Below are 144,179 nucleotides of genomic sequence, written 5' to 3'. Positions count from 1 at the left end.
GAGGTTCATTTCGTATAAATTTAATGCCAAAAATCAAGGTTAGGTTTATAATTTCTTAGAAATAAAGTTATAATTATATAAAACTGCACAAAAATAGCTAAAAACAACAAAATAAAACGTAAATACATTATTTTAAAAGTTATAATAGATAATTTATATCCGTCGTAAAGCGAGATCTACTGTACATTGTGTTCGAGATAATGCATTCGCATATATTAGATTATTTTATTAATAAAATTATTTTTATTGCGGTTATTAATAAAATTTTAATATAATTTGATTTTAAAACGTTTATAAAATACCTCAAAATGTTTATTCATGTCTGTATATTTGTATAATTTAATAATACTGCAAGACAAATGAATATCATCCCTAGAAACAACGACTCTATTCAAAAGGCGAATAAAATTTAAAAATAAACATTATAAAACCTAAATATTTAAATAAAATAATAAAAATATTACGAATAAAATATAAATGTAGCAATTTGAATTAATTAGTTGTTTATCTCTTTTATATGCTTAAATATATAATGTTATAATATAAATAAGGAAAAGGTGTATATATATATACGCATATTTTAATTAATTATAAAAACGTAAATGTAATTAACATAACTGTAAATTAATTCGATTTTATTTTATTTATTTCTATATGTAATTTAACGTTATGAACAAAATTAGTTTGAGAAATTCGATTTATTCTTATTACTTATAGTAAGATATTCAATATATAGATCTGTAGATAATATCTAGTTGAGTGGAATTCTACCGAAGCATTACCATGATTACAGTAGTGGATTTAATAAAATGGCAGAGGGATTATATGGAGGTTAGTGCAGCTATGATTTCACTATCTTTTACAGTGTTATCGGTATTTCAGAAAGACACTTAAGTTCGAAGGCATCAATCTTCCTTAGCTTTACATGGATCAGTTGAAGTGAAAACAATGATTGAACCAACATTAATCATATTTAACTTCAATACAAAACTGTAAATTTGAATATAAATTTATATACTTTTTAAGTTCGAAACCATTGACATACTTCTTTGCTTAAATGAACCTAACTGAAAGTGTTCGTATAAACTAATTTGTGGATAATTAATTATGTAATATAAGGTATATTTCCCATTTCATTTTATCCATATTCTGCCTGCATGTTTTTATATAAAGAAATTAACTGAACATAACTATAAATAAAATAAAAGACAAAATAGACAAATTGTGTATCGTGTTTACTCGAGTTTTTCCATTCAGATTATTGGTAATTCGGTAAAAATCGAATGCATATTATTGTGATATCGTCACAATGTCGGGCTGCAATATTTAATCATTTTTTAATTTAAAAAATCACGTGAATTCCGGTCAAAACCGGAAGTTTTTATGGCCTGAATAACTATATAAAAACTGGAGAACGGACAGACGGGAGACAGTGGAAATGTATGGCAATATTTAAACAGTTATAAATAATTTCAAATCAATGTAAAATTGTATAGATTTTTAACAAATTAACAAATTAAATAATAATAAAAAATACAAAAGAACTGCTTTAATTTCTAAATTCTCATTGACTTTTCTGTTTATATCCGGATGTCGATACGAGCTAAAGTATTTAAATTACTATTAATCGGTTTAAATCCAAAACCGATTAACAATAACTTAAATACTTCAGCATATCAATATCTGGATATTTTCCTAAAATTCCCACATTTCAACTGTTTTTCCAATGATATAAATATTTATTAAATTCAATTAATATTGAAAATAAAGTTAAATTAAATTAAACATAATTAAGTTTAAACAGGATGACAGTAGAATTTAATGGATCATAAAAATCAATAATATTCTACTCATAAACATGTTATTAGGATAAGCTACATTGCACTCATTATAGATTTATCGCTAAGAAGGTAAATTAATATTTTTATTATTTAAAACAAATTATTAATATTTTTGAACATTTTTTAAAATTTAATAAATAACATATGTAATATTATTTACATTACAGATTTAAATAATATAATAACATTGATATATAAATATGTGTGTGTCAATATTATTTAATCTTATTGCCCTAAACTACATACAAGAAGTTCTTCCCCCCTAGCGCACAATAATATATTTAAAAAGGCGAGGTCCTTTCGTAATGGAGGCCCTAAGCCGTAGCTAGTTCGGCTTATGCATAAATCTCGGTATATATATATATTATATTTAAATAACAGGGCTTCCACAATGCAGAAACTGCAAAGATCAGAAGGCTCATTCGAGCACTATTAAAAATCTAAAAAAAAAAAGAATACTTCGTAGAAGCCTCCAAATTATAATTATGTCAGTGTTAGATAATAAACTTATTTGCATTTAAATTAAGTTAATTTTCGTGTCATTAAGTAAACATGATTAGAAGATTATTTTATAGAGGTCATATATTATAAGTTTTCTTCGTTCGATATGGGTAGAGAGAAGAAATCTTCGGAACAGTCCGTTAAATTAAACTGTATTTCTCAATGGACAAGCATGAAATTTCAAAATAAAAAAATGAGAAAAAAGAAAAGAAATCTAAAAGATTTTGTAACCGTTTTGTGTTGTAGCTATCAAACAAGATAAATCACTAAGAAATTCTTCTCGGTAATTGTTTCTTATCGGTTCTTATCTACCTCCAAGCTGCGACCGAATTGTAGTCATTAATTTCTCGTAACATCGCCATTTTTCCTTTCCTTTCATTTTCTAACGTTTTGAGAACGATCAAAGAAAATAAATGTTAGAAAAATAATAATATTATTTCTACACGAACATTTTAATACAATTAATATTAAATGACTTTAATGAATTTAATGATCTCTAGGATTCGAGTAAAGCAAAATTAAACATTCTCATAGCCTAAAACAGTTAATAGAATAATATTATTTGCTTTTCTCTTATTAATTTATTAAATGTTACTTAATTAAATCCTGAATTATATATTTAAATAAATGAATTTTAGTTTCGATTAAATAGTTATAGCGTGAAGCAAACTCACGTAAGTACGTTTGCAATCTGTTAGAAATCTCAGACATTTATCAAAATATACCAAGATAAAAGTAAACAAAATAAACTAATTAAAATTTGTTTAGTAAATAGAACAAATTATAGAGTGATTTTTAATTATTTTAAGTCATTGTATTTAACTCTTTATATTAGTAAATACGATCCAATAGTTAAAATTCTAATGAACTTGTCTGAATTTATTTATTTTTATAATAAACCTCTTCATTATTATTTACAAATTATTTCTTTAATAAAGTATTTAAAATGTATAATAAAATATATGTTTTCAGTTGTTGTTTTGTAATAAAATTCTAATTTATTATCAGGATATTCATGTAAAATAAATTATTTATATCATTTTTGAAATTTACAAAAGAAATATATATATATATATATATATATATTATTCAAATTTAGATTAATAGAAAAAATTTAGAGTAAAATATTTTTAAAAACTTATTTTCTAATGAAAAAGAAAACAAGCGTATTTACCTTAAAAGAATTTAAATAAATTATTTATAGAAGACAAATAGTGGCAAAAAACAATTCTGTGCCAACTTTTAAAAGGGATTAGCAAATCTTTATTTGGGTAATTTTTTTTTTTGTGTTTTCAGCCAAATTTCCATTTCGATTTTCTTTTATTATATAAATAAAACAGAAATATTATTTACTTTGAATAAAAAATTTATAAAAAATAAGTCACAATCCAAAAATTGATGCCACAAACCTTGTAAAAAATAATTTTTAAAAATTATTACTTTTTTTAATTTAGAATATTAAATATTATACAATGATAATTTAGTTTTTATTGTTGTACTTATCAGAGGAAAAAATATATATTATTTTATAATTCATGAATTTCATCTCATGAAGTATTGTAAACGTTATTGTGGTCATTGATATAAAGGTTTATAGGAGGAATTTCATGGACAGAATAGGATAAAACGAGAAGAAATAAGATTGGTTGACGACGTTCATGATGTTCTATCAACGACCGTTATTGCCAAATATCCTATTTACACTTTAAAGAATGCAACAAAGCTCTGAAATATAAAATAAAAGTGCTTAGTATTATGTTATGCAATGTTAAAGTCTTTTCAATAATAAAAGAAAGAAAAAAGTTTATTTCTAGAAAGACGATATCACGTCGTTGTGTTAGATCCCACTACAATCTTTTTTTTCTTTTTTATTTTAAATTGGTTATAACCCAAAGGTTACATTTGCTATTGAATGCCTCCCTAAAGACAGAACATGATCACAACTAAAACTCGTGTATCATCAGTAAAATCCATTTGCTATTGTCCGGCACGTACGATATATTTAGGTTATTCACATTAAAGAACAGCAAGAGTCATGATTTCAGTAACTGATTAAATAAAAAATAAATAAAAAACATGTTGTCGAGATTTATAAAGGAACAAAGTTTGATATTTTCATTTGGTATACTTCACTTGACAATATTCTACTGGTTTAAGCAATTTACAGTAGTTTTAAGACACGCTAAATTAAATTTGATCTTTACCCTCTCCACTTTGCATGCTCAATAAATATTTAATGTTCGCCCATTTATTTAACGTTTCAATTAATGATTACTCTAAAAAAATCTCGTTTATACTGTATATATTTATAGTATTGAGTTTATAATATAATAGTGTTTATGTATAATAAATTAAATATTTTTTATTTAGTTAATTATTATTTTTATCTTTTTAAATAAATTAATTTTTAAACTTCTCTAAAACGGAACCTGAAAAAAAAAAACAGAAAAATCCTTCGGAACAAAGCAATTTTCTGTTTAAAAACCTGTTCAAAAGGGAAACCTGTCAAACCGGAAAAAATATTCTGTGTCGCGTAATTCCGGTTTACACAGGTTTTAATGTTTAAAAAATATTTTCCTCCAAGATAGAAGCATTAATTACTTATTATATTAATAAATATTAATAATAATTAAAAATATATTTCTTGATAAAATAATCTCAATAAGCGTGACGTTTAAGACAGAAATCTCTTCTTACGCAGTAGCTCTTACCGTTCCTCAAGCTTATAAATCACCCCAATTATAATAAATTTATTTAATAACGAGAATAAAAATATATAAATTATTTTATACTATAATTTTATTGGAATATTTTTCTAAAATCGGTTTATTTTCTCTTTATGAACGATATTTAATCGTTACATTTTAAATTGCAATGCTGCTTAGTAGATAATTGAGAACTTTTTAAATTAATTATAAAAATTTGAATAGAATGTATCCATATTATCGCATGAGGAATTTGGAATTTAGGAAAATGATAGAAGGATAAATAAAGATTTTAAAAGCCTTTTCACTGTCCAGTCTTGTGGAAAGCATAATCCTTGCTGTAAGTCTTAAAAAGGAAAATGATAGGATTAGATGATTTGCCAACAAGCAAACTTATTTCAGCTTGCTGGAGAACATTTATTTGGTAAGAACGTAATTAACTTAATGTTTGAGAGAAAAGATTAATCTAATAAAAAAATCACAAGTAATTTTCTATTTTATCTTCATACAAATAATTAGAAGAATATTTTATTAGATTTGTTTCAATAATTTAAAAATTGAATGATTTATTTTATCAATAATATATTCTTCATTTATCAAAATATTTCTATTCACTTCATATTAATTAACTTCCTTACATTAGAAATAAATCATTAATCTTAAATTTGGTTAATTTATTTTAATTATTTACCAAGATATTATTGTACATAAAAGTTTTATTCTATTTAAGTTAATGAAAATGATAAATTTAGTCAGTAAAATTTAATATTGACAAGAGATAATGATAAAAGAAGTTACAATAATATAAAATATTCTTTATTTACAGTGGAAATTAAGCGAATATTTTTGCTTATCAATACATTTATATATATTTGCGTAGTTTACAATTAAAAATGCACTTTAATGAGTTAAAATTGTTTTGTAAACATGTAAATTATTAATTGGATCATATTAAACTCTTCTTTCAATCCATAAAAACTGTTTAGCCAATAAAATAAAATAAAATAGATTAAACCTTTGAATATTTATATGATATCCTTGGATATGATGTAGTTTTTATAAAAGAATAAAAATATTTAAATTATTTTATAATTTTTATTTAAAAAAATTAAAATTGGTAAACAATAATGATTGAGGGATGTTCAGTATTATTTTATTTAGAGTTAAAATTAATGAAATTACAGTATTTGTTTATCAATATATTTAAATAAATTTACACACTTTATAATTTAAAAAAAAATGCTTTTCAATTAGTTATTTTGTAAAAATACAAACCATTGCTTGAATCATCTTTAATTTTTTTTTTAAATTAAAGAAAAAGTTATTCAATTGAGGAAACTAGAATAAACTTTTGAATATTTATAAAATCTTCTCAGAATTGTTATCATTTCTTATAAAATAATAAAAATATATAAATTACTTTGTGAATTTATTTTGTAAAGAAAATTTCTTATTTAATAAGATAGTTGTATAATGTGAAAAAAATTGATAATCTTATTTTACATATTTGAAGAAATTCTTTATTTTTGTATACAAAATAAAATTTTAAAGATATAATTTACAATCAGATTTTCAAATGTTAACAATAACAAGTTCTTTATACCAACGATAATAATACAATGGATGCTATTATAAACAATATAATTTAATAAAAAATTTTATAAATTTTTTTTATTAGATTATCTGACAAAATATATAAACAAAAATATCTGACAAAAGTAATAAAAAAATAAGAAATGTAAATAAAAGACCTTTCTTTTATTAAAAAAAGGAATAAAAACATAAAAAACAAAAACAATTTTTTTAATAAATTAAAAAAACAAATATTTCTGTATAAAAGTTTATATATTTTTAATAATTAATTATTAGAAATAAGGATTAATAATATTAATTTTTATTTCTAATAAATTAAATATTAAAATAATTGTCACTGATGTTTATCACACGAAAAATGGATATAAAATGAAAGATTTATACTAATAATTAAATTATAGAATAATTTTAAAATGATCTATAATTTACTAAGAAATTAACATTAATTTTCATGCTAAATTTATCTCACTCTATTAGATATTAAATGTGAATAATGAAAAAATGTAATCAATGCAATGATTTTAAGGTAGAAAATCTTATAATGAAAATTAATGAGATAAAAAATAATCTCAAAATTTTATTACTACAAATTTTAAAAAAGTTAATGAATATAATAAATAACTCAACAGTTTTTTTTAATATTTATATGAACATGTAAATGAAATATTATAAAGATACAAGATTTTACATTATTGATAATGGGAATAATATAGGCCTATAACATACAAATAAATTTATTATAAAATTTCTTAACAATTAACATTTTCAGTATATGTATTAACTTAAAAACAATGTTATAATTGTACTTATAAATTATTCTCTGTGTATTCATAGAGCTGAAATCCATGAGAAATAAAATATTCTAAATATGACTTAAAAACAATTATTAGAAATTTAAAATATTTAGAAATCAATTCAAAATTTTTTAAATTGGTTAAATTAGTCTTAAAAACTATCCTAACCAACGTGCTAGCCTTTTATAACCGGAAGTGCATTTAGTTTCGGGGTTTGCCTTTGTATTTTCAGTAGCAGTTTTTAGGTTGTGAGAAGTCCTAGACAAATGCGGGCTTGCGAGGCCCCTTTTATATAATGTAAAGCCTATAACACACGATACTTGATACTGTGCAAGGTGTAATGTAACTACTACTAGATTCCGAGTACTGAATCATGACCGAATATCGTTAAATATATGTTTGCGCGTGCCTGAGGTCCCTAAAGGGACGAGGCCCTAGGCAAAAGACTAGGTTATCTCTATGCCTAAAACCTCTGCTGTCTAAAAAATTATAGAAGTGTATTGAGCTGTGGAAAAGTGTTTTTCCTGTGAAAACTAGATTAATTTTAAGATAATTAATTATTCAATTTTCTTAAACTAAGAAGATATTAATAACTGACAATGGAATTTAACGAATATTTCTACTTTAAACAGATATAAATTAAAAATTTTTACTCTAAAAACATGATTAAAAAATAAATTTGTAATAATAAAATTATATATAACTTAATTTAATTTAATTAATATAAATAAAAATCTATATAAATAATTATTATTAAATTCATTTAATAAATTTAAATGTTAAAAAAAATTGGAAAAATAAATAAATAAAATAAAATTGAAGATATAAATATTTTAAATTTATAAACAATTTTAACTTATATAAATTAATTAATCTAGAAGCAGTTTTTAACTTCAGAATTTTAATATTTATTTTAAAAAAGATTTTCTTTTATTTAATCAGCAGAATGATATAATTTGATTAATTACGAAGATATAAAATAGTTGAAAAATAGCAAAAAATATTTTCATTTTCTTCAATTTATAAAATTAAAAAATAAAAAGAATTCTAAACCATTTTAAAAATTAATTTTATTATACAGTATTTTCCTTTAATTTACACAATAAAAAATTTATACATTTAATTGTAGCCGTATAAAAATAGAATATTTAACAATTAAAAAATGACATTAGAGAGATACAAAATGTGAATTATGAGAATATAAAATTATCACAAATGTTGCACTTTTCTAGATGATTTTTTTTATTTTTTAAATATCTAGAAAATTACACAATCCTACAACAATATTTCTGCATTTTTTCGTTTTATTTTATTTAATTTTTGCTTATCTGAACTTTCGATAAAAGTTATTTCATACGTCAGCACACGACTAATGACTAACATTTACGACTCTATTAAAAAAGAATTCGCTGCAACAAATTCAAATCACTTTTATAGCCATAATTTGCTGGTTGGCAGCATTTTTATCGATTGTGTTATTATCATATTCGAACAGTAATATTTTCTAAAAATTGCAATGAACTTAAATGCTTTTAATGAGATTTGTGACGTTTTTGAAAATTCCAGGGAAATGATTAATTCCTGAAAAGAACAAATTCTTCTTCTCCTTCCTTTTTTAAAGAAATATATATAAATTTTTTAATGGAAAAAATGAACACAAATTACATTCATTCACTTATTTAAAATAGATGAGATGAATTAAAAAATATGTATAGAATAAATGACTGTTAAATGGAAGAAAGTGCAATTTTTTTACTTTAATTTTGACATTTTTATATTTAAATTAATAAAATGGGTTTGAAGGAATTTGATAATTTTACTAATATTCTTGAACGAACATTTTCGGATGAATTAAATTAATGTGAAAATTAATTTGTCTTTTCAATGTCATTCTTTTCGTAATCAGGATAACTAAAGTAGTTCCCTCCTTCAATCAGCGCAATCAATAATTTTTTTAATGGTCACAGCACACTTAAAGTGAAGAGTCATAGTATTTCTGTGATCGGATAGTCAGTACATTTTTCCTTTTTTTAGACAGATCGTATAATTTTTTGTTTTATCGAATATCTTGATCCGTCCTGATTTAATTAGAACGTTCATTACAGGTTCCTTTCGAAATCAGGACGATCAGTATAGTTAATTTTATGATTAGTACGATTATTCGTGCAACCAGGACTGTGTGGTTGCATGTGTGAGTGAGTGATCAGGAAATTTACTATAGTTTTTTTACAATGAGGATGGATTATAAAATTCATTATAGTTTTTTCCGATCAGAACAATCGGTAACCGGTGCGCGAAATTTATTTTACGACCAGAATTGTTAATATGGCTCACTTTTTGCCAACAGAAAAGTAAGTTTTATGCGATTAGAACAGATTAGAATTTAATCAAGACTGTTGTTACTCAGATCATGACAATCAAAACAATGTAACTGGAAATTGCTTGCAGTGTATTAAAATGTTGTTAGTTGTTTATTAAATTTTGGAGATTTCGTTATTTTTTAGTAGAATTTACGAAAAAAACTCTTATTTTAAGAATATTAATTGACGTTTGGCCATCTTGTTTAACGAAAGATAAGAGGGGTAGTAGATTACATACTGTGTAGTAGAAGTAATTTTTAGCAGAATTGTCACTAAATTCTAAAAGTAGAAAGATAAAAATGTATTTAAATGTATGAAATACGTGATAAATGTCATCCGAAATAAACAATTGAAAATGATTTTCCTTCTTTTTCTTCTTAGAACTGTCTACTTAAAAGGGGGACCATGCAATACAACCGACTCGTTTCCTTGAAGTTAATCGAATGTAAGTAATTTGACACAAAGTATAATTTTATCAAGGAGTGTTATTCGATTTAACAGAATCACTTTATCCCTCATTACACTAAATCTAAGTTGGTTTAACTGATTCACGGCTTTTGTCTGGAATGTGTCTATCATTGAAAGGTGGAGGATACTACGACTTTCACTTCGCTGATTGAAGACGTAAGCAAAATGTCGACTTATCTGAATCAATGTTTACTTGAAACCGAGACGTCGTGGGAATGATCATTAACTAGAATATACTAACCGGAATGGATTGTATAAATTTCTCTTTTCCGGGCAATTTTGCACTTGTTTAAGCAGAATGGCAGAAGATCAGTAGCTATAAATCCCTGCTTCCAGTTCCCTTTAAGATTAGTGTTTTAAGAGAGTAAATAAATAAGTATTGTAGAAAAAAGATAAATATACAAGGAGAGTTGATAGAGAAAAACCTTCCGGAAGAATTATTTTCTCAAGAACAAATACGTTCAGTCTGCCAGAGGGGTTCTATATATATCCGTGACTAAAACGTTATCTGAAGATTACTAATCGTCTGCTTTACTAGATTTAGGAAACCAAAGAGAGTTTGATTAAGTAGCGATGCTTCTATTCTCTGAAAATTCCGTTATTTATTTTACTTGCAGCTGTTTTAATTTATATATTTTTTTTTAAAAAAACTTTCTATTTTTCTAAACGTTTAAAACTCGACCTATTTAGTTTCTAATCATTCAAAATTATTGTTTTCAATTCAAGTATTTTAAAATATTAATTTACGCCACCACTCGATACGTTCGTTCGATTGTCTGTCTGTAAGATTTCTTATAAACTAAAAGAAACTAACGTTGAAGTTTTCAGAGTTGCGATGAAGATGCTCTTATCTCGGAATTCGATAGCTAATTACACTTCTATTTGTGTTACTATCGGCATCCCTGTAGACAAAATGAGGTCTTTTCGGAAATTTAGACGATTAGAATCGAAACGATACAACTTCGTACGTCTGGTTGTCCGTCTGTACTGAAAAATATTTCAGAAAGTAACAATAGAGACTGTTTGAGTTACTATCAACATCAGTGTCCAATTGGAAAACTACAATTGAAATTATGTACTTTCTACGTTTGTCTGAATGTCTGAGCGTAAAAATATTTACAAAAATTAAATATATTCGATCAATGAAAATGGCGCATGATGGAAACAGATAAATTTTAATTAGGACAAGGAAAAAACATTAATTTATTGTTATATAATCTAATTCATTTATATTTTTTAATTAATAAAAGGAATTTTAAATGAATAGCAAATAATATTTAATTAAAATAGCATTAATGTGTTATTTATTTTTTGAAAGTTTTCGGATAGACAACTTTTAATATCCTTAGAATCTTACGTCAATAACAATAAATTAGAATTGAGAATTAACGTTATTAATCTTTTAACTAATTAAAAGTAATTAAGAGTATAAACGTTCAAAGTTTATAAAGAGGAAAAATGAGGGAAAGAGAGAGTTTAAATAAAATCACTGTCACACAAAATTAATTACAGCGATTATTTAATTTAGACATAAAGTGAATAGAAAATTAAAGAATGAAATTTTATTCATTTTAAAATTAAGCTTTCGTTAAGGGGTTCTAAGAGAAGATTTTAAACTTTATTTTATTTTTTAATAATAATAATAATTAATTAAATATTTATTAATTTATATTAAGAAATTTTAAAGCGGATGACGCTTTTATTTCATTTACTTTTCGTTTCGTGATTTAATTTTATAAAATTTTTAAGCATTAAAGAGCGATCTTTAGAAGATTATTCGGCGAAGAAAGTAATTATAAAATATTAAATCAAATTTTTGATATTTATTAATTAAAATTTTAATCATTTTAAGTGTTGCTGGATGATTGATGTGATAAAATTAAATAAAGAAAACGTAAATAATTTTAAAAGAAATAATTGTTTTAGAATGCTGAGAATTTTTAAAAGGCAAATAATTCGGAAATTAAGTTAGGTTATTAATATAAAAATTAGAATTTTTATATAGAAATTGACTCGAAATTACACTAAAAATTTTAAACACGGACGAATGGACGATAGAATGAACGGTCTGCTTATTAATTTAATCATTTGTTATTATTTTTCTTAAATTATCAAAGAAAGACTCAAAATATTTAAAATTTTCCAGGTCGTCCAGGAGGAAGAAGGATTCATAAATATTAAATATTCATTAATTTGCGTTAAAGTCGAAATAGAAGGGGGAAAGACTTTCGTGTCTTTAATTGTTTCTAATGTCTATCTCTTTCTTGTAACTTCTGCTAATTTCGATTCTAAATGAATGTAACTTAATTAGCATTTAAAATTAGTAACATTTCAAAAATTTGCAAGTCAATTTTAAACTAAGACAACTTACTACGGAGAAATCTTATTGTTAACTTTATACTTTTGTTCTCATAAATTATTCTTATGCATAATATATATTTCTTTCAAGTCTGTCTATATTTAGATGTAGCGGTTTACCATTTAGAGTGCATCAATCAACAAAGCATCACTATGATTCACTCTCAAAAGACGTAACGCATTTAAAATATATATGCATTTATAAAGATAAAATGTTAAAAAAAATAATAAAAATACATCTTTTTCTTATTTAAATTTTAAAAATAAACAGCATATATATCATTTTACATTAAATTATTTGAAGTAGAAAATAGAAGAATTAGAATAATTCGACTTTTAAAATTTATTTTCGTGTCTATAGAAACTAATTTGTCTTCTGTCGTGGACTCTTTTATTATTAATGAAACAAATATTAAAAGAATAATAATAATAATAAAAGAACTTATAAAGTTGACTTATCAGAAACGAGTTTTATAACTAAATCAACTCACGCTTAAGTTTTTAATATTTCCATTTTTTAACGGACCCAACCCACAATAGAAGTTCATTCAACGTTTTAAGCAACGTCTAAATCTCTCGACATGCTTAACAAACGATCTACATGGAAGTTAATTTTTCATAACTCTGTCCAGAGAACGATTTATTCTCATACGACAACCGTTTCTCCTTTCTATTCTCTAGCCATAATGATAGGTTGATGTGTACCATAGCGTGAGAGGCACTTCTGCTAGACGACGAATAGAAAAATTCTTTCATTTTTCTACTGTTTAAGCTTACGTACACACAAAATAAGAAATAATTTTGCCGTGAAAATCTTTAAAATGTATTATTATTTAAAAATTCTTATTCGTTAATAGGTTTTTCTGGTGATTCGAATAATACGCATTGCAAACGTTCATTACAGCAGGTATATTGATGAAACGATGTAAAATGCATCCCCGTTTTTTGCCATTTCTTTTGTAAATATCTTAAAAGATTGATGCTTACGTATCCTAGATAGATTATATCGTAACTACAAATCAGATTTTTTCGTATATTTGATTCTATGATTGAAATTATTTTCGTTGCAATCCAACAATAACTGAATCGTAACCGAAATCTTTCAGAGCGGTTATGAATTTAAGTAGAAAGTATTTTCATAAATGATATCTTCGAATATATATATGTATTTTTTAAGGTCGTAATTATTGACATAGCAGAAAAATATTTCAGTTTATATAACATAAATCAAAAAAGATTTCTAGATTTGGAGTTGATCTTATTTCAACGAAAGTGGATCTTTTCTATTGACTAATATCCTTTGTCTCCGAGCAATTTCATTTTGATTGATGAAGTTTATTTTTGTTTCAGGAAGATCTTTTTAAAAAAAGAAAATATTTTTGCTTCCTACCATTTCGAAAATTTATCTATCCCCCCTTTGATGACTTAGAAAAAGAAAAAATTCGCTAAATTATGATAAACATAAGAATATTTATATTATAATCTTAATTATTCTTACACACGAAAAATATTTTGATAATGTAATTACTTTTGTAGTTACTTATCATTGAATTTTAAGAGTTAAATCAATTAAGTAAATATTTTAAATGAAAATTATTTATTATAATGACTATTATGCAACGAAACACAATGAATAATAATGAAAATTGATTAATTTTCATTAATTAAAAATTCATAAATTTTGAATTATATTATGTACAGTACAGTACCATCTGGAGAAATGGTGTGACAGTAAACTAATGTTTTCTCACTACTGTGGGCACAATTATGATGCTATTGTACAAAACTTTTAACTATAAATTTAATCTTTTTTTAGTAAAAAGGTTGAGTTAAATTATAAGAATTGGTGTGATTATGAAGCACCTTTTCTTTCATTGCAGTAGACTCAGCTGTGAAGATATCGAATATTGAAGAAAAATTGGCTAAAAAAGAAAAAGTTGAATTATTAAAGTAAAAATTTTAATTACAAATATAATGTTTTATTAAGTAAGCAAAATTAAATTAAATTATAATCGTCGGAAATGATGTGATTATAAAACATTTTTCCTTCGATGAGCAATTATAAAGATATTGCAATGGAGATTACACAAAGAGCTTAAGCATACAAATTTAAAATTTTAAGAATAATTTTGCTGTCGAACAAACTAATTTTGAATTAAATCAGTATTTTTAGGGAAATTACGTGAAATAAACCCCATTTCGCTGAAGAAATGACAATTGAAACAAAAAAATACTTTAAAAATAAATATTAAATTACTAAAGTTATAAAATTATATTGATAAAAATAATTTTGTTATTAAAATACACAAATTCTGAATTAAAGAAATATTCTTTAATATTTTTCTCATTGTACAGTACATATATTGCATTAAAAAGTATAGAGAAAATCCACCTTTTCTCTCTTTGCAAAAGCACAATTATAAAAATATTGCAATTTAAGCAGTTTTGATTTAGGAAAATAATTTTAAATCTTGCTAAACAAGTAAACATTTTGAACTAAATTAATAGCTTATCTGGGGGACATAACTACAAACTATTTCCTCATTGCAGTAGGCACAATTATAACGTTAACGATGAAACTTAAATAAAAAAAACTAAACAAATAATGAATTACAATGAAATTTTACTGCTGAACAAAGAAACACTTGGAATTAAATTAAAATTTTGTGGAAAAAAATGACGTCCATTCCCTCATTCCAGTAGACCAAACTATAAAAGATACAGCAATGAAAGTGAAACAAAAAGTAAAATGAAAGTTTTACTATTATGCAGGTGTTGCCAAGTTGTCTTGTTTGAAGAAAACGAGTGAAGTTCAGTAACAAAATTTACGACCAGTGATAAGCAAGGTGTAGTTACAATCGCTAAAAAGTGACGGGCTCTTTGCCAACAGAAAAAAGATCAACTTCATTATCAAAACCGATGTTTCAAACACTTATTTAATTGAGATTTTATTCTGTTATGTCACTTTTTTTTATCCTACCCCGAATTACGTATCATTAAAACTGTAAATGTGTTTGATGAACAGAAAGTTTTATAATTATAAAAGAGGCGTTTCCCTCGGTAAACGTTGAGGATACACCCATTTTTACAATCAAGAAGACAAAGGTCGAATTGTCTGCCAGTTTAGAAAATTTACACTTGTCCAGGTGGAGTATAAAAAGAACGAAAGAAAGGCATTTTACCTTTTGACCCTCTGGCATTCACGTGTAGTGGCTACTGTTTCAGTAACTTTAATACTTAATAGCAGAAAGATCTCTAAAATAAAGTAAGAATGTTTTGGAGATAAAATCGATTTCTTTGCTTCTATCTTATTCTACTTAGATTGCAAGGTCATGGGTCAACAGTCACGCTTTAACCATCTCATGAGAATTGAACACCTAAAAGGTAAATGGGATTTCGACGACACGAATTTAGATGTTACACTGAAATGCTCTTTTTCTCTAAGAAGAATAGAAAATTGACAAATAGCAAACACGTACTTTTACGTCATTTTCAAACCACTCGGGGTAGAATAAGTAAAAATGCTTTTAAAACATGGAAGAGATTTTTTAAAAATTTATACAATGAAAATTAAAAATGTTTATTTTAAAATACCACTTACAAAATAACTAATTCTATTGTATTTATTAAATAAAAAATAATAATAATAATTTTTAGTAAAATTTACACAATTTACTTATATATAATAAGAAAGAATTGCTCTTTTATTAAGTAATTTTTCGTGTGATTAGTGATAAGAGTTGAAAGTTCAAAGACAATAAGTAATCGAGATTTTGTCCTTGAACCTATAGTTCATAATAGAAGACGTTGACATTCTGGGAACTGGAACAGAAGAGAAAGGTTAAAAAAAATTGTAAGAGGATGAACATATAGTTCTATATACAGTACACTCTGTTAATGTCTTACCTTCCGTATCAGTAACTCACAGAAATATCTTTAGAAAGTTTCAATTGAAATTTCTGAAATACAAGCTTTTGCTTTCAGAATGTCTTCGAGATTCTAAAATAAAAAAAAGAACATTCGTTACATCCAGATTTGTGATTTTTAACCCGACACATCATGGCATTAAAATTACGGTAAAAAATATACTTTTTAATGACGTATTTACGAGTATTCCAATTTATATGTTATACCTTATTCAGTAGATAATAATAATAATGTAGAAATGAAGATGATACTTGACTTCAATACGATAAGGTGGAAAGTTGAGATTAGAAGAGAGTGAAGCTCTTAAATAAGATGACAACTGAGCTTTTCTAACATACTTCGATACGCTTGGGGATCGTATAAAAGCAGTAAAAACTGGTATCCAAGAACCGAAAACTTTGATCTTACCCGTGGTAACAAGTGTCGAGCACTCTTTAAGTAGCAAGAACGGGGCATGCGTGGTTTTAGGTGTTGTACCACAGAGGACAAATTTGAGGATCAATATCGAAAGAGTTACAACACGAAAACGTCAATTCCCTTGAGAAAATGGGAGAATGTTTGTAGAAGAGGAATGGATTTAACCCAAAACATTTTTCCCATTTATAATGGTTCAAAAAAATATTTATATAAAAGAAATTCTTTGTTTCTTTTTTTCTTTTATTTCTATTTTGCAAGAAAATAAATTACAGATTTCTTTATATTTTTTGTGACTTGGAATCGCGCAGAAATACTTTTGTGGCGAAAGAATTTCGTTTTGGAATGTTTGAATAGATGAATAGTTTCGCGGATTTTTTATTGATAAAAAAATAATAATATTCTATTTAATTATTTATTATTTATTTATAATTTTTTAAAAGCTTTATAAAGTAAATTTTAAATAGAAAATGTAGAAAGTATAATTATGATTTTAAAAAATAATCATTTTTGTACTTATTTAATTACGTTTAAATACTTTTATTATATATGTAAATATATGTAAGAATTCTTTTAAAAAATAAAAACATTTAATTAATTTTTATATTATATAGGCCTATATATAACATATATATTTTATAAATTAATTTAACTAATTTTTATTTAAACTTTACAGCTAAAAATTTGTATAAGAAACATTTTTTACGTGAAAAATTTGTTTTACTTTTTTTTCGCAAGTAAAATTTAACGAAAAAAATTATAGAAAAATTAATACCGGAGGATTTTTTATGAGAAATTATTATCCGACATTCCATAAAGGTCTTTTTTTAATTTAATGTTAAAATAATTATTTTCAACATGGAAAAACCGGCAGAATTGGATTGTAAAGGTTGTTCCTTCTTCATTATTACGTGGATTCAAATCCCGCTTCAAATACATGAATCCTGTATCTAGAAATAAATATTTACATATAATTAATTGCTGAAAGATAAATAGAAGGAAAATAGTTTAGAAAGTCTAAAATACATTTAATATTTTCATAATTTCTATTAATACAGAGAGGTTGAGAGTAATGGCACATCTGGTTGAGTACAGGTACAATATATGCTTGGTGAGCCCAGTCAGTTACTACAAGAAAAGATCATTTTTAAATTTTTCATACAAAAGTATGATATATTTGAATATGCTTGTTATATATGTTTTCATGTATATCTATAATTTAAGAAAAATATAAATTTTATGGGGGCCTATAAATAATTTTTGTACTGGAATCCGCATCACTTGTTTTCTTGTTGAGAGAGGTGAGATGAGGCTCGAGCTAGTCACGAAAGTAATGCCTCACTCCTCTTCTAAAAGCATAATGTATATATAGAATAAATAAAACAAATAAAAACATGTTTTTCGCTTATTAACAAAAGCTCTAATCTATATAACTTTTCTATAATTTTTTTTAAATATAAAATTTTGAGCTCCTTTGTGTCTAGGGTCTGAAACAAAATTCTCTTTAATTCCCTTTCATCTGAACTTGATAATATATTTAAAGCCTTCCATGTATAATGAAGCACTTTTAGAGCTGCTACTAAAAAATAATTTTTTCTATTTTAAAATAAAATAAAATCCCAGAAGGATATCAACAATAAAAACAGTGTTTTTAAACTTCATTTATGATTTATAAGCATAGAAAAAAGTAAAAATATAAACATTATATATTTAAGAATCCAGTAAACTTATCCTTAAAGTGTATTTTATAATGATTTATGTAAAATGTATTTAGAAAATAAATAAAGTTTAAATTTAATTTGTACATGTATAAATTAATCGACATTTAGTATCAAATAATCGAACATTTTAAATGAAAATATATCAATAAAATGTTTCTATCTATTAATATACAGGTTGTCTTAAAAGTTAACAATTGTAAAAACTAAATTGTCGTCTTATTCAAATATTTCATTACTTATAAATTTTATAAACGTAATTCCAAATGAGAACTTTTATTTAACTCAGATTGCACTCACTTCTAATTAAGACAGAAGATTGAAACTTTGAAGACGTACCTAAACTCCATGACTGCATTTTAATAATGTTTTAGGGATTGCCCCATCCTCCCCACCTCGAAATTCGATAAACATAACAAAATGTAGAATCTAATCACGATATGTGTGTGTAAATATACTGTAGTGATGTATAGGGATTGTTAAATTTCTTGGCATAAATCTATATCAAAGCTTTTGTGCCACCTTTATCTTATACGTAAGAATATATATATATATATAAACTTTATTTTAAAATTTATATTTAGGACTGTTTAAATAAAAATGAATACGAAATTGTATGAGCTCAATTATTCTCAGAAGTAGAAAAAATTATGAAGATCTACAAGACTTAAGACTAAAAATAAATATAAATGCAAGTGAAAAGTACATCAATTTTTAATATAATAAAGTATATTAATAATAAACTTATATTAATAAAATAAAATCTATGACATTATATTTTTTTCTGTACACTTTGTCTGTGTAAGACTTAATTACGAGCCAACAAACAAGATTTAGAATTTATGTTTTATGAAAATAAAATAGTATTTATTTACGAAAATATCAATAATAATAATAGTTTTATATATATTTATTAAATATATAAAATATTTGGTCTTATGTTATTTTTAATATTTGAAAGATTCTCTAAAATTATAGGTTTAGAAAGTAAGTATTTACATATTTATAAAGCAAATAATATAAATAAAGACATGTAGAAAAAATAGAAAACAAATTATTTATTTATGAAAAAAAATTTAAATTTGTGGAAGTTGATTGTATTATTTATCAAAAAAATCCTTTATATATATTCATAGAAGACAAGTTATATATATATATTTAAATATTTTAAGCAATTAAAATAAAATTTTTATAATTATATTATTAATGAAATCTTTATCATTTACACTTAATGTTTTTAATATTTTAAAATAAAATTATCTATTTAAATTTACTTAAAATGTAATATTTATAAATTAAATTTTTAAGCTTTTTAAAATTAAATTTGTTTTATTTTTGCGTATATTTTTTCTTCTTTGTTTTATTCTTTTAATATAGATGTTTTTTCCACATTTCACTTGTATGTTGCTTTAATGAAAAATAAATAAAATTCTGATATGTAAATTTCATAGAATATTTTTAAAAATTCATCATCATCATCATCACCATCATCATCGTCGTCGTAAGCTTTTTAGGTTCTTAATCCAGGTGATTTCTTCTTTGCTCCACCATCTTCTTACGGACATCCTCTCTGTTTCTCTTCTTCCTATTGGATGTTAAATCTAAGAGCTTTAGGATATTCTTTCTCTCCATTCACTTAGCATGAGAATTTAATTTTTTTTAATAAATATAGGCTCGTATATAGTAATTATATTATTAGTAAAACAATGTTATTCTGTATAATTAATTCTGTTGTTGAGTCAATATCCACCAGTTCAAACGAGTATTCTAATTTCTGCACAAAAAACTTTAAATTTAATTAATTTAATATATTAATTTTAATTAATTAAATAAATGTAATCAGTAAAATGCTTTTAATATTATATTAATACAATAAATAAATATACATATTAATATTTATTATTTAAAAATAATTATGTTTACTAAATAAATTTATATATTTTAATATATAAAACTTATATATTAATTTAGTTTAATAAAAGAAAATGAAAAAAGTAAATGTATTTTCGATAATAATTTGATAAAGAATAACAAAATCTTATTATAGATTTAAATTATCATGAGATTTAGAAGGAATATTTTAAGTGGATAAATTTATTTTTCGTTTAAAACAAGGATTCAATTTAATTTAAAGAAAAACAAATAAATAAATGTAAAATTGGCAAATGAATTTTATTAATTTTTTTGAAAAATTTACAGTATTAAATATTTTTTCTCCTTTCTTAAAATAATCAGTTTTTTTGTTATTTAATTATTAAAATGTATTAATAATTCTTTTATAGACCTATATTCTAATAATATGAATATTTTATATCAAGTTACATAAATATTTTTTAAATTTTTGAATAAATATCTAAAAGTAAAAGATATTTTTAAATAGTTATTTTTTTAAATTTAATAAATAATTTTTTAAAGAATTTTTAAGGATTTTTTTTACCTATTTTATGTTTAAAAGTACTTTAAAGTTCAAAATTCTATCCTTATTTTTTATTTCAGAATTTCTATTTTAATTTATTTAAAAAACGAAAATAAACATATACAAATGTTTAAATATTAAAAATTATTAATTAAAATTATAAGCTGGCTAAAATTAGAATTAAAATTATATTTAAAGTAAATTAAGCATTTAAAATTTAATTATATTTTAATTTTTAAGTATTTACAACGAAAAAGTCGAGAAATTATTTATATATTTTTTTCTCTTCTCATTTTAAATACTTAAAAATTGAAAATTCTATTTTTGTTTTAAATCATTTATTTTGATCTATATATAAATTTATAAATATTTAAATGTCATCTAATTAAAAATAATATTTTAAATTTAATTAAAATAAAAAAAACAACTGAATTAAGTTCGAAATTTTATAAATTATACTTTAATTTTTAATTATTTACAACCGAAATAAATTCAAATAAACTAAAAAAGTTATTTATATTTTCCTATTTTAAATATTTAAAAATTAAAATTTTATCTTTTTTATTTTACAAAGTTTATTTCTATTTATTTAATGTAAATAAATAAATACACAAACATTAATTCAATTGAATTCATTTTTATTGATCTAAGGTTACCTGCAGTGGCGTGTTATCCTATGGGCAAAAAGGGAAATTGCCAGGGGCCTTCACTAAAAAGGGGCCCCAAACCAATCTTTTATAAGAAAATATTTCCCCAAAAAATCCCCTCGAAGAAAAATGTCTGAAGTCAATACTAACATGGGGCTCCCTAATTCAAATTCGCCCGGGCCCCTACGAAGCTATAACCTGCCACTCTCTATCTGGGATAAAAAAAAAAACATTTTACAAATATTTTAATCACAGTTATCATAACAAATTTAATATATTTATATATACATTATTTGTGAAATAATGAATAGTAACTTTTTCTTGGACTTTACTGAACAGTTCTCTTCTCTATTCTTTGAACATTGAACAATAAAAAAAATACAGCAGGATATACAAAAATGTATATACAACATGATAATTAATACACAAATAATAATTTTAATTATAAATAGTATTATTATTTTTTATATTTTAAAATATAAATTCTGAATTAGAGAAAATATATATTTATATAAAAATAAAAAGGATATTATTCAAATTATGTAAACTTTGACTTTCATTTCTTCTTTTATTAAAAAAATTGCATCATTAAGCATTTAATCCTTTCTATTCTTCATTATAATTCTTCGAAAACAAACGAATTTTTGAATAATTTAATAATCATAGTTAATTAGTAAAATCTCCAGGAATTAATTATCAATATTTTAATTTTGATCTGGTAAAAGATGATAGAAAATTTACATTTTATAAAACAAAACTAATGAAATTCAAAGTAATTTCTTTTAAAAATTTATACCAATTTATTTTTATAAGAAAAAGGAAAAATATACAATAAAATACTTTTCAGAATTAAATTATTTTATTTATTTATTTATACGTTGATTGATCTTAAAAAATAATATTTTTATGTGCGCGAGTTAAGTTTCATGTAAAATTTAACATCTAGATAAATATATATTGTATATGATGTAATATAAATAATAAAAAAATTGAGTAAATAAATTATAAAAATGTAATTTAATATATAAAATATAATTATTAATTTATAAATAATTTCCTAAAGCTGATAACTTTAGAGAATTTTTGGATAAATTAATTGATTATAATTGCAATTTAAACATTGTTATAAATCATATTTTTAAGCCGGGCTGGTCTTAAGATTAGTACAAAACACTTAAATTTGGCTTGAAAATTCCCGATATTTAATAAGAGATTATAGAAGATATAATTATAGATTTTTTACAAAGTGCATTGTAAAGTCACAAGTAAGATCTTCAACCCATCATCAACACATCAAATCACCGAACGACACGTCTCAAGTAAGAAGTGTTGAGGCTGGCGGTTTCCATTCATCTCCTTCCTGAGTCATGGATGAGTTCCTCCAGGTGTGATAAGTTCCCACCCCTCGCATTGCTTGAGGACATAATAAATCGTGCACAGTGAGAGTTATTGTCGCTTGCCCACCCTCTATACTTCTTTCGTTGAATGGACTTAGTCAGATCAAACCATCTGTCTGACACTCATTTGAAATTTGTCACCGCTACATACCAAACTTCTAATTTCTTTTAATTGATATTACGTTAACACGTTTACTATAATTGTAATGAATTTTTATGTAAAAATCATTGTTTAGCCACTCTAAAGATTAAAATTCGTAAAACTTTGTGAATAATTTCGATTTATTTATATACAATGATAATAAAAGCGTGTTATATAGAGTGTGGATATTAAATATAATTTAATCTTTCTACTGTTGAAGGCATTTAAAATGTAATTTCTTTCGAGATTCCAATATTTATTACTTTAAGAAACAGGCTAAGATCTGTTGAAGAAGATATTTAGAAATCTTTCACCGAAAAGTAATGTATTAAAATATATTATTTAGCACGTAATTTAATTTAACGCACTTTTATTTACATTAAGAAACGAATTAATTTAATTATTTATACTTAATATTTTAAGTAAAGTCGAATTTTTGATCCAATCATATCCAATTTTTGATACAAAATAATTCTTAATTATCTACATGCTTTATATTACTGATAAGATGATTGAAAAAGTTTTAAAAATTAATCTGTAATTTAATTTACTATTCTTATTTTTTATTTTTTAATTTATCTAATGATGGCTACGAAACAACTTTATTTACTACTACTCATGTTTATTAATAAAGTTACAAATGTATAAGTAGAATATTCTTTAAAAAATACATTTAAAGATTTATAATAGGTTATATATTTGTAATATTTATATCATTAATAACTCTTGTAAAATTCATTAATAAAGAAAATCTTCAAGGAAAATTCCATTAAATGAGAATTTTAATTATATTTTCATTTTTGAAAATACTGTAGTTAATTACTTATTGACGTAGTAAGCATCGTATTCATCAATTATTCAGTCGTGACTTTTAATCTTTTTTGTTTTTTCTCTTATTCCTCGTCAGTTGCTAGTTAACAAAACATTCAACTTCCTACTAAATCCTTATAAATTTCATGTTTCATCTGTTCGATTTCCAGCTCAAAATTAAAAGAAAAAAATGTAGGGAGAAAGAGCAGATTCTCATGCACTTTTCTAAACAGAGAATGAGACCGATCGAAATTTCATTTCGTTCATGGGGATAAAAGCTAATGTCGTTTATTACAACATATGGAAGTGTTATTTCACCCCACAATCCAAGGCAAGCATCATCTCATCCCAACAAAGTGTATATTGATCGCTACACTTTCCAAATATATACCACATTTAACCTACCTTCTGCTCAACCACTGCTTCTATGCTGTCTTTTTTTCTACTATTTTTATTTTTTATTCAGAACTTTCAACATAAAACATTATTTTACAATGAAGTAAAACGGTTTTAGCTTCTTTCAACACGACATTACTAGCATCAGTATTGGAGGAGTCGACGTTACAAGGGGAAATTTAACAACCGTGCCAGTCGTTTTGAGTCGTTTTAATCAAAGTTTTGCTATTCGACCACTTATTCGACGTTAAAGATAATTACCCAACTTTCCAAATACGTTTTGCACCACTTTAAGAATGTCATAAGAATTACCACTCGACACTCTACAAATACTTTAACACATTATGAAGTCGTTAAATTTTGTGAATTAAGCTACTATGTAAACGATTTCTAGGATAAAAGTCAACTTTGCATATGATTATAACACACTTTTCAAAATAATGAATCCTCTACCGACCTGTCTTTACGGGATAATTAGAAAAATTTTACACTTTCAAACCAGTATAAAGTTACTTTCGTAGAAATTAGATTTAATTTTATATAATTATTATATCATTTTTTGAAGTTTTATAGGAATTTTGTACAGAACGGTAATAAAAAGATGCGATTTTTCGGTGCAAAATTATGGTAAAAATATGGTTGCTAGAATTTTTTTAACAATGTAAAACTTAAAATATACTTTTAATAAATTTTTACAAGTATTATTAATTTTTTTATTAAAATTAAGCAAAAATATTCATTTATATAGAAGAAATTCTTTATATTCAAACAATAAAATATTTTTAAAATTGTATATAGGAAAACATTATCCCGGATAGAGGTGTGTTATAGACATAAAACAATTTTGAGTAAAAATAAGTTCAAAAATTACGATCAAATCCAATAAACCACAAAAATCCAATTTGTAAAATGGTAATAAGACGTACTGCACAGTATGAACTTATATTAAATTATTATAATCAAATGCAACTGTTTGCTATTCCAGTCTTCGTTTACCTAACTATAATTTCTGATCAGACGGGTGGTCTTCGATTCGTAGCATATACAGAATATCCCGAAGCTATTTTGTGATTGCAGGCAATTACTATTATGTAATATTATTAAAAGAAAAATTAAGTGGAAAGTTAAGTTGCACCTCTTTTCCTTATTATCTTATAAAAACTTTCAGGGGAAAGAAACAATGATTTATTGTTCAGCAATTAATCTAATAACCCGTTTTTTCCCTGTTCCTTTAATTTGTTAAACGTAATAAAATAATTCAATTTTATTGTTAACAATTAATAAAAATTAATTACATAAATTAAGCATATTTTTCCTAATTTGTTTCTCTTTAACTGAACGTCCAATTTAACTGAATCTACACACTTTCTCTCGTATATTTAGTGTGTTTCAGAAATATTAAATTACTAGAAATTAAAATAACAACTGTTTAACACTTCAACTTCGACCTTAACAGCTAATTTCATTCAAACGGATTGCACACGAAAAGTTATTGTGAATGTACTGTACTTTTGAAACGTGACTCTGAATAATCTTCTTTTCATGACGTTTCGTTACTGGTGTCAGGAAAGAGGATATCAAAAATCACTCCTGAGAGGGTGTAACAACGTTACGTCTATGAGGCCTGCTACTACTTAATGATATGAAGTTTTTCAAATAAAAATAATATTATGTATAATAAAAAATGTGTCTTTATATACACATACAATATATATAATATTATTTTTATTTTGCACAACTATTTACGTCTCTCATAAGCATGACACACATATACAATTAATCGAGTTAAAATTAATTTATAAATATAATAATTAATTTTTTATATTTACTGAAATTAGGTCATTTTTTACTTTAATATAATTAATTTTTTACATGGAAGAAATTTATATAAATATTTTTAAAATTAATATAAAACTTCATCTTACAATTGTATACATTATTAACGATTTTTATTAGAAGATATAAAAGTAATTCATACAAATAAAAATACAAGGAAAAAATGTGTAAATTAGTTACAAATTTCACGTTCTTCTTATATTTAATTTCATTTATTTATATATAAAGTCAAACTTTTATTTTTTTTAAAAACTTTCTTTTTTCCTAATGTAAGTTTTCGCAACAATCAAAACTTTCCAAAAAGTACGAGTCGTTATTAACCCTAGTAGTATGTTTTGTATAGTCTAATTCGACTAAATGCAGCGAAATTTTCAGGTCTTAAATCACGGTTGTTGAACCATTCGAACGAATAGCAAACCACGAGTAGTGTTTCTCTTTCGAGCTACCCTCCTAAAAATCACCGGAAGTGACTCTTGGGAGGAGACCAGAAGAAAGTGAATGCTCTTTTAAAAGAAAAAATATATATAATAAAATAAAAAATCCCTCTTATAGTTTCTATCCGTTTGCTACTTAAGGGAGAAAGGATGTGATTAAAGAGATCATATGTCGAAAGATGAAACTCTGTGATCTTCTATGACCCATACTTCTCATCTGTACTCTCTTTCCGACTTACCTTTATATGTAATTGCTTGATGGAATTTCGATGTTAGAATATCGTTCATTTTGAGTGCTGAATATGAATCAGTTTAAAACGATACAACACATTTATATATATACATATTTAAATTATATTTAATTTTTTTAATTTTATGGATGAAAGAATAAAAATAAATGGTTAGAAAATTGATCGGTAGTAAGATTAGAAGATGAATTAAACCATGAGAATTTTCTTAATTATGAGAATACATATATATATTCTTTTAATTAAGCTATATATATATATATATACTATATTTCCATACGTTTATATTTGTTTTATACTCATAAGTGTACTTTGAACCCGCCAAAATAAAACTCGGTTAATTAACTGACTCTTGGAATGCTCTTCGTATATTACAATTTAAAAGAAATCTGTAATAATTTTTAATTACTCTAGAAAATAAAATTTAGTTTAAAAAAAAAAGAAAAAAGACTAACTTAGTAACTACTTTGAATGTAATTTAGATATAAGATTATTAAAAGAAAATCTTTTAATAATCAAGTTAATATTATAAAGTTTTTCGGAAATTTTATATAGAGATTTTCACTTCTTTTGGTTTGAAAACATTATATAACTTCAATTCTTTAAAGTATTCTAGAGATTTCAAGCTTTCATCTCGCATGATTTTCGAGATTTTATCGAATATATACAGACAAACTGACAGACTGAATTTCTAACAAAACTTTTTTAAATAGCTGAAAGGATATAGAAGAAGAAACTATTAGTTAAAACATTTTTCAGGTTCTTTCATAAATCATTCAAATTTAGAATATATAAATTTTTATATCGTCTACGGTACGTAGAAGAAAAAATATATTTAAATTAATTTAATATTTGATATTGTTTTAAGAATTAGAATTTATACAAGAAATTCTGTAATGAAGTTTCTTAGATCATTATTAATTTTATGATAAATTATTATTTTCAGCAACAAAAAACGGTTATAAATAAAATAAAAACCATTTGTTTATCACGATTTCTCGATATTAGAAAAAGATAATGTTGAAAGTTTGTACTTAATAACTTTGCCTGTCCGTTTGTCTAAATGTATTTTTGTCTATCAATTTATCTATCTGCAAGTTCTGTCTGTCAGTTTGTTTATCTGTATCTCTGACTGTACGTTTGTCGATCTGTATCTCTGTTTGTCTATCTGTCTGTTATCGTTTTGTAGAATTTTGGGAAAATTACAGTTAATTTTCTAGAATGAATGAGAGTAACGAAAACAATCATCCACTTTCTCGATTTCACTTTAAAATTTTCCAATTAATTTTTCTATATTTTTAATTAATTGAAACATTCGAGTAATCGATAAGAATTTGGAATTTTATCTTTAAGATATTTTAAATTATTTTAGTTTTTATAAATTAAAATATATGAGGTTTTCACGATAGAAAATTTATTGCAAGCTAATTATTTTAAAGGAAAATATATACTATAAACAGGTATTCAGCAATATTTTATGATGATTAAACGTCCAAGTTTAAACTTTCATCACTAGAAGTCATTTTTTAGTATTTATTTATTGTTTTTTTAATTATTCAGCATTGTTTACATTGTTTTTTAATTATTTAGCATTGTTTATCCCTTTATTTTAATAGAAAACTACTCTCATGAATTTTATCCATAGCCCATTTTAGTTATATACAAAGAAATTAAATTTTTTCAACTAAATACAATAGAAATTGTTTAAAGAGGCTCTCTATAAAGTATAAATCTATCTAAATAGAAAACAAATCTCGAAACGAAGCGATTTACTATGTAAATACTATTACAAACGGAAAACCTGTCTAATGCGGAAACGTAAGACTTTTTAGTATAAGAATCGCATAAAATAACCCGTGTATAACGGAATTTTTCAGCTACATTTTAAATTATAATTAAAACACATTCTAAGAGTAATAAATTTTTATGCAGGTTTTTTACACTGTTTCGGTGTTTCAACCTGTCTTCGAAACATAAAACACGTACGTTGAGGAGAAACAATTCTATCTTAATTTAGTATATGAATTGTAATAATTTTTCTATACTAATAAAAAAAATATAACCTTGTATTAAACGAAAATCTGCCAAAATACCGTCGTGTCCGTTTTAGACAGATTTTTACAGGAAATTTTTAATAGCGTTTAAAACAATAATTCATCTATACAGATGAAGAAAATTTCGACTAAATATTAAAGAATTTTAATAAAATTTGGAATAATCTGAATACTTTCCATCACCCCCAAAATATTTCGGCAAAGTAGTAAACAAATCATGGAACCATCAGCTATTGTTATCGTACAATTTATCTTAAAAGTATAGCCTAACACGTGAGTCAGACGGGGAGAGAACTAATTATCACTTTAGTAATCAATTTGTTTAAAGAATATCCAGCGAATGAACAAAAGAAAAACCACTTTGCACCCATATAAATTTTACAACTCTTCTAGTATGTGTGAGATTCCTCGTTGAGAAAACAGTTTTTGAATTGGGGGAAATGGCTGTCGAGTTGAGGAAATGACTCCATTTTAAAATAACCACACCTCCTTTACTATAAGATTCTTTTTTTCTTCATAACGACGTAATTTCCTTTTATTATATAAATATTAAATCATACATTATATGTTTGTTAATAAACTTGTGAATTTTATTATATAATAAACCTGTGTAAACCGGACTCGTAAAGTAACGAAGAATTTTTCTGGTTTGGTGGGTTTCCGTTTTAGACAGGTTTTACTGTTCTTTAAATTGACTTAATAAGATTTAATTATAAATTTTATATTATTTAAATTGAATTTTAAGCAACGTTTTCGCTAATTGTTGTTAATTATTTTATATTATAATCTTACTTATCTTAATACACATAATGTGAGGTATCGTAATTACTTAGGAGGTCGAATTAATATTTTTATTCTAGTTAAAAAATTGGAAAAAATTTATAAATTATGAGAATAATTTAATTCTAATTAATTATTGTAATATTCTGTTTAAATTTCCGAAAAATTACACTTTAAACGGTGTCCTGTATGCGCTAATCTATAATCTGTGTATTAATTTATACATAAACTACACTCTGGAATTAATGTATATGATCTTTGTATAGAAAGAGGACGATCTATATATATATATATATATATATATGCGGGTCTATACAGGATTTGTATACAGTAACATTTATACAGTAAAAATGACAGAATATTAAATATAATAAACGAAATAAAAATGTTAAATTTACTTAATTAACATAGCAGTGCTTTTAAAATAGAGATAGAAGAGTTTAACACATATAATATTAAAAAACAAGAGTAAAATGCGCATACAATGTATTAAAATTAAAGTAAAATAATTAATAAAGTGTTAAAATTTGATAAAAGAGAAAGATTAGGAAACAAAAAAGAAAAGGAAAAGTTTAATTTCTGTTAATTATATCGTATTAAGAACGGGTTGTAGAGTGAGAGAGTAAGAGGGAAGTAAAACAGGTCACGTGTTCGGTTTCATTCTAATGACAGTAGCATCCGCGACGTGGTGTGTTCTTCCCGAGCCTCAACACTACCATTCCGTTCAACCCTCATTTTGTTGTAGCTCAGTAGTGGCGTGCGATTGATACCGGCGAGCGGGTGTACATGTGGCCCGCTCCAGCCAAGATGAAAATCGCAGACTCCTGGGTTACTTAATTTATATATGCCAGATATATGCACACAGGAACGCACTGGATAGTCCATAGAAGATTATTAACAATAGTTTGCTCCGTCGTAAGGCGGAAGACGGAGAGTGACTACTACTTTTCGACCTGTACAACTAGAAATGATGTTCGACGCTAGACGTAAACGTCCGGTACGACGGAAAATACAAGAAAATATATACCTTTCAGTTGTTATACTCAGCATACTTCCCGCTACCGTGGTAGCGAGTAATCTTCGTAAGTAAAACTTAACAATATCGTTAATTTATAATATTGTAACGTTAACTTTATACGATTACGTGTTTGCTCTTTAATGTTATAACAGTAATATTCATTGATTAATTGCAATGAGCTTAATTCTGAGATTGCACAAATTACATCACTACTATGATCCTGCATACTAATCGCCTATCTGTCTTATAAAGGGAAAGGGTTCGCCGCTCTTTCTTAATCATCTTACTACTACTAGTCGATTCCAACGATTATTGTATAATAAACTTTATTTATGATACATTTTTCTAGCAAGATATTATATTTTACTAATTATAAATAATCCTCCACCGAGTTACGCTTAATGTACGCTAGTCAATTACGTTAAAGTTATCGAGTACGACTGAAGTTTCCGATAATTTTAACGGTCGTTTGTACGAAAAAATCTATCGCTTTCTTGCAATTTCTATTTCAATTTTTAAATTTATTTATTTGTTTTTTTATGTATTACAAAAGTTGTAAAACAAAATTATTGTATTATTTTTAGGTAAACTCGGTTCGTTTGTCGTAGGAAGGGTAACGAATCGATTCTTAAACACACGCGATAAGCGAAAACCAGACGTGTTTATAGTTTTTTTTAATTTTTTAAATCTTTCTAATAACGGAATTCGGTTTAATTCCGTCCTGTTTATTCTATTCCACAGCCATTTCTACCTATTCTTAATGTCAAAAATCTTAATACACCCCCACGTCGAATTTAAGAAAAATGGATTTTATTCCTAAAAAATTCCAATAATAATAATAAGAAAACATAATTTTAAAATAATTAAATTTCTGGGTTTAATACTTGTTTAAGTAATGCATTATTTTAAAATGGAATTTTTTAAGATAATACACTTCAAACAAATGTTAAACCCCAAACATTTAATTTTTAATGAATTATTTTAAAATTATATTTGAAAAGAATTCCATATTTTCTTCTTATTATTATTTTTTCTAATCTATTGTTTCTTTTACTATTTTATTATTAATTTAGATTTCCTACTTCCTCAATAGATTCACGACGTTTATAACGCTTGTAGAAATATTTAAAAAGGAAATACTAATAAAAGTTTAACTGTTCTTTTTCACCCAATTGCCATTTATAGCACTGATAACAATAGTTATAGTGATGATGATGATGATGATGATTATGGTAATGATAATATTAAGATGTTCGAGGAAGTTGTTAATATATCTTCAACACAGATTGATATCCTTTCAACTCTGTTTATGATTAGCTGCATTTTAGATTCTACGGATCAATACATTGGAAGCAAACTAAACATTTTCTAACATGAAAAAGGGGAGAACCGTGTTAAGTTAGAATGTGAATTTACTCCACTTTAATTCTTTTTTCGTCAAATAAAATTGCACTTAAAAGCGTTTTATTTAACTTTAATGTATTAAAATTGATTTTCAGAAGTTGTATAGAGTTATCGCTTAGTACATTTGAAATTATAAGATTTACCTGAAAAGTTTCTTCGAGAAAAAAACAGGTAGTTATTTTTCCTGATACAATTTGCATGCTATAGTATCATCTAGCGAATTTCGAATGCATTTGTATACGAAGAACGTTACTCTATGGATTGTACTGTACTCTACTGTACATCATTATTCAAATGTTTTCTTCATATTGTTGTATGAACCTTGTTTTTCTTTTCTAATTTTCTAGAGACATTTTTATAATAACAATGAAACCTGTCACGAAAAGTGGAATTTATGTTATTAATATTCTTTTATGTATTGTTGTCTTAATTCTAATTAACATTTGTTAATAAGCATTAATTAAAGTTAATGAGAAATTTTTGAATGATGATCATGTTTGCTTTAAAAATTGGGATAAATAGGAGAAAGAGAGAAAAAAGAACAGTTTAGAATTATAAAAATATTCAAATTAATGTCAGCGGGATGTAATTAATTTTTAAAATTCCATAGTTTCCTTTACGTAATAATCCGTTCTAAAGACGTAAAAATAAAGAAATATTACGCAATATTTCGAATTCGTTAGTAAAAAATATACATATTCGAATTTAATTTTAGTAACGAGAAAATCAGAATTGGAATGTAAAAAAGCAGCAACCATTCGACAGATAGAAACACTAAAGATAATCAAATATTTAAAAAAATAACCGAGTTTTACTAAACACCATAAAGCTAGTAAATGCAGCAAACTTATAAGTTCATAAAATGGATATAAAAAGTGGGTAATCCGCCATACAACTGTACATAAATCCAGATAATTGGACCACATGCCGGCATGATAACCAATGTAGCATATTAGACGATCGTTCGTCGGCTTGTAAACGATAAGGAGATAGATACATCCGATCTTGTAATATATAATACAGCTTTGCAACTATTATTTACATATAGATGAATCCGACTAGAATACATTCTGGTGCTTTGGCAATTACTGTGTGTGTACTTTCGGCAAAACAGCTGGTCTTTTGCCAGACACGTTCTCTAAAAATAGTGATAGGGACGATGGCCTGAACTGTGTTCTGCATCGACATCACGTAGGTGTAACATATTCACTCTTGTCTTGGTCTGGGTCGAATATAATGCGACATTGACACTCACTATGATCGTTGCGAGTACAAATATTTAGACTGCACCTACACGGGTTAGCTTTCCCCAAGCTCTCATTTACTCGGTTATTCTAAAAGTCATTTGGATCGCTCGATAATCTAAAATTTATGAATTCTCCTGTTTTCTAGTTTGAATTTAAGTGTAGAATGTCTTCATTTTCAAACTCTCTCTCTACTGCATTTTTTTCCCTTGCCTGGAGTCAATAATTTAACAAACAAACTTCAAACTTAGCTACAGCTTTCTTCTTTTTATTTTTTGTAATTGCTGTCGTCTCGAGACGAGAATATGGCCTAGATCATTATCTATCGATAGTAAGATAAATGTATATATGTTTTTTATAGCGTTTCATGATGATGAAGGACATATTTGTAGTCGTGGGCTTGATATTTTAGTACTTGGTGTTTGTAATTTTCTTTAATCAGTAATATCTTAGCATTACTTCCGGAATATCCCAATTAGGATCATTCTCGGCTGATTCATCTTTATTCCTTGACATCCTAGTTGTCCTTGAATGTTCACTTATAGGATTAACTTTCACCTTTTTTTTGTGGGCGGTGACGTAGAATGCGGATGTGACGTCAGCTTTTCGACACACGTGACCTTGTACGAGAAGTTAGCGACCCTTTCCATATCCTGCTTAATCTTCGGGACACCTCTATGTTGGCTTCAATCTGTTAATAATACTAATGAGAATGCAGGAAGCAGCGACCCTTGACCTTTACGTTTTAGCCAATACCTAATATAAATAAAAAGTTTCCGTATTGATTTAAAAAATAAATAATTTCGAATTTTTGACCCTTTTAAAGATGTAACGTCCCAAGACAAAAATTGCTTGGGGTATTTTACAGAAAAGTCAGAAAATTCGCATCAAGTTATAAAATTGACACGAAATGTTCCACTTTTATATTGAATTTACTCGAAGCTACTCAAGGAAAACTTTAATTTTATATAAATTCAAGGAGAATTTTTTCCTCCTATAAACGACCATATTGTAATTGAAGATGCTCAATGCTTTCCAAATTGGAACCAATTTATTGATTTAAAGGCAATTATTCTCGTTAGTGTCTCACAATATTGTCAATTTGACAAAGTTTCGACTAATGCAATTTTCAAATTAATTAATTATCGTTAAAGTTTATTTTTAGTATTCCAACAATTTTCTAAACAGAACTAATTCGAATTGAATCAAATACAAAGAGAAAAATACTAACATTTGTCTGTGAATATTTATTTTATAAGCTACTATATTAAATTAAAAATTGATATATGACGTAGGAGAAAATCTTTAAAGTCTATTCCTGTGGGAAGTCCGCACATTGTCTCTTAAACAACTTCACAATCATGTATATCATGATAATTGCAACTATTTAGTCCCTGCCAAAATAAAGTCAGTTTTTTTTTTCAGTGATTCATGGCTGTCGTGTTCAAAGCCCTTTTATTAAATGTAAATTGAATCGGAGCGAATGCTCTCATCTTCAATTATTCACCTTGTATCTTACCTGAAGCAAGATATTTCAATTCCCTCACTGGGAATATTGCCTACTCTTGTATCATTGGAAGAGACTAGTTGTTTACAGATCTTTAATGATGACATTATCATATAGAATGTCCTATTCGCAAAATTTTCAGTAAAACTATTATTATTTTTGGACTGTATTAATTTATTATCCTTTCTTTTCTTTCTTAATTATCTCTTTCTGTTCTTACCATATCTAGTAGTCGAAAGAAGTAAGCCATAAAAGGAGACATATTAAAGGGTTACAGGACAAACTCGGGTTGGACCAACTCCAGTTCTTCATCTATGGTCTTGGAGGATTTTTGCTATTCATGCCACGTATTAAAAACGAACCTAGAATTCTAAATTCTTTCCCAATCGGTGGGGTTCCTATCACGAACAAGACAAATACCTCGAGGGATGTTTTTGAAGACTAGTTTTTCGCATCCGACCATACTTGTAACTAGAGTTTAATCTTTGATTTTTTTGTCACCTGCTTGTGAACGAAGCCAGTCCACGTCTCATCTACGAGATGCTGAAGGTTCAGATTATACAATAACATAATTCTCTTCGGTTACTATCAAAAAACATAAGCTGGGAAAAACAGCCAATAATTAAGAAGAAAATTGAATTTATTGGCCGAATTTATCTTTTCTCAAAAAAATTTTCGTGTTTTTGTACTTAAAATATTAAAAATATACTTCAGATTTTTTGAACGAATTTTTTAAAATTTTATTACAAAGAATTTTTAAATTTGAAATTACAATTTTTAATTAAATAATTAGATTGAACTTCGATCGAAAATTGAATAAAATAAAAATATTTAATTGAAAAATATATTGAAATTATATATATTAGATAAGAAATTTTTAAACATTTATGATTTCTTATTTATTTTAATATAAAAAGAATTTAAAAATAAAAACTTTCTTGAACTTTTTATGAGAAACTTTATTAGTATTTTTTAATATAATTGACCAATTTTTTGATTTAATTTAATTTTGTAGTTTTAAAAATAAAATAAAATTTCCTTAAAAAAGTACACTGAACAATTTTTAAAATTATACCTCAATTTTAAAAGTTTTAACATTATAAATAAGCAAATATTAACATAAAAATTATAATTAATTTAAGAATTAATTCTTATATATTTTAGTTTAAAATTTATTAGATTTTATATAAATAAATTTTAGAAAAAAAAGTTTTTTTTCTTCTATCAAATTTTTCCTTCGCTTCGTATATTAATATTTTAAACATTTATATTAAAATTTTTATGTCTGTTATTAGAATTATTATGAATATTTTGCCATTGGAATAAATAGAAAGCCCTTCTTCTTATTAAATTCTTTTCCATTTTTGAATTCATTCTTTTGTAAATTCTCCTTTTCTTAAAAATATTTCATGTTTATTAGTTGTTTTTTGTACTTAAACTCTGCTAGAAATTGAATAAATGAACGAACATTTATTACAACAATGTGAAATGTTCAAAATTACTAAAAAAATATTGAAGTTTTGAGTTTGATATTGATTTCTACTCGTAGCCTGATGAGGGCCCGAATCTTATCTTTCCTCTTTCGGGCCCTAAAAAAGGGACAAGGCCCCATGTTGAGCCTTACTCCTTTTTTGGGTCTCCCCCCTTTCTAAAAGTCAAGAATTTTTTATAAAAGTATAAGTTTTTTCATCACTTTTATGCCATTTTTTTACATAAAAGATTAAATTTTGGGGGCATTTCTGATCCTGGAGCCATTGAAATGAATGTGAATAGTATAAGTGAGATAGGTACTAAATATCAACAGGTCAAGATGGGAAGGGACCAGGACATTTTGGTCTTGTCCCTCTCTACTTGACCCATGATTTAAATGGAATAACAAATAGTTACTTTGGCTTATCACATTGTGATAAACATCCAACAAAAATTTTACATAAGTTCGAGCTATTTTCTACAATACTTTTATGTATATATATAATTCAACGTATAGGTGAGATAGAAACGGAAAGATTCGCGTTTTGATATACAGTGACACATGGTATTAATTGATGGGTGTCAAAGGTCACACTCTAGTATGGCCCGTCTCAGCAGTTGGTTCTTCGAAACAGCTTAGGAAGAGGGGGGCCAAGTTCAAGTCGGCTTGTTTACAAAGATCTGGGATGGATTGGCAAATATTTGGCCTTTTGCCGGCTCATGTGTGATGTTGGAAGTTACGAGCCGACTTTTTTTTTCTTTTGTCTTTTGTTGACTTCGTTACATTTAAAATAAAAGGGGGGAGAGAAAGAGCTTTCCATTATTAGAGAAGACGAAAATGAGATAGAAGCTAGCCAATTATCCAGAATTGTAAATTAGTAAGAGATAATCCAAATTTAACTATGAATATTTTAGAATTTTATTTTTAGAATAATTTTTTTAACGTTTCTAATATATGGAAATAAATTCATCTTTAGTTTTAATACTTTCCTACATATTAATGCATTTTAAAGGTTACCTTGTTTACGATAATGTGATTTAAAAAATTAAATAAAAAAATATTAAATAAATTTAAGGACCCTTTTTTCCTAAAATTTAAGTTATTTGTTTATTATTTTAAATTGGCAATTTTTTAAAACGATTTTAAATAGTAAATACTCAATTTAATGGCGTATTTTAGTGTAAAATATTTTATTTATTTATTTTCTGAAGGACTACTTAAAGTCTTAAACGATCGATTTATCGAATTTCGAATATATATACATATATATAGAAAAAAATTCTGTTTTAAAAACTAAAAATATTCGATTTTTATGGATTTTTAAATACATTTAAAAAAGTCATTTTTTAATTACTTAAAAGCATTATTTATTTATTTTTTTTCTATAAATTGCATTGGCTTGTTCGATTCTCGTTCCAAATGTAAGGCAATGCTTTAATACTTTTATTTTAAGAGGTACAAATGTTACATTTAGAAAAATAGTCCATTGTACATTTGTATTGGGTACAACATGAAAAACGTCGTGACAATACAATAGAACATGGGAATGGCACAAACAAAATAAAATATTGCTTAGAATTTATTAGATATTTTTAAATAATGATGTCTGTCTGTCTGTTCTATCAAACACAGACTTTTTCTGTTACAAATCTTTGAGTCTCTCCACGTGGTTACAGTAATAGAAAGTCATAAATAAATAAATAAATAAAAGGTTGCACTTATAATTAACATTAAAGTAAATTATGAGGATGATAATAATTATTTATTGTAATTTTTTAAGTTTAAATGAATTGATTTGATTGTATTCTTAGCGTATTTTAACCATCTTTCTGAAAGAAGAGCCTTTACAAGAAAATTTATTGTTTTTTATACTAATTTAACAGTGTCTTCTGATAATTTAAATAACATATTTTTTATGAATTAACTATATATAATCCGCATTTCTGTATATTAAAAATATAATAAATATAAAAGCATTTAAGTTTACGGGAATGGTAATATATATACTGTATATATAAAATAAACATTTTGAGATAAGTAAAGTTTAAAATTTTATTAGAAAGATAGGGACTAGAGGAAATAGATCTACCTTAAAAGGAATGGAAATTCTTAAACATTTTGGATTGTGTATGAAGATAGGACTTTTATCATACTATATAGAGAAAAAGTATACAATTTTTTGTTTACTTAGATAACTTTTAAAGATCAAAAAAGCAGGTAAATCAAAACAGAATAAAAGCCAATCTTCTAGTATAATAATAAGTGCTTATGTTTTTTAATAGAATTTGGATATATTCCAAACAAATCATTTTTAACCCATATATATATACTGTATATTTGAAGAAAAATTCTATATATATCAAGAGAAATAAAATTTTAAAAAATTTAACCTGTCTAAAACGAACACTCTCTAAAACGTAAACTTGTATAACGCGGAAGTATGCGTTTTTTGGGGGTAACATAACCCGAGTAAAGCAGAATTTTTCGACGTAACGGCAGCTGTATAATAAGTAAAACGTATTTAAAGATACAGTATTTAGTTTTTATGAAGATTTCCCTCATGTGTACGGTACAGTACCTCATATATGTTTCATCTCTGTACACCACATGTTTCATATTCCCAACAAGTTTTTGAAACAAAAACACCGACGTTGGAAGGGAATCGTTTCTAAATATAAACTGTAGCATTTTTTTCAAGTGTTTTACTTTCTAAATTAATAAAACCACGACTCTATAAAACGGAAACCTGTCAAGACAGCAAACTTTATCCGCTACCCTGAGATTCCGCTTTAGACAGGTTTTTTTTAAAACTGTAATTTATTTTTCTCTGTTACAATTTAGCTTCGTTTAATGCCAATTAATCCATCAGTTAGTAGGTTTGTTAAGTTAAACCAAATGACCAAATTTTCCCAGAGGATATGTTTTTACACCTTATATCACTAAAGCTTTTTCAGTAATGAACCTAATAGCTTTTGCTAGCCACAGTGTTTTCTATTAAATGATTCTCCCCGGGGTTGTTGTTACTCCCTCCTATCACGCTACGATTAATGAGACATCTTTGTCCATAGAATTTAAACTGTCTAATTTAATTTTACGAAATTATATACGTTTTTTTTGTTTTGTTATCTTGTTGTTGGTTTGGCATCGGTTGTTGGGGGAACTCTTCATACAAATTAAGAGATAAACAATCCTTAAATAATAAATCGTGTTCTTCTAATAACAGGAAGTGGAAGCTTGCCAAATACATTCTTTTAATCTGTATTCTTAACACACCATGTTTAAATAATTAAATTCTGAACGATTGTTGACTGAAAATTTTTATTATAAAATAAATATTTAGTTAGAAAATAGTAATATTTTTACGTAAAAAATGGTAATTTGAAGCACGTTTAAAGTGTCTGTGAATAAGATTTTCGAGTCGATTGATCGTAATTATGTACTTAATAAATTGAAAAGAAGACGAGAGAAATGTAAGAAATGTTTTAAAAAATATTTATTAATATCTATTTTTTACATTAATAATATATTTAAATTAAAATTTTAATTTGCTTATTTGAAAAATTATTAGTCAAATATTAAAGAGTTGCAATTAAAATCTACATAGAGGAAGTTGATGAGTACCAAAAAATTAATTCCTTAATATTTATAAAAGAAGAGACTTATAAAAATTTAAAAATTATAATTTTTAAAGAATTTATAAAGATTTCGGATATTTTAATTTATAAATCTTTGTAAATTCTTTTTAAAAAAATAGTTAGAAACAGTTCAATCTGCAGATCTTCCTAAACTCGATCCCAAAAATTACATATAAACACAGGCTTATCAAACATAGTTTAGAGGGAATATTTATATATTTGAGTAAACTATAAAAGTTCATTAATATAAATTTTTCAGTAGTAGATAGTTGGCCATATATGGGAAGGGGGAGATCTTTTCGAGAAATGCACGCTAACCTGCACCCAGCTCTTTCATTGGCGAATCCATCCATCACATTCTCATCTACAACATCTGGTGAAATTTAATGATGGCGCCATTAGAATAAAGGTGAAAAACGGGTTGTAAGAACTAGCATCATTTGCTGCAGGCAGCAAAATTATTTCCGAGCAGCTTGTAAAACCTGGTGTATCAAGGGTGTGGAATGCGGAACGAATTTTCTTTTCACTTCTTCAAAGAAACTATCTAGATAAAATTTCTTTTCAAAAAACCCCCCACTCTATAGCATTTTTTTCTTTAACTATAACATTGATTTAACAACTGGACAGCATAGTGCTTAGAAGTAATGTACTCCTCATACATCTTCTGCATCTCTTCTACTGTAACGCAATTTTTTACTTCCAAATAAAATATAATTGGCATATTAAAAAAATATGCATTAATCTTTATGAAATTAATTTTATTTATGTTCTTAAATGATTAATTTTTAAATTGAAAACACGAAAAATAACGAAAATAAGATTAAAATTTTAGTTATAAATAATAAATTCGATTTAGAAAAAAGTTTTGTGGGAAAATGTTTACAATGAATGATGGCATTTTGTGTAACGGGTTTAATATTTAACGTTTTCTAAATGGATTATGTAATAATACTTTTTGAATGGATTTGATTAACTATAAAATGTTATAAAAAATTAATTAACTTTTTTATCAATATCATTCCCTAAAAGAACTTTTTTATTTTAAAGAAAAGATTAAAGCTAAATGTGGTTAAAGCAGTATTAACTATTGGATTTTTTAAGAGAGAAAATTACTGTTTTCAATGATTTGATGTACAACTTGTACGTTAATGGGTATTTTCCACTTTACAAGTCAATGAAACAGTTAAAAATCTGCGAGAATTTTATTTTTATGAAGTAACAAACTGTATACATAATTTAAACTCGCAAATGGCTTGATTTTTGTCTTTCTTTTGCGGCTCTGAAAAGTGGAGGAACCAAATTATAACGCTCTCTTTCGGGTAATCTTTAATGTAAAATTCGAATACTCACTTTATTTTTATTTTAAAAAAAGCAAATGCAATTGTGATTTATATAAATGTTTCCATTAAATTCGCTAAAATTCATAATGCGTTTGTAAAATCGTTGCCTCAGTATCTCAATTAAACTTATTTTGTATCCGTCAGCAACCCATTAAGGATGGAATAGTAAAATAATGTATCCGTTCCCATGACAACCAGGCACTTGTTTCTCATTAATCCTGACGTGTCTTGATTGAGAAAGTGTCCTTTGAAACATTGCTTTCGAAAATACGTCTAAAAGAGACTAATTATGCTGCCCACGTTTGCTGCGGTTTCCATTGAAGCTAATTAGCTCCGTGTTGCTGCAGAATTTCTAACCCACCCTGGATTCTCTTGCACCCAACCTGAAATGAAGTTACCAATCTGGTTAACTATTAATTTTTATAATTATCGCCTATCATAAACGTTAAAAATTTCGTTTTGAAAGTTGTTTTAACAAATAAGTTTGATGGCGCTTCAAAGAAGAGTTCGAGGTCAAAATCCTTCCTCCAGTATTTATTGCTTGCGAAATATTCATAATATATAAGAATACTTAACTTTAAACGTGTAATTTTCGTAGAAAATATGTTTATTTACTGTGTTCTCTGGTTTATAATTTAGAAAAAAACTTAAAATTCTTCTTACTAAACGTTAATTCTTCAAGTTATCGATTGAACTCGAGATTTCTGACACTCGATAATATACTTTAATCAAAGTAAAAACTTAATATACAGTGGTTAAAAATCGATAATTTACTTCAGTCTAATCATATTTCCAATTGAATTCAATCAAAATACAGCTAATTATATCTTAATTTTTCAATGAAAACATGTCAAAATACATAAATTTTTTCCATTTGTAGGCGTATAATTTTGAAAAATTTTATTGCAGGAATGCATTCCTACATTTGTTGAATGAGATTTTTACCTATCCGCAATAAGACAGGTAAGCAGCAGGTGCAAGTCTAATAACTGACAAGTTGATGGGTACAATGTCACCTGAAGCATATTCTTTAGCTTATTCCTAGACAGGCGTCAGCTGGTAGAGATTGTTCCTTTATAAATATAATGACAGTCTATCCATAACATGATTATCTGTCATTTACGGATATCTGATACAAGAAAGGAAGGTGATGAACACGAAAATATATAATTAAATAATGTACTTCGTATTCTATCTCTCAACAATAAATCTTATATAATAAATGTAACTTACCGAATGCAAATGTCCAGTAAATCAATATTACGGTGTGTTGAATATGCTTACATTTAAATTAGAATTTTGCACACAAATCTGTATTGTAAAACCGTGATTTCTGTAATATATACTGGATTCTCCATATAGTAAATTATCCACTATATCAAGGGTTTATTATATATGTAAGAATAACAAGGACCAACAAAATTGTTCAACGTATCGGGCGGTCACTGTATAGGTCCACTGTATCAAGTTACTACGAAAATTATAGGTTTGTAATGTTAAAAATCGGAATACGTCGTTGAGAAGAGTGAAAATTCTAGCTTATATTAAGAAATTTCTGAGGTAAATTAGAAGTTTCAAGATTTATGAAGACATTTGATTATAAACTGGGATTTTAGCATACTTCATAAATTGCAAACGTTGCATTTTAAATAGTTTGTATTGATATTAAAAAAAATACCTTACATAATTGACTAAATTCTATCGCTAAAAGTAATAAAAGTTTTTTCAATGCATTCAGCAATTGAACCATTGTTGAAGTAACGGCATTGATCCACATACAAAAGTTTCCAAAGTGTTGTTAACAATGCAGCAACACCGCGAGGGATTTCAGCTTGTTCTTTATTCTTTTTGGTCGATTGTAATGTTTTTTTTTTACTAGTTCATAGCAGGTTTTGGTAAAACAGGTGGTGAGCTCAACGAAGAAATCTCATCCTTCCTGACCCAATACTTCTTCTTCTGGATGTATTTCTTAACATATCGACTGAATTCTAACAGCTCCTCCTTTTGTCTCCTGTTATTTTCTTGGCAATTTTTGAATATATTTTCTTGACAGTAAATTTATTCTTGTGGTTTGGCAAAGGAATTTAGTTGTTTTTTCCCCCTTCTTTTGAGTTCTCAATTTCTTTTCTTTTTTAAAAAAAGAAAGAAAAAGAAATCACCGATGCTTTTCAATTGTTTAACAATACATCACGTTCATTTCTTAATCTATTTTATAAAATTGTTTATACAAAATAACCATTTTAATCACGTTTTGAACACATTAAAATCGAATTTTGTTTATGTTTGTATGCATAAAATGAAATATGAGAGAACCGAAGAGTGTGTTTGTTACTTTCGATTTTCATGCCTTTCGCTCTTAGAATTCCCTCTATATAATAGTTTGTAAGGTATATAAAAGTAAAAAAAAGACATCGTTATACTTCATCAACAAAATCGTGATATTACTTCAGCATCATTCTGCATTGCAAAGAATATGTAGATCTGACGAAAGAGGAAATACATTATGGAATTCTGTTCGCGGAACGAATCTAACAACTAATGAGGTGCAGAGAAGATATTGTGGTAGGGTATACTTTTCGAACTTTTAGCCCGATTTACTGGAAAGAAAAATGATCATTACTCTTCAAATATTCCAGAATCTTTCGCGTATAATTTCGGGCAATAAGTAATTAAAAAATATTTTTAAAAAATCTATGAAAATTCTCAACTTTAGAATTTAATATATATAAAATATTTAAATGTAAAATAATTAATTTACTGTTTAATTAATATATTTACTTATTTACCACTTCAAGTACTGAATTTGTTAGCTTTTAAATTAATTCTGTTATGTTTAAATCCGAATTTTTGTTTAATTCCTTTAACTTAAACAAGTTAAGAAATTAGTTTTCCAATGACATAAAACTGTTTTAATTAAAGTTTAACTAGAGAAATTTCAAGTTAGAATGTCGAAACATTCAAACTAATCAACAAATGTCAACAATAAAAAAGTCTGATTTAAATTTGCAAGCAAATAAGAATCGATACCGTTCTTTGCAATCCACAAAGAACTTAAAGAATTCGTCTTGTAAAATGAGATTCTGTTCAATTTAGTTTTCAAAATTTAAATAGAATTCAAATAATGCTTTAAATAGGATAAACCATTTATTAAAATCATAAAATTAAAATAATATATATATGTAATTGATTTATTTTAATATGTATTTTAAAAAATTGTTTTAACGTGATACGAATGCATCGATTTAGGATCAAAATTATAAACGTATCCTATTCAAATTAAGATATTTTAATTAGTGGTCAAATTTTGACACTTAAATATAATTAATTAGAATATCTATATGATATAATAATAATTAAAGGAGAAAATGTATTAAGAAATAAATTAGGGGAAAAAATATATATTTTTTTATTTAAAAATTTTTAATAACGGAAACAGAATATTTCTTAGTGCTTTAATCCTGAAAGCTCGTTGACATTTTAGTAATGTTTATAAACATTGACTAATTACATAGTTTTCCTTTCCCTTATCGCAAAGAAGCAAAGTTTATGAAATGAATAATTCATCAAACGAACCAGTTAATTGAAGACAACGTGTTGAACACCTATCTTGACAAGAGTGTTTTTCATTTCTGGCCTGCATGATAAAGTGATGCAGTGGCCTTGATGTTCTCTACTCAATAAAGAGCTTGTTGTAATGTTTCTTGTTTGATATTGCTGAACATGACATCGGGCAAAGAAGTTTTAACTCTACAGAGATATGTCAACGTGATACAAAAAAGATAAAATAAAAAAGAGAAAGTGAGCGAAAAAATTAAGAAATCTGTGTCAATTAATTATAAAAACGATACAGAATTTTATGAAAATGCGAGTTTTCTTATTAAAAATTCAAATAAATTGTAAATTTTAAGTTAATCGTGATAAAGTATCTAGGATAATCTTCGATATTGAGTTGTCGTGTCTTTCTGTATATGAGAGGATGAACAAGAAAGTTGTTTTAAATATTAATTAATTATAATTCTAGCTGAAAATTTAAAGATTTTTAAGTTAAAAAGTAAAGAAATGTTCACAATAAACGAAATAACTGACACAGAAACATCATCAAGATCGAATTACCGTATGGTATCTTTTAAATCATTGGCTAGCGAGCAAGAAATTTGTTTTAACAAATAACTAATTACAATTCTAATATAAAATATTAATAAATCTAAAGATTTTTTGCACTAAACGTCAAAAAATAATCACAAAAAGTGTAGCGTATCGACATTGTAAAGTATCCGGGGGTGATTCGGCAATATCAAATTACCATACACCACATATATCTCGGGCAAAGAAATAAATTGTTTACCATGAAAGAAGGCAGAAACCAATGTTCAATTTAACACGGATGCCCAGCTTCCTGGAACGATAGGTAGTGAGTTACATGTACTACTATCTAATACTTTTATCTAAGAGTCATCCACTATGTGTCCGTTCGCCTTCTTTTATCGTAACTACGATTGGGCAGAGAGCGAAATGGATCGTCAGAAGAATGTAAGGAACCATAGATGATCTAGATAGAGTGATTGCCGTTACATCTTTCGAGACATCTTCATTTCATCTCGACATGCAAGTGTCAGATTTGTCCTAAGAATAAATGCTTTTTCTTCTAGATAACTCTTCTTGCAATCGTGAAGTTTTTAAGAAGTTATTTGAGTTGCATAGCATTCTTCTTCTTCCTCTTCTTTTTTTTCTGAAGGAATTTCTGTGTAGGCTAATGGGGAATTGGGTTTCAACATCGTCTAGGCTGCAAACTGGTAATGGAACCGAGAGCAATGTGTGTATGTGTGGTTATAGTTGCCGCAGCAACACTTATCTGTAGTTGATTCGGTCGATTACCAGTGGACGTATTTGAAGCAACGACATCTACCTGACCAGCAAAAGTCAGAATCATCGATCGTAACGCAAGTTGATGCCACGACGTTCCCACGAGAAATTTGTTGTTGGATTTACAACTGCAATATTTGTAGTTTTTCTCTTATATCTTATTCATGGTAATTTGGGAATTTGAATAATTCAAGTTACTTTTCTAAGTTATTTTCGTAAAACCTACAGTTAGTTAGCTCTTAAAAATACTTTATAAAATATCGAAAAATATCAAAAAATGTTTGTACAATTCTACAATAAACGGTACATTCGGAACGGTGTAGTTATAACTTGAATAAAAATACGATTTTGCCAGAGAAAATTTCTTTAACCGTATAAAAATAGAGTAAAATATGTAAGAAAATTATAAAATTAATCATTTTAATTTACGTTTTAATACTCTAGCATCATTCGAGTCTGGAAGAGGGGGTAACGGAGCCACATGTTCTAAATAAATGTCGCGCTTGTATATCGTAGAACATATGGATGTACTCTAAACGATGACATATTTCTAATAAAATGTATAGAATTGTTAAATTAAAATATTAGGAAAAGAATTTTCGAACTCAATTACGACTTTACAAGTGCAGCAGTAATGTTCTGTAAATATCCTTACACGACATTTTTATTACTTAACAATCTTCAGAAACAGGAAAACCATTAAAATAATTACAATTCTTCTCGAAAGGGATATTAAAAATTTTATTTTCTTCATTTTAAACATTGTTTATTTATATATAAAAGTGGAAAAGTCTAAAGTTTGCTACTACTCGAATGTTGAAAAATGTCCATACCTTTTGTCGTCCTTGATTGTTTAAAGAGTAAATGTCAGAATCAATTCTAATTTAACTTGTTTAAACAATCTTTTATCAAGTTCTAACAAGTATATTTATTTAGCTTTTGTTTCACATACCCAGTGATTCGGAAAAAGAAGTTTTGTTTAGATTTACATTGGATATTATAAAGGGGTCAAGCTTAAGTTCATGTACAGTACTTTAATTAAATAATCACATGGATAAAATTCTTTTCAAAAATTCCTGTATTTTTATAAGAAATTTTGCTGCTTAAATATGATAATAAAATGTATCAGATTATAAAAAATAATAATTTTATTATTATTATTTAAATTTTTATAATTAATTTTTATTTTCGAAAATTACAACGTTGATACTTAATGACAGTTAACAATTTTTGTACAATGATAATTATAGTCATTAAATAGAAGTGATGTAAACAATTTTTATATGCATATTGACGTCAATCTCTGTTTATGTTCAGATAGTAAAAATTAAAAAAAAAATTATATCCGGATGCCAGAAAGAAAAATTTGCCCTCCAGTTTAAAAATTTTATTAGGATTTACACATGTAAATGATTCTCTGTAGAAGAATTCTTAAATTAATACACGAATAACTTATTATTTTTTAATATATGCAAATTTAATAATAGAATATTAATTTTCAATTTTGTTTATATTAAATAATTGAATAAATTATGTTTTAAATTATTATAACTTTATTAAAATAATATTTAAGTATATAAAGAATTCATTTATCTTCGAGTGGGAGCTGAACCTACGATCTTTATTCAAATGAAGGCGTGGGTTCACTCCCCACGCTCATCTTTCAACTTTATTTAAGTAGACGTAATTTATTTACTCGGTTATCATTTAAAATTCTAATTAAATTTAAAGTATTACGTCTCTATTTTTTTAAAATTAATTTATAAATATTTATGTAATGATACAACAGCGTATTTTAGTGTATTTTTAATGTATATAGTCGCATATAAGATAATTTTATAATTAGAATGTTCTGATTAGATACGGGTGCAAGCATAGGTTAATGGTTTTGAAAATTACAGTATAAGATGTAAAGTATTAGTTACTCTTTGTTATTAAATGCGAGATTAGAATAAAATTGAGATTGGATGTTAAAGGGTGGATTTAAAGATTTGATTCTATCTTGATTAAAATTTACTGAATGGTTTGGATTAAAATGAATTTTAAACTTTGTCTTTTCGATTATGACGCCACACTAAATTAAAAGATTAATTCTTTATACGTCACGTAATTTTGTATTTAAGTACTCTACGTAACAGGGGATTTTATAGTATTTAAATACGGCACTTTTTTTGGTCTGGTTTTCATCAGTGGGGAGCCGTTTTAATTATTATTATTATTAAATTTATATCCGATATAATTTATTAAAATAATTCATTTTTAACATTTTTTATACTTTCTTTTATCATTTGGTTGGTATTTACAACTATAAATTAATCTGATATATACGTGAAGAATTTTAATTTGTTGCTTTCGTCTTCATCAATGGAGAATCGTTTAAATTATTATAAATTTTGCATCTGATAATTTATTAAATTAATTAATATCTAGTATAGTTTACACTGTTCATTTCATTTGGATAATTATTCAAATTTCCCGCTTTAAATTAATCTGATAAGTTGATAAATACGAATCATTTTCTTTGTTTTCATCCTCGTCAACGAAGAATCGTTTAAATTATTGTAGAATTTACGTATTATTTATCAAATAATTTACTAAATCAATTAATATCTAGTGTAGTTTACATTATCCGCATCACTTAGATAATAATCCAAATTAATTTGATAATGAAAATACTCTACGTTATTTATTGAATATTTTTTCTTTCGTCTTCGTCACTTCAGGAGATTCGTTTTAAATTATTGTAAAATTTACATCCGATAATTTAGTAAATTAACTAATATCTAGTATAGTTTACACTGTTCATATCATTTGGATAATAATCTAACATTTCCCGCTTTAAATTAATCTGATAAATTGGAAAACATGCTGTTATATTGGATTATACACCACTATAAATTGATCCATCATCTCGAAATTCAACACAATTTAATGGCTGTTTTCTAAATATAACTAAAATCATATTATTTAAATTATGTATACTCAGAATGAGACTTGATTTTCGTTAAATAATACATATTATAATTGGATAAACGAAAGAGAATTCAAAACACGTTTAGAATCTAGAAATAGATTCAGTATAATTAATACCTGTTGGTCAAAGCTGAGATAATGACTACAGATAATGACTTTATAACCGCTATACCATAAATTAAATCAATATCACGTAATTAAATTGCATTTGCTATAAATATAAGCTCTCTCTCGCTCTCTCCCTCTATGTATGTATGTAGGTATAAATATATATATATATGCACAGTACATAGATATAAAGTAAGTGAAGCGAGAAGGATACATGGATACTATGCAACAGAAATTAATTTCTTAGCTTTAAAACTCTGCAAAGTGTTTTACATTATACAGTCATTATCAAACAGTATAAAATCATTATCAATGTTTAATACTACTATTTACAATATACAATTAGTGTTAACCAGTATGCAGCCATTATTAGTTTAAGATCGGTACTGTTTATGTTATAGAGTCAGTACCAGTCAGCAGAGTCTCTACCAATGTAGTATTAATGAAGTTTATATTATAGAAAATTAGTATCAGTACGAACACAGTGCTGTTTATATAAAGGAGACAATTAATGTACAGACAATACATTGCACGTTAGAATTAGTATCATAATTATAAATCAGTGTAACCAGGTACAGTTAATGTGGAATTTAGTATTATTTATATCATACTGTATTATCAATATCAGTTAGTACAATCAGTAAAATAGTAATCAACAGTCCAGCGTATTCATTATTTAATTTGTTAGTACGAAATTTGAATTAATTACTAATCTATATAATCTTTATTCCACGTCAAAATTTATTAAGTATTAACATTTCTTCCAAAGATAGTGCATTCGTATATAATATAAAGTGTACTTTTAATGTACAGTAGTTACCATCCGATATAGTGAATAATTCTGGCTGTTCTTTAAGTATATAGCGAACCCCTTTAGAGCGAATCATGTAACTTGGTTCTTTAAGTGTTCGCTATATCGAGGGTCTGCTGTATTAAGATATTAAACTCGATATTCTCGAGGAGGGGAAAAAGCCTGTATGAAATTATGAAATATTGATTTTAAATTAAAAACATTATTTTCTTAATTAGTAAATCTACAAACATAACTTCTGTATTGTTTGAATTTACTAAATTGAAGTAGTAAGCATAATTTTCTGAAAGAAACATGCATTAAATGGGATATTTCTTAATATCTATTTTAATTTCTAAAAATTGTATTTTCAGCTGGTTGAATCTGAGAAAATAGTTTTAAACAGAGAAATTTATAAAATTATTTACAAAGATTTCCAAACATGAATATTTATATTAAGCACAATTTACTTAAACAAACCATTATAAAGTCAGAAAATATTGGAGTTTTTAAATTTAAAAGAATATTTTCAGTTAGTTAAATCTACGAATATAATTTTGAAGAGTTCAATTTATTCAAATATTTTAAGATAATGCATTTAGATACAAATATATTACAGTACGAAGCGTAATTTTCTGAAAGAAACTCGTATTAAATGGAAAAAAATCAATTTTAATTTAAAATAATTTTATTTTTAGTTGGTTAAATTTAAGAATATAATTTAAAAAAAAAGAAAAAAAAAAGAATTACTTTCTAGATACAAAGGAGATTAAAATAAAGATATTAAGTGAGAGTAGCAACGTTAATTGTTTATAAGATAAAACGTTTTGATATAAATTTCTTCTTCCCCTTAAACATATTTCAGAATCTTAAATTTAAATATGTATATGTATATTAATGCATTTACAGAAGAGATATTTACAGGAACGTCGTAAATCTTTACATGGAATTTGAATTTATTTACTTTTTTAATATTTTAAATATTCGTATTAAATTTATTTGAAATTTTTTTAATACATAAAAAGAAAAATATTAGAAAAATGTACTCACATATGTAAACAATAAATTTACATTTTTAAAATTTTTATATTAAGAAAAATAAATATATAAAGATATATTTTTATATACATCGTCTTCATAGTTCTAACATACGTTAAATTCGTAAATGAAGCAAGAATTTTAACAATGAAAATATTTAAGGACTTAATAATAAACTTTCAACGAATTTATTACCTTATTTATTTTAATTATATAAATTTTCTAGTAATTTTTTTACCTGGAATATCTTCGTTTTTCTAACTCGTTAACGTTAAAGGCATTCTTCATGTAAATTAGGTATGTAACTTCTTTAGTTGGGATTAATTTCGTTTCATTGCATAAGATAACAAAAATTGCTACCCTTAAATTATTTTAGAAAGGAATTTAAATAAAAATTAAATAGGAATTTATAAAGGAAAAACCTATTTAATTATTTACAAGACTAGAGATATTTTTAAGAAAGAAAAATATACTTAACTAATTATAATGGCATAAAAATGCTAATTTATGGAAGTTTATAAATTTTAAGAAGATTTAACGTAAAAACGTATAAGAAAAAGAGAAATTTTTAAAATTTAAATGAAGTTTCGAGTAGTTTTTATGCTCTTTGATGAAGATGAAAGAACTTAAAAAAGATATTAAATTGGATTTTGTAATTAACTCTTTTGATTATTTTGATTTAAAAACAGTAGAATTATTAATAAATTGATTTTTAAATATTAAAAAGTTTATTTTATATTAACATTTATAAGCAAAAATCATAATCTGAGATTAGAAGTCGGTAGAGTTGACAGCTTATAATCTACTCAAGTGTTACAGTAAAAGGTTTAGGATCCTGAAATTTGATATTCATCCCTTCATACAAAGTATTTTCCTACTCTATAAAATTTGTATAGAATTACATGAAAACTTAGATAACATCTTAAGATTTACTAAATTCACATTAAACATTTTAAGGCAAGTCATCTACTTTAGCTATCATTTAACACTAGTTTAATTTTATTTTAACTCGTTATTTTGCCGTAGAAAGCTCAGAAATTCAGCTAAACTAAAGATTTTAGTTTGTGCCGAAGTTTTTATTATAAAAAATAATTGAAATTTGAATGAAATTTAATGAATTTCATCGGTTTTTGATGATATCAATCTACATTAATAATCATTAACGTTAATTTTCCCGAAAATTTTAAAATCTTTAGTGTAATTATCAAATTATTGCATTTGATGAGAATATTTTATTAACCCCCCCCCTCGAAATGCCTGAAGCATATTTAGTACTTAATCTGTAATAAGAAACCAATTAAAAACATTTAAAGTATCTACATATATAGGTCTATATATTAATATCCTGAAGGTTTTAATGTATAAAGGACGTCAAACTAAAAACATTTCGAAGTAATTATTCTTCTTATCTGATTCTTTAACATAAGAAAATATACAAGAAAAAAAGAATTATCTTTAATCAGAGCAACGAACCACCGACAAAGATTTAGAATTAATGCCTCTGGCGCCATGTTTCATTTTTGTTACTTCCCCATCTTGAAAGATATTGTTTATTTAATTAGCTTTTCTATATCCTGATGCATAGCAGAGACTTATCTACAATGTAAAATATAATTAAAATTATTGTTTAAATTGTTTTTTATATGAAAATATACACTTAAAAACTTTATAAAAAATCATTTTATCCCAGTTCTATTTAGTTTCATGTATTTTTTTATTTTATTTGATTAAAAATCGTTTTGTATACACAATTTCTATGTTGACTTTAAGGTTCAATAACCTTTTCTGAAGATGACCTCTTCTTTAGTTCTTGGTATTTTTATTAGTTTTAGTGTCATAGTTTAAACTCTTGATTCTCGAGGAACAAATTTTGTTTGTTTAGAAATTGATTAAAAACTTTTTCCAATTTTTCTAAGAACTTAATCATCTGATTACGTTCCAACTATCCAACTAAACATCCTAAAGCAACAGACATTGAAGTGAAATCTTTGAAGTATCTGATTGATAAATTCTTCATAGAAACGAAAATCCAACAAGCAAATTACATAGTAAAGTTCAGAAAAATAATATAAATTAATGCAGTTATCTAGTCACTTGTTTCAGACCTGAATAGAATAAAAAATTATCAAAGATTTTATTAAATTCAAAGAATGGCGCCTTAAAATAACATTTATAAACACAATAAATCTGGAAATTCGGCTTAAACTAAACTGTAAAGTAAGCAATCATTTTGAATAGTATGCATTGTTTGAATACACTTCAACGTTTGTATAATTCAAAATTAAATTCTAAAGCTTAGATATAGTACAAAGAAGGAGAAAAATCAACAACGACAGTTACACCCATGTACATGGTTAGACGAGAGATGGATAAGACACGATATGAAAACTGATGAAAGACTAACCCTTTTTTTTACTTGACACATAAAACTGATATCTTGGTAAGGAAGATTACGAGCTGGAGGTCATACTCAGAAGTGGATCTATGAATATCAATGAGAAGAGAAGGGGGAAATATGCTTAGTTTTTGAATATAACAAAGGGACTTCCCCCTTTTTTCTTATAAAGAAAAAGATAATGCGCTCCGGGGGACATCCCACCAACCTAGCTCGACTAGTTACCGCACCCTTTTTCACACTGTTAAAAAAGGTAGGGTTATTGTATTTGTGTGGTTGGTCAATTATTATAAACGGTTTTTCAGCAGGAAAAAATGTAAATAATGTTTTACAAATAGCACTTTAACACAATATATATGTGTGTGTATACATAAACGTAAAGTTGCTAACTAAATTGGAATAAATTAAGTGTTAAATATATTTATGAGTTGTTTACTTTCATGCTTGATTTCTTCTTTATTCTTATGTTTCTGTTGCATAAATTTTCTTGTTATTCTTGAATTTTTATTACGTTCTGAAAATTACATTTCATTATTACTCGAATTCTTTAGTTTTTATTGTATATTTCCTGGATTTTTTTTTCTTTTTTTGAGTTTATAATGCATAATTTCCTCATTTTGAAGTTTCGTTTGTGTTATTTTCTTCTCTTTTTTTGAATTTTTAATTCATAATTTTCATCACGAAGTTTCAGTTGAATGATTTTTATATGATATATTTTAATAAAATCTTTCTTCATTCTGTGTTCATCATACACTTTCCCATTTACTTGTGAGTTTCCACTACTTGTTTTCCTCATTCAACATTGTATATTACACAATTCCTTTACATTTTTGAATTAATACAGAGTGATTTCACTTCATGTAAGAGTTTTTAGCGTGGTTTTATTTCATTCATCTTTATAAAATTAGTAAATGGGAGTTTATATTCAAATTTCCTTGATTTTTATATCATTTTTTTTCAGGTGAAATTTTTATAATATTTTTACAGAAATACTAGAATTTACCATAAAATTAGCTTTAAAATATATACAATATATTCTAAATCAATCCATTTTTATACACAGCTTATATATATATAAATATAACACATCTAAATTCAACTGAAAAATAAATTATCTAGTAAACTTCAATGCATTTTCTATATTATAATTTCGTTAAAAGCTTTTCAGAACTGATATATTGACGACTCCTTTTTTTAAAAAAATATAATAAAAAAGAAAATTCTGTTGAAAATGTCAGGTTTTTTTTGTAATTTATTCTATTCTATTTATAGAAAAACACATTAATTTTAATATAAATAAATTTGAAGTTTATCGAACTCTCGTTACAAAATATAATAAATCAATTTTTAAGATATATTTTTATAAAATTAGTTCGAAGATATCCATGATTTATGTTTTTATTTTGATAATATATATATATATATATATATATATATATATATATTTGTTTTTTCTTTTTGCTTGACTCGTTACATACGTTACATCATCTTGATCATCGATTTTTATGGATGTTTATTCGTCTGTGCAGTGTTTTCAGCAAGGTTAATATTTTGTTATTAAATAAATATGACACTATTTCATATAAATTTAATTTGTTTATCCATTTAGAGCTCGGAATTTTTGTTTAAGTAGCGAATTTCTACACCATACTTCTAGCACTTCTAATATAAAAGCATTAAATTTAACACTTTAAATTATGTCTTCTTTTATTTATTTTAATAAATTTTAAAATTTATATAAATATAAATATAAATAAATAAATATATATATATATATATAATAATATAAATCAAGTATACGTTACTTATAAATATAAATTTCATATTTTTTGGGAGACGTCGACATTGTTTTTAACTTTTTTAAACCTCCAAAAAATATAAACAAAAATAAATAATTTATATGATATCAAATTCATTTTAATTTAATTTAATAAATAATATATATATATATATATATATATATATATAATATATATAATAATTTATTAAATTGTTAATATATCTTTAAATTTTATAATTTTATTAATTAGTTATTCATGCAGCATCCTTATCAGCAAGGATGCTAATGTTTGAATAAGATAGTAAAAATAAATAATTCGAATAAAAATATATAAAAAATTAACATTCGAAACTGAAAAATCAATAGAATGAAATGATTTATTACCATTAAATTATTCATATATTTAATTTTATCTCTAATTTTTATAGTCGTATTAATTATTTCTCTTTAGCATCCTTATCAGTAAGGTTACTGATGCTGGATAAAATAATAATAATAAAAATAAATAATTCAAACAAAAATATATAAAAAAAATTGACTTGTAACTAAAAAAATCAATAGAATGAAAAGATTTTTACCTGACATTTTATTTTATTTTTTTTAAAGATTTAAATTCTCTATTCGTAGAGTTCAAGTTATTCAATAAATTGATCGATTTTCCAACTTTCTTATTGAAATATCAATGAATAAATCTAACCGATTTATATAAGGAATATTTTATCACAAAAATTCAAATAACGTACGATATGAAAAATTACATTCAAAATCTATCAAATTGTATATTAAACTATATTAAAGTTTTCAATAGTTTCTTATATAAAAGTAAATTTATACACGTCTATGAAGATGGAGAGTTGGTTTTTAAATTTGTAATTTTATATATATTTTTAAAGAATATTATCTGAAATAAAATTTAATTATTAATTTACGCATTAGAACGTAAATTAATTAAATAAAAATGAATTAAATATTAAAAAAATATATACAGTATAAGACTCAAAGGTTGTCAACATATAGAAAAAATAATTTTAAAGATTAAAAATGCTATTTTTTAAAATAATTAACTTTTTAAAGATTTACCAAATGTAATCCCTTAATTAATGTGTATTTTTCGCTTAGTAACCAGATTTTCTACATTAAAAACTAAAGCATATTTATTATTGTTTTTAAAAAAATTCTATATTTTTAATCAAATTCTTCTATTGAAAAGTTAAAGGCTATATAATTTTATTAAAGATAAATCATAAAAGTGTCATGTGATGAAATTTTTATGAGGAATAACGAGGTCAAAAATATTTTGTATGGAATTTACTGCTTAGATTGGGTAGGAAACTTATGATGTACCCTCGGATAGCAATGCTTGTATTTAGAAGGAAGAACTAATGAAAACCGGTCGACATTATGGGTAGTTTTACGAGCAAATGACTGAATTAAAGGTCTCTAATTACTAAAGACTTTATCGACTGCGGTGAGAAAATATGGTAGCATTTACCCTCCTCCCTAGGGGTATATTATCTTCTATCTGCACAACTTGTTGATGTGTTTCTTTCCATTTTTTAAAAACTTATTTATCCAGCAATTTACTAAATTTAAACGTGTTTAAAATATCAAAATAATTGTTAATTTACTTGAAAAATTCAGCTTTTAAAAAATTCTGTGGTTTTTACGAGTTTAGGATTCCTTAATAAAAAGCCAGCTTCAATTAATCATAACTGCTACTTTGTGTTAAAGAAAAGTACAGATGTTCGATGACAGATTTTGAGAAGAACCTTATATGATGTTTATTAGGGAGAAACGGGACCTTCGGGATATTTAAAACTTTATGACACAAAGACATCTGCTGCTGTCTCGTTACCGAGAGCTTATCTGGACATGTACTTGGCTTTTACAATCTTTTAGCGTACTTGAAACTTCCCAAATATCTCTTGGCATTTAAAGACTTCAGCTAAGATTTAGGAAAAGCTTCAAAGTATCTTCTAATTTTGTTCGTTTGCTTTTTTATCTTTTTTTTATACACTTGCAATGCGCTGGAACTTCAGCTTGACGTGGTATAAATATATAAAGAGCATACTCGTTCGGTTTACCACGTTAAAAAACATTTTATATTATTATTATAAAGGATAGATTTAAGTGTGGAAAGTAGATTCGATACGAGAGAACAAATCTTATTTAAGGATTTGTCGATAGTTTTGTTTGAAAGTACATTATTAGTTGACCATCCATAAAAATCTCTAAGCCCATATCAAAATAACAAAAGCAATCTAGTAACAAATACACCAGATGTACCAATCATCGATGTGGAAAAAAATACCTGACTGTTTCACCTGTGCCACTTATTGACAGCATTTAAGTGGTATCGGTAACCTAGGCAACTCTTCAAAACTTTGATGGGGGGAACGATTGCTCTGTTAATGTTTAGCTAAATAAGGCGTACGAAGGAGAATACTTGCATACAAAAATTGTTATGGCATATTGTTTCTGCTTTAGTATCATTATATAGATGAGTTTATTGGTGTATTTAATTTACTAAAATTCGATAACTATTATGGTAATGATTCTAAGGTCTTGTTTATGTTTCAATTCCTACGATGTATGAAACGTGGCACGTACTTTTAACATCACGCAAAATTACGTGTTAAAATGCTTGATTGGAAATTTCAAGCTCTTTTTTTTTCTTTATATTCGACGTTACCTGTAGATATATTTTCACGTAACAATTTTTTATGAGGTCAGGAATAAATTTATTTATATTTTTTAAATCATTTCTATATTATTGACTACAAAATTACTATTTATGTTGATTTAAAATGCATTAAAATTGATTATTTTATATATTTTTTTCGATATTTGAAACATATTTTTTTATATTTCGTTTTCCACTAACGAAATAAAAAATATTAATAAAAATTTATTAATAATTAATAACAAATGAATTTCAATTATTTATCTTCTGATTTAATTTAAAAATTATAAAATTTATTTTTGAAAATTAAATACAAAAATTTAATTTCAGATCTTTATAAAGATATGATTCAAAATAATTTGCTTTTAATTAATAACTTAAACTTAAAGTTAAAATATTTAATAATTTATTAAGTTATAATGAAAGTTCATCGTTGTTTTTATTGGAGGGTGAGATTCGCTTGAAGAATGCACATGCAAATGTCACCCCTAATAATGATGATGACATTAAACTTTTATTATGATAATGATGATGATGATGATAAAAGTTAATGTTTATTAATCAATAATATACATCTATCAAAGAGTGCAATTATTTTAAATTCATTTTTTATGTACTGAAAAAGAAAATTATTTATTAATATAATAAAAATAAAAATTAATTACGTTTAAATATCTTATCTAATTATAATTATAAGTTTTTAAATTATAATTATATACTTTGTTTTCTTGGCATTTGAGCTAATTTATGTCTTAATTTCACGCATTTCTTCTTCGATTTATAATTTTAAAATCAGTGTTTATATATTAATCGTAGAGAAACTTTGTTATTAAGTCTCTTTAGGTTAAAATTAAGTTACTGCCGAATGAAATAGTTTACATTTCATTTTTAAATTTGATTTATTACTAAAAATACTGATTAGTTCACAAGTAACTATATTCTAGTTACATGTAACTAGAAATGTACTAAACTAGTTCACAAATAGTGTATGTAGTTACATGTATAGTAACTAGTCATCTCTTTAATAGTAATTTAATATTACTACATTAAGATAAATACTGATTAGTATTTATCTTAATGTAGTTTATATTAAATTACTATTGAGGAGATAATTAGTTTCCATACACTTCTGGTACCACAGAACGTATTGATTAATATAGATATTTTTAAAGTTAAATTACTTCTGACTAAGCTGATTACTGTACATACTTTCGAATAAACTGTCTAATTTCTGTACATCCCTGATACTACGTTGCAATTAAGCGTATTGATTATTTGCTACTAAACAATTAATTCATAAGCTGAGTTTGCACACAGTTTTCAAATTAAGTTACTGTTGAACATAGAACATTGAGTATATGCCACATTATTTTCGAGTTTAAATTGAGTAATACGATATTACTCATTATTGCACCATCAAAAATAATGAGAATTATTAATAATAAGAAGTAATGAGATGATATAGTATATTATAATGAGAAATATCATATTACTCGCTGTTATATCCAAAAATCAATATTTTTGTTTTAATTTTAGAATTATGGGAAGCCATTTAGGTTTTAAATTTTTCATAATTTATAATATTTAATAAAATAATATTTAGAAGATGCCTTGTAATGCTTCCACTTGAAATATTCTGTAGTATGAAGCATAATTTTGAAAATGTCGATTGCTAATGGAATAAAATTAGTAAAAATTATAGAGAATATTTTTTAAAATCTTATTTTTATTTCGTATTTTGAAAAGATTAAATTAATTTCATACTCTACTAGTAATATGCTTTACGATTTTCTAAATGTATAAGACTTGATTACTGTGAGATATAAATTTTTTATTAATCCTATATTTATAGATAGAAGCAGATTTATACATAAAACTTTCATCTCATAATTTTGTTAAGTAATATCAAACACCATGGCTTTTGATTTCATTCCATTAAACAGAGTAACACAAAGTCTTCATGCAGGCTAGTTAAAAGTTTTCCTTATGCTCCCCTCCATTCTGTACACAGATTTTAATTTTCCTTTATATCTTTCAGGACATGATCTTTCATATTGACGGTTGGAAGTTATAATAGCAATTTTTTGTTAGTTATTTTCAGATCTTCTGTTATTGTAAGACAGAGTTGAAAATTTTCTCTTTTACAATACTCTGTTATGAATTCAAACACAAGCAATGGATTCCTCTTTTATCGTATATGCATTGTTACACGTTATATCGAAGCCCTACCAGAAAGTAAAACAAACAATACAAAATTTTATACATAGGAACTGTGGCCACCTCATATTATGGAACTTAATCGTGGTTACATCTATTACAAATCATCCAAACTCAAAGATTTTACAAAATTTACAGTAATTTTTTGTATAATGTCACTTCAATCTGTGCTTTTCAAGTTGTATCATAGCAAATTTTCATAAATATTTACTATTCGACACATTTTTTAAATATAATTTTACTTATTTTTACTTTTCTTTACGTAAATTCTCTTTTTGGAAATCCAAGAGTCCAACACCAACAACAATTTCCAGATGACATTTTTTAAAGTTTTTTTTTTATAAAGTCGATTTATTTATCAAAATGGACTCGAGAAAATTCAGAATTCAACGATGGATGACTTACAATGATGGATAAAGAAATTTTAGTTTTATCGATTTCTCATTTTTGGTATTTCTCCAGCGTATTCGAAGAATGTTGTGCATAATGTGAAATCTTCCAATTGCTTCGTACTTTTATCCAATTTGACAATCTTAAGTGATCACTCCTTATCGTAGGGTGTGTCCTAAAGCGAACAACTTTTTGTTTAATGTAAAAAAAAACGTTAAATAATGTTTCCCAATAGGATAGTTCGTAAGGAGTAAAGATTCTTAAACATAAGTTATAGATAATAAAATCGGGAAAATTATCGTCGAACAATGAATTAACATTAAGGGAAAACAAATTTTAAACTCTAGAGACTAATAATATTTTAATTATAGCTTAATATATCCAAAGAATCACTTATATGAAGATAGTGCACAACGTTAATACTCCTTTAAAACGAATAAAGTATGCCGATATGTTTAAAAATTTTAATAAATTTATTAGAATAATTAATTAGAATTTTAAAATATCAAATTTTAAATTTTATACACTGCAATTATTTTAATTACAGCTTAACGTATTCGAGTCATCATTTATATTGCGAAGGATCACCTAGAATTACTCCTTTAAAACACATTTAAATATTTAAAATAAAGTTATAAAAATTAAAATTTATACTTAAATTTTTTTTCTTTAAATAAACGAAAAAGTTTCATTACAAGTATAGAAAAAAAATTAAACAGATCAATCAATATATGTTTAAAGTTAATTTAAATAGTTGTTGAAGTTAAATTTTCTTTCAAACATTAGATTAGATTTTTTAAAGTTTAATTAAGATGGAAAAAAATGCATTCAAACTGAATTAAGCCGAAAAAATTGAGTATTTCTCTAACTAATTTATTTAAATATGATAATTTATTTTTATTTATTTATTTTAAATATATTTAAAAAAATTTTTTAAAGTAATTTAAGCTTAATTCTCTTAACTTTTTCATGTTTACGTTTAATAAATTTTGGAATTAAAATCTTAAAAAAATAAATTTTTGAAAAATAATTTTTAAACTTTAAACAAAAATTTTTAATTAAACAATCTACGGGTTTAATGAAATTTTTCTTTTCTTATTCTTACGATAAATCTTTATAAAATTTTTTAATAAAGATTTTTCACGAAATTTCCTTCTTTTAAAACTATTAAAATTCGGTTGTAAACTAATATTTCGAGTTTAATTATTTTAAAAGTGTTTTATAAATTATTTTAATTATAAATTTATCGATTTTCTTACCGTAAACTTGCATTTAAGAATAAGAGTTGGAAGGATGATCCGTTTATCATCCTTCCTGCTCCCGTACTAATTTAAATATTGAGTTTAATTGTGAATAAGACAATCTTCAGAGTACTTTTATGGTAATAAATGACAAAAATTATCAGAAAATTGCAGGAGTTTTAGCTAAAAACTCCCATAGTAATGAATTTTTTTAGTTCACAAATTCGTTTCCTTCAGTTTCATCTAAGAAATTTCTTCTTCTAAAACTATTAAAATTCGGATATAAAACTATTAATTTTATTATAATTTATTTAAATTATTTTAAATTATAAATTAATCGATCTTTTTATCGGATTTAAATTGGATATAACCATTATAAATTATACAAATTGACTTCTAAAAACGGAAGAAGGATGATACTGACTTTATTAGTGATAATTTAACTAATTAATTTTTCAATTAACCGCTTAAAATAGAAAATACGACGTGGTATTTTCTATGGTGTTATACAGAAGAGAGAGTAGAAAAAATACTTTCCAAATATCATAAAGTTATCATCGAGTTATGGCCGAAGAAACGACATTAGACGAGTACTAGTGTAAACTATCACGACGAGTATCAGAATTAGGTACAGTAGATGGCACCTATTTCTACAGGTATCTACTAGGAATTAGTTATTATCGGATCTGGTTCCCCTGCCTTCCATTAAATTCTCGACAATCGGAATAGCCTGCAGGTGGTATCTACACGAAAGAAAGACTTTTTTCCATCGATCCGTAGATTCTCTAGTGTTGTGATGTGGTCAATAAGCCCACTACGTACAGCTGCAGGCAACGGGTTGATCATCATCTTGCCAGTTTATCTTCCCAGCTTTAGTTTGTAAAGAGATCTACGAATGTTTACACAGTCATAAAAGGATAACTGGTACTTATCCATCCAACGTTACGCGCCTATCTATCATTTGGAATGTATATCTTTGGAAATAAAAAAAAATATTATCTATCTAATTTCCAAATATTATCTTCGCTAAACTTTAACGAAATTACACGTATTTTTCTAAAATTTATTTACATTTTCTTAATTTTAACGGCGTGTAAAATTGTACGGGATGGTTAACCTCGATTTACTTATGTTTAAGGGGGTTTAGAGCTCTTACAAAATTGGACAATTTATTATTTATATGGTTGGACCACCTCGCGTACTTGAGCATATTAAATTATAGCAAATATAATTAATTTTTTCCTAATAAACATCGCAAAAGTCAGTAAGGAACGTTTAAAAAGTATACTTTTTTATACTTTTTGAACGATACTTAATGACTTTTGCGGTGTTTTTTAGGAGAAAAAATCAATTATATTTGCTATAATTTTTTTCAACGCATTCTTAAAACGTTTAGCTCCAAATATATCGAATAATTAGAGGGACAAAAGCGAAATCTATTTTTAAATTTGCACGAAAAATGTTTTTTTTCTTTTTTAAAATACATTTCCACCTTTTAAACGAAGTATGTTGGAAGTTTTTAGTAATGTTTGTGCATAGAAATTGTGCAGTGGAGTCAGTTGCAATAGTCTGCAGCGATGCGTAGCAAGATAGAGGAATCAATAAACCGAATGATCCCTAGAGGAAGCAAGCGATCGGCGAATCATTTGGAAGACGGAGGAAAGGTGTCTCTTTCTGAATTCTTTGATATCTTCATTGTCCACAGGGATACAGAGGAAAGAAGTTAGGTATCAAAAGAAGCACAGTTATCAATGTTGTTCAACTAAAAGAACTCTACAGATAAATAGAAAAATGATAGAAAAAAAGGAGAATTCTGTAAATGGATAAACAGGAGACGAGAAAGCAAAAATTGTATAAACTTACAGGAAACAAAGTTGTGCACGTACAAAAAAAAAGAAGGAAAAACACTTTGCAACACGAAAAACAGTAAAAATAACTGATAAATGTCCAGAGGAGTGTCAAGATTTTAATTTCCAACTTTAAAAAAACAGCTTAAAAACTTAATGTATTATTTTAAAAATGCAAAAATTTAACTTTGGTACTTTAGCAACTAACTTGAAATTTAGTTTACGTTAAATAGAAGTTGTAATTTATAACACAATTCACTTAAGTTAATTAAGAAATGTGTCTTGTACAAGTAATTTTTATTAGCTCCTTAACATAATTCTTACATGATAATTTACTTTTTTATTTTTAAAAAATTTTTTGGCCGTGTTCCTTCTCATTTTGCTTGAACACCAATTATAAACTCGGATCGCGTTCACTCTTAAATCCAGCAATAAAATAATTAACGCAAATTCTAATTCGTTGGAATATTTTATTCCTAAATGTAGGATTCGTTTAGGAATTAAAAGAAATAAAAAATATTATAATTAGATTTTAAAAATAATTTAGAGAGTAGGATTCAGGGAATTATTTATAAAGGATGATTTAAAGACTTAGGAAATTATTCAGATTTGGGATGAAAGTAAATGCCTAAGCAAAGCATTCGTCGTAAGGAAATAAATGAAAATTTTGAGATATTTAAAATCCTTTTTTTCTATTTAATGTTAGTTTATTATATTCTTAATTCGTTTTTGAATTTTCTAACGCTTCATTGAATGGCTTTGAATGAATAAAATTCAACAGAGACATAGAAAAAGGTTGATTTTTTTTTCTAGATTCTAGATCGTTTTCTATTAAGATATTATGGATAAAAGAGGAAATTGCTTTCTAAATTATCTTTAAAATCGAATAAAAATATCGAAAAATGTTTTACTTTTATTAAGTTTGAAATAATTTGGAAAGAAAATCTTCTCCAAACCATCATTTTCTTTGCCAAAATTTGTGGTTTCCTGCGATCAAAGGCGATTGTGTCAGTGGTCACGTGTCGATGGATTCTTGGAAAAAACGTTTTCCTCCATCCGATAATCATTATAAAAATTTATTGATTTTAGATAATGATTATCATCGATTTAAAGACATTCTATAATCGATAATTCTTTAACTTTTATAGCAATTTAATTATTTAATCGCAATTTTCTTACATTCATAGATATTTTCTCGGGCATCATCTTAATTGCATCGATCATAAATGCTTGTTTAAATATTAATTATAGCTTATAAACTTAATATTTTTTAATTATATAATGCGTATATATTTAAATTTTATTTTTAAAAATATAATTATATATTATATATTAGAATGTTAAAATTTTAATTTTTTTAAAGATATAGTATATTTTATTATAATTTAACTTTATAGGAGGGCTCAAAATAGTCTTAATCTTATAAATTTAAATATATTTTAAAATATCTTGCTTCACCTACTAATTGCATCTGTAATTGATAATTTTCCTAGTTTTTTTAGTTTTATTTCGTGCATTATTCCTTCATTTTATACGCTTCTATTGATTTTCTTAGATTTGTATTCCATGGTTCTTTCTTAAGTCTACATTTGTTATTGCATGATGTCTTCGTTTGGCTGGATTTTACTGCATAATTTTCTCTCATTTCAAGTTTATATTGTAAATTTTCGCTTATTCATAACTTTTATTGCACGATTTTCCCTCTTATCTCCAAGTTCTTCTTGCATGATTTTTTTTTCTGTTTATATTGCTTCTCCCTCAAAATATCCATTGCACAATACTTCCATTCATTCCATTTTTTATTATTGCAAAAAATTCCCTTCATTCGTGACTTTTTATTCTACGATTCTGCTTTTATTTCTTATTGTTTCTGCTGACATTTTTCTTTTCACATCATCCATTGCACGGTATCTTCATTAACTCCATTATCGGTTGCATAATTCTTCTTTATTAAATCCAATTTGATTAATTCCTTATGACATTTCTTATCTTTTTTTGTATGTTTCCTCTACCTCAATTTCTATTGCATAACTTGCTATTTATTTCTTGCATTTTTAATCGAAAATTTCCCTTCATGTCCGAGATTTCTTCTGCATGATTTCTATTATATTCTCGAATTCTCTGCCGCACAATTTAATGTAATGCAATAGAAATTTAGAAATGTTAAAGAACACTCGATAATTTCTACAGAATTTTTCTCTTTTGTATAAAAATTATAATCGTGTTATCTCAATAAAAATTTACGAAGTAATGCGATTTTAATCCGCAAAAAAAATACAAAATATCATCTTAAAAAATGCCAATTTTTCTATTTTACAATAAAAATACAAGAGTTAAATGATCGAAATTGATAATAAAATCAGTAAATTGGCGAAAAAATTATATATTTTTTTCTTTTTACACGTTTCTCTATTGTAAATTAGAGCATCCTTCATCCAAAATTTCAAATGAAGATGAAAGTAATTTAAAAAACTAACGGAAAAAAGGATTTTAAATTAAATTTATCAATTTTTTCTTTATTTTTTCTTGATAGCTAATAAAATCTAAATCATATTTTTTGATATAGAATTAGATTTTTTCTTTAAAAAAAATCAATTTTTCGATTAGATCACTTGGTAAGATTTTATTAAAAGATATTGAATTTGTAGAAGAAAAATGATAATCGATTGACTCGGATTTGCTTAACATTTTCGATCGATTAAACTTCATTTTTATGTGTTTAAAGGATTTATAAAATTTAATAAATATTCTTAAAAATTTTATAATTTTTTCGGTGAAATTTTCATAAAATTTCAAGAAAAATAAAGGTGTACCATTGTAATTTTTCGATAAGGTAAAGTAATTTTTTATCATCTTAAAGAATAAGCGCATTTTATGAATGTGGAAACTCGAAACGGTTTGTTGGTTTTCAAAACATCCATTTATTCAGATATATATAAAGTACATACACATATATGTTTATCTTGTAAGTAGCGAGTGATTATATAATAAAATATATGGTAATAGCTTTAAATTTCAAAATTTAAATTCTGAAGCTATTTAATATCTAAGTTTACTCCATCTTTTATATGGATTTTAACTTTTTAAATGAAATTTCTCTTTTAGAATCCTTTACTTAATCTCGAGTGTCCTGAATTTTATTGCATAATTCCTCCTTGATTTTTTACTAACCATTCCATTATTTCTCTTTAATTTTTAGTTTTTTTAAATTTAAAATAACGTTCTTATTCGTTTTATAAGCTTTTATTTTATAAATTCTTTCTTGTTTTTGAATTTTTGTTACATATTCTGTCGTTTATGTTATGTGGTTGCATATTTCGATCGGAGTTTTGGTTGTTAAATTTTTAATTTCTGGTAAGAATTTAAGTGAACTTTTAAAGTTTTTAAAGTAATTCATTAGAATAATGTCTTTATAAAAAGAGTTTTTACTATTTTTTAATTATTTTATATTATTTTTCCCTTAAAATCTGGTAGAAAAGCTACAATTTCGTTCAAAAAATAATAGCTAAAAAATTCTATATTATAGAATAAAAATGCATTAAACTTATTCTAAAAATAAACGTAGGCAAATAATAACCATTTTTTAAAAATAAAATATATTTTAAATTTATTTATTCTCATAAGAAAAAATAAATAAAATTTACATCCCTACTTAAGAAAATTCTTTCTTCTCTTATTCAATTTATTCAATTGTATAAAAAATAATTTTATAATATATATATATATATATATATATATATTAATGCTTTTTTTAATGAACTGTAAGATTATAAATAAATTTATTTAATTATAATTGTTTTATATTCTAATCATCAACCTTTTTTTACCCCGCTTGCTCTTCTTGGAATTTAAACTATCGCATCTTTTCTGATGGGAAAGATGCTGAAGCTTAACTGATGCTGCAACATCTGTTTAGTAGCTAGAAAAGAAACAAATAGAAATATTCGTTCAATATTAACTAAACTTGACTGCAAAGCTTAGAAGAGAAACAATTTTTAACTACATTTTATATCAGTTAATAACTAAACCTATAATAAGTGTTTGCATCTGTTCACTTCTCCAGGGAAGTCACAAAAATATTCAGAAAAATTCTAGACAAAAGTATCTTCTAATGCTTAAAAATTCGAATATGAAATTAGTTCTTTAAATATTTTACATTATTCATATTTTGGAACGATTTTATCGAGTGGAATTTTGAATTTATAGATAAATTTTCTCATCTTCTTGCATCAATGCCCATATTTTTCTGTATATCCGATACCAGAAGTCTATTTGTGTCTCTGTTGAGGGTTAGAAAAAAAGATAAACGTGCGCCTCGTCCCTAGGTTTGTCGTCACAGTTGATTTGAAGCAGTATGTCGCTTTGTTTGCTTTGACTTTACTTTAATGCTTCCCTCTGTTTACTTCAAAATTGTGCCATTAGTTGTTAGCTGGTGAAAATGACTGTGTGCAAACACTAACTCATACAAAATTCCTTATTAGTGTATATAGATAACCGTATTAGTAATCATTATTCATTAATTAAATATTAATTAATTAATTACAAGTTGTTGATAATTAATTTATATTGCCTTATATCACGTACTCAAAGTAGAAAACGTTCATAATGCTTGCATGCATCCACAATTACACAAAAATTGTTACAAGATATTTAAGCATACATTTTAAATTATTTTTAATTAAAACTGCTTAAAATTTTATCATTTATTAAATATTTTAAGTAAATATTTTTCTATTAAAACTAATACTAGGATAAGATTTTACTAGGGATGCACTGGAGAATAATCTATTCAGCATCCCATTTTTATTAAAATAAAACAAAAAAAGGCATTAAATCTTTATTTTTAAATTTAAAAAATGTGTTATTTAAGAAATAATTTACTAATTTTATTTAAAATTGGAAGGAATAAGCAGTAAATTAAAAAATCGCCTTATGTATACAACTCCTTTATATAAAAACAGTAACTTGGCAAGTATCGAGCCGTATCCAGAAACGAAAGCTCTTTTGAATGTCATTAGTCATGTAGTTAGCAACGTAAATATCGGTAATTCTCAGCACTTTTAACAAAGTAAATGTAATCAATTATGTTAACGTTCCACATCGATCATTTAAGTAAAATTGAAGCCGATCAAACAGTCATCATCGATCATCGAATAGCATAAAAAGAGAGAGCGCAGACATCTTTTAAATCTTTGATACTGTTTACTACGACATTTATTCTATATCCTATATTAATTTTCGTGACGTTGACTTTATCCTGCTTTGTACAAACAATCGTTGTTTGTATGCATTTAATGCTTGGAATATAAAAGAAGCGTAGTATTGTACATCGAAGTTGTTTACGCTAAATGTACATAGAAATTCTTTAAATTTTCAAGATATATTTTGAAATTTTCTTTTCTAAAATGTTAAAATTGCGTGTTTAAATTTCCTAAATTTTTTTTGAAAATTGAGTTTTTTAGAAAACTTTTTGAGCATGGAATGTAAGTCCAGCATCTCCCAACCTCATCCACATCTTCACTTATTTTTTTATCTTAGATTATTACTTATGCAAGAAAAATACAAAAAATATATGAATTTTAAAAAATATTTAAACAATTTACGAGGAGAATTAACGTTAAAATAATAATTTTTATTTTTATTTTTTTAAAACTTGTTTAATTTCTTCATAAAAAGATGCTTTCTTTTAATGTAAACAGTTCTTCAGTTATACAATAAAATAGTTGTTACAGCAGTATTGTTATATATAAATATATAAGTTTTTTAAATTAAGCTTGTACAAAAAAAGCACAGAAGAAAAAAAAAATAGTCAGTTGTTTGTTCTCAGATATCTCTCTCTGTAAGATCTATTTCTGACGTAGCTCCGGGCATCTCTACATTTTATTTGATGTATGGAAACAATTTTAATAAGTACGCGTATAGCAATTAAATATTTTATTTTATCTGAAGACAGGGGAAAAAAGAGTTTATGGAAATGTACTGTAGATAGAAAGTGAGGGAAACAAAAGTATATATATACATAAAAACTTCAACAGGTATGGCAATCTTGCATAGGAACATGCAACTACTCAATCTACAACACATTCCTTTTGTGTCTGGATCGAGCTCTTCCACCACCACCGGTTCCTTTTTTATTTCTCTACGACTTTTTATAGCCTGTCTGTTGTTATGTGGGGCAGTTCCTTTCTGGGAAAACGACCGCTCTGCCTTTCTAGATAGAAAAATATAACCCCGCCAACTCTATTTTGGAATAGGATAGCTCTCGAGAATATTCACTTAGACGTTCCACCATTCTTCTTCCTCTTCTTTTTTTCCTTCTTCTTTGGAAAGTTTTTCTTGTTTCTTAATAAATTTCCTTTATTTCCTTAAATAACTGGATGATTTATAATTAAGTTTAACGTTTCCATTAACAATTATTTAAATGAAACGTTTCTCTCTCTCTCTTTTTTTCCTCTGTGTTACGGTTATGATATTCTTGTAACCGCATAAAAGAATTCGTTCTGTTTTATTTGGCACGAGGAGAGATATTCAACGTAGATACAAGAATTTAGATACTTTATATTATAATTTAAGCAAAGTAACCGTATTTGGAACGTAATTAATTGTTAATAAAATGTTTTAAAATTCTGGTATCAAATTTTCTCTGATTCGATTCGTCAAGTTCCTGATTAAATGGAATATTTTCTGCTGTTACCGGTAATTAATTGGTTTAAAATTTGCTTTAATGTCATTAAATATGTCAAGTTAGCATTTGCTTTTATTACATATTAATAAATTTATACGGAAATATAATATTTTTATACGTCTCTCGAAAGATTAATTTGACATTCTCTTAATGAATATTTGATAAGTAGTTTTTAAATTAATAAATTCATTATTATATATTTTTATTTAGTATATCAATTAGTTATTTAATTGTTTAAAATTTTTAAAACACTTTTATTAATTTTTTATTTAATTAATGTCATTTTTACGGTTGTCTTTTCGGTGAAACTTTCAAGTCAGGCAGTGAAACATAATTTACAGGCGCTACAGTAATTTTTAATGAAAATTTTATATAAAAATTGAAAAATAAATAAATAAAATGTTAATGTAAGATCATATTTAAAATTTAGATAAGTTTATTAAAATTTACTTTTCTTTGAAAATGTATTTTGTAAAGATTTTAATCAAAACTTAATCATTTTTGATAGGATTTAATAGCAACATATTACTGTGTTACACTCGAACAACATCAATCAATGTTTTTAAAACAGCAGCAATAATTTCGTTAATTCCTGTTAATATAATGTATTGTGCTCATCTTTTCTCTCTGGAGACAAATCATCTTTACTCAAATTACTGATACATAATGGATATGAATAATGCAGATATGACTCCAGTTGTGCTTTGGAGAAGTTTAAACAGAAGTTGTTTAATCATCTTACCGATAACGTAAATGATTTGTTAGTATGTCTGGACGAAATTTTAAAAATATAACAACATTAATTTACTAAATACATCCGTTTGATTGTCAAATCTTTTAATCCTTCCCATCTGCGATTTTTCCCAGCAGAACTAATTATAAATTGATGAGTTTAAATTCCAGGTTTAATATATTTTAAATTTTTTAAAAATAAATATACTTATATAGGTATAATAAGCAATTTATCAGTATATTTTAATGAAAATAAATATATTTTACAGCTCTTCTCTCGGGTACTTTACGCACCTTTCAAGTTCATGCGTGCGATGGAGACGAATTAAGGATCGAATGCTTTCCAGATACAGTTATCAGCATCTATTTAGCACAATATGGCCGCAACGTGCCTTCATATCAGCTTTGTCCCCCAGAATTAGCGGGAGAAAGCTATTTCCTGGATAATGATACCACAAATTGTTTCGCTTCGGAAGCTCTCAGGGTAAGATAAAAGTTTTAGTCTACATCGGTGTTGATTTTCTATTAAAAGATAAATAGAATCGTTGATGTAATAAAAATAGAAGTTGAATGAATAAAATTCTCTATCAAAAACTCATAAATCTTCCTTAAATTAAATCATTTTTCTTTTTTCTTTATCTTTAAAGTGATTTAGTATTGTTAAATGTTATACGAAACTACTAATTTGCACTTGGGGAAAAATATAATATATATGTATTAAAGTAATCGAGTTTATTCGAGTGAATAATTAGCAAGGAAATTAATTTCAGTTTACTGTAAATTGTTCAACTTTTATAAGAAATTAACAAATAAACAAAGTTTTGTATTTATTTCACGCTCAAATCAACTTGGAATTCGTTTAGTTTGTTGTAAGTTTGCATTAGATAAAACATCCGAGCATTTAAGAAGCGCCCTGAGAATTTGGAATATCTTAAAGTTGGACTGAGAAATGGTGCGAAAGTAATTCTTTTATTTAAAAAATCTTTTCTAAAGTGCAAAAAAGGGGAATTGTATCTTAAGATTCTTTTCAGATCTTCAATTGCTTTTATTCAATACATTTGCTTCTAATTTTTTTTCCTATAACTTTCCCGACTTTTGTTAAAGTAAAGTAAGCTAAATAAGAAATAAATCTACTTTACTGTGCTTTAATTAAATTAAAATCTTATAAAGTTTGTTTAAAAATATATAAAAATCATTTTACTTAATTATTTTTTATGTCAAAACTGTATATTCTTACGGGTGTATTTAGTTTTCTCAATAAAAAAATCATGAAATAATATTAATTTTTAAATATTTTATTGATATAATAAATGATTAAAATTAAATATAATTTTCTATACTAGAATTATAATTAGTAAGTATAATTTTTAATGAGATATTAAACTAATTTTAATCTTTATATTATATTTTACACAATTAAAACGAATTCTATTTACTTTATATTACGTCTAAACCCTTAAATTAACATTAAAGTTATAAAAAATTTGACACTTATAAGCTTAAAATTCACTTTGAAGGCATATTGAATAATGCGACATCTTCTACAGTTAATTAAATAGTACATGCGCTTTAATTAATTTTTATATGCAAATGGTTAACGAATTGCTTTGTTCTGAATTGCAAATCGATGAGTAATCATGTTATATTGATATCGTGATTGGCATGATATAGCAATCTAGTAATTATTAATGCTACTATGACTAACGTTTCGTCAATATGATTGATCTCTTCTCAATATATCCCAATGCTTCTTCAATAACACAAAATGCCTTTTATCTATATAATTTATATGTATTTATATGAGTTTGAGGTGAAAGAAATCTTTCACACGGATAATCTTGATGATCAGTATAGTATTCCTTCTTGCAGACAATTGAAGCTGCTTGCAGGGAACAACAAGTTTGCCAGTTGACGACGTCTCCAGAATCTTTTGGTAGCGACCCTTGTCCAGGTGTCAGGAAGTATGCTGAAGTAGCATTCAAATGCCGACCGAGTAAGTAAATCCAACACGTAACTTCGAATCGAGTTTGAGTGAATAGCAAGTAAAAAAATGGTTGTAAATTCATAATTTCCTGAAAATATTGCTATTAATTTATAATATAGCTTTTGTATGATTGATATTAGTAGGTGAGAAGCTTAAGATATGCAAAAATAGGTGGATATACCCCTCATATGTTTCTGTAACTCACATCAAATGACACGCACATCACTATATTTTGTGTGCAATAAATGGAAAAACATTAAGACTTATCTACTGAAAAAGTGGAATTTTATCCTCTTATCAATTTTAATAACATTTAAATTTAATTAAAATTTATTGTTCTGACTTTTTCCTTATTATAATACCGTTACAGTACGTTTATACTTACGTTCTTAACAGCTGTAAAAGCACTCATCTTTTAATTTAGCCTTTCAGAAATTTAAATATTGAATTTAATTTCATTTTTTAAAAAAATTCTATAAAATTTCCTTTTATAAAATACTTAGAAAAAGCAATTTTCACCGAAGAAATTAATGAGTTAAGACGTTTTAATTGAATCTGTCAATGATGATAGTATTTAGTGGGGATAGTCAATAAAATCGTAATTTGTAAGTAGTGTAAGTGGTAGAAATTTAGTCACTTACACTTTTTTTATTGTCAAAAATCCTTATTATCTATTATTTAATTAGCTTCTTTTAATTGTTCTTCGCAACATAATTTCATTTTTGCTTGTCACTAATCGAATCTGTGTGAAGACTTTCTAATTCCAAGATTACACAATTGAATTTATCATGTTTAATAGTTCTTTCAAAATCGAATGTTTAATTTGTGCCTGTCACCAAGAGAATGTTTGCCTTCTTTTATATATCAAAGATAATTTATTTACACGTTTCCATTCTACATCAAATAGAAAATACATTATATCAACGATTTATTTGTTTTATCACAAGGAATTTTTCCTCAAAAAATTTATTTTATGTGATTAATTTATTAAAAATCATGCATTTCGTTACTCTAAACACCCTTTTCTCTTCTTTTCCCCGTTTCTAATCTTAAAAAACATGCAGAAAATGGAAACTTATCGGGGTTTATTTATGTATAAAATAAGCAAGTTGCGGCTTAAGGCCTCACACTCTCAAATTTATTATTATTTAATGGAGGAGACGAACCTCTTATTTTATAGTTTAGAGTATCAACAGAGCTAAATCTGCCCCTGGAAGTGATGTAAAAGTTGTGTAAATAAGAATAAAAAAATTATATATTATTGAATCACACGTTTTATTTATTTTATAAATAATTTTATGTAAAATTTCAGGTACCTTCTATAACAAAATCGTATGTGAGGGAGATAGACTTCGTCTTCGATGTCACAAATCCTTGAGGATTGTTATTTATTCGGCTGCCTTTGGTGGAACACATTATGGAGTAGCAGAATGTCCTCAGCCAAAGGATTCAAAAAATCAAGGTGCCATATGTTTATCTTTATCTTAAAATAAGCTTTTAAAAAAGAAATTAATATTAACTTTCGTATTGAATGTCAACTACTACAAGCTTCTCTTTCTCCATTCGTGAACGAAGAAAGATACCTTTCAGGATAAGAAACGTTAATTTAAAGACTCTATACTTCTGTAAACTAGATATAAATATATTTAAAAAATTATCAAGAAGTTAAAGATTATAAAAACGTATATATAACCCTATAAAATCTGATATTTAAGATAGCGATACTTGATACATCTTCCTACACTCGTATGGAAGAAAGATACCTTTCAGGATAAGAAACGTTAATTTAAAGACACTAAACTTTTATAAATTAGATATAAATAAATTAAAAAACTACCCAGTAGTTAAATATTAAGAAAACATATATATAACCCTATAAAATTTGATATTTAAGACAGAAAGACGAAGTAAATTGATCTAAAGTTTGAGACTTTAAGGAATTTAAAACAAGTTTAACACAATGGAGTCTTTGTAATTTATTTTTTTTATTACTCCACACTTGTTAAATGTCTTTTAATTGGTAGCAACGTAATAATACTCGAATAAACCTCGAGATTCTTTAGAAAACACTTCTTAAATTACCATCATTGGTTCTAGAGTATTTTTTTTCTGGAATTTTTTTTAATTTTTTGAAGTGAAGCATCTAGCTTATACAACGCGAAGAATGATTAAATGGCATATACAAAAGACAAACTTCTTTTATGTACAAACACGCTATTCATCTTGTCACGGCATTAACAATAAGACTTTGCAAGGAACAAACTGTCTGACACAAAACGCGTGTTCAATTTGTCCTTTACAATTCTCTAACACTTTAAATATATATATAAAGCTAGAGCTTGAAGATAAAACTATTGACTAACAGCATTGTATACCATTTAATGCATTTTTTAAATGCAAGAAAATATTCTGTGAATGGATTTTAATACCCAAAAAATTTTATGATGCTTACGAAGATTAAATATCTTTGATATCTTTTTATCTTCTAGACAATCTAAATGGTGTTGGTTCCTTTCTTAAGATTTCATTTTATTTTTATTTTTTAATTTAAATTGTAAAATTTACTTTTATTTATTTTAAATCCCGCATTTTATATTTATTTTTATACTGCCACTTGCATTTTTCTTTTAATTATCAACGTGGTAATGTTTATTCAGAAACTTTTAATCGCCATTTTAATATAGGAATTAAAGAAGTTAAGCTTTAATAATTGTGTTTTTAAGAGGTTTTTTTGGAATAAATTTGAAGAATTAAAGAAATTTTCCGTCTTTTCTTCGGGATTTTCTTTACATGTTTGTTTATTTTTTGCTTATTTTTACAGAAAGAGATTTAATCAACAAAAAATAAATTATTCTTTTATAAAGTTTCAATTTTTAATTTCTTGAAAATTCCTTTTATTTGACTTTATTTTTTCATTACAAGTTTACTTTTATTTATTTTATATTTTATATTTTGCATTTATTATAACGTTTAACGTGAATGGTGTTTTTCTTCAATTATCAATGCAATAACGCTTGATCATCAATAAAATTTAATTAGTAAATTACATTTTATTGATGATCAAGTCAATAATTTAATAAATTTTAATCAAATTCCTAATTTAAAATGGATATTATTTAAATAAAATCTATTAAATTTAGATTAAAATTTTTATTTTAATTTATCTGCCCCGATCAATAGTTTTTATCTCTTCTAACTTTTGAAGTTTTAGTCGATTGCTGAGCAATTTAATAAAATGATTTCATCGGATTTTGCAGCCTCTTTCTTAAGGGGCCCCTTAAGAAAGAGCTATTTAACATGGACGTATTTATAGGGGCCCTAGAAACGTGTGTTAAGAACTATTCATTAAACTGAATTTCTTGTGTATTAAGGGGAAAAAAAGCTTATTTGCAATCAAATTTTAATACTACTTTTGCAATTTTAATATATTGAGACCCAGACGTCGAGTTTTTCGAGTCTCGGAAGGACCCCTTCAAATTTCAAAGAAAATTTAAATTAAAAAAAGATTATTTTTTGCGAATATTTGGGGTTTCACTGATAACGTTATGCCGAGGCCCCTCAAAACATCCAGCCGGCCTTATCGGGACCTCATAAAGGTGGTTGGTTCTATCGTGCTGCTTAGAAAATCAAGAGAGGTTCCGAGGTCCTGTATCAAATAATTACATTTTAAATTCAGCACTAACGATGAGTCAAATAGGAATGAACGTAAAATGATTCATGATTTGGCGCATTAAGATTAAATTCCACTTTAAAATTCCAATTGTCATTTACCATTTTAAGGTTCGAGTTCATCGAAGCGAATTGCATATTTGCACAGCAGTGTTACACTTTAAATCGAAATCACTTAGCACGAAATAAACTTACAACTGTTCAGCATAAGTGTATAACAAAAGCTATTACTTACAGCTGACTGTCAAGTAAGTTATGCTACTGAAACTGTCATGAGCAGCTGTCATGGGAGAAGGAAATGTTCTATCGGAGCTGATGTTGGAACATTTGGAAATCCCAGTTGTCCTAAAGGCAACAGCCTCTTTCTAAAGGTGGTATATACATGCGGTAAGTAACCACCTGATTGATTCTCACGTTTTATTTACACTTAAACTCCACTATTATACTTAAAAAAATTGATTAAAAAATGTAATTTTTTAGTTCCTCGAGAGATATTAAAAGATTTAGATTTGGGAGGAAGCGAAGATGGTAAAGATCAGCCTGATGATAGTGATTACACGGGTTTTATCGAGGCACCACGTTACGTTCCAGTCACGCCAACGTCTGCAGATAGAGGTTTAGAGGACTCTAAATTTACTCCATCGTTTAAATATGTTCCGGGTAAGTCGATATTTAAATCAAAATAACAATTTTAAATTGATTATTATGGTGACTTTAAAGGGGTACGCCAGTTTCCTAGTAGATACAGTATATTCCTATACGAAATTCCTTATTCTACGTTTCGCTGAAAATATTTTATTCATTGGTTTACCGTGTACTAAAAAATCATGTCTGGAAAATAGGAATTTTAAGAGAGATTTATGTAAAAGTGTGTAAATTTTCCAACAGGATCTAATATTTTGAAAGTGGTATAAAAACTAGATGTCTTTTCTATTTTTCTTTATTTATTTTGAATAACTTTAGTATTATGTGGATGTGTTATATAAAAAATACATTATTGAACAAAATAAAGGTCCCAGTATACTAATCAGAAGTCCATCTAAAGTAGTGGTTCTTAACCAAGGATCGGAGGGTAAAAAATCAACTTAATTTTGTGTTATTGTGTCAAGAAAAAAGTACATATATCACTATTTTTTTTATTTTAATACATGTATTTCTATATAACTGGTTGTAATTTTATTTTATGCATTTAAAAACATTAGTCCGGGAAGGGATCCATGGAAGAAACAAGGTTAAAAACCCCTGATTTAAAGGAAGAAACGAGAATGAAACATAGAAATTGTGTTGATAAAGTCATGGCTCCTATTCTGGTATTAAAACATATTTTCTGTTTGACTTTTTTTATTTTTATTTTCTAAAGTTACTTAGTCGTTTTTATCTGCACTTCGACGATAAGGGTGTGGATTCAGATCCCACCCGATAGACTACTAAATATGTATTTTTGTCTGTCTTTGGATGGACTCGTAGTTAACACTAGGTTTTTGGGTGGTCTTTATTTATTAATATATTCATATAAGTCATTGTAAATAAGTGACACCCTTGTGTTACTTGTTTACAACGACTTAAAGGATAAACCTTAGTATATTGACACGTCCACCCAAAGACCCAGACAGAAAAAGAATGTAAAATTTGGCATGTTATCGAAGAACGTAGGTGCTGATACCACACAGTGATCTAACCCACTTATTATACCACTTACAGGGCCAAAATATATTTTTTATAGAAAAGTATACTAATAATAAAGTAAGACTTAGTGATATTTTAATTATTCAGCACACGAATATATTAATTAAAATGTTACAGACCTCGGCAGAGATGAAATCAGAACAACTCAAAAAACAGATATTCAAAGCGATGAGAACATCGAAGAGGAATTTCCAGACGTTAACTGTACCGTGGTCGATGACCAAAAAGTCATTGGGTTCCTGACAGAATGGATTTCCGCTTACAATTTTATCAAAGGTGAGAAGAATATTTATTAGATTTAATCACAGAGAGGAACTTGTTAGAAATAGCAAATCATTTTTCGTGTCTTGAAGATAATGTTACTGAATTATACATAATTAACGTATGTGAGCTTAACAGAATACAAAATAGCTAGCCCTATGTTTGAAGAATAATAGTCATTGTGACGCAATTAAATTGTTTTTGAACTATTTATGACGACTGTAGGCATCACGTGTTAAATGTAGATTAATAACGTTCCCTTACTTTTTTTTAAATTAATTAAACATTTTAGTTTCTGTGTAAGATGATAGTTACTTTTGTTGAATATGGTCTAGTATCGATCTTCTATAAAAATATATTCGTTAGTTTAACAATTGATTAAGTAATTTAACTGGTGCGTTAAACAGTCCGTTACACAAATGACAATTACCTAACCGATCGGTTAATTAACTGACGTTTTCTTAGAGTCTGATTGATTTAATACTTAATTACATTTCCCATGTAAAATTGCAATTAATATGGAAATCAATTGGGAAAAGTTATAATATGCTAAATGCGTTAAGTATATATAAAAGTTATACATGGTACAGTGTACATATTTACACGAAATCTTTATCAGACACGTATATATCTGCGAAATGTGTGTGGTGTATATAAGAGGTTTTCGTCACGTATGACAAAGGATATACGAGATAGGTATAGGAATACACATCTGATTTTCCCAACGACGCCCTTAATTAGCCCTTTCAAAATTCCATTGTTCTCATGGTAGTCTAATCGGCCCAGTTGTATACACGTTTGTAATATAATTTAAGTGGCATGTGTACATATGCCACTTAAATTATGTTACATAACTATAAAATTCAAATGCATCAATTATAATAATTTAATTAATACAGTAATTTCGAAATATTTTGAATGTAAAATGTTAATATAAACACCCACCTGATATTTATAGAAATTACATAAAAACATTTTTTTAAGTATGGCATTGATTTAATTTTTTAAATTACGTCTTTAAATGTTTAAAAGGAAGCCGAAAATATTTATATTTTTATGAAAGAATTTTACCTTTTAGAAATCTTTGATGTTTTTCAAAGGGTCACACACAACTCGAATCCTTTTTTTTCGTCTTAACGAAACAGGAGGCACGTGACATCATTTTATTTCATCAACACTCACAAAAACCGTTGATCTCGAAGGACATAAATATATTTTTTCTTTCTTGAATTTTTAAACATTTTTAAAAACAAACTCCTAAAAGGACATTTTTTTAAAATTTAAATGGTTATGAACACATTCATAACCATTTAAATTTTACATATGGAATATTTATGGACACGTTCATCAATTTTCCTAAATCATAAAATATAGTCATGAAACTTTAATTAATTTCCATTAATTTTACAACAAAATATTAATTAAAATAATGTAAAAAATATCGTTTTTATATTCCTAATCTTAAAAAGAAATTAAGAAAAATTGACTGGTGACTTTTGAGCTATTGTTTTGTACTTTTATATAAAATAATAATTAATTTCTTTCTTTTATAGAAAATAAGGAGAAATTCATTCTGTACTTGACGTTAAGTTTGGGAGCCGGTCTGTTAACGTTTATGGTGGTTCTAGCAGTTAGACTCTATATCTTGAAGCGAAAAGAACGCAAACGAGCAAATCTTAACATTACTGATACAATTCCAACTGCATTTGGGGAAGATGGTTCTGATTTAGATCATTTCGACACCTCCGATCGACCCGATAATGGTGTCGACGTCATCAGATATGGGACCAACAGGTCGACAATGAGAAGACAAGATAGCGATACCTATCCAAGAGCTCCTATGGGAAGGAGTCTCAATAACTATTACTATAGTTAGTGAGATGTGGACAAATCTAATTGTATCGAGTACAACAAAACTGGTCATATCAGTACAACATAAGTCCCATTATGTACATGTGTAATATAGAAATTGTGATCTATGACTTGATCCTGACCCTGATGGATATGCTATTTAGATGACCTATGTTCTGAAGATTTGATCGTTTATCTCCAGTCATTGAGGTATGCAGTATTCATTAAAAAATTCCGCTGGAATTTGAGTCATTGTTGATACTGATGATGATGATGATGATGAAGACAACTAATATAAGTCAAGATCTATTGGTTGTTTTACTATGTGCTTCTGTGCTTCAGTCAGGAACTACATGGTTGTTTCGTTTATAGAACACGTTTCCTATCCTGAGTGTTTGTGCACTGTAGCAGTTTATATTCAGTGTCTTCCTGATTCATATCAAATTTCTAAAGCTCAATTTTTTAAATAATGACCAATTATACACAAGTAAAAAATTTTGTAAATTTCTTTTCTTTGTGCAATAACATTTTCTTAAATTTAACCGTGATGAAAATGGTACAGAAAAATTTGATTGATATTGAAAAACCCAATTCGTATTATGAACTCAGTGTATAGAAGAATAAAGTTCTTACAGTCATTACAACTGTTGTATATAGTTACTCATTTTATTGTAAGGCCTCGACATTTTTCGGAGTGATAACACTGTTACTTGTATTAATTCAGTAACATCTGCCAATACATAGTACCTTATATATATATTGTACAAGCTGCTACTGTGCACAACCGCTGTATACAGAACTGGAAGCCCATAAGTACAGTATTGAAAAAAATATTTCATTTAGGAAAGACTGTATTGTATGTACATTTGTTGTTGTTGTTACTGTCGAAATTTTTTTATTTGTTATTTTTTTATTTGCGTTCTCAGATTCAAGAATGCATCCGAGTAGTGGATTTTGTTTTTTTTCTTTGTTGTTTCGAAATTCTTTTATACAGAAAACCATGTGACAACCAAGCATATCGAAGCATATCTTTAGAAAAATGTGTACTTATATATATATAGATTAGTGGTTCTTCACTATTTGAATGGCCAGTATCGATTTAATGAATCGAGTCACGTTGAAAAGGAATAAAAATATTTAATTATTACAATCATCATTTATAAGATATTTACTTTATTTTCGTGTTGTTTGATTGGCTCGAATTATTAAATCGGTACTGGTCCAGAACCACATTATATTCTCACGTAACTTTCCAAACATCATGTAGAAATATTCTCACCAGTAGTTTTATGTTAAGAAATATTTGTCATACAAATCACTTTTAATATAATTTATATGGAAAATTGTGTAAACACGAAGATATTTAGTTTGTAAAACCCAAATGATCCTTCTATTCCCAAAAATTTAATGGGAAGATAAGTTTGATAACGAATCCAGTTGCGTGTGTTTCCATCATAACCGGAACAAACTCCTGTTCATTACGGAAATTTAATTGTGAAGAATATCGTATTTTATTTATTACAAAATGGATAAAGAGAATTAAAAGTTTGTTTTATCAAATTTATTTTTTAAAAAGAAAACTGCGTTTAAAATTTTGAGCAGGGGAAAAAAGAAAAATTGATTCTTTTGACTACAGCATCCAAAATGGTGAAGTATTCAGTAAATATTCGTTTGCTCTCCGCAATTTCAATATATAATTGATGTCGTCATTCTCGATCCTTTTAAGTACGCTCAACTTTACATATAATACATAAATGAAAACGAACCCTCTGCAATTTCCGTTATAAAGAGGGTCGATTTTAATGGTTGTTGTGGAAACGTTCGCATCAGTTCGATTGATAAACTGGCAAGAAAACTACACATATCTTCCTTCATCCACCATTTTTTAAGCCCTAGAATATTATAAAGGTGACTTTTTGTAACTGATTTCAGTACAAGAATGTCTTCTTAATAAAACAAAAACATGTAACATAGTTTTGTGTGGTTTATGAAACGTTATAATTTTAATTCAAATTTTGAAAATTTAATGTTTTAAAATTAACATTTAAAAAATTTAATTTGTTTAAGATAACAAAAAACTACAAATTGACTTTATTCTCGAGAGAACAAATGAATATTTCGAATGGAATTGAAAATAGGGAAATTTAAAATTCTCTGGAGACAATATTTTTGAAGATCATTTATATTTATTTAACTTAAAAGATAATATTTTGTCTTAATAAATGCTGACGAAATAATTGGTTTTAGTTGCAATTAGTACAAATGGATTTTTAAAATTATTAATGATTCGTCTTAATAACAAGAGACATTTGCAATTCGTTTCATTAAGAAACTATCCCATGGTAAACGTGAAAAATTAATGATTTGTATAATTTGTATATTAAAATTAACACCTTAGAAACGCATTTGCTAATGGTATTATTTTACTTAAAAGTTTCTTTTAAGAACTGCGAAACGTAACTTTCGTTAAAGGGGAAAAACAAGAAAATAAAAAAAGATAATCGAATTTTATAATTTGAAATTATTATTAAACAGTTAATCGTATTAAATGTAATTAATGGAAATGATATCAACTAAAATGCAAATGAAGCAAACAGCATTTTCAAATTAGTAACAATTTAAGGCATCATCCTCTTGATCACCTATCAACTAAAGAAGATAAAAACGAAGAAAAGTAATTAAATTAACTAAAATGGTAGCTTGTTAACATTGATAATTAACTAACTGGATTTTCCTTTTGAAAAATACAATTTTTTTTTTTTTTTTTTTTGAAAATAATGCAAATTAAACGTTAGACGAATTAAACGAGTTTTTACCTTCTCTTCTCATTTACCAGTTTTGCCACACATCTTATGTAATTTGTGAAGTTTTCATATGAATTTTCATTACATTTTTATTGTTTTTTTAAATGTAATGCGTAGGATTTGCTGGATTTAGAAATTTCCTGAAGTTTTTCTGAGTTTATGTAGACGAGTAACCAATCCTCCTCGTAGCCGGCATGGAAACACTCTAGACCAGATGACCAGCGTGTTTTTTTTATCTGACACATACTCTTCGACTTATCCGGCTTGTTTGACCTTACCAGTAGCAACCCTACAATTAGCAAAGCTCGATAATTCGTAGGTGTTGCGAGTAACACCATTATGAAAACCAACAGTTCTTGGTCACAATTACTAGGAAGAAGGAGGTTCGGTATTACCTAACTGGTGTATGGTGAAAAGTATGTAAGAATAGAGGAAGAGGAAAATTACCCAGGTTTAGAAGATGAAAAATTATGAATTTCTTTAAAAAAGAGGACATTACAGCTGTATTTGAATAGAGGGGAAATATTTTTAAAGTCAAACTAGCGTCCTCCATATGTATCCAAAAAGAGGACATGTTTTTATTTTGAAAGACATGTCCTCTTTTTGTATACTGTATCATATGATAAATCTAACCTAACTTTATTCTTGAAGTAGGAATTATACACATATATATATAAATTCCTTTTTAATTCACACGTTAAAATAAATTAAAAGATAATAACCGAAGGCAAAATTAATTTGAAAGGAAAAAACTTCGTGTCAATATGAAAACAACTCTGGATATTTTTTCCTAGAGCGACCTATTCCCAATTGAATTTATTTTCACTCGATACGTGAATTATAATTTTCTTATATACACAGTACGATATAAAAATGTAGTAAATAATAAAATATTCATGTATTAACTTTGAACGAAAATAACGAGAGAAAAGAGAAATAAAAATCGATTAAATTTGTCAAAATTAAATTTTTTCTACGAAATTTAAAAATTAGTTGACTTATTTTTTATATTATTATATTTTATTTATAAGTGTTTAACCATTATATATTAATACATAAGTATTGATTTTTATAATTTTTTTCCTATAAATTTATTCATAAAATTTTTAATTAAAAAAATTTAATTTTTTCCTCATTTCCAATGAATTTTTCGACTTTTAAAAGTAAGAAAAATTATAATTTACCACTTTAAAAACTTCAAAATCACTAAAACTAAGATTTCGAATATTTTTTCATAAAAAATATCTCATCATAAAATAAATTTAGACTATATTAAACTTTCAATACACAATTTAAAGTTTTTAAGTGGAATTTAGTTTTTTTCTTTTTTTAAAATAAAATAAAATTTGTTTTTGATGATATACAAAAGCAAGAGAACGAAATGGGTTGTGTCAGGTGTTCTATTGATAAAAGGAGAGAGAAAAATCATCTTGATTGAAACTAATGAAGCGATGTTTGGTTATAATCTTTCCTTCAGATTGTTGGCTTAATTAAGTCACCAAAGTGAACCATATGTTTTTCTTGAAGATGAAATCTTGATGAGATCCAACTTGTTTTTCGTTGATTCACTAAACTGACTCTCGATAATATTTACTTACATTTAACGATTGATTAATTCTATATATTTGAAAATATATTACAAAAAATAAATGTTATATTTCTCTACAAGACTTCATATATTGATAACTGATTAGACGAAGAATAGATAAATAACGAGCAATTATTTATTGTGACGTAAACGCAAACTCCATTCTTTACTCTTCTCATAAAAGTACAACAAACTTTTTTAGAACGTTTGCAATGTGAAACTTTTACTGTATAATTTTCTTCCTTTTTAAATATATTTATCATTGTTTATTGTATAATTTCCATTCTTAATCGTAATCTGACGAGTAAGAAAAGGTAGAAGGTGAATGCGTTAAGAAAAAAAGCGAAAGATAAAATAAAAACTGGAAAATTTAAAATATAAATGGAAAAATTGACTGTAAATGCTGTTTATCAGCATAATACAAGTAAAAAGTGGATGTAAATGTACAGATATAAGATTTTATAGAGAGGTATATAATAAAATTTTATAAGTTAAAGAAAAAATAATAGATATGATAAAGACATAAAAAAACATGAAAAAGTTTTAGATGAATATTTTACAGTTAAGTACGAATCTTATAAAATAAGAAATATACTTTCATCATAGATCACACTAAATCATTTTTTTATGTATTTTAAATAACTAATTCACGTTATAAAGAGCAGATTTGTATCTGGTCATTAATATTTTGTAAAATATGTTGAAAAACTTTGAGCTGTTAGCACCCTTAATCACTACAAAAAGCTAGAGATATTTCAAAAATGGCTTCGGGTGAAATTTCTCTAGTCTCTAGTAATAGGACCCCGAAGTATATTTTATATACATTTTAAAAACTAAATGAATAACGCAGCATAAAATAAAATGCGTGTTGAAGTATGCTTTCATATCTTTTTATTTGATAAGAAGTTGTAAGATCTTTATGAGGGCATTAGAGACCACGTTTGCCTGGAGACAGATCGACTTCAAATCTTCTACATTAATAGCAGAGATTTGAATCCATTAATAGTGACTTTATTGCCTTCACCCACTAAAATAACACAGAGCATTAAGTTATGGGATTGGTAACGATGGCATATTCGACAGTAAAATCAGCCATTCAATCGAATTATGATGAGTAATAATTCTTATTGAAGAAGTCGGTTTGTTACAACATTTTTATCAAATGAGTGCAAATGATCGTAATCGAGGAAGAGAGTTTTTGCTAGTGATTAAAGCCGAGAAAAATATATATTTTTTCATAATTTAATAGCTATAACTGATTATATCTTGGAGAAAAATCATAAGTGTTGGTAATTATGAAAGTGAGAGAGGGTTGATGCAAAACAAAACTAAATCTTTATTACCATTAATTTCTTTGGGTTTTTTTAAAATTAATTAATTAATTTTAACGAAGAAAAAAGTAATACGCAATATTTTTAATTATTTAAGCTTAAAATTATTAAATTATTTATAATTTTTTTAGTAAACTTTATCTAAAAGAAACTGGAAGTAGTAATTATAAATGAAGAGTATCGCGAATATTATTGGAAGAAAGCGGATTAAAGTTTCTTTGTTCTTATGAAATTACAACGTTTTCTATGTTCTGAAACATTAGAAAATGTCTTGTGATATAAGATATCGGAAAGAAATGCTTTGGAAATTCCATTCCAGGTTTTGTTTTAAAATAACTCTTTCCTTTTCTCTTCTCATCAACATAACAGAGAAGGATAGCATGATTTTTTATTATTCTTTTTATTCAGATTCAGAAAAAAAGTTTTGTTTGGCAAGAATTTGTTTTGAAACTACTTTTCATCCAGAGAATTTATTTTAGTATTTAATAGAAAGAAGGATATTTCTAAAAATTTGGAAACAAGCCAGTCCATCACAGTAAGATTACAGTTAAAGAATGATAAAGTGAAATGAATTATTAGCGAGTTGTATATATGTTTGTATTCATTGACCAAATAACTGTAATACTAACTCATAAAACATTTTAATATATTATTTTATAATTGTTTCTTCAATTATTTTACAGAGTAGTGAGTAATACTTGTTGAAAAGTAAGCAGAAATGCGAAGTACATCAGATTACACGCTTATTCTTAAAACAAAATGCTTTTTCAGGTGTATTTACCTAAAGAATCGCTCTTCTTAGTTCAGTCTAAATTCTTCAGTGACAACGGAGACAAATGAGGTCAAAAGGACAAAGATTATAACGTCATCACATCGAATATACACGGCAAAGGACGGAAGAGTGTGCTTTTCTAAGAAAATCCCTGCTAGCATCTAAATTTAGTCAACTACGCCAAACATGTAGAGGAGGTTGATGGAATTCGGAGATTCCTCATTCTTACCCCCAATAAGCCATTTGTGAAACACCACCTTTGTTTCTTTCTCGGGAATTCTACCAATCCGAAGTAAAAATGAATGGAAAAGTAAGAGACGTCTCGTTATTTTGGCAACCATTTCAAAATTTTATTAACTTTCTGTTTTATATAAAATACATTTAAAGAATATTCCCAAATTTTATTATATTCCAAGTAGTCTTTACATTCATTAATCACAGTCATTAAGTTGATATCATAGTTTAATTTTAGTATAATTTATAGTAATAATAATGTAAACCTATACTATCATTGGCCACTTAGCGAAATTTCACTATTCACCACATTATAATTATGTATAATTTATTTATTTATTACTTATACAAATTATTGTTCGTGTATCGAGTTTGAATTCTATAAGTTCAAAAAAGCTCTCTTATTATTGAATAAACTTTAAATATTAAATTAAAAGCTCCAAAAAGTAATTAATTAATTAACATTCCATTAACTAAATATACTACAATTATATTTTATCATAGTAATAGGAAAATATCAATTATAATAATTCTAAATACGTAGATCTTTGGAGCTGATTCAATTTTTATTTTGTCTGAACAATATTAAAATGTAGAACTTCGAGAGTGCCTTTAAGACATTTAACTAAGATAGAGAATCATTCGAAGATTTGAAGATTCAAATTAAACTTGGGTAATTTTAAGAAGGGTTGGGAAGGGTTTTAATAAATACCTGTTTCAAACCTGTAGACTTTGAACCAAATTTCTGCTATTCTAAGCAACTAAGTACTACATCTCAAAGATTTAACGAAGGAAACATTATATTAAATTTTCAATATCTCCAGTTATCTACTGAAAAAAGTAATATTTAAACTTCAGTTCAAATATGGCCTGAGCAGCGACAATCTACAATATGAACGTTTATACTGTAAGATATATCAGGTTCCGGAATCGATTTTGTGCTAGAAAATTACATGTTTTAAAATGTACTATTAAACATTTATTTGCGCACTTTATTTGTACACACGCATATCTATATAGGGCTTATTAATTTTATTAATATTCGGAAGCGTAAACATAGACTCTGCATAAAACCAGACGTATTGCTGGCTTGGTATATAGATAAATCATGCTTTATGAGATGTTGTAAGAAAGAATTTCGTGATTATGCGTCCTCTTCAAATCATTGAACAACATCTAGAGACAAGAAGTATCTACTATAAGAAGTGATCATGTCGTTACCCTGGCTTCCATCTGTATTTACTCGTAAAGTTTTTGAGGATAATTCTTATTATCTTCTATCCTCCCTCCCAAAATCTACGGGGAAATTAAAAGTTGCCTGTTGCAATACTGGGCATTACTGCCAAGAGACTTTCTGGACAGTATAGTAAACAACGTGAAGCATCGTTACAAAGTCATTTATTGATGTCAGAGGTGAACACACACACTCGGTATTGATTCATTCTTGCAATGACATTTTAAAACGTAAATTATTTTTGTTTGTTAATTTTCCATATTTTGTTGTAGAGAATAATTTAATTTTTCTCTAACTGTTCTTTCTTTGTATTTTTCTTTAGCAAATATATGCATCATTTCTTCTAAACACATTATCTTGTTTCTTAATTTATGGAAAGTTATGTGAATGATTATATTCATCAAACCATCAAGAGGAGATAATGGTGAAATAAATATGCATAAATTACAGGATAATAATCAAATTTTACATATCTTAAATCATTTTTATACGTACATAAATTATTTTAAATTAAAAATACTTGGATAATTTATACTCATTCATAAGTTTTCCACAAAACAGACCTCCAGAAGGTTCATTATTATATTTTTATAAACAATATTCTTATACCTTTATCCATACGAATAAAAGCATAATAAAAAAATCTTTTCGAAGACTTTCATGCAGGAAACTTAGGAATGAAAGTAATCCATCCAAGTATTTTTAATTTAAAAGAATGTAGAAGTCATTCCAGATTATAATTTTATATATTTATCGTATTGAAATTTAAGAAATTTTACATTGTTTAAGCTTATAATTTTATTCAAAATAAAGTAAGTTCATCTTTAAAATTCACTTAAAGTAATGTTATCATTCGTCAAAAAGGAAATATTTTACGAATGAGTAAGAAGAATGTGTATTGTAGTAGTTCCATTAAGATCGATCAAGGAAAAATACAATAGTTGTACTATACCGTGGAAGACATACGAGTTAAAATATCTAAATGCTCCTGAATGTAGAATAAAAAAAATCTAAAGTTCTTGAACTAATAGAATGAAATTCAATTCTCTAAAAATTCTAACATTTGTATCTCTACAAATATTTGTAGTCTTTTTTCCCCATGGAATGATTCGGAACTTTCTTCTTACGAATAACAGGTACAGAAGGAAATTGCATATGAGAATTAAATATTTATGAAATATAAATAATTAATTTTTATAATAATAATTTAATATTCATTTCCTTTATTTATTAAAAATATTAAATTTTTACATTCAGATTGAAACGAAATCGTGCTTCCTCCATTCTCTTCTTTCATTTCGCCATGATTTTCCTCATTCATAAAGTTAAGTAGAATACTGTTTGAATGTATAATTACATTGTTTTTTACCTCGTCTTGATATTTTACACATTTTTAAAATTATTTAATTGGATACAGTAATTAATTATGAACGTCTTTGCTGTCGTTTTCGGCGAAAAAAATGAAGAAAATATGTTTTTCAATGTGTGAAAATTTGTGAAAATCATGTTTAAGAGTAGAAATTCTGTCAATAATGAAAATCAATATACTAAAACAACGTATTATTAATAATTACGTAGGTAAATGTTTAAAGATATTTTCTTTGTGACGTGGAAAACTAAATTTCTTATTTAGTAGTTCATCTTGTTTTGAACTCCAGTTTCGTGTTTAAAGCAGAATATTTATTTACTTTACTTTTTCTTTTTTCCCTTATATACATGTTTTTAAATTTCAGAGAAATTCATTTCGATTTTATTATCTTTTTCTAGTCCTAGTGTTTACATAAAGGTACTTACCGCTCTGGGGAATCCAAATTCGATTCCGGCTCGTCTCAAAAACTTGGAAAAATGAAAGACTGACCCGGATGTGTTGTGCCCATTAATGGATAAGGAAAAAAGATCTTCTTAGTGCCCCCTGAGCGAAGTCCAAAAGTAAGATACTTTATTTCAAACTGTACAATGGTCCAATAACATCCCGACCTCGTTATCTAAATATCAATTTATTCTGAGAAGACAAATCAAAACTTGAAAAAATCTTTTATATTGTGGATAATTCTCCTAATTATCCACAATATAAAAGATTTGTATCAGAATTTTATCTAAACATATTAAGAGTTAAGTTTTATTTGAGATTATCTTATATATAAAATTCTCGTGTCTCACGCAAGAAAATGTTTATCCACGATTCGACTGGATGTATCTTAATTCCAATGTTTACATCAATGAAGTTGCTGTTTGTAATGATGTTTTTCAAGTGATAAATTCGTGCACCTAAAAGAAAAAAAACATTTTTATTACCTTTTTTTAAGACCATCGTAAATTAAGTTGAATTTTAAAACATCTTCTCTTTAATTAATTATTTTTTTCCAACTTGTTGGAAGATGTAAAGTTGATCAATAATATCTGAAAATATTTAAAAGTTTTAAATAAATTATCGCGTATCATTATTTTAAATTTTAAAAATTTAATAATAAATATATTCTTGAAAGGTTAATTTCTTAATAAAATATTATATAGGCCTAATACAAATAGTAAATAAGTAAAATTGAATACACTTCGAAGAACATTTTCAATATAATAAAGATATTAAACACGTAGAATATCTGATATCAAGAATAAAATCATTTTCAAATAATGATTTATATTTAGAAATTTTACAAATAATAATTAAGTTACTTTTAACATAATTAACAATTTTAAAACATTTTTATTAAAACTTTCATTTTAATTCGAATTTTTGTTTTTATACAAATACATTTTCTTATATTTAAACAATAATTTTGATTAATTCAATGAGAAATTTAAACGTATTTCAGTATGCATAATGAATTACATCAAAGGCTTTCTGTTTGCCTTTAATTCGATAATCTTTGGATTAATTTTAAATCAACGAATTTATTACTTAATCTAGAAAAGATCAAGCAAAAAATGGAGGAGATTATGAACACTTTTATAATATTTAAGTAGACTTTTCGTGAATAACTCGGGTTATGTTATTTTTTAGATTTAATTCGGATTTACTTCGAAACATCAACTAGAAAAGAAGAAATTTGAATATAATATACTCCGCTTTACAACAGATATAAATTTTCTATTAAAATTTCACAAAATACCACACTAAAGTGTCATTTGTTTTTGTTTGTGGCATTACAAACAGAACGTAATCTCAATTTACAATACTGAGCTTCCGGATAAAAGAACCGATCGCTTTACGACGGGTTATTAACAATGGTTATCCAAAAACTAATAGTGAAAAATGGACGATAAGATATAGAAATGATATTATGCACAGTAATGGTAGTGCCCTTCTACTACAGTAAGAGTTCTATTACACTCTTAGAGTAGTATACTAATTTACTGATGAATTTTTGATTAATTTTTAATTAAAGTTCCAGAAAACTAATATCATCAGACTTGTATTTTCACCAATTAAAAAGAAGTCGCCAGCCGAAAATAAAAATAGCCCGCAGCGATGTCTATTATGTGAGAGTCAGAATGATAATGATTAGCAAGTAAAATGTGCGAAGATTGTTGTAAACTTGCTAAGACCAAAACAATTCACGAGTATGCACAAACCTTGGCATTTGGCAGGAATTGCTAATTGAGATATTAAAAACTTTCATTAGCTGTCCAACGTTCTAGTTTATACCAAGGAGTGTTAAATTGAAGGGAAAGTCCGCAGGGGTTTTCACCTCCGATGAAATCAAAATTATCCCCTGGAGAAATTGCTTTGCTCAACTCAGTTAACGATGTTTTATGTAGTGAAATATCGTCAGAAGATTTATTTTCTTCAATCATCAATGCCTAAATTCATCGCTGTTGAGGGAAACTCGCGTATAAAGTATAAAAATTTATCTCGTAATTAAAATTTAATTATTATTAATTTGAGGTTGATAAACACTAATATGGCAGCAAATGTATAGAAAGTATACAGTACATAAAACAACGAGGAACGAATTTATACACAGACTAAACAACTTATTACTTAGGGTCTCGCGCTTCTAAATTTATGATTTGGTAGAAGAGAAAGGACCTTTATATGTAATCAGACCTTATCTATGATTTTATAAAACAACGAAAAATTTAATTTGTAATCATATGCTATAACATATAGAGACCCCTTCTCTTGTATAAAATCACCCTACAATGTAGCTTATTTAGCTTAAGTATAAATTCACGCCTCATCCTATACGTGATATTTTAAATAATAAAAATTAGTGTTTATTTATTATAATTTGGCAGAAAAGGAAAAGTCTTTTGTATATTGCAACATAAGATTTCAAATCTAAATCTTGCTCTACGTATGACGATATGAAACACATTATAAATAGTAAAAACTAAACTCATAAAATGTATATATTACCCGAGAGAATATTCTGTTTTATTCACTTTTTCAACGTAAAAACTACATTTTTCGACATACAAAAATCAATTTGTCGCATATAGCGCCTACTCTTACGATTTTTAAAAATTAAAATATTATATTTCCACTTTAAATAAACAATTTTCTTATCGAGCTTCGTGATATGTTAACATTCCGAATCGATATTTTAAAAAATAGTCAAATATATTAGAATTGCAAATATTCAGAATTTGCAACACAGATAGAAGATATCTCCAGGCGTTAAATTGATAAAATTACGAGACAACCAGTTCTCATTGTATACCGTAAATTTCAAATGTTAATTTAGATATTTTAAACTGAACAACTATTAAACATTTTACTCATTTTCATTTATCAAATTTGTAAATATATAGCAAAATATGGCATTTATCTATCTTTTGTGTGCTTCGAAAACACGCGATTTCTCATATTCCATTCATCAGTTTATCGAAATTCATTCTCATTTTTTTCAATTTGTACAAAATGTTTTTAATGTTAAAGTTTGAATTAACAAAATTCATTATATTGAACACTTCATCCTCCTCATTAATAAAGCAACTGAAGCGTAATATTCTCTTCGGTTGCCATTTAACTACTGTTACCTTTGATCTTGTTTTTCAAATCTTCCATTGTAAAATCACCTTATTGCAGTACAATAAATATTTTCTTTATTTTAATTAAAAAGTTATTCATTTATAATTATAAAATATTTTCAACTTTTAAAGTTTTAGCTTAAAAAAAGCCAATTCATAATTAAGAATTTAAAACTATTTTTTTCTGTTTTCATATTTTTCTAAGATAGATTAAAATAAAATATTTTATTCTTTAATTCTAAGTTAGAATTTTATCTCTTTTAATATAAATATTTTATTCTTAAGCTTTTATAGCTATAAAATTCTTATCACTCTTGATTTAACTCTTCATATTTTGAAATTGATTTTCTAACAACCTAAAAATCTTTTTCTTACAGAGGCTATTTTTTGCCGTCATTGAAATGCAAAGTTTTAAATTATTTGAAATTCTTCACTTGAAAGTAATAAATCTGCTTTTAATAACCGAAGAAAACTTTTATAGACGAAATTATTTTTATAAATAAGTATAATATGCTTATTTTAAATATCTGTAATAAAGAAATATGCAATTTTAATTATAAATATACCACAGATATCATATTTTTTAATGTAATTAGAAAGATTTAAATGTGTTAAAATACTGAATAAGAGTATTTTAAATTAATAATTTATATCCAAGTTATCCGCATAATTAATCTATATACACATATTAATGACTTAGACTTTATGATAAAAATAATAGGGATCATGTGTTCACAGAGAAATAGAAATAAGAATCATCTTCACTTATCATCATCATCATTCTAAGTGTTAGGCCTTAGAGCTGTTACAGTTTCATTCTATCTTCCCAGGAGTTCCCCTCTAACCTTTTTAAATTAAATTTAAATGTCAGAGTATATCTAGAATAATAATTTCAGTAACAATAAATCTGTAATATAAACAAAACTATTGATCTAATTGAATTTTCATTATTAATAAAAAAGAAAGATTAAAGATAAACTCGAAAGTGCTAGTGTTTTTAGGTATAGACAGATGGATTCATTTTCTCACGACTCTGAGGAAGCCGTCGCATATAGACGGACGAAAGTAATAATCTTTAAGGAAATTAAAATTCTTTTCGTGATGTATCAAAATAAAGATTCTCCTGAGGATATCTTTTCCCGAATAGGAGTAAGAGAGAGCACTGTATATAAATATATACGCAAATTCGAAAGGTGGAACAAATCTCGATGACACCAGAGAAGATTTTTAAAAAAAAAAAAAAAAAGATGTAGCAGGAATAGGATAAACAGAGATGTCTTCTGTACTTCATGAAATCGTAGAGGTGGATAATTCCTTAACTGCTGTTGGCATCGAGGCGAGGTTAGAAGATTATAAAAGAGTTTAAGTTCGATTTTCTTTGCGGATAACTGGAGGCCCATCACAACTCTCCATGCGAGATGAATAAACGAAAGTGTGTTATCACGATCATTAGTATGTATTCAAAATTCAGAATTACTTTTATAAATTTTGAAAAATTACAAAATTTCTTATGGACGAACTTTAAAAGTTTCCTTCTTCTTTTGTCCATTCGTATACTCATGTAGAGTTCGTCCAAGGGACAAAGGAAGAAGGAAACTTTTAGAGTTTTCGGATGAAACTGAGATGAACCTGCATATGCATAGACATTACGGATATTCGTTGGAAGGTTTAAACTCAACACTAACTTGTCCAGAGAAAAAAAACTTACGTTTCTTTCTCTGTTTTGGTTCCCTCGGGAGTTGTTAAATATAACATTGTAATAGATTTTACAATGCAAAATTATTTTCGTTTCTGCGTGACAATGGCGATGATCTAAAGAACAGATTTCAAAGATTTCGTTTAATAATGGATAACGTAAAATCCTACCATTCCGAAATGATCACACGATATCTGTCTGAACAGGGCATCACTTACAAATGTTTACTGCTATATTCTCCACAGAGAATTCCATCGAAGAATGTATTTTAAAGTAGATACTGTATTATAAAGTGCAACCTAAACCCAGAACAGAGCAGCTTCTAACTACTATTGATCTACTTAACTACTGTAATCGACAATATAAACAAAGAAATTGATTTTCACAGATTTTATGTGCGTATGAGGAGAGAAATGCTATAAGCATATAATGGTCTGCTTCAGTTGTAACCTGTTTATGAAATTACTTATTTACTTCAGAAAAATAAATAATTTTGTCGACTAGTTTGTAGCGTATTCTTCATATTGTATATACAGCATGGTTTATTACGATATAAGATCAATTATTACGTTCGAGAATAATTGCAAAGATCATCTTATTTTTGAAATATATATTGTTTTCGTGAAATCTTTTTGCCGAATGCTGCAACGGAGCGTAAAAAGCATTCTACTGTTTAAGACCATAATACCAATAAAACCAATATAAATGAACTGCTAAATTTAATAAACTTTAAACCGTAATCTGATAAGAATGAACTATTTGTGGACTAAAATATACTCACTTTCCAGAAAAATAGAAGCATCAGTTAATAGCGTGTTGCACCACCTTTTGCTTTGATAATTGCATTAACACATAGGTAGGTATCGCATCTCAAAATATTGTATACGTAACTCCTTTATAGAATGGAATCATAAAATTTTTTCAGAAATGCAGCTTCAATTTTTTATCAACTGTGTGGAGAAAGCATACTGGAAAAGTTCGCTTTACAATGGGATTCTGGAAATTAGTTAGGTCATAATGTAAGAATCACTTACAATAGACCACAATTAATGAAACAGCATTATGTTGTAACAACATACGAGGTTTGTCCGGAGAGTTCGCGAACTTTTTAAATTACGCACCAATCGAATTGAATCTAAATGCAGCTTGCACAGTTCTCTACCGGCAAGCTTTTTGTACTATCTGCCGAAAGCAGTTTGTTCTAACATCATTTGTTGTTACGTTACGTTCATTTGTGTAAACACGTGTTGGTTGCATTTTTGCGATTTTCTTTCCGTAAGTGAAATTGAGTGAAGAGTTTTGGGACGGGCTAGGTCTGATGAAAATTTCGTGAAGAACATTCTCACTGGCGATGAGACATGGATCTATGGGTACGACGTGGAAACAAAACGTCAGTCATCACAGTGGGTGGGAAAATCCTTACGGAGACCCAAAAAAGCTCAACAAGTTCGGTCTAATGTGGAGGTCTTGCTCACTTTGTTCGATTCTGATAATGTCATTCAACAGGAATTTCTTCCAAAAAGGAAGACGGTAAATAAGGAATATCGTCTGGGGGTGATGAAACGTCTTCGTGAAGCAGTGAGGAAGAAAAGACCGACTGCTTGGTGACAACAGTATCGTGGCAATGCTCCCGTCCAACATAACACTGCTGTTAAGAATTTTTGGCTAAGAACTCTACGCCACTTGTTCTCTAATCTCCAAATTCACCGGACTAAACCCCAGTACTTATTTTTATTTTCCAAATTAAAATTCGCTCTCAAATGTCGCCGTGTTGAACCCATTGACACCATTAAGGAAGATAGGTCTCTTTATCGGTTGGGATAAGACACATTTTTACGTAAATTTTACGTCATTCTTTTAGTAGTTTTTCATTTTAAAACAGACCTAACGACGTCAAACTAACGTAAAAATGCACATTATTTCAACCAACCGAACAGATCTTATATTTAATACCGGAATACATCAAAAATATACAAGCCCATATAAAATTATTGAAATTCTGATTTTGCCTGTATGTAATTAATTGTTAATTAAAAATAGGCTCATATAACATTTTTCACTAACTTATTTCATACATCACTTTGTCTCAGTTTGTTCTACTTAGGAAAGAAATGTAAACTGCTCTATTTTGTAATTTAAATTTACGTTCGTCACAATGCAAATTGCGAATTTCAAAAGAAAAGCTAGCAAGAAACATTTAAATGATGTCTTTCCTTCACAATAGAAGACGGATTATTTTACTAATCAGTCTTGAAAGGTTTATTTAAAGGCTACTAATGTACTGTTTATATTATGGTTTTATTGATTGCAGTTGATATAAATTAATTTTGTTTAATTCTGAAAAACGTAAGGGATATGTTAGGAATATATCTGAGATAGTACGTTGGAAATATAAGTTGTTAGAAAGTTTTTTGTTAGATTTACAAATTCTTTTAAAATATTTGCAAAGTGTAAACTCAATAACTTTCTAGAGAATAGCTGAAGAAATTAACATCTAAGTCTTAAAAAACAACCAGATCTGGAGCTGGAGCCAAGAATTTTTAAACAATATTTAAATCCAAAGGCCTTTTCAAGGAAGATAGGAGGATAGACAATGATACTAAAGTTTGTAGAATGTTTCTCCAGTCATATCTCAAACCTCTGCTTGAAGGTTTGTTGTCTTGTTGAAAGAAACCGTTGTCATGCGAGTTTAAAGTCATCACGAAAGGGTGCACATCATCTTCAAGGATATCTTGTAGCTGTTTCCAGCGCAGTATTAAGGCGTCTAAAAGAACCAATATTCGCCCAACTAAAGATACTTCACACCAGAATACCACTCACCAGCTTTCGCCTACCCAGATTGGCTTGACAGTCCAGCCCAATAGTAGCTTCAGGAGATTTTCTTCAGATGCATACCTACTCAGCTGTGTAAAACAGATGAAATCTGGACTCGTCTGATCAGACAACTGTTCAACAGTCTTTAGTTGTTCAGTGATGATGTTCTCTGACTCAGGATAAGCCCCAGTTCTCAAACTCATGGACTTGTGAGATGGTAACGAGCTGTTAGCAGGGACACACAAGTAGGGCAAATCCCAGAGTGATCAAACCTTTACACACTGAGTGACTGATGGCTTCACATACACAAGCATGAAAATTGGTTTACCCAGGTTGATAAGGAAACTTTAAATCAATTTACTCTCGCTTTTGTAGCCTATGTTATCAAACTACCATAAATAGGTAGCTCAAAATTTTCACTGATAACGGGTGACAAAGAAGGTTCTAATCTTAAAACTTCACTTTATACAAAACTGAATTAATTAGAAATTAAAACTTCCAAGATTCTAAAGTGTCCTTGACCTTTATATAATACAAATTATACATTAAATATTAAATTATGTGATTTGATGTTCATAGATGTAAAATATAGCATTTATTATTTAAAAATTCATACAAATTGTAAATTAAAACATCAAGTTTAAATAAATATTTAAATTAAAAATGAATTATCTCTGATTGAAATATTATTATTAAATTAATTTCTAATTAATAAATTATTATTTATTTAAGAAAATTATATTTCGTTACATAACTCTGGATATCTTCTGTTTCGAAGTTAAGACAATGAAGAAAAATTTTCTTCATTGTATTATTTATTTAAGAAAATTATATTTATTATAGAAATTTATAATTTAAAAATTGTATTAATTATTAATATAGTTGTTATATTTCTCATATTAATGCTACGTAATAAATTTTAAAATTTTAAATATAAAAATAACACATATTTTTAATATTATTAATTTCAACATTTAACTATTCAAATTGTATTTAATATATTATTTTAATGGAATTTACAGTTATTTCTGTTACAGTTATTAACATAACAATCATATTTTCTCATGTATAGACTTATCTGTTATATTATGGAACATTAACTTCGAATATAAATTATAATTTCATTAAGGAATAAGGAATGGATCGTGGTTAATTCGAAATTGTTTAAACATATTAACAACCTTAAACTATTAAAATTTAGGAATAAAACTAACTACATTTGACATAAATATATTGTTTCATTATCAATAATTTAATGTAATTTTCTTAAAATCAAATATATCGATTTAAAAAATATTAAATATATTAAAAGTTAAAAGCTATCATCATCATCATCATCACATTCAAAACTTTTTCGATATATATCTTACAATCAAAATATTATTATCATTAGGTCTTAAGATCCTTGTTTATGATGATGAAGAGAAAGAGAAGCAGGAGGAGGAAGATAAAGATGAGAAACACGAGAGAAGAGGAGAAAAATATTTATGAGAATGATATCGAAGATAACAATAAAAATAAAGAAGACAATAATGATGAAGAGGAAGAGGAACAGAAGGAAAGAAGATAAAAGTGAGGAATACGAGGAAGAGAAGGAAAACCATTATAAGAATCGTGTTAGAGAAGAATGATCATGAAGATAACGACAAAAATAAAGATGAAGAAAAATTGAAATTATAGTTTATCTGTTATATAATTTTTGTAGTTTTAAGTATTTGTAAAAAAATATTCTATTTAAAATTAAAAATAAATACAAAATAATTTGAATTATAGTTTAAAAAAATATTTTTATTGTAAAAATCCTTACGAAATAATTTCGAAGTTAAATATTAATAGTTTAAAAAATATTTATTTTAAAATAAAAACAAATTTTCAAAGTAAAAAATTCATTTTCAAAATTTAAAATTTTTTATTATGTAAAATTCTTTTTTATTCTAAAATAATTATTATAATTTATTGATGACAACATTAGTTTTGTAGAAAATTCATTTTTCTTGACTATTCAGAGTGATCGAAACTGTCATCGACATTCACTAACATACAAAAGATCATCGAAAAGTTCTCTTTGTTCTTTGGATTTATGAATATTTTAAATAAATATAAAGATAAATTAATAAAATATAATAAAGAGAAAATATTAAGTTTTATTCTCAAAAATCAGAATAGAATTTAACAATATTTAATGAAGTTTTACTCATTTTACACATTAGAAAATTTAAAATTTTGATTTAATTATAATATATAATTATAAAATAATTAAAATTAATTTGAATATTTGAATTAGTATTACGTAATCACGTTTTAAATTTAATTTATATAATTGCATGTTAAAAATTAAACATAAATCAAAAAATTAAATCCCTGTATACGCCTACATTCACCAATACGTATTAATTTTTATACGATGGAGAGATGGCCCGAGGCTCTAAACTGCCACTTTTTTAGCTTATATGTAACCAAGTTATAGAGAGAGAGAGAGGGATGCAAAGCTATACAAGTGACAGTTTAAGACCTCGATGATTAGGGCTTATACTGTATATACAGCAGGCCTATAATAGATGGGATTTGTTCAAACTAATTTAAATAAAAGAAAAAAACTAATTATTTTCTTGAATAAAAGAATAATTTAAAAACTTTTTAATTGTAGAATTATATTTTAATTTTAGGCAGAGGTTTTAAATTAAACAGAATTTGAAAAGAAAAAAATTCTCAGCAAATCTTCATGATATAACGATTACGATTAGTCTTTTCCAAATCATTATTCTTATATTCCTCTCTTCGATAAATAAATGATAACGAAATCTTTTTCAAATCTTAATCATAAATAATGAAAACTGTCAGTATGAATCATCGTTTCAATGCTACTTTTTATTTCTGGAATTCTTCAAAATGTCAAAAATGCAATTTTAAGAAAATAGTAGGAAAAATTTTTAAACTTCTCTCACCAAAAAAAATTCAATATATATATATTTATTTATACCAAAACTTAAAAATTACGGCAATTTATCACTACTTAGTTAAGAATACAGTTTATAAATTATGTATATTAAATATTGAGATTTTCAATTTTATTATGTAAATATAAGCTTTTACTCGTGCATTATGAATCATTCCCATTAAACTTCTCTACATTTTAATAATTGTAGAATTAAATGACTTAAAATTATTCTAATTAATAAAATTTTATTTTATATTTTTACGGTTTCTTCCTGACTCTATTCACAGATGATAGATCAATTTTATTATATATTATTCACGTTCATTATTATTATTTTTATGTTTAAATGAAAAGAATCCATTTATTTTCTAATGCCTAAAAACAAATTTTCATCATTAAAACAATGATGAAAATCGCCACGAAAAACTTCTTCGTTGCATTCTTTCCTAACTTGAATATTGATACGTTGGCGTTATGATATTTGTTTTCGGAAACAAAGTAGAAATATTTTTCCCCTTTCTTTTCTTTTCTTTCAAACTTCTACGTTTCAATATTTACATAACTTTAGGTCTCATTATTTTACAAAATTAAATTGTATTTCTAGAACCGGAGGAAAACTTTTCAATTTTTACAAATTGAATTAAAAAATATATATATTTCTTATGTGTAATACAAATTTCCAATAATTTTTTTATTCTAATTTAGAAAGTTTGTACAACTTTTTTTTGGCATTTTATAAGATAAGAAGAACGTGTTTCCCCCTGTTGCAAAACGGTTTTATGAAACCAAACCACGTGTCACGAAATGTTTGGTAAAATCACACGAAAAAATTACCGCCAGAGAAGTAGTCTGTAGTTGCCGAACGTGACAAAACCTTACTTGTCAAGACAACCTAACGAGATTGAAAACGCCGAAATAAGACGTGATGCGAAACATAATCCCGTTTCGTTGTTTGTTGGCTGCTTTGCCATGCTATCGGTCAATCATTACACTACACCCTAATGTCATCTTTTAAGTTAGAACAAAATAGCTTAACGTATCTCGTGCAATATCCGCAAAACTTCATATAAAAGATATAAAAGAACTTGTACAGCCCTTACATTAATGTTTACTTTAAAATAAATATTTAATCTTGTATCTAGGATATATAACTTCAATGTATATTCTTCGTATCGATATAAGATGTAATAAATTATAAATATTTTCCACGTCTCGATATTAATAAACTCTCGCGCGTTATAGCTTTATGGGACCCAAGCTAATTTGAATTATGGGGCTCACTGTACACTGTTGACTTCGGGCATTTTTCTTCGGGGGGAATTTTTGGGATAAAATATTTTCTTATAAGAGATTTGTTTGATGCTCCCTGTTGGTGGAGCGCTCCGGGAAATAATTCTTTTTACTCATAGGATAACACGCCACTGTATAAATTTTATTATTTTTCTTTGTATACTTATTAGAAACCTCTGAGAAAATTCATATTTGCTAAGATATAGACAAAATGCAAATAAATCTAAAACTTTTATGCAAGGATATCAGTTATTGATGAAGAAAAAATAGAATATTAACTTGAGGAAAACATGTCGTAGATCAAATCCATGCCATTTGAGAATACACTAATTATTCTATTAATAGAAGATTAAGACAGAGGGACAGAGAACTTATGCTCTTGGACATCAAATGAAAAGAAGGCGCTACAAATTCTTCTTATAGACAAGAAATAATTAGAAAAAAATTATCAACGAAAGTTAAATGTTACGTTAAACAAAAATAACGTTTTGTTCAACATCGGTGCATTCTGTTAAAACAAATACGACTGTACATATTGTGCTTGGGTACCACGAATCAATGATACACTTCTACATTAAGATATAAAATTTGTTACATTTTTTAAAAAAATTATCATTTTTATTTATTGTTTTTAAGAACAAATTTGATATTTAAATTACCACATACGAAACTTAAAAAAAATGTGTAATCCGCTATCGAATATATAAAAATTTAAATGTATTTGTTAAAGAAAGTTGGAAATGAAGACATAAAGACGTTTAACAAAAGAACTACTTTAACTCAGTGATTTAATTTGAATGTCATTGAAAGAGATGTTGCCTTAGAATCCTTTCCAATAAATACATTTCACAAACTTAATGCAATCTTCTGACGGTTTCATTTATTCTTAAGGTATCTGATGCAATCACTTTTGTAGAGAAGGAAGTGAAAAAAAAATCCTTTTCCTTGACATTTCACTTAACAGGACTCATCAAGAGAACGAAAGAATTGTCAAATAAAATTTCAACTTTCATTACTCAAAATTTAACACATCTCCTTCATTAAATAAAAATTTCATGGAAAAATAAATTTAAAAAACTGCATATATATACACAATTCTTTACAATATTTAAATAAGTTTAATTGAATACAGCTTCATTAAATTTTTCTTAAGATTTTTAAAATACCATTTAACTTAAAGATTTTTCTAAATTAATCTTATTATTTCCATAAAGAAACTTATATTTTATATATTAAAATATTCTTAATCTACTCTTGTAAAGTATTTTCAATAAATTTTTTGTTCTTTTCGTGTAAAATCTGGTGGAAAATAATGAAACAAGGTAAAATTTGACACACCCAAGTAGAGGAAAATACTCGAAATAATTGATTAAGTCATGTATATTTATGTGGATATTATAATATATACGAGATGTAGAATGTGGAAATTATACGTGGAAAAATTAAAATAAAATAAAGTAATTATTTAAATAATTTTTAAATGAATAACTTGAATATTAAGTAAAATTATACATTTTTATAAAATAAAAAATTTAGTCAAATTTCATTAAATTTTTGAAAATAATTTTGTAATTATTACTGAAAATATCAAAAATATATTTCATAAATATTGTTTAAACAATAATATTATTAAGTTTATATTAAAATTGTTAAAATTAATATTATTTAAGCTGTGGAAATAACTTTTTTAAAATCATTTTCAGAAAATTATAATTGTTTATGCAATATCAATGCAAATAAATTGATTATTTACTTAAATTATTCTTTCAAAAATTCATTTTCGTTGGAACATTTCCTTCATTCCGATCTGATCAATATTTAAATTGAAAATATATAAAACCTATGTTTAAATATCTGCCATTTAAAATAAAAAATGACCCGTGTAACTAATTTTATATATTGGGGTGTTTTTTGCTGGAAAAAAAGAAATAAAGTAAAGAATGGTTTCATCAGTTTTATAAACCTATCCATTACATCAGATCCTTTAAAGATTGTTCTATCAATCTTATAATTTCAACAATTTCAGTTGGCAAAAGAGAATTCCTATAAGGATATCATATTTTTTTCTTTTATTGGTGTTTGTCTTTCTGCTCTTGTCTGATATTTAAAAGAATTAATCTAAGAAAGAGAAGCCATTTATTAGAAATGTTGTTCAATTTAAAGTAAAAACAATAGCTTCTAGAGTATATAACCTCAGTTATTATCTTTTTTTCTTACTGGTTCCTTTAAAAATTGATCTATCATTATTTCTTCTGTCTCATTTTTATTAAAAATGTTCCTCCCTTTGAAAAGATTTCTGGGTTCTTTTTTTATTATTTATTCTACTTTTAAATATTTTTTAAATTTTTTTATCATGTTTCCAATTATTTTACTACATGCACCTGACGTAAGTTATAAAATAAATTGAAGGAAGCAATTGTTTTCATGAACATTACTTGCTAATAAACTATTTAATTTAATTTAACTATTCTATAATACTTTAATATTAATTATGTATATAAATAATTAAATTTTTATACAATTTTAATTAAAAAATTATTTCTTTAAAAATAATAATAGACTTTAATAAAGATAATGGATGGTGTTATTATTATAATTTAAATTTGTCTTATTATAAATTTAATTTAAGTTGTAATTTAAGTTCATTCATATTCAAATACTTATATTAAAATTCATTATTATATTTATCGTATGTATATTTATAATAATGAATTTTAATAATTAATAAAACAATGGATAATCAAAATCAAAATACAGTTAAACCTTTAATAACGGCCACCTCTAAATAGCCGCAATTTTTTCAGGAACATTTAAAACAAGTGCATAGAAATAACCTCCAAACACCGGACATTTTTACGTTCCTTTCAGTGGCCGTCGTTCAGGAGGTTTGACTTATATGAAAATCTACTGTTTCACGCAGTGTTTTAGAGTTAATATTAATACAAAAGAAGCAAGAAAATTCAAAATTTATGCACATTTAATAAATTAAATAATATCATATTTTCTTTTATATATTTTCATTTTATTTTCGCAGAATAAAAATAAAAATATTTTATTATGCAATTTTACCAACAACAAAATTTTTGTCTTCAATAAAGTAGATTTTGCGATAAGAAATATTTGTTTTAAAATTTGCTGATATTGGCATTATAATTCTAGTTGAAAATATAAAATATATCTTGAAAATTTCTCCTAGAAGAAATTCGTTTTCCTCTGTAATCATTGATATATTCAGAATTCAAATTAGCATCACATAGTGTATCCATTATATATAATATGATAAAATTCATATAAAGTTTCAATTTATTTAGTTTTAAAAACCTAGAACAATATTATCTTATCTTCAAAGCATCGGTAGATTTAAGAAGAAAAAAATATATATATCGATTGGTATATCTTCTTTAAATTTATTTATTTATTTATTTATTTTAAATTCAAAGAGACATCCACGAAATCAGATGTTTTTTCCTTCTTTTTATAAAATTTAAATTTAAAAAATCTTTCATCATATGTTGTGATATAGTAGAATTTTATGTTAAAAAATAATTTTATTTATATTATAGTTAAAATCTGAATAAGATAATCATTTAAATCTATTTAATAATTTCATTTTTACATTCGTCCAACTGATAATAGTTTATCGAGTCTTAAGTATCACGAAAAAAGATTCAACTATTAAAAAAATATATTATAAATCTCAAAGGAGCATCAGATATCAGGTATTTGTTACAAAATACTTTCCACTTATTTTATTCAAAAAATAACAATAAAAAAATAAATAAGTAAAAAAAATTGACTCTTCTCGTGTTATATTTATGAGAAGAAGAGTATGAATATTTTCTCACTCTTCTTGTATTAAATTATATAAAGAGTGAGAAAAACAATTCATTTATCTAGTTTATGAGAAGAGTAAAGAATATTTTTGCTCTTAAGTAGTAAATTAGAACAGTCAAATATTTTAAAATTAATTCTATATGAAAATTCAATTTTATTACTCTTCTAATAATTTAATATAAGAAGAGGATTGAGAAAGTATTGTTACTTGTTTCATACGTGCTTCTTGTCTTAGTTATTTATTTATTACGCCTTTGTCCATTTTGGACTTCTTTGTGAACTAGGATTTGTTATACCGAGGGAAAAGAATCACACAATTTCAAATTAAAACACCTTTAATCTAAGGTTAACATTAAAGGTGTTTTAATTTGAAATAATGTCATTCTTTTCCCTCGGTATAACAAATCCTAGTTCACAAGGAAGTCTCTTTTCTCGCCCTTCTTACTATTGTAATTTACTATTTAATAGGAAGAATATTTTCTCTCTTCTTTACATGTTAAATTAGAAGAAGAGTAAGAAAATTCAATTCTCATGTTAAATTTATAAGAAAAAAAGTATTTAAAAAAATTAAAAATTCTCATTACAGTAAATTAATTATTTTATTTTAAAATTTTAAATTAAAAATAAATAAAATTTTATCTTCCAATATTTATAATAAATTACTACTAATTAAGATAAATTAATTTATAAAATTATGTTTTCTACTGTTTTACTGTTTTTGATATACGAAGCAATAAAAAATATATTTTTTTCTATGTATAAAATCAGAGCCAGAACTGAATTAAACAAACAGAAATATTTTCAATTTAGAAAGCAGAACATGTTATAGCATCTACGATCCAAGATAATCTGATAACTTCCTGAATTAGAAAATAGAGGATGCTGTTGAAATGGTGTAACAATAATATAAAAAAGAGAGAGGAGGAAAGATAAAGATATTCGTTGTAGAAAACTTTATTATCAACAAGATACATAATTTTTTTATAGGAAAAACAATTCAAAAAAAATTTATCTCTAAAAATAATCTGTTTTCATCCTGTTTCTTTTTTTATTTTAGGATTTTAATTATGAAAAGATCATAATATTCTCATTTGTGATTATATCTTTTGCTAAAAATAATTCATTTTTTTATAAATTATTTCGGCATTCATCTCTATTAAAATTATTGTTTTCTCAGATTATAATTTTTCAAAATGAAGAAAAATATGGATAATGATTTCATTTCTTTCTTTATTTTTGAAATTAATGCATTTTTATTTATGTATATTATCGATATTCTTACATAAAGACGATTATAGTAATCTCTTAATAGCTTATTCCATGCTTATAGATCTACTATTGACATCAGAATCGCCGTCTGAAGGTTGAGTTTGATAATTATATGAAATAAATTTAGAAAAGTATTTATTTTATCTTATAAAATGTTCACAAATTAAGTAAATAATCGTGTTTTTCTTTAAATTATATACTTTTTTTTATCTAATAAATTTTCAATATTAAGCCGGTATATATACTCGGCATTACAGTTAATCGTGTTAGAATTCTTTAATTAAAATGATGTAAATTATTTTAAAATATATCTTTTGTAATAATAAAAATAAACTTAATAAGGAGGAGATACATTACTTGTTTTTCTTAAAAATTAGGTTAAATCCTATATTTTTATGTTAGAACTTTGCAGAAATCCTCAGCTTCATTCAGAAAATTAGAAAAAATTTTATATTTTCCCTTAAAATCAATATAAATTTAACATAGATTCTAATGAGAACATTGAAAGATTTTCAATATTTAATCAATAAAAAAGAACACGAGATTCATGATTCATTTATGACCGTAACAACAGCATAGAAAGACTTTACCTTAAATTTTGTTAGGAAAGAAAGAATTATCTCTTTTCATAACTCTTTCAAAGGTTCGTGAGTACAATCATTAGAAGAGTTCTGCTGGGCGTGTCCTAATCCATTGTCAAAACCATTCCAAATTTCGTTCCGTTATCGTTTTTCTCAAACTAAACCTCATTTTATAGTTCAGAATGTTATTTTATTGGAAGATATAGAATCAGTTTCCATAAAATTATCATAGTGAAGACCTTATAATCAAAATTTTATGAGTATACAACACGAACAGGTATCCTCTTTTACTAAATGTAAGAAAGGATTCGCGGTTACCATGTCTCAATAAAACATTTAACACCTTCTGTCGCTGAGAATACTTTATTTACCAGGTAATTAAACACAAACGTTTTCAGCCTAATGTAATAGGCCAACCTCAGGTGAACTGGCATTCGAACGTATTTCAAAATTGTAATAAGTGGAACGTTCGATCATTATATATTCAAATTTAAAACGAAAAAAACAGATAAATTAACAAAATAAAATATACTAAATACACTAAAGCCACAACGATATAAATAATAAAATAAATACATAAAAAGGTATCACAATATAAGGGCAGATACGGACTAAGAACTTTTATATTTTACCAAAAGAAAAAGAACATAAACCCATCACCTTTTGTCATATGGGACAAGTCGACATCTCAACTGAAATTAAGGAAATTCTCCAAAAAGGTCCTAACTTCGTTCCGGAAGACGAAAACATATGGCAAACTTCAATGGCGAAACTGGAGAGAGGAATCTCAGAATTCAATGATTTAGAAAGGGATTTTTTCAGATGGAAGACTGTTCTTAAAAATCATACCCGCAGAACAAAAAATATTGAAATGAAACGGTGGTTGAATGACAATGAGTTGGTCCTAACACGAGCTGACAAAAGTAAGCATTTAGTTATCGTGGAAAGAAAAAACTATAACAAATCCTTAGAGAATACATTAGAATAGAATGCGAACAGGTCAATGAAAAAATTGTTACAAACGTAGACAGAAGAGTAAAAAAAAATTGAAAGAGCTCCATTAAGCTCCATAATAACTTTCCTTAAACGATCTTATAACCCGAAGCCAGCGATGCCAAGATTATTTGCATTTGCAAAAATACATAAAGAAGGCAAAGAGGTCAGACCTGTGGTGGAGAAATGCAGAGGACCCACATACATTTTTGAAAAACGTTTACATAGATTCATTTCAGTTGAATTAGGCAGCAATGTTCTCGTTGCACAAAATCCGACGAATGCAGTAAAAAAATTTACAGGAATTAAGTTTACTTGATGAAGAAGTTGGGTCAGTTATGTATTTTAAAAACCTATATCCATCCATAAAAATAGAATCCTGTTATGAAGCTTTAATGGAATTTATGCGCCACATAAAACCGGAAGTTGGTGCATTTGCGAATGATTTGATGGAATTAGTCAAATGGGTATGCTATGAGTCCTTCTTCAGTTTCGACAAACAAGCATACAGACAAAAGAAAGGAGTACCTTTGGGAAGCCCGATGTCAGGATTGTTATACGAGCTGCTTCTACGCAACTTGGAGAAACAAATTATTAATGGATTCAGAAAGGATATCGTATTTTACAAAAGATATGTGGACGATGTGTGCATTATTTGGAAAAACGGCAAGAGAATACACGAGTTCGTACAAGCAATCAACAACACCAATAATGATGGATTAAAACTTAAACTAGAGCAAAAGAGTCACGAATGAATACATTTTCTAGATATAGACATACAATTGAAAGGAGATTGTATAACAACGGGTATTTACATAAAACCAACACACAGTCCTCTTTACATTCCAGCTAACTCGAACGACCCGTATGGATACAAACTGTCAGCTTTTCGTGCATTCATTAGAAGAGCGTATTCATATTGCTCTAATGTACTAGACAGGATGAAGGAGATTAATAGAATCAAAGAAATAGCTTCAAACTTTGGACATAAAAAAGTACAATAGAAGGGCTAATTAAAAGATATGAAGGAGGAAAAAGGTTAAGAACTCAAACAAATTAGTTAAAAATCGCCGAGCTCACTTATAATAAAAACATCAAGGACATCACGAAGCAAGTATTGGACAAAAAACACTCCAAAATAGTTTACAAAAGAGCTCCTAATTTGTATAGTATTCTCAGAAATGACAAAGACATACTTAAGAATGAAGAAAAAGCGGGCGTGTATAGAATTCCGTTTGAAAATCAACAGTTAGGAATTAAAAAGGACTATATTGGAGTCACAAGAAGGAATTTAGCTATTAGACTTAAGGAACACAAATATGACATTAATAAAGTTGCAATAAACTGTGTTGCAGTGTCCTTACACTGCAACACAGTTTTGTCAAATATGGCACAAGCGGAGGACTCTGTAGTTAAATGAAGTGAAGCAACTATCCTCAAGACCATACGGTCCCCGTCATTAGCTTTGCAACAAGAAAAGATTGAAATCTACAAAAGTAAATTAAGAGATGGCTGTATTAATGCAAGGGATGCGGATGGATTAGCTTCTGCATGGAAGTTCTACGTAAACGAAAAATTAAAATATAAAAATTCTTCTTCTTCTTCTTCTTCTTCTTCTTATTCTTTTAATATGGAGATTATAAAAATTCTTAGTCTGTATCTGCCCTTATATTGTGATGCCTTTTTATGTATTTATTTTATTTTATTATTTATATCGTTGTGACTTTAGTGTATTTAGTATATTTTATTTTGTTAATTTATCTGTTTTTTCGTTTTAAATTTGAATATATAATGATCGAACGTTCCATTTATTATAGTTTTAAAATACGTTCGAATGCCAGTTCACCCGAGGATGGCCTATTATATTAGGCTGAAAACGTTTATGTTTAATTAAATAAAGTATTCTCAGCGATAAAAGGTGTTAAATGTTTTATTAAGTGTTTTTTTAAAAAAAAAGCTGAGTTTCATATTTACTTTATTACCATGTCTGTTCCTTCCATTCTGTTTTTTTTTTTTTTTTTTTTTTTATATATATATTTGAACTTAAAACAATATACTTAAATCTCTTTTTGTATGTTATAATATATATAATTTAAAATATTTAAATATTTAGACAAGGTAATTAGGCTTTGTAATATTTACAGTTTCATTTACAATAACAGTTAATTATGATACAAAATTTTGTTTAAATAAGTTTAATTGGTTAAAGTATACCTAGGTAACCCCAATGGCGGCGCTTCTGTTAGGTTAGGTTAGATTAGATTAACTATATTTTTAGTAGACGTTTCCTTATTTTTCTTTTGTTCAATAACTACCGTGAATCAATAACTAGTGACGTTTAGTACACGGCGGCCTGCCGGCGGCTCCCCTCCGGGAGGTCAGTCGGAAGCGCGGCCATAGCGCCGCTATTGGAGTTACCTAGGTATACTTTGACCGTTTAATTAAATGTTTATATGATTTATAAATAGTTATTCTTTCTTATAGGCATATTTATAGGAAAATGATAATATAATTTATCTGCTACACTGCTACAGAATTCTCGTATCAAATTCTCATAACCACAAAAATTACTATTTTTATTTTGTAAATTGCATTTAAATAAGTTTTAAAACATTTATATAAATCAAAATATCACATTTTATCGTCATTTCTTTAGTTTTATAAAGATAAATTCGAACGAATGGCGTCAAATTTACGTACAAATGTCTAATGAGAGCGTATCTCGTATGCAGTAAAAACCTGTGCAAAACGGAAACCTGCCAAGTCCGTTTTACACAAATTTCATTGTAATTTATCTGTTAAATGGAATATGTATACAAGCACTATTGTTGTTTCAAACGTAAATTTTCATCTCGAAATATTTAACAAATGTTTAATAAATGTAATTTTTATTAAAATTTAATTTTTTTATATATATATTTTTAAATCTAAATTAACTTTCTTTATTATTTCTTTCTAAAATATAAGTAGACTTATCAGTATTTGCTGTCAGCATATATTTTAAGAATTACTAACTTGTTAATCATATCACAAATGACAATGTAGATAGTAATCTTCAAAACTAGTTAGCACAACATCATCAGCATAACAAATTAAATTCTCAACTAAACTAAATAAACCATTTATATACACATTAAACAAAGTCAGTCTTGTTAACGATCCCTTGGGTATTCCACTAAATTGTGCAAATACAGTAAAATAACAGTTATATATATTAATTTATTTTATGTATTGATTATTTAAATTTAAAAAAACTGAAGCAAAATTTATATGTTTTTAGAAAATCATCCATCAAATTGAAGTTTAGAGTAAAAAAGAAAAAAACAAAACTTGATGTGTGATCATTATACGTGATTTATTCACATTCTTAACCAAAGTTACTATAAATTATCATGCGAAGAAGTCAGTTATTTACTGGGAAATTAAATTAATTTTTATTAATTAAGTTAAATTTATCTAAATATCATATTAATTTTTAATTTAAATTCTTTACGAATATTTTCTCAAAGCTAATGACAGGGTTTTTTAATTGTGTTTATACTTTTTTCTTCTAAGGTACTACATACATGATGCTATAATTAAGTATTTTTAGAAACTTTACTTAAGTAAATCGTATATTTATAATATATAACAAAGATTATATTATATATTAATTAATTTGTTTATAATTTTCTAAGTGGTATTTTACTTGTATTCTGAATGTTGATGTAATGTAATAAACAAAATATATCATATTTTGTTTATAATAATATAATATATGTATAATACGGTATATCATACCATATTATTTATAAAATAAGCATAAATATAGATTTAATTATCTAAATTTCTTTAAAAAAATTTTATTTTAGCAGTATTAAAATTACAGATGAAAATGTAAAAATTTTTGCAATTTGCAAAATTATTTTATCATAAATGAAAATTTAAAATCGATTATAAAAATCGATTTATCATGAAGTATTTATCAGGATTTTTTTTTATCAAAAGGAACACCGAGATGAAATATGATCAGCTGGTATTGACAAAATACTATATTTTTTTCCTGAAAAATTAATTCTATAAAATATTTAATGATCGTACTTAATTTATAAAGATATTATTGATTTATAACATTAACGATTATTTTTAATTTATTAACTTAATCTATATTAAAAATTAATTAATTTTTGATGTTGAAAAGTTCATATTAAATAATCTTTTATTGCTTGTATTTTTTTAAATTATTGCGGAGCAGCTCAAAAGTTAACCATTGTAAACACTATTTCAATCACTTCAAACTTTGCAAAAATTGTGTAAAATCAGACTCTTGTTCAATAGACAAAGTACAATGCTTTGATACACAGGAAATAAATAGCTAATTTTCTTGCAAAAAATTGCTGGATTGCTCGCAAAACACATAGTTACTTGACTTTTAATCTACTTTATATTTTCAAAATTTTGAAAGAAAATTTTATTATAATATAATTAATTATTAAAATATTTATATTTTATTTTTGATAAAATTTACTAATTAAGGATTATGTATATAAAAACCGTACTTAAAGATTTTTTAACTTTATAAATTATATAAATTATCGTATTATTTTATAAACTAAACTTTTATGCAGAAAAATTAAAGTATTTGAATTTTAATTATCAGAAAAGGTAAAACTGCGAAGTAAATAAAGAATGCAAAAATTTTAAGATAAAAAATCGTTTTTTGATAATGATATTTTATTATTCAAGTTTTTATAATTAAAAATGAAGTAGCAAATTTATAATAATAATAATAATAAGTTGACAAAACTGCATCAAACAGCTGGTTAGCTCGGGGATGCCTCTTTGGAGAGACGAAAGGATTCGTGATCGCCATACAGGATCGGGTCATAAATACTAAAAACTACAGAAAACACATACTCAAAGATGCAACACTCACAATGACACATGCAGAAAATGTCACATCGTGCCAGAAACTATACAACACATCACCTCTGGTTGCAAGCTCTTGGCACAGACAGATTATTTATACAGACATAATCAAGTAGCAAATATAATACATCAAGAGCTTGCAAAGAAACACAAATTAGTAGACATCCACGAATCATACTACAAAGAAATTCCACAGACGGTATTGGAAAACAACACGCACAAAATGTACTACGACAGAGCCATAATCACAGATAAAACAATTTACCACAACAGACCAGAAATCACACTCATTGACAAACACAATAAAATCACATACATTATAGACATATCCAGTGGTGATATTCAGCGGGTTCGCACAGGTTCGGCCGAACCCGTTGTTAAAATTTTCAGTTTTCCGAACCTTGTTAAACACACGGAACATTTCTCAGTGGTTTTGTTTTTTTTTTTTTTTTAATATATTAAAATATACGTATTATACTCTGTAACACTACTAAACTAGAGCCTTGTACCCCGTTCGCACCGAGCATTTCAATCTAGATTGTGAGCGATGTCGGGAACTATGTCTCGGCGCGATCTCTCTCTCGACCGTTTCAATCTCGACCGAAACGAGGTTTAATCGCGATCGATTCGAGAGTTCTTGAAAGTAGATCCAGTCATAAGAGGGATCCCACAATCTCACGCGCGCGAGATAATACAAGATGGCTGTGGAACGCGTGTCGGACTATGGACAGGGAAATAAAAAAAGATACTGTATTTCGAGAGATGATGACATCTGTCTATTATCAGCAGTGCCATTCGGGGCGAGAAATTTCTCTGCCTAAAAAAAAACGTCGACAGCACTAATATACTATTGTTACCTGGTCTTCGCCCAGGGCCCCTTACGTTCCAAATACGCCACTGATTATTAGATATATCGCAAGAAAAGGTATTGTATTTATTTCTAGCCAAAACTTCCATTTTGTTTGTCGGTGATTGTTAGGGAAAAATTTTCTGCTAGCGAACCCTTTGTTAAATATTTCGAATATCCCCACTGGACATATCCATTCCAAACACTCACAATATACAAAACGCATGCACTGAAAAAATTAGCAAGTACACGGAACTTGCCCAGGAAATAAGGCATCTGTAGAGGATGGATAGGGTGCTTATTGTACCTGTCGTTTTCTCTTCTACAGGTGTCATACCACACACACTACACAAAAGCCTGGGCACATTACAATTGAATAGAAACACATACATCACACTACAGAAGGTTACTATATTGAATACATGTCATATTGTGAGAAAATTCCTGAATACAGACACACACACTGATACACTTCTTTAATTTCTGTTTTGGTTACTATGCCTTGACTTTGGTCCGGCATAGTACACAGCCACCGGTGTTAACCGAGTATATCTCACTTAACCCAACATAATAATAATAATGATTCTGATCAGGCATAGTACACAGCAACCGGTGTCAACCCATTACACCCAACATAATAATAATTTCTCGTAAAGAAGGTGGTCGTGGCCTTACTAATAGAGTTAACCTGCACTACAAACAAAGTCAGACACTGCGGGAGTTTTTTCACAAAAAAACAAGAAACATTACGTTTACATAAAGCTATAACTCTGGCATACAGTAACCACACACCTTTAAACTTACACTCTGAACACCTGGACATGGAGCACTCAAAAGTCACTTCATGGCAAGCATGCCTATGACGTAGCTCAGGACTATGTTGCATCAAACTACTGGCTGACTAGGGGCTGTCTGTTTGGAGAAACTGAGGGTTTTATGGCGGCCATTCAAGACCAGATCATAAATACTAAAAACACATCCTGAAGGATACATCATTCACAAATGAGCCTTGAAGAAAATGTCACATTCTGCCAGAAACAATACAACATATAAACTCTGGTTGCAAGCTCTTAGCGCAAACATAGTATTTACATAGGCATAATCAAGTAGCAAATATAATACACCGAGAGCTGGCACAGAAGCACAGATTATTAAACCTTCAGGTACCGTACTATAGATACACACCTTAGGCAGTATTGGAAAATGACATACACAAAATATACTACGACAGAGTCATAATCACAGGTAAAACAATTCATCTCAATAGACCTGACATCATTCTCGTTGATAAATGCAGTAAGATTACTTATATAATAGGCATCTCCGTTCCAAACATTCATAACATAAAAAATGCTCACACTGAAAAAATCAACAGGTATACGCCACTCGCTCAAGAAATAAGACAGATGTGGAGGATAGGTAAGGTATTTATTGTTCCTGTTATCCTCTCTTCTACTGGTGTTATACCACATACACTACACAAAAGTTTAGAAACATTAAACCTTAATAATAACATATACATAGCACTACAGAAAGCTGCAATATACCAATAACGCAGCTTAATGTTACACTTGTTTGGGTAGCTGTGCTCTGCCGGACTAAAGTCAAAGCACAAGCTACCAAAAAATTATTTAACACGCCAACAGCACTATATTATATAAATACAACTCAATAATATGAAATATTTTAACGTATGAAATAAATAAATATATAAAAATTATATCTCGAAATTAAACATTTTCTTATAAGTAGATTTATATTAATTTATCGTAATACAATTGAGGGTTGTTCTCAATTAAAAATTAATAATTGAATTCGAGCGAAAGTAATTATATAAACCGATGTAAAAAAACTAATTTAAAAAATAGATTTTTTATTCTTCATTTTTTTAAATTAAGCTTTCTTCCTTCAGTAGAAAAAAATCCCGGTAAATTTTTTTTGCTGTCTTTCTGTATCTTCATTTCTTAAACCATTTACCTGATGTTAACACGTCTGTATTCATTATTCAGTTGTGATTCGCTTTCATTAAAATATTTCATTACAATTTCTTTGTAACGCGGTGTATCAAATTCTAATAAAAGATTCCACATAAAATTCCATTATATAATCTTACCAATGTTAATGAATTGAAAAAGAAGAAATTTAGGAATTTATACATTTCTTCGTAGTTGTCATTTAAATTTATACGGAAACTAGATAAACGACATAGTTTTTCTTTTTAATACTTCTTAATTTATCCTTAAAGATAAAGTATGTCAGACCATTTATAAATTAAATCGATTCTTTTCTTCGATTTATTCTAATTTTATCTAAGTTTATTTTACCCCATCTTTTATGATATTCCTAGAGTTGCCTATTTTAACAAGAGCTACACGACTACGGTTAAGTTAGTATATTATGCCTCATTTTATGAGCCTCATATAAATTAACAGGAATATATATTTCATATTTCAGTTCAGCTTCTCTTCAGGACAGTTTCTCAAAATATAACCTACTAAATTTATATAGTGTATTACAGTATATAGTATATCTGTTCTTCTGTCCTTCGTTAAAATTATTTATATAAATTTATTTTGCATTCGTTCTGTTAGAATAATGTACACTTGACGTCATTATTACACTTTCCTTCAACAAAAATACGAGAATGACGTCAAATTGACGTAATTTTTGAGTACAGTAGAACTTTACTAAGCTCTTCTTAACTTTATAATTTATTTAAATTTCGGGAAAAATTGTATTCTTTATTTGTATTAATTATTTCTAGAATAAAATTTTATTACATTTTTATATGAATATTTATTCATTAGAAACAAGAATAAAATATGCTACAATACAATGAATAAGAATTTGTTAACACGTGTAAACAAATAAACTGTGTTTATTTGTTTACACGTGTTAACAAATAACAGGGTATGTTTAATAATTAAGAAAAATATATAGAATATTAATCTATATATATAATCGAGACGAGTTGATAATAATAATAATAATAATAATAATAAACAGCGCAGAGCCCAAACGGTTAAGAGTTGAAAGTTGAAATTTGGTACACAGTTAGGGTACGTCACGAGAACGCACCCTAAAAGAGATTTTTCGAAATTCCTCCCCACGAGAGAGAGGGACAGGAATAAGGCTTAACACTTCCATCAACAATGGAAGTGTTAAGTGACAATAAAAGTGTTAAGTAACAATGGAAGTGTCAACAATGGAAGTGTTATAAGAAAGCGACGTGCATGACGCAGATGCATTTTTTTTTCGTTTTTGCGGGAAATCGAACATATTTTTAGACCCACCTAAAAACTCTCTAATTAGTCTGGAAAAGGGGGGACCCAATTCTTGCATTCTGTGAAAAGGGTAACGTTGACGTTAACGTAATAATCTTAATCTTCGGTATCGTTACTTTTGCCCGAGCAACGCCGGGCCTATCTGCAAGTAATAATATAATATACAATAAAAAGTGTTTAAACACGATAAAATTACAATTTAATTATTACATGAATATCATTAACTAAAGCAATGAAGAGCTTTGTAAACTTTCATTTTGTTTTAGTTAATGACATTCATTCAACAAAAATGAATCACTTAATTTGTAATGGCGATAAAACCTTTAATCATTAACTTATATTATTATTATTAATAGTAAATATTAACTAATAATTAACTTGTATAAATAATTGTAATACATTTTAAAATGAATTTATTAATTTAAATTTTAATAAAAAAATATAAATTTATATAAAATATTATATGATAAAATTGTAATTTAAAAGTTAATTAATTAATTAATTAATTAAATATTTTAAAAAATAAAATATCATTTAATGAAGTCAAATTTCATATGAAAATTTAATCATTCTATATTTAATTATTCAAATTATTTGTGATTTATTTATTTATTTATTCATTTATTTCTAAAAATTATTAATTATTTAAATATTAATGCATTAAAATATATAATAAACTTAAAATTGAATTTTTAATACTTCCAACACTATTAAAATTAACATAAATAGCAAGTGTCTATTAGAAAGTTTACGAAAGTTTTAATAAAACAATATATTAATATATTATATTATTAGAACATATAATAAACAATAAAAAAAAATCTATTTTAAAATGTATTAATTAATTATATAAAGAGAATATAGCTAAGGTAATATATATAAAAGAATATGTAGGGTGGTTTCAAATAGTAACTACCAAGCACAACCGAACAATGAGTTATACAAATTTTACTTAAATATTATTCAAATCTGTATTTTAAGTCATTAAATAATCGTGTATTTGATATATTTTCCCACTATTTCAATGATTTTTTGCACGGTGGAAATTACCATGGAAAAGAATTGATTGGCCTGTACATCTTCCAGATCTGAATCATTGATACTTCCATTCGTGGAGATATCTCTAGGATAGGATGCACAAAATTAACGTATAAAACTTTGAAGGAGCTCGACTCATTTCTAAAGTATAAAATCTTCGCTTCTAGAAGTTGTTTTTCAGTGTTATATCAAAATTTAGAAGATTAAGGAAGATCAAAGATTAGAATTAGGAGCAAACCCATTGAACATGTCAAATGCTGATTCAAATAATATTTAAGTAGGGTTCATATACCGCATAAATTATAATAGAGGATTAAACTTAATGAAGTGTAAGATTTTATATGATAATGTTCAAGAGTATAATGGAATAAACAAATTATGAAAATTATCAGTCAGTACATGAAGCATGTTTATGTTAAAATATAAATGTAAAAAATGTTTAAAAAATATAAAACTATACAACGGTAGATGTAAAATATTACTATAAAATTGTCTTTAAAGTATATAAAAAAAAATAATAATTAGAATGAATTAATTAAAAAATATTCACTCTACTTTCCATTGATTTAACTGTAAGAATTCATAATATAATTTATTTTTTCTTTGTATGGAGGTAAATTAATTTGTTATAAAAATCATTTAGATAAAAAAATATCCGTTTTTCCTTCAAATTAATCCCAAGAGAATAGATACATAATTATTTTAATACAAAATATATTTTATGTATAAAAACAGATAACAATACGATGTTCAAAATAAACCCGAAGACACTCGTTATAAGTCTAATTATAAAATTGCATCAACAAATAGTAATTGAAGACAATAAATAAACAGATAATGATGTACATTTTAAGTTTATATTTTTTATAAATTATTTTCTAACATTTAAATGGATTTGAAGAAAGTTTTTCGTCTTAGAATAATTAACGGTGCTAATTTTAGCGTGTTGGAAGAGAAGAGAATTTCGTAAGATCTTTAATAAATTTTGCTTCAATTTACCAGTTGAAAAACCTTAATTAAAACTCGTGAATATTTTTTTGAAAATTTAAAATGATACTATCATAATTTACGAAAAGTTTCTTTATTTAATGAGAATTGTTAAAAATACAATTCTCAAAGTACAATTCTCAATCCCGTAAGTAAAACTAGATTTTTATCTAATTTTACTTACGGGATGGCCCAGAAGAACGTGCTTTTGTGTGACGTACGCTTGTGAATATGAATCACAAACTGAATTAAGAACGACTCGAACCACCCTATTCTTTTTAAACTTTTATTTATTGAAGAAAATGTCACAATTTCGATTATATAGAAATTTAAAGAACACGAAAATCAATAAGGAAAAAATTCTTTATAACTTCCAACTGCTTGTCTCAGCATAACAAACTATTAGAAAACAGTTTAGGGAAAACAGAAATCCTTATAATTCATCCGAAAGACCTGGAGGAAATAAGTAAAAAAAGAAAAAAGTTGATATCTGAATGCTAGAGGCAAAGCATAAGATTGGTAAAACATTTTTGTGAGTTAGATATTTTAACTTATTCTCATTGGTACTACCTTTTGACAGTTTTTCTGCTCTTTCTTTCGTGATAAAGAGGTAACTCTTGTGACTTTCCTGTGAAAGAAAAGAGAGAGGGGGGATGAAAAACGTTTGCCGTCTCGGGCGATAATTGGAAGCAATGTTAAGTCTAACGGAACGTTAAGTCTTCATATGACAAAAAAAACCTTCCGGTTTTTCAAAAAGTTCTTAAGTGCAAAGTCGGCAATTAGCTTTAAATCTCGAGGCGTGAATTCGAAATGGAATAAAAAAATAAAATATATAAAAATATAAAAAGAGAACGTAAAAATGTCTATGAAATGTCAGTATCTGCTTTTGAAGAGATTTAGATTATCGGATGAATAAATAAATGGAAGAATAAAAGCATAATATAATTTGTTTTTTAAGTTATTCGTGGAAGGAAATGGAAAGACGTAATTATGAAAATGTCATACATTGTTTATCATATTATATAAACCGATCGTTAGAATTATAAAATTAATACAAATAAATTTTTAATTTAATTTTCAATGATGTATATTGACCACATTTACCTGGTATATGCGCTCATTCGTTCACACGAATGCGATTCGATAAATGTGTATAAGTTAGCTTAGGCCCCCTTTGGAAAATCTTATAAAATATATAAATTGATTACTTTCATTTAATAATAAGTGAGTTGTACTAGGGTCTAGCATTTATAAGGCCCCTTTTAACTAGGTTTATATAAACATCGTATTGCCGATATTGTTTAAGTTCTAAGATCCTAGCTAATAATGAATTCGATATAGATTGTATCGAAATGCATATGTTTCGAGGTCCTAAAAGTGCGAGGCCTTAAGCAAAAGTTTAGTTTACATGGGTATAAAATCATTACTTTAAATAAAGATTGCTTTTGTTTTCTTCATTTTTATTCTTGTTAAACGATTTTAATGACTCTTATTGTATTAGTGATATAAGAAAAGAATAAATAAATATAATACCATATTATTGCATATTCGTAATAAAAATAATTTTTGTAATAATTCTATTTTATTACCAATTTTTAGACGTTTAAATTAATTGTTAAGAAATTTCTGATACGAATGTGCATTTTTTCAAATATGAACGTACTTTTCTGATATATTAAGTACTTTAAATCAATTAAAGTACTTTTCTATAAAGAATTAATTTCGAGCAATCCGCATATATACCGACAACAGACAGACACGCATACAGATATCTGAGTTGTGAATATAATTTTTAAAATATTTATTAATTTACCTAAAAGTTATGCATTTTTAAGGCATTTCGCTTCTGAAAAATAGAAGAATTAACGCTTAAAAAACTCACGTTTCTAAATGAAGCAAATTTATTTAGAAACTCGAAACTGTCGAATTTTAAAAAAACTTTTCTTGAAATTCTTTAAATCCCAGTCGTATAAAAAATAAAAATTTAACTTCGAAAACAATTTAGGATAATAAGAAAAGTATTTAAAACTTCTTTAACTAATGCTCTTACGATTCAACCTGTTAAATATTGAAATATTTTTGCATCGTAGATAACTTATTTCTAAAGATATTAACGGAAAAGTTAAATTAGCATCTATTGGAATTGGTATTATTTTCGAATTTTCAATTTCTCTGTCTTGGATCACTCTTATTGTCACTTCACTTTTCTTTTAAGTTTCTTTTCCTCTTTTTTCCTATTTTACTTTTTTTTTACCGGAATGAAGCAATAAAAGAAGACATAGAGGAAAGTGAAGTGACAATAGAAATAACCTAAAACAGAAAATAGAGAAAGATAACTCGAAAAGCAGACTTTCGAGTAATACGAAAAGTTTATGATGATGAAAATGGTGGAAGAGTAATCATACTTTATGTAATCATAACATGATTTGGAAAATGTCGAATTTTTCAGAAGCATACACATTTTTAAATTTATAACGTACTTACACTGATTCAATAAATGATATTATTTATACGAGTTTAGGAATAATATAAAATTAATGTTCTTTCGGGAAATTAAAGAATTGTTTACACCACAGGAACACGTTCCGTTAAACACGTGTTTGTTTCTTACTCTAAAGGATGTGAAATTCCGTTATTTTAGAAATATTAATATCCAAAATTAGACGAACGAAGTTATTCGATAAACAAATGTTCCAAGTGTACTAACCACAGAGCGAGTAATTGATTAGTTGACGCGAGACACCAGCACATTGTAGACGATCCAATGCCTGACCCGCAACGGAGTCGACCAGTGTGAATGAGGGATTGGGAATGATGTCTCGACTCGTGTTATTCCGCGCGATTTTGGGGGTTTAGGTTCGGTTTTTATTGGTGTACGGCAACGCGACACACGGGCGATCTGCTGAGGGAGGAGTGCCTCCCGGGAGGTCTTTTTACGAGAAACTGCCCTCTATTTTAGGTGTTACTAACGTGGAGAAAACCCGGAAAACTCCACGTTGGCGAGCGCACGAACCAATTAATAGTGTTCGGTGGTTTTATCCATTCGGCTACTGGTGGGCTTTAGAGATTTAGACAAAGCTGGAACTTAGAATGGCCGTAAGATATGACATATAATATGCATTTCCTTTCCCCAAATGGTTTAAAGACTCGATATAAAAATGTGAGGCTTGGTGCTGGATGAGATACAAACCTGGTTCGAGGTGGTAGCTACTGCTATATCGAGCGCCTTCTAGCTGACAAATACTCTTATTTCTCTTTTAATTTCATCAAACACTATGTTTTCTCTTATTTTCTTTCGTATATATCCTTCTACGCTTCCAAAATCATTAAATCTTCAGCATTAGTGTGGTTCTCACCTACCGAAACGTATTTGCTCTTCAATCTTCTCTACATAACAATTTACTAATTATTTTGTTAGTAATATTTAATTTAAAATTTAATTATTAAATTTTGGAATAAATATACTTTTTTAAAAGATCTACTCGCATTGTTTTCTTTGAAACAACGCAAAATTTTATATCTTTAATAGTTATCTCGCGGTAGAAGCCATTAATTTATTTTATTTGACAAAAATAAAACGGTAATTATTATTTAATTAGTAAACGAGATTTAAATAGCTCTTTATTAATTATTATATTGCTTTCTTTATTAAAGACGTTGAACTCTGTAATTATCAAATTAAACAGTAGATCGGAAGACTTTCTTCTCTCATTCAGTAAATTACTGAGGTTAAGTTATTAACATAACGTGTATAGTTGATCCATCATATGTTACTGTTTAAGATAAATATAATTTAATTAAAGCTAATCAAATTGTATCAAAAGCTCGGCATTTGTTATAAATGTTGTTATTAATAAATATAGTTCTTAAAATTTATATTTTATTTTACAGAAAATTAATTCTTTTTTTGTCTATATTTTTTGACTTTTCTTAAAGAATAATTTTAGGATTTTACTAAATAATGTGCAGATATTATTTAAAAGCAATCACGCAAAAAATGCTTAAAGTTTTTGAATATTCTATGTATTACGAATGATAAACATAGAATTTTCTGAACTTATTGTTTAAAGAAAATGCTTTACAAGGAAGTTGTGAATTATAAACAAGACAAAAGTAAGAACAGCAAATATTAAAACGAAAAGCATATTAAGAGTTTGGTTATTTTAGTCTACATTGTCATGTTTATCCCATACTCAGGTAGGCTGGAATTGATGTTTGTCAACAGAAAATAATCTTCCACTTGCACCAGACTATAATTTAAGACATTCAAATATCAACTCTAACGAACCATTCACGGTCGAATACCAAACGGTAATTAGTCAACAAGTTAAATTTCACAAAAAATGGACTATATATATTTAAATTTTACACACTCAAAAACCCCTAGAAACGTATTTTGTGCTTCCTGGTGACTCTATTTTAAGTAATTTTCCTATTCCAAAGTCACCATTCCGCTAGAAAGGGGAGCCTGTTGCGGCGGGGGGTTGAAGTTAACTCTATTAAAAGTAGTCGCTGACCTCCTCCTGGATGAGAGAATGATCCTAGAAAAGTTCCGTTGCATTTGCTAAAACGGTGTTGAAATTTATTAAGAACAAACTAACAAACTTTCTTCTTTATATATTAGATTACATGATGTTAGTACATCGATAAGCTTTCCTTCTAATAACTTCTATCTAGCAATTAAGATATTACAGGTAAAATTACAAAGAGCCATCACATACTTATTGTCTAATAACTTAATCATTTTTAATTAAAATGAATTTTAATATCATAAACTCGAGCTTTCTATTTTCAGAAAATTAGAATTTCATGTTTACTCTTCAGTGAATAAATGTAACAACGTTACAACGGTGAATCAATCTGCAAATAGGATTGACGGGAAGTTAACAATATTCAAAGACATTACGAGCAAAACTTAGGATTCAAATGACGTAATTATTTGCTATTTCTCGCGTTATTTTGATTTCCAATTTATTTTAACCGAAGAAACAATTTGTAACTTGCTTCCAGAACATATTTCAAAGCATAAATCCTAAAGGGAATCGCGAATTGTAATAATGACTCGTGACACTGCAAACAGGAAATTTAATAGAGTAGTCGCTATAACGAGTGTTTCCTAGTAAATTTACCATTTGTTAACAGAAAGTTAATTTTCGAATAAGATTAAAACATGGCAAAAATACTTAAATTAATAAAATAACTTCAATAATGTTGCGAGAATTCTACCGATGCATTATATCCTAATCCCAATTGTTCTCATACTCTTCGTTATATCCAGTCTACAATCCATTACTTGATAAAAAGTAAATGTTAACGTTTGTTGTAATATGTGAAATAGCATTTAGCTATTTTATTTATGTTTACATTTCTATTTTAAATATTTAATGAGGATTAATTCGAAATACTCCGAAAGTACCGTACATGTATATTCGAATGTGTTCTTTTATTGTTATTATTTTAATTATTGTTGTAAAGACGGTGATGGTAAAAGAAGATTCTTTTAAGATCATCACCAGCTTTTCTTTTGACATCCTCTCTTTCTTCTTCCTGATGGATGATAATCCAAAATCGTCTTTGGGATTCTCTTGCTATCTATACTTTAACATGATCTATGGGGATTTTTTTCTAGATGTAATTGAATTTTCTATAATTCTATAATTGGAACAATGTTAACGTTCTTCCATATTTTGTTTGGCCTAGACTCAAAGGTTTTGATCTTTTAAAATATGTATTCAAAACGCTCTTAAAATCACAAAAGTAAAAGTATAATTTTTAAGATAAAATTTCGATATTTAAATATTCAATAATTATATATAATTACAAATTTATATTTATTTTTAAAAGTAATAAAAATTCCGACTCGATATATTCGAGCGTTGTAAATGTACTTCGATCCGATCAAAATTTTCAGGCAGGAAGAAAATATTAAAATAAACATACTTCAGTTAAAATAATGTAAATTATGCAAAGAAAAGAAAACTTATTAAAAATAAAATTATTTCGAAATATAAATTTTTAATTTTTCAATTTTTAACTGATTAAAAATTCTTTTAAAATTAAGAAAAACATTATTTAAAAAACTTAAAATTCAATTCAAAATATTTAAATTATTAAAGTTATTATTAATAAATATTTAAGCTTAGAATAAAATAATAATAATTTTGTACAATTATTACAAGAAAAGAGAACAATGTCTTAACTGTATTAAATAATTAGAATATTTTTTCTAAATTTCTCTATAACAATTTACTCGACTAATAGCATATTTTTACAATATTTTGCTTATTACTTACAATATTTTTTTACATATTTTAAAAGTGTTTTATACATAAAATACATACTTTACTTATTTCTGTTCTCAATTAAATACTAATTATTTTAATATTAATTTATACAAAATTTATAACTTAATTACAAAATTATAAAAATATTTTTAAAATTTTCTAAATAATATTTTATATTTAATAAACTCTATATAATGTAAATTTTACATTGCCATTGTATTAAATAAGATATCAACAATGCCGAAGTAAAAATATTTTAGACAACTCGTCTAAAAAGTTAGAAAAGACAAGTCATCGATCATTTCACAATTTTTATCATCATCAACTTTCATTATTTTTTGCTATATTCTTCTTCGAGAGTCGAGGAATCTTATATATATATAAACTTTTATAAAAGTTTATAATTTAAGACACTTTTATATATTTTATTATCCTATCCACAACAAGATCGAGAGCGATATCGAACCATCAACGAGTGAAAAATGTATGTTTATCAAGCAAATTTAGTAAAAAGTTTCTCAATAAACAAGTTATGGAAAAATTTATTCTTTAACTTAAATCTTTAAACAATTTTTTCCCCTCTTTTATATATATATTCGAGTTTAGTTTTATAACTAAATAACTCTCTATTTTTCAATATTCTGACTGTAAAGTGCCAAGCTGGAGAGATAAGTAAAACAATTGCCACGTCATAATTCATATTTACGACACGATCTTTTTTTATAGTTCGTAATTCTCGGTTTTTTTACGCTGTTTAACCGCATCTGTACTCTTAAAAACTAAATGAAGCTAATATATTTTGTCAAAATCTCTACTTCGATACACGAATTTCCCATATATCAATAAAGACTATCAGTAAAAATTTAGATTAATTCGCTGAAAAATATGGACTTGGTGTGGTTTTTTTCCACTATAAAATAAACATTAGATATCGATAAATAAATATATTTTTATTTTACACAGGAAATTATTTAATTAGAAAGTTAAACGGTAGCTTATTTTAGTCATTTGATAGAATTTATTTATTTTTCTTTCCCGGCTGTTATATATTAATATAACGAAGGGAAATATGGCAGTCGGTCAAAAAAAAATGACCCCACACCTAAGAATTTTTGTATTTTTGGACTCGGGGGACCTTGAAACGTCGAGAAATTCAAAACTATTGGGGAGATTTTTCTGTATGCATGCGTGTTAGTGTGTAAAGGCACAACTTTCTTCACTCTAATTTGAAGCTTGACAACTCCTGTGTTTTTCGTCGAAAATTTTTGAAATTTTGCAGGATGGTTTTCTATTAGGAGTATTCGTGCTGTTAAATTTTGGTGGTTGAAGGTCGAATGGTTGGAGAGATAGAGAGGGTCACGTGTCGTGTCTCGAGTGTGGTCGAACTTAAGATTTTATTCGTTATTAGCTTTTACAAATTTTTATAATACGCCTCTCCATCCTCAAAAGTAAGTTTTTTGCCATTTTATAATAATTAATAATAGAAAAGTTACTTTTTAAATAAGATCTCGTAACAGATGTCACCACACAATTTTAACTCATTCCGGAAAAGGTACGAAACTCCTTGGATTTTTTAAAATACGAAATAAATAAAATAAAAATTAATTATTGCTAATTTTTTAATATTAAAAAATAATTTATTTCCTTTTAAATTTTGATTTTTTAAAAAAATGTATACAGAGTCATTGTCATGATACAAATTTAACACCGAAACCGGTGTGAAAAAATACTACAAAAACTTAATCATTAGTAATAATTATTATAATTAAAGTATATTACATTTTGAATGGAATTGATTATTATTAATCTTATTTGCTTTGATCTTTTTTATATATTTGTTTACAGTATTAAATGAACTTATCAGAGCCAAATCAAATGAAGTAAATCCATAGGGAATACATTAATTTACTTTGAGTAATAAGCCAATTCCAAGCGAAATATTTAGCTGTTCGTTTTATGTATCATTTTTTAATGAATGAATCGCTCTGTGGTAAATTATATTACGTTTAAAATAATAATCGACGAATACTTGATGAGACAATAATATAAACCGTTAATAAGGGCTTGCCTCGATGATTCGATAATCCTTATTATAATGTATAAGGGACCGACAGAAAATTTTATAGGGAAGACAAAGCTTGGAGACAAACAATTACATCAATAAAGTTTATATATAGTTAAGCCCTTATCACACTGTAATTAATTCTATGCAAAGTTCAGGTGTCTTTAGTACAGTACCTAAGAATCGACAAGCTTATTATTATTCTCTGGAGAAGAAATTTTAAGGTTATTATTATTATTTTTTAAAGTTAAAACGTAACTTTTGGTAGAAGTTATTACTTGTATCAATTAGTTTTCTGCAGAGAGTGACTATCCTGTTGGTGTCAGTAACGGATGTATTCATTAGTTGAGAAGAAAAAAAGGCTGTAAAAAATACATAATTCGTTATCTGTCGACAGCTTGTTTACTTAAACAAAAGAAAAATCAACTTGATGGAGTGCTTCTTCAATGTGAAGGTTTTGATATTTCATAAAACGTGTTTAGTTTTTAACTAGATACTAAGAAAGCTTAAAAATAGATTCGACAACCAAGATGTCAAGAATTTCTTTCTGGAGCTATAATATTTTAAATACACGGATAAAATCTACATTGAAATGCCTGCCATCTCGAATATTAAATACTTTTTTAAAGGATTTACTTATAAACTTATAACTTCTTAGTTTTTAAATGTATAAGTAAGTAAAGTCGGGATCACAGAATTTGTATAAAATCGAGTATCGTATACAAATATATAAGAATATTTCATTCTATAAATTAATATAATAGGAGCCTCGTAAGTCCACACTAGCCTAGGACTTCTTACAAATTGTATTATTTAATTAATTAGAAATAGTCCTTTATAATGCATTATAAAACAATCTAATCGGGAAATTTCTATATATTATAACTTCCATATACAAAAGGATGTTTTTGTTTCTTCATAGATGTGAATTTTAGAAGTTTTGAAAGAATCTCTCTCTTTTCATTAATTTAATTTAACACAATATTAAAAATATAATTAATTGTAATAAAATCAATATATATATATATAACACGTTGAGGATAACATAGTACGAAAGAAGTAAATCCTCTTGTGAAAACGGATAGAAAAGAATAAACAACAATCCAGAAAATCTTGCAATCGATTTTGAAAGATCTTTCAACCCGATTGTGAGATTTTGAGATTGTTGTAATTGGAACACCTATTGAGATAAAACGATAAGAAAATGGTTGAAAATCATGTGAGAATTTGGTAAGATTTTTGAAAGTTGTTGTCACAACTATTTCGTGTTCGATAAATCGAAAAGAAGAGAGAAAGAACTGGAAATGGTGTTATCTTTATTATCAAATGATATATAACCGAGTAAGTGACGTCGCCTTTAGCCATATCCTCTTCATGTTTCGTAATAATTCATCTTGAAAGTTTATGTATAATTTAAAGCAGGAAATTTAAAATATGAGTGTAAAGTAAGATCAACAGATTTTAAAATGCCTTATTAAAGAACCTTAATACGGAAGATACATATTAAGTGATGAGAGTGCTTTAAGTTGCAGGACTTTCGTACTTTTATATAGAATTAATGTAAAGATCGTTCGCTTTCTACGCATATAACATTATGCATAGTTTATATATAAAGAAGAAAGTTTGTTAGTTTGTTCTTTATAAATTTCGACACGGTTTGAGAAAATGCAATGAAACTTTTTGAGGATCATCCTCTCGTCTAGCAGGAGGCCGACGACTACTTTTGGTCGAGTTACTTCAACCCCCGTCCTCAACAAAGCTCCCCTTTCTCTCTAACTAGAGGGAAATGTAAAGTTGCCAGCGAGCACGAAATGTGTTTTTAGGGGGGTTGAAGGTGCCGAGTTTAAATATTTAGTCCAGGTTTTGTGGAATTTTATTGGTTAGTCGATTACTATTGAATATTCGACCGTCAATGATACGTTAGAGTTAACATTAGAAAGAATTTGGATGTCTTGAATTTATAGTCTGGTGCAGGCGGTGGTTAATGATTATTTTTTGTTGAAAAACGTCAATTCTGTCTACTTGATCAATGAAATTTCTCCGTTTCGTTCCAAGTTTTGAGTTGTCAGTAAACACAACATATGCTTGGGGGTTTTGCAGTGTCGAGTGCGGTTCGTTTGTCTCGTTATTTGTTTTTATTTTTGTTAAATAAATTTAAATGAGATCGATTTGTCTTTTTGTTCTTTAAAGTAGATTTTTGTCAATTTTATTCTGTTTTATAACATTTTCTTTGGGCTGTAATTTGAAAGAATCGTAGACCTATAAATTCCACTGTCGTCCGTCTTTCTGTCTGTTCTTCCTTAACACGGCCCAAAAATATTCGTTACAAATTATTCACTCCAATCAAATATTATTATGTATTTTGAGTTTAAATATTAAAAAAATTCCAATTTAATGAGCTTCTAGTCCTAAATTTTGATACCGGCGACAAGGAAACTACTATAATTTTTCAAGTAGTTTCCATTGGAATATCATCCTAAAACTTCATATTTTTATATAGAATATGCAGAGAATATGTTTAAATTTTTGTTTATATAAATATTTATTATAAGAAATATTTTATCAGCAGAAAACTTTACTATAATCGATCATAGAACTGTCTAAAGTGCATAAGAAACTACAATGAATATTATATGAAATATTTTGAAAAAGTTTGCAGAGTTCTTGCTTTGTTTTTTTACTAGTATTTATGCGATAATAAAAGAAAAACAGCTATAAAATATTATAAAATGAGTAAAAATTGAAAAAATAAAAGAAATTGCATAAAAATTGCTAATATTTAAAGTTTTTAAAAGAAATTCGGCAATTTCTTTTAAGTAAAAGCCAGAAAAGTTTTATTTTAAACCCTTTTTAAGTCTCTTCTTCGAAAATATAGAGGGAAAAAGTCTAATATATATTATTTTGACACCGTCACAATGCCAAACTGCAATTTTTAGTCATCTTTTAATTTAAAAAATCACGTGACTTCAGGTCCAAACCAGAAGTTCCTAAGATTTCCATATCTGGTCTTGATTAACGAAGGACAGACAGACGGCAGTAGTAATGTATAGGTCTGCAATCTGAAAATTGCAGCCCAGAAAGCCTCAAAAGGTGGTTTTTCTTTCATTTGTTTTCGAAAAATATTAAAATAAAAACTGTAAAAAAGTATAATTTATGGAAATTTTTAGTGAACCCCAGGGGCAAGTGCCCCATTTTCCCTCCTCTGAGCAACTACAATAAAACTGTTTTTACGGCGGTTAAGTGATTTTAGGCCATCTTTATCGTCGTATAATAAAACTAAAAAATTAATTTGAACATATTTTACACTTTATAACACGATCAGCATTTTCATAAAACTCATACTTTTATTTCTCAACGAGTAGATCGCGGCTTCCCCTTCTACGTTTAAAACATTGAACGAGATTCGATAACTAAAAATAAGGTTGGGAAGCTAATCTAGACAATTGATTTTTTTAAAGAATATTTAATTATTATGATTGTATTTTGGTGGAAAAGAAAACTTTGTCATTTCTTTCTTTCTTGTTTTTGTTTATCAGGAAATATTTTTGTTTTTTACTTGCCACATTCATATATTTTTTAAGACCATTTCAAACAAATTGAAGTATTTGTACTTCTTTCCATATAATGTCAACAAACTTCCCAGCTTATAAATAAATTGGAAGAGGTTTACAATTGTATGTTTATTATTCATATTACATCCATTTATACCTTTATAATATGAATAATAAATTAAAATCGATAAATAACCTCTTGATATATTTATTACATAACTATACGCAATGACCAGGAGAGGATAATAATTATTCATTTGTATACATATTTAGCATACAATTGCACTTATAAAAATTATTTTTAAAATATTTAAATAGAAGCAATTGCATACTTTTCTTGTTTTTAAGTATTATAAGAGCATTTATGGCTAAAATTAGCCCATACCGGACTTAATTTCCGGCTATACCACTGCATAAAGTATTATAATTTTTGGTTTTCTTCAGAAAAACCCTCTTACCAATGTAAGTTTTTATCAGAAAAAATCAAATTTACAATTCAAGGCTGAATTTTATATTCTTTTCGTGGCAAAAGAGGAGCCTCGAAGGTATAATTTTCTCTTTGTGTAAATGTTCAATCAATGTTTGAAGTTGATTTAGTTCGATGTTATCGTTAGAAGGAAGTCGAAAATGATTATTAACTCGATAATAACTTTAAATTCAATGTTTACATCGTGTCTAACGGAGCAAGTTACAGTTAATTACTTAATTCATCATTAAACTAAATATTGTATTAAACTATAATAATAAATAGACATGTCGGTATTTTAGTTTCTTTGTCAATAATTGATGTCTGATTTATCTATTGACTTTTGTCTTATCTTTCCAATTGTAAATTGAATTTACAAGATAAATAGTGAAATTTTATTGTTTCTTTACTTCGAAATAATCTGATTTTTCTATTAAAAGCATAATTAATTTTTAATAAAAAATACCTTTTTTTGATGAAATCTAAAATTTTTATATAAAAAGTCTTTTTTAAAGGTAATTATCGTTGCGAATGACAATTACGATGAGAAATTTGTTAGTTTTAAAAATGAATTATTTTATATTTTTATTTAAAATGCTGTTTTATTATTTGTTTATAAGAATTTCATAAATTTTAAAATAATTTATAAAATTAAAATTTTAATTTTAGGGTCTGAAAGTGTCTTTATTAATCCAGAAAAGTATAAATTCCAGAAAAACATTAATTCTAATTTGTTACTTTTCTTTCTTTTTCGTATTTTTTTTTTATAAATTTACATTAAAATATTATTTCTACGACAACTTAAAAACAATTTGATATAAAAATTCAAAAAAATTCACCGATTTTTATAAATTATTCAAATTCTCATAAAGAAAATTGTGCTGCTAAGAATTTACTTCTCTGTTAAATTAATCCACGAATTTTTAATTAATTATACCACTTACCGTATAAGAAAATCTCAATTGCGTGATATATTTATGTATAAGATCGGGATTTAATTCATCGGAAAATAATTTTTTCGTATCTGGTCTCGATTTTCATCTATCTAACTCCGTTCTCGAGATTATTGAAAACAGTGGAAACAGCAGGTTTATTGGGCTGCAATTTTCAAATTGTAGCCCAATAAACCCGCTTTTTTATCATATTATATATTTTTTTAAATATATAACATTAATTAAACAATCTTCTTCGAATATACTCGTCTATGGTAAACCGTAGATAAGCTTATCTCGATACATTTCTCATCTGGAAGGGACGAATTTCATTCCCCAAGTTTATTTCTAGTTCTAAAATTAATTGCTACGTCATTGAAATTGCTCCTACGAGACTAATAAACGATGATATTTTTAAATAAAGAATGTAATTAATTTTTGAAAATCTCCTATTTTTAAATTATTATATTTTATATCTAATTAGAGCAATAGTTGAATTACAATGAACAATGAAAATATAATCTAAAGGATATTATTATATAAGAAATGTATCGTTTACTTCAGTAGTTATAATAAAATTCAACTCTCTACGGATACTAATAATACATTACTCGTACAAATATAGGGTGGACCAAACATCAGTTTCGAGCATACGTATAGGAATACGAACCACAAACTGAGATCGAAATAACGTGTTTTTTAATTAAAAAACTAGCGGAAACGTAAGAAAATATGATTAAGTACTTAAATATTTGAGCAATTCAGTCGTTACAGTGGTGTAGACGAGTTGATCATAAATTAATCCTTCATTTAATACACAATATATCTTGTTAAAACGATTAATTTTTTTTTTAAATTTGTAAAATAAATACAAAGATTTTTCGTAAAGTTATTCGAAAAAGGAAACCGTAAATATTACATCATTAAAAAGAATTATGACCTGTTAAAGTGAAAATATAAATACTTCCTCTATAAAAGGGCTTATTAACTGTTTAACTTGTTTGAATAAATGTATATGCATTAGACACGCAAGAAAGTGATAAAACGATAAGAAAATAAAGTCGGTAACTCTAATCACATATTTATATTTAACCAGTTTTTAATTTTGTCAAAGTCTTTATCATTTTAATGACTTTTCGATTACTTTCTTTTAAGTTGTTAACATACTCTTTTTGTTATTTTTAAATGAAAAGTTTGGCCTGGAATGATAAATAAGTTGTTTCTCTAACAAACTTTTTTTGCCTTGTGAGGCCTCAAGGAGTTTTTGTCAAACACCTCTGTTTTTCCTATTAATCCACACGCCATTTTCATAGAAAATATCTACTTACGGTATGAAAATTTACATCCTGAACAGTCATATACAATCGTTTCGAGATTTCTGCCTGTTCGCCTACTGCACCTGCCACTGTATGTACAGTACATAACCCATTGGAGTAATAATTTTTATGAACAGTTATCAATCGACCCCAAAAAATGACATATGGACCACTATCAGGACCCCTGGCTTACATAGTCGATAGTTCAGTGGTGCATTATCCTACGGGCAAAAAGGGAATTGGTTGGGGCCCCCCTGTTAGTGTTAACAGGGGCCCCAACCAATCATTCGTAAGAAAATATTTTTCCCCCAAAAAATGGAATAAAAATTTAATGTGTAACATATTTTTAAATAATTAATTCCTCAAATAAAACATTTATATATATATATATATAACAACATTAATTAAACAATCTTTTAGGAATATAATTATTAATCTTGAATTATAGTTCAGCTTATCTTAGTACATTTCTCATCTGGAAGGATCGAGTATCGTCTCAAGTTTATTCTAGTTCTAAAATTAACTGCCATATCTTTCAAATTGCTCCTATGAGACTAATAAAAGATGATATCCGATATCAAATAATATTACTGAATAATGAATCACCTTCAAAGCGGAGTCGCATTCCATGATTATTTTAAGCAGCAATCAACACAAATGACATCTTGCAGGAGATCATCATCTAAAACAAATTCTCCATTCTTTCCTTTATGACCGTAGGCTTAATAAATTTTTCAAATAGAAAACTTTTTCTGTTTATCAAGTAAATAGTTTAAGAAAAAGTTTGAAAGTTGATTTCTTTTAAGACATTTTAATTCATTTAATAAATTTGTTTACTCTTACTTTCCGCTTGTTATATATAACAGGGAAAGTAACGGTAAAAAAAATGACCCTCCCCCCAATAGTTTACATTTTTAGACTCAGGAGACCTTGAAAAATGCAAAAAAATAAAGAAAAAAGTTGGGAGGTTTTCTGTATGTATGAATATTTATGTGTGTTTGGGGGGCACGATTTTGTTTACCTAATTTAAAGCTTAATAACTCCTGTGCCTTTTGTCCAAAATTTCTGAAATTTGGCAGAGAGGTTTGTGATTTAGGGAAATTAGAGCTATTAAATTTTGGTGGTTAAAGATCAAAGGGATAGGGAGTAGAGGGGAGTCACGTGTCATATCTCGGGTGGGATCGGACTTAATGAAGATTTTACTCGTTATTAGCATTTGTAATATTTTACAAAATTGACCTCTACCCTCAAAATTAAACTTTTTGCCATTTTATAATATTTAATATAATGAAAAGTTAGTTAGTTTTTTAAATAAAATCTCACAACAGATGGCACAACACACAATTCTAACTTTTTTTGCCGGGAAAGTTACGCAGCTCGTTTCTGGATTTTTCTTTTAATTAATAAACTCAAATCTTTATATTCTCTAAATTTTCATCGCACCAACTTTTAGAATAATCTAATAAAAATTTAATAAATTCTTAATCACTTTCAAGTCTCAAATCATTATTACTTATTGATCAATGAATTTTTTGTATAAAAGTAAAGAGAAATATAATAAATATTAAATAGAACAGTTAATAAAGAAACAATAATTCTTTATCCTTTCGAACTAGGGAGCAAATTTGGCATGAACACTCTACAAAAAATACTGTAGCTGTTCCCACTCCTCTTAACTTAAGCCCAGCCATTTTTTTTATATGTTTGCAGTTTCATTATTGTAAATATTCGGGTCAATAAATGTAAATTTTAGTTACAAAACTATTGTTTTTAATACCCTCTCCCAACCCAATTCCTCCAATAATATTAAAATTTGAGATACAATTTACACTTTCAAATTATTTAAAAATTTTGTGGAGCTCCTGCGAGAAATTCCGATTGAGAGAACCATTGTTTTAATGGATGGAGTTTGAAGAGGATCGGCAATGATATCGTGAAGATCCTTGCCGAACCGATGTAAAATAAAAGATATCTTGGGATCCCATATCTGTTTCTATTCCAACATAAATATCAATAAATGAATAACGAGCGCAACTAATCGTATCTTTTGTTGCGAATTAACCATTTACAAGAAAAGATATCACGAAATACCATTGTTATATGAGTAATTCACAACTAAAGATATCACAGATGCCATTAAGTATTGTGTTAATCGCTATAAAACACTGATCAATAAGTGATTCACAACAAAAGATATCACTTCATATCTTTGTCAAGCGAACAGAATAGAACAAAAGATATCACCAGATACTCTTTGTTACAAATTTAGGAACTTCAGAAATTCCAATTGATTTATTTAAAACGGTTAAAATAAAAATTTGACGAAAACACAATTAAAAAGCAAAACTAATTGTAAAACTGGAAAGAAAATTTCATAAATAATATTTATTTACAATGTTTTTTTTCAATTTATTATTCATTTTTTTACTTAAAAAATGTCGAGAGTCTATTAAAATGCGAGTAGTTAAGATTGAATGAAAGGATACGAGTAGAATTACGTGACGTACATTTATATAGTTTTGTGTGCTATACTTTGATGTCAAGTGATGTATAAATCACGGAAGTTGCAATTGTCTATGGATGAATGAAATTCGTCAAGTGGCACGAATGTTCTAATCTATTTGGATTATATCGATTTTCTAAAATCGAAATGATTCCTCCATTCGTCTGTGTACAGTACAGTTGCGCTCTTAGGTTAAAGCATAATTCAACCGATAAGGCAGTAGGGAATTAATAAATAACTTTTACACACTTAATGTTATCTCTTTAAGTGCAGAAATGATTAGAAATTCGACTAAAGTTATATATATAATTTGAATATTTGAATAATAATCATATTTAGTTCCTAATGTTAACTAACAAATGTACTTGTACTCAATAATTTTCACTTTGGAATTCTAAATATGAAATTAGTCTGTCAAATTTAATGATAGAATTTTTAAATGATTCAATTTTATCATTTTAATTCGTTTAATAATGTTAAATTTGCTCAAATTTAACAATATACCGGTATATTATATATAAATATAAATGAATAATAAATTTAAATAGTCATGAATATTTAAGTTATATTTTACGGCTTTAAGTAAAGTAATTTTTTAATTAACTTATTTTTTAAATTAAAAAAATGCATAAAAATTAAAAATTGGATATTCTCTAATAATTTTTTTTTTTTTTAACACGCTGTTTTATTTTTTAAGGTTTTTTTCTATTGATACGTCTTTCTTCTCACAATGCATGAATGAAACATCTGATTCTCTGTATAATCTGATGTGGTTTTATAATGCCATACACGTACCAAGGATACCTGAAATTGTCAAAGGGTCTGAGGTTTCTTTTTTTCCAATAGCATTATCCATTTTGTTCCTTCGGGTTAAGATCAAGGCTGTTTCCCAACCGTGAAAGGTCTTTAAACGAATCCGATTCCCCCCTCCATCGTTTCGTACATCAAACTAACGTATAATGAAAAACAAATAGATAACTATATAATATAATTAGGTGACATAGTTGTTTACTTAATTACCAGCAAAATTAACATACTAATTTAATTTCACGTGTAACTGGATCTGGAAACATCGTGTTTATCTATCGAAAATATCTTTAAGGAATAATTTTACTTCCAGTATTACAGACCCTAAAGCTAGTTTTTGTAGGGTGTAAGAGACTTTTATAAGGGTGTCGTCCAATATTATCTGACTTGCAAACTTTCTATGTGGACACTCGATAGTTGGAGCCACTTTTTTTGTGAGGGTCCTTTTTTTCCACACCTACTTCCGTCGAAGTCATGAAAGTTAAATTTCGACTCTTCTGAGAAAATGAAGGGCCACGATTCTAGAAATCAATTTGCATACATTTTGGGCACGTTTTAGTTTTTATTCATAGCCGAATTCTAGTCTTTTAACAGTCGAAAATGTTCCTTTTCTGTAGTAACCTGTGTCGTGCAGTTTATCGGTCGATGGGACGAGATTCTTTGATGTTTGAATCCGAACACGTTAGTAGTAGTTCGATTGGGTTTGGTATTCTACAAATACTTTATATTCTTTCATTTGCGAATTTTTTCTTCTTTTGACTTATTTGAAGAGCTTATAAAAGTAACAAAAGGAAACGAAATTCAATATATTGTAAACGTAAAATTGTATTAAGGTAGGAAACATCTGAAAGTTTTCTTTCTAAAAGCATTTAACTGCTCATAATATAACTTTTTGAAAGAAAGGATGATCCCGATTGAATTATTTTATTTTTAAAGCCTAAAAATTCCAAATAAAATGTAATTTATGCAAATCGAATTACATATATTTTACAAAATATTATAAACTTTTAAGGAAAATTTTAATTTCTTTGAATAAATGAGTGAGTTAAATAATATCTGAAATAATATAATAATATGAAAAATAAAAGATAAAAAATATTGATAGAGCTGATATAAAATGGAAATATTAAAATTTTTTATATTATATTTTCTATTATAAAAAATGCATAAAGTAGAACTAAATTAAGACTGAAGATTTAGCAAACGTTTCCACGATATTAATTACTATAAAAACATCCAATCCCTGATCTATCTCGTTTTAATTCAAAGGCTAATGAGATATATTTTAATTAAAAAATTAATTTTTGTTTTCTCGTATAGAAAATTTTCATTTCTTTAACCAAAAAATGTAATAACGTAATTAGCAGTTTATTTTAATCAATGCTGAATCATTGAAATCTTAGGGGAAACGTTAAAATTAATTGTAAATAAATTTATAATGTATATTTTTTTATAGTTTATCTAATAAGGAAACAATGAATTTTTATTTATAAAAATAAGGGAAAGAAACTCTTAAATTATTTATTTTTCTCGTAAAATTTATTCCCGAGTCTCAAAGTTTAATACTGCTTGCTTCTATCAGAACACCGTTCAAAGGATGCGACGTAAGCGATAAATTAAAAATATATAAATGATAAAATAAAGATATAAAAATATTAGAACTTTATATTACAATATTTAATAAAACATTTTTGAAATTTCTATCAATATTTTTAGAACGTTAAAGCAAAAATTGAATGAATGTACCATTAGTTACTATAATAACACTTACTTGCCAATAATCTTATGAGGTACCTTAAATTAGTTCCCTAAATAATTAACGAATTCATTTAACCTTTCAAGAGTCGTTTAATGTTAAATAAACCCTTAGAAGTATAATTAAAATATAAATCAAGCAAACTAAACTCCTTTAACGAGATTTCTATCAGTTTAAGCTAATCAGAAATGATAATAATGATACTTTTAAAGGGATTTTAAATGCCTAATTTCGTTATTACTGATATAAATTCGTGCAAAAAATGTTATTATATTAATTAAATAACATATTCTTATACTTTAACATTAATTATGGGTTTCAAACGGGAATAAGTTGTATTACAGTCAGCGCATAAGCCATAAATTCAAATTTTATTGAAATATCGTTCATAAAATACAAAAAAACTTTAATAATAATTTATATAAATATGCAAGAGAGAAGAAGAGCAATTAATCCATAAAGTAGATAATGGAGAGTTCACTAAAAATATTAAAAATCATCGATAAAATTTAACGTACAGTACAGTACTGTACATAAAATAAGTAATTTAACTTCATCCCTCTTGAATGTGCTAAGATGTGATAATGGAAGGATCCATCATCCTCATTTATTTCATTTAAAATATATTTAGATTAACGATTACATTTATAATATTAATTTATTATTTTCTTTTCTTAAACTTTCGTTAATTACACTAATTTATTTTGATGTTTGTATTTTATGTGGAAAATTGAAAATTTGATAATAAATTTTCATCCAAATATTTACACTGTCTCGTCTCATTTAAATACTAATAACGTACATTAAATTTTAATTCGTATATAAAAAAAGCATTTTTAAATACATTTATTTTGTATATTATTTTATAAGCGAATTTTTATTTTTTATTGAAATAAAAAACGGACAGACACGCGTACGTTCTTATTCTTTTTAAATGATTTTTCTTTTAATAGAGAAAGAATCCCATGATCAAAACTGTAAGGTTACATATCTCAGCCATTTTTAAGATTATAATTTGTAGAACGTTTTAAACCGATTCTAGGGGAGGGCAAGTATCTCGTTTGTCCCTCCTGACATTACCTCTTCAGTAATCTGAATTTTAACTGAAAACATCTTTGTGTGCAAATACAACCAATTTTTTCTTACTATAAGTTGCTACTGTAGGGACATCATTACTGTCTAATCTGCAAATTAGAGCCTTTCAGTCTTCGTGTCTTCATCAAATGTATCAATTCTCGGTATTTGTTTAATAAACATCACTCGGACTTCCCTATAAAATCTCTAGTCATATTTTGTGACAATTCTATAACTGTTTTAAGTATTATTTGGATATTAAACATAGTTTGTGTAAATCATGTCATAAACAATTTTCAGTTTATCATCTGATTTGTTCATGTGTGGGCAATGAAAACTTAGAATACAATTTGGCATTTCTATATTGTCACACTGTAAATCCAAGGAGGAATTTTACAGGAATCTATTTCAAGTGAATCCTACTTTGATAGTAAAATTATATAATTTCTTCACCAAATATACTACTACCCTTCAAGAAGGTTAGCGAAGAAACCAATGGCATGGCCTGTTTGGCAGTCGATAGGCACCCTTTATATAATAGTGAAAGTTTTTATATATTTTTAGAGTCTAATTCTAATTTATAGATTTCTTTATGTTTGCTATGACTCTATTTAGAGTTCCTCTTGTAACAGGATTAATTCCTAAATACGCTAATAAATGATGATTTGATATTTATTTTTTAATAAATAAAATTATTAGTTGTATAATAACATAAACCAAAACAAAATTTACTAAAAATACTTCTAATTAGAAAGACTAATAGAAATTTTAGTTCTTTTCAAACTACAGGAACACTTTGTGTAATCTTTACAAAGATCAAGAATTCACCTTCTTTTGTACGCTCTTCTCTTCCTAAATGTAAAAAATTCTTTAAAATTTGTGTTTGTCTTTTAATTAAAAATATTTTAGTAAATTTTTCTTCGTGTTCATTGTTGTACAAGTTGTACATTTTTAAAAAAATATTAATTTGAATGAAACTCTAAATATTTTAAAATATTCATAGTTTTATTCAAATAAAACAAATGATATACAGTAAACACTAGAAATTAATTAAAATATTTAAATGTAATTATCAGATTTTAATGAAAATTATTTGGAGATTATGGCATTCCACATAAAACAATTTATTGATTTCATTTATTAAAATATATGTTTCTTTCCTAATAAAACATTTAATTATAATAATAAAAATATACTTAAAATGTAAAATTAAATATCTAAAAGCATTTTTACAATATTTATTATTGGTTTATAACGTTTAAGATATATTTTCATTATTATAAATAAATAGTAAATGGAAACGAGAGTGACATGGACTACATCAACACAGAATATCATCATTTTCTCATGATATTGATCCACGTAATAACGAAACCATCATCGTCTGTAGATCCATACAGCAATTTTTTAACTAATGGACTCTCCTACATTTATTATAATCACAATACATTTTTAAAGATAAAAATCTTTAAATCTATAAAGATTTTTTTCTCTTTGTAAAGTATATTATCAGAATGGGAAATTTGTTTTGTTGAGAGTAAAAGGATTAGATGTACGTGATAGCTACAAAGGATAATTGTGGTTGCTGGCTTCCATTATTCTGCTTAATTAGATCAGTAACATATGTTGTTGCCACATGTACACAGTAATGTGTTCCTACTTAGCTAATCATAAGACTTTCTCTAAATCTAGATTCTTGGATTCCTTTTAACGTCTTCCATACACGAACTCGATCAATATTAAACTTTTTTTACATGTAAAATATTATCTTGTAATTTAAGATATATACAAAATAACATTCCGAGATATAAACAAAAAATTCATTAAAAAGTACAGCGAAACCTGTGTAAAACGGACGAATATTTTTTCCGGTTTGGCAGGTTTCCGTTTTGAGCAGCTCAGTGGCACGTTATTCTAAGGGGGCCCTCGTAGGGCCCCTAATTATAATTCTCCTGGCCCCACGAAGCTATAACTGAGACAGTTTTTTTATAACAGAAAATCGCTGCGTGTCAAAGAATTTTTCCCGCTTAGGCAATTTCCGTTTTATTAAGGTTCCATTTTGGACAGGTTTCACTTTGCTTTGTTACTTTATAATCAGTTAATAAATGTAAAAATTTTATTAATAAAAGTTAACTACGTAATTTTCGAATGGCAGAAAGTGGGTTTGTTATGTAGAATCAGTAAGAACTTTCACGAGTAGTAAATTGAAGCAATGTTAGCGACTTTATCAGTATAAATCGCTGTTTAGGTCACATCCTGCTATTATGTCATTACTTAGGGCAGTAAATGGGGAACTTGCTTAATGGTTCGGACGGGCAAAGGGAAGAGAAATTAGAGTGAATTTCCTACTTGTAAGCATTAAACTGTATTCGGTAATATAGTAACAATAGAGAAAAGGATTGGTTTGATGACAATTTTGATGATGAAGGGGAAGAAAAAGGTTTTTTTTTCCAGAAAAAAACTCGGGTTAACATCATTAACTATAGTTTCTTTTAATTAAGGCATCAGAAGAAAGCATTCAGATCTTTTACAAATAAAAAAAATGTTCTATTGTTAAAAGTTTTAATTTTTTATCATCAAATATAATTATTTTTCTATTTAATTAACTAATTATAAATAAATCCTCAATTCTCTTTGATAAGAAAGTTTTGATTTTACTAAAAATAAAGAATAAAAATACAGAAATTCACTTTTTTTTAAATTTAAATTTTTATATTTTTTCCTTATAATTTCATAAAATTTTCTTATTATTTTTTTTATTCTTTACGAATTTTAAATTTAATTTAACATGAAAATTTTGTACATAATTCAGAAAATGGCAGATAATAATAATAATAATAATAAAGTAAAAGATATTATCCATAAAATAAGAAAGTTTCTATTAATAAATTTAATTTTAACTCTTCTGAAAAGTCTTACTTAATTAATCAAAAGTTTTCTTTACAAATTTTACTTCATTAATATACAAAAATCTGTTATATAATTAATTAAAAGGACATAATTCTCACAATTTCACTTTTATGTGAAAGGGGAATTCAATAAGTCTTCTGTATCTTTTCTTTGAGAAATTTTATTGTTAAAGAAAATTTCGACATTTTGTTAAAATGGAAAATGTTAACAAAAGATTATTTCTCGATGGACGAAAATGCTTTTCAGCTTCACAAAAATTAATTATTTGATTCAGAAAAGTGAAAGATGAAATCAACTAAAAATTACATTACGTAATAATAATAATAATGTTTAGTTAACGATTATTTTTATCAACAATTTTGTAAATATTACTTTAAAAACTTTTTTACCGTTATATAATTATTAAATATCAAAAAGTCTAATTTTGAGAGTAGAGATGTGTTTTATAAAA

The 144,179-nt window shown here is 26.4% G+C and overlaps 1 protein-coding gene across 2 annotated transcripts; it reads left to right on the top strand.

Moving 5' to 3' along the window:
- The first annotated feature begins 30,593 nt into the window (after positions 1-30,593).
- LOC136968620 (protein eva-1-like) lies at positions 30,594-82,624 on the top strand. Of its 2 annotated transcripts, none has more exons than XM_067262615.1 (8): positions 30,594-30,921; positions 71,470-71,684; positions 73,070-73,193; positions 74,497-74,646; positions 77,091-77,240; positions 77,334-77,513; positions 78,657-78,815; positions 80,354-82,624. In XM_067262615.1, exons 1-8 carry the CDS (start codon positions 30,807-30,809, stop codon positions 80,674-80,676), a joined length of 1,416 nt encoding a protein of 471 aa, XP_067118716.1. In that variant the 5' UTR covers positions 30,594-30,806; the 3' UTR covers positions 80,677-82,624. The 2 variants fall into 2 exon arrangements, with proteins under 2 accessions (XP_067118716.1, XP_067118715.1); XM_067262614.1 differs by having other exon boundaries at positions 73,055-73,193.
- Positions 82,625-144,179: the final 61,555 nt, after the last annotated feature.

This window comes from Centruroides vittatus, unplaced genomic scaffold (genome assembly GCF_030686945.1).
Source record: "Centruroides vittatus isolate TY-2023 unplaced genomic scaffold, ASM3068694v2 contig_150, whole genome shotgun sequence".
NCBI lineage: Eukaryota > Metazoa > Arthropoda > Arachnida > Scorpiones > Buthidae > Centruroides > Centruroides vittatus.
Note: the sequence above shows the minus strand (reverse complement) of the source record. Positions and strands in the feature narration are given on the sequence as shown.

What these genes read in the sequence shown, in the direction of transcription:
- LOC136968620 (XM_067262614.1), top strand. Translation starts at nt 30,807, where the DNA reads ATGATGTTCGACGCTAGACGTAAACGTCCGGTACGACGGAAAATACAA. An exon ending in AAAGGTGGTATATACATGCG is followed by an intron (nt 77,241 to 77,333) that starts GTAAGTAACCAC and finishes GTAATTTTTTAG; the next exon opens with TTCCTCGAGAGATATTAAAA. An exon ending in CGCTTACAATTTTATCAAAG is followed by an intron (nt 78,816 to 80,353) that starts GTGAGAAGAATA and finishes TTTCTTTTATAG; the next exon opens with AAAATAAGGAGAAATTCATT.